Source organism: Aedes aegypti, chromosome 1, assembly GCF_002204515.2.
Source record: "Aedes aegypti strain LVP_AGWG chromosome 1, AaegL5.0 Primary Assembly, whole genome shotgun sequence".
Taxonomy (NCBI): domain Eukaryota; kingdom Metazoa; phylum Arthropoda; class Insecta; order Diptera; family Culicidae; genus Aedes; species Aedes aegypti.
Genome location: NC_035107.1, coordinates 141215700 through 141359878, shown reverse-complemented (window position 1 = coordinate 141359878; position 144179 = coordinate 141215700). Strand labels below are relative to the sequence as shown.

Sequence of the window (144179 nt, the reverse complement as noted above, 5' to 3'; positions counted from 1 at the left end):
AAGGGCGAATTTCCGAACAGCTGGAAACAAGGACTGGTTATACCAATCCCAAAATCCAATACACAGGCTCAGCATGCGGAAGGGTACCGGCCAATAACGCTTCTGAGTTGTATCGGTAAAATATACGAGCGTATGGTTAATCGTCGTCTAATGACCTTCCTCGAAGAAAACAACTTACTCAATGAACATCAACATGCATTTCGAGCCGGACGTGGCACATCATCCTACTTCGCTGATTTGGCCGAAATTCTAGCAGAAATCGAACAATCCAACGCGCACGCAGAGTTTGCATTGCTCGATATCAATAAGGCCTATGATCAAGTTTGGCGAACTCATATAATGAGACAAATCGATAGTTTGAACACTGGAAAACGCATTCGGAGCTGCATCAGCAACTTTCTCTTGGATCGACGTTTCAGGGTTTCCTACGGTGGCTCTTTGTCGAAAGATCGGATCCAAGAAAATGGCGTCCCCCAAGGATCTGTGTTAGCTGTCACCTTGTTTCTGATAGCTATCAACCCAGTATTTGACGTCATTCCGAAAAATATACGAGTGCTAGTATATGCGGACGATATAGTCCTTGTCGCTATTTCTAAGCACCTTCCAAAAGTGAGAAACAGACTAATTGAAGCAGTGGATGCTGTCAATACGTGGGCAAAAAGCGTCAAATTCCGCCTGTCTGCCCCAAAATCCTGTATCCTTCATATGTGTCAAAGATCAAGGCACAGGTGGCGCTGTGCTCGAAATGTTGTGAAGATCGATAACGAAATCGTTCCTGAAGTCAAAGCTGCACGATTTCTCGGGATATGGATCAACAGGAAAGGCAGTTTTCTTGTGCACGGGGCAAAAATTAAAGAAGCTCTCTTCAGCCGAATCAACTGTCTGAAAGCTTTGGCTTTTAAAGCGGATCGAAACATTCTATGGAATCAATCAACCTACAATGAAATTCTTCGAATTACATCGGGAGCACTAAGATCGTCGCCCACGCTTAGTTTAGCTGTCGAAGCCGGCCAGCTACCATTGCATCTCAGGCTAGTGGATACTCTCGCCAGAAGATATATTCGACTAGCAGAAAAACCATTTTTCAATCATCAGCATCTTCGTAAATGTGCAATTGAAGCATTCGCCGATGAGACAGGACACGACATTCCAGAGATCGCAAAGCTCCTGTGGATAGGGAAAATCCCCTGGGACATGCATCAAGTCAAAATTGACTGGTCCGTGAGATCAGTTTTCAAGAAAGGGAATAACAAGAATATTGCCAGGGCCTGTGTTAAAGAACTTCAGAACAAAAAATATGAGGAATATTGTCAAATGTTCACTGATGGATCGAAGTCGGGAACTGAAGTAGGGCTAGGCGTTGTTTGTCAAGAACTCCAAATAGAAGCGGGCCTTCTTGCTCAAAGCAGTGTTTATTCTGCTGAAGCTGCTGCACTCGCTGTGGCTGTCCAAACTGCGGATAACAGGGCCACTGTGATCTTCAGTGATTCAGCGAGCTGTATGGATGCAATAAAGAAAGGAGATTCGAAACACCCGTTCATCCAATCAATCTTAAAAGAAGCGAGCCTTAAGGATATCACCCTCTGCTGGATTCCAGGTCACTCGGACATACCTGGAAACGAAGCAGCTGACCAAGCAGCTGAAAGGGGCAGAACCGCCCCTCCACTACATAATGTTGTACCTGCTAGTGATGTTATCAAATGGATCAACAAACGATTACACGATAAATTTCAACGCATGTGGAACGATCATCGAGCAACTTTTCTTCAAAATATCAAACCAACTGTTGGAAAGTGGATAGATCATCAAGACCGCCAAGAGCAAAGAGCTCTAACTCGATGCAGAATTGGGCACACCAGGCTCACTAAAAAGCATTTATTCGACCGAAATCAATCAGCAACATGTGAGGTTTGCCAAATGGAGCTGACCGTTGAACACATAATCGTTACCTGCATAAAATACGATGACATTCGCAACAAAACTGGCATTAATAGTAATATTCAAATAGCTTTAGGTAACAACAAAACGGAAGAAGCTAAATTATTGAAATTTCTGAAGAAATGTAATTTATTTGAAATGCTGTAAACTCTGTAGAGAATTGTAGTATTGATTTTTTTTTTCTAAGAGGCGAATGAACCCTTCTGGTTTAAAACCTCTCTAATAAACGCAAAAAAAAAAAAAAAAATATTACATTTCATTTGCCGTAGCAGTTCAGATTTTTAAAAGGTGAGTTGACTTCACCTGCTTATAAGTGAAAAAAACACGTTTCCAATTTGCGGTTAAGTAACTTATCCTAAATATATAACGCATTGATTGTGGCAATAGAGATTGTAACGATTTTTGCCTGAAATTATCACTAATTTTATTTGAAACTAGTGGTCCCGGCAAACTTCGTCTTGCCATCAAGTAGGCTGTTGAAAACCACTACGAATCGTCCCATACAAAATGCCAGTTTCGTTCACTCTCGTTTTTCCGACTTTCCCGGTGAATATCCTGGAACTTTTATACACACAAACACGTCGGAACCCTTGACGAACAAAATGGAGTATGAATCATCTAAATCCGCTGACCCGATCGTAAACCATTTCGTGACATACAAACACCATTGCATTTTTATTTATATAGATAGAAGATAGATTTGCTCCAATGTTTCAACATTGGATATTCTATGTGACTCATTGGTACTACACCAGAATCATTTTCAAAATTTGATTTTGAATTCTCTGCAGAGCTTTCTTCCTGGTATTACAACAGCTAGACTATTTTGGTACAGCATACAGCATGGCTGGCCTGAAAATTTGTTTGAATATCAAAAGCTTGTTCTTAAGACAAAGTTTTGATTTTCTATTAAAAAGGGGATAGAGACATTTTACATATTTGTTACATTTGGCTTGAATGTCCTCAATGTGATTTTTGAAAGTTAAATTCTTATCTAGCATGAGCCCTAGTTACTTAACTTCTTCTGACCAATTTATTGAAAACCCTCTCATCGTGACAACATGTCTACTTGAGGGTTTCAAATAAAGAGCTTTTGGCTTATGCGGGAATATTATTACAGTTAACTCTCCCTTACTCGATATTTCGTATCTCGATATCAAGTTAGAGAACCATAGTAAAATTTGCTTTTCATGGCTACCTCGATGGTCCCTTGGATCGCAGTTGCACTGGTTTTGTTTTCTGTAACACGATGCCTCCCTAACTCGATGGTCCCTTCAATATCGAGTTAGGGAGAGTTGATTGTAGTTGAGTTTTGGAAGTATTAAGTGAAATCTGCCATTTTTGCAAGTATGAAGAAAACATATCCAAACTTTTTTGCAGTCCACTACAGATGACACGCAGGCTTCGTCCTTTGACGGAGAGGCCTGTGTTATCCGCAAACAAAGATTTTTGACATCCCTGAGGTAACTCAGGTAAGTCAGATGTGAAAATATTGTATAATATTGGTCTCAAAATGCTGTCTTGAGGAACACCAGCACTTACAGGAAGTCTTTCAGATCGGTAGTTCTGATAATTAACCTGAAGTGTACGATTTGACAGATAACTTTGAATTATTCTAACAATGTATGTTGGAAAATTAAAGTTTTTTTAATTTTACGATCAAACCTTCATGCCAAACACTGTCGAATGCTTTTTCTATGTCTAGAAGAGCAAGACCAGTAGAATAGCCTTCAGATTTGTTGAAAAGAATCAAATTTTTTACACGTAAAAGTTGATGAGGGGTCCAATGTCCATGGCGGAATCCGAACCATTCATTGGCAAAAATTGAATTTTCGTTGATGTGGGCCATCATTCTGTTCAAAATAACCTTTTCAAAAAGTTTACTGATGGAGGAAAGCAAACTGATTGGACGATAGCTAGAAGCTTCTGCAGGATTTTTATCTGGTTTTAAAATTGGAACAACCTTAGCATTTTTCAATTTGTCAGGAAAATATGCTAATGGATCATTAAAATAACCAAAACGGCCGCTATGGAAAGCATATATAGCGCCACCATAGCCTTGTGTGTTTGACAGAACAGCAATGCTGTCACAATGTTAAATCCCATATACAGTGGCGCCTTTGTTTTGATGCAGTGAGCACTTGCAAAAACTACCTTCTAAGTTTCTTGATGAGAATGTAGAAAATTCCATCATCGCCAGGAGCTTTCATATTTTTGATTTTTTTAATAATAGTTCTCACTTCTTTCAAATCAGTCTCACAGGCATTTTCGAAAACGTTCTCTTGATTGAGAATATTTTCGAAGTCCTGAGTAACTTGATTTTCAATTGGACTAGTAAGTCCTAAATTAAAATTGTGCGCGCTTTCAAACTGCAAAGCAAATTTTTGAGCTTTTTTGCAATTAGTTAGTAATAATTTGTTTTCCTCTTTCAATGCCGGTATTGGCTTCTGAGGTTTTTACAAGATTTAAGATAATTTCCGTGTTGCTAGATTTACCCTTCCTTTTGTTTGTAGTTGCAATAAACATGGTTGAATAAACGGAAGAAGACGTGACCTTCTAAAAGGTTTTTTTTTCCCAAGACGGTGTCCACGAAGGATTACCACCGCTAGCTTTCACTAACGGGTCCAACGAAAAATCGAAGGCACGGGTCCAAACAAGGATCGTAAAGGTATCAATAGTAGAAAAAAATGACACTGAAAAGTACTGTTTTAGTAGCATTAAATTTATTTGAAGTATTTTACCTCTTTATACCATTTTATTTTATTTAGATAGCAATCTTTGGAAATTGTCTGGTATTTAACACCTTAATTTGGTATTCCGCAGCAATTTTCTCCTGCTCGGGAAGTGGCCTCAAGTATGGGCCTTCGGTTGCCATACTCTCGGTTTCCATATTTTTTTCGCGTGAAGGGCTTGTAAGGGGAGCTGATTCCAAAACAAGTGAGAAAATATGGATTACGAAACCAAAAACTCCGCATGGCAGTTTTTTATTTCGCGCTATTTCTGGATTGTTCGCATAGCGGAAGGGGAAAAGTGAAGGAAAAAATCATCGAGCACAAAATTCACATAGGAACGAGATCGAAAAAAAACGCAATTCCTCGAACTGTTTTCCGTGCGTGAAATGGTTGATTGTTTTCAAATTTGGAGCATAATATTTGCATTTGAAATATTGCTGTACAGCCACGTTTACTGTGCACAATAAATAGTGGCTATGCGCGGTATTGTCTTTTGAACGGGGATTACATTTGATTTATGTGGCTGACGACATTTTATGGTAGGTTATTTAGAATTGAAACATCGGGTTTCATTCGAATTGCTTTCGGGATTAATTATTGAGCTTTGAGCCGATTTTTGTTAAAAAAAAAGCTTCGTGAGATAAAATGTTTATAACTTCGGTACAATTGTACTGTAAAAAGCTTTAAAATGGTTTTATATAGTTTCTTTCTACACATCATATTAACATTTATTAGAACTGAGCTTTTTTTGAAATGTGAGCTTTCTTCCAAGGAAGAAATGGATAATGCTAAAAATTACATCTAAATGAGCAAGCAAACCACTTATCTTTTTCTTTTTCTCTTTTCTTCGTCTTCTTGGCATCACGTCCTCACTGGGACAGAGCCTGCTTCTCAGCTTAGTGAGCACTTCCACAGTTATTAACTTTGAGCTTCCATTGCCAAAGCTGCCATTTTCGCATTCGTATATCGTGTGGCAGGTACGATGATACTCTATGCCCAGGGAAGTCAAGGAAATTTTCAGTATGAAAATATCCTGGGCCGACCGGGCTTTGCTTTGTAGCTGCGGACTCTAACCACTAAGGAAGGCCTGTTTGGTGAATAAGATAACTGGAAAGTTTGATAAATCATATTTTATTTTTTTTTTAATTTTAATTTTTTTTTTCGGGGCCTTCTTTAGCCAAGTCCGAGGCTACAAAGAAAAGCCATGCAGAAGGTGTCTGGGTTCGAATCCCGGTCGGTCCAGGATCTATTTGTAATGGAAATTTCCTTGATTTCCCTGGGCATAGATTATCATCGTACCTGCCACACGATATACGAATGCAAAAATGGCAACTTTGGCAAAGAAAGTTCTCAGTTAATAACTGAGGAAGTGCTTATATGGTAATGGCAATTTCGACTGGAACTAGAATACTACTTTCGGATGGGTTTCTACTTCCAGACTGAGAAAGCCATCCGAAAGTAGAAGTGCTTATAATAACACAAAGCTGAGTAGCAAGCTCTGTCCCAGTGAGGACGTAATGTCAATAAGAAGAAGAAATTTTATGTAAATATCGATGATATCAGTGTTTTATACACCTTTGGCGACCTGTTACTAAAATTTGTTACGTGCTGAAACATTTCTGAGAACGGCATCAGATTCAGCAACCCCAAATCTACTAAAGACACATAATTTAATTCTCAAGACACAATTTAATTTAAGATTACAACATTTAGTTTTTATGGCCATTGTTTATGGCAGTATGGCAAAAATTTAGATTATATTTCACAGCCGAAGCATACCTACAGAATGAATTTCTGCCCATATCTCTGATCTATGATACCACTGATTTCAATTTCCATTTAGACATTTCCTGTAAAGAGGTTTCCTGTGTGCACGATATATGGGTTCACAATTTTAGTTCATTCTATACATTAGTTCAGTTCATTAAATGTGCAGTAGGTAACTTTTGACATTGAATAAATCGCTGTACTTATATTCATTCCGACGCACAGCCTATCAGTCCCATGCAGCACGTTGCTTTAAAAATGTAAATACCTTCCGGTACACAATATTTATGCCTTTGCCAATTTGCATTTCCCTTTCTGCCTTTCGCGTTGCAAGGTAAACGAGAGAACATTGCATCACAGACAATCAGTCGTAACACTCACAACATTTTTTTTTTAAACCCATCGCCAGCTATGCGCGCGCTTCTGGTAGTGAGTTATGAAATTTGAAATGATGATCATTTCAGGGGGTCGATGAAAATTTCTTCAGTGAAACATCCGTTTATCTATGAATGCATGGAAGGACCTGCCGCAGGCAATTCCACCGCTGAAAAACACATTTTTCATCTCACTATGCATCGTTTCTGTCTCGGTAGGTGTGTTATTTTTTTCACTTCCATCCTGGAATTTTCCCAACCATGCTCTCTATAAAGTGGTGCTTGATCATACTTCTTGGCTTGCACATTTTTCTTTTCCGAAGCGTTTTTTTTTCTTGCTATATAACGTGAATCCTTGCCCTCCCACTCTCTAAAATGTCGCAGCACAATAGAATGGCATGGAATGCGTAAGTTGCTAAGGCGCTAACAAGAGTCCATTTCCCTACGTGTCTTCTGCAGAAGAGCATGTTTGTATGTTTCAGGCAAATTTCCCGTAAATTTATTCCGATAAATTCCGTTCTCCTAAATCATGCATTCCATTAACCATAGAACACTTACTTCCTCTGCAGCGCAGTCAGTCAGTGGTGGTATTCGGATGAACACATGGGTATGTGCTATGCTGGTAAACGATGCTTCATGACAGTCAGTCTTGTAGCATTTAATGCTGTATTATGGTATGGAAATTATGCGTGGCATGTTTCAGAACTACGTAATACCGTAATACCGTATGACCGACACTCTCTTGATCTACGCTATTAGAGTTGATTTCGGGGAAGTCTTCGTTTTTTTCTAGTATTACGTTCCAACTGAGACAGAATCTGCTTCTCAGCTTACTACGAGAACTTCTACATGTATTATCAGGTATCAGAAGGCCGGCTCCAGAGGCACGTTCCCTGCCATTTGGGAGATTTGTGCCGTCACCATAATTGAGCCTATTTCATCATCTACCCGATGGGAGAGGAAAGGAAAGGGAAAATTGGAGGAAATAGGAATGGGTCCCTTGAAGAGGGAAGATCGCATGAGCGAAATGAGTGCATGTTGCTCCATACCACAATGGGTTCGAACAGCGCCCTAAAAAGGGCACTGCAAAACGCATGAGCGTAAAGAGAGCCTATAGCTCATTACCACAGCGGATTAAGAATAACAGAATGTCCTGAAGATTCAGGCTTCTGAATTCAGTTTCACTTAATAAGTGTTTATTAAGTAATTGGAATCGCATTTGCGCAAAAACTGGACAGTTACATATCAGGTGATACGAAGTTCCATAATCGGAGTCACAACTATCACACACACAAATGAGTCAGCACGCTGAATATTTGCCATGTAATAGTTGAGTCGGCAGTGGCCTGTCAACGCTCTGACCAAGAGACTACAATTCTGCTTTGACAGATTTGTTAAATACTTCGCCACCCTTGGAGATGGCTCAGTAATGTACAATTTTGTTTGACGACATGACTCCAAACTATTCCAATATTGCTTGTGCTGAGTTGCCGCCCAAGATTTTATCTGAAGCTTCACTCAGCACTTCGAAATTGGAATAGCCGGCTCAGGGCCAAAGGTTTACAGAGCTGACTGAATACAGTTCCTCAATTTGAGTTCGACACATCTCAGAATCCAAAGATGGCCGGCACAACGGCCGACTTGTGCCCCTACTCACGATTTCAAAGGCACAAAACTGGAGAAATAGTTGGCAAACGTTTCTGATCTTCTTATTTTAAGCTTTCTGCTAGTGCACAAAGCCAAAATAAAAAGTGCACGGTTGTGGGATGCTTTCTTTGCGAGATTTGTGCCTTTGAAGTTTTAGTGCAATCTTAGAAGTTGATTCTAAACTGTTTCACCTTAAAAGCAGCCTGACTATCTGACATATTCCTTTACAAATAACCAGACATCCACTTGTCCCGCGAAGGGAGTTGTGAGGAACATTTCCTATAAGCAAAGTGACAAGCAATTGTGAGATCACTCAAGGACAATTGTGTCCCAATTCACCGGAAGTGGAAACATCCAAATCACTAGGATTTTCAATGGACGGAGAAAATCCATGGAATTTGGTCAATACCTATTCCCAGTTTGTGGGGTATAACAAATGCAAAGTCTGCGAATTTACATTTATATGATTTGAACTACTTAAGCATTCCATCAGACTGGAGCTTCTCAAATTGATATCTGAGCTGCTCCAGATGATGTGATGAGTATCAGCATCACTGCCTACAATCAGCAGAACACCTTTTCATAGGCAGTGAACGACAACTCGTTTGAATTCATCCATTGGGGATGGTTCATCATGTGGTAAATACACCACAAAACGAAAGACGTATTTCCTATTCAGGTCACCAACAGAAATATCAATTATGACAGCACATACAGTATGCAAAAAACGTTTATCCCCCCCACTCTACCAATTTAGAATTCATTTGTTTTTCTGGTGTAAATCATGTCAAATTAATGAGTGTTTCTCCATGGTTTATCAATATATGTTTATTTATCACATTGCCATTAAAAAAATGACTTATATATTTTTTTTTGAGATTTTATGTGATGAATTATGAAAAAGGGTAAAAAATAACGCAAAAAAAAATTATCCACCCCCAATCGGATACTAAGATTTAAGTGTGTATTACAGAGTTTTAGTGTGTATTCTGCAACTTTCTCGAATGTAAACATTGTGTCTAGCATCCATTTTGTGCTATTCAAGGTTTCGTGCTTAAAATTTCAGTTTCGTGTTAAAATTGGAGGTTTTTTGTTGCAAAATGCCCAAAAAAGCACAAATTACGATCAGCATCCGAAATTTGATTATTGAACATCACAAAACTGGCAAAAGCTACCGTGATATTGCCGGAATTGTGCAGCTACACAAAGATACGGTCGCTAGGATTGTGCAGATGTACAAAAAGCGTGGTTCTATCTTACCAGCTAAGCGATCGGGACGTCCTTCAAATACAACTGGCCGAATTGACAGAGCTATCGTGAAGAAGGCGGAGCTGGATCGGGGACTATCAGCTCCGAAAATTGCGAAACAAATTGAAAGCGAGTTTTCCATTCAGCTGACATCACAATCCGTACGAAATCGTCTTGATAAGAAAGGTCTTAAGGGCAGAGTAGCACTTAAGAAGCCATGGTTGTCCGCAAAATATATAAAAATAAATTGAATTGGGCCAAGGACCACATTTCATGGACCAGTGATGACTGGAATAAGGTGATTTGGTCAGATGAGACGAAAGTAATGCTATTTGGTTCTGATGGTATCGCAAGAAAATGGCGGCGAACCGGTGAATGTTCGAAAAAGGAGTGTTTGCGGCCTACAGTCAAGCATGGCGGTGGTGAGTTACTTTACCATCATTGATTTTTCAACCAACTGAGCATGACTTTGATTTTTTTCTACAGGTAGAGTCATGGTGTGGGGATTTATGGCTACATCTGGCGTGGGAGATCTTGAGTTTATCGATGGAATTATGACCAAGGAGGTTTACTTGTACATTTTGAAGCGAAAACTACCAGCGTCTGCTCAAAAGCTTAAATTAAGGCACAGATATACGTTCCAACAAGACAGAGATCCGAAACATACCTCAAAGCTGTTTTTGCAGTGGTTTAAGGAAAAGCGTTTTAAGGTTATGGAGTGGCCAGCACAGTCTCCTGACCTTAATCCGATAGAACATCTCTGGTCAATCTTGAAAATTAAGGTCCAGGAGCAAAAACTAACAAGCATCCAGCAATTGCGGCAGGTAATCTCAAGTGAATGGGACAAAATCACCCCGGAAACAACTGCTAAGCTTGTTGAGTCAATGCCCCAGCGATGCCGAGCAGTTATTGAAGCCAAAGGTGGTCACACAAAGTACTAATACTATGTGTGTCAGAGGGGTGGATAAACTTTTTTTGCGTCATTTTTAACTTATTTTTAACATCAGCTTTCAAATGCAAGAAAATTTGTTTTTTTTTACATCGAACTCGCACGAATTGAACTTGTTTTTACCTAAATAATAAGAAACTGAACAACTAATAGCCGTTTTCTAATTTTTTAGTGGGATTTTTGGAAGAAATCTAATTTTCCACTGGGGGTGGATAAACTTTTTTTGCATACTGTACATCTCTGGTTGTTAACTCAGAAATTAGTGTAGCAACATTAGCGCTATTAACGAGCACGCATGCACGAGGCATGGCACACGAGTTTGCCATTTCATGTTTCTGAAACACAAAAGTAAGGTTTTTGAACTAGTGCCATTTGAGCTGTACCATTTGCATGAGTCTACAAGACTGATCGATACTGATATTTCATGCTGAAGATTGGTCTAACTAAGCTATCCTAACCGTAGCCACTACCCAAACTAGGAAGGATTAAGCTTTTCGCAATCTCAGCACGAAAAAGACCAGCAGCGAAAAAACACGATCGGTATCTCTTAAAAGTCGCCAAAGGCGAGAAGCACAAAATATACTGTGTAAAACGCAAAATGCGGAAACATAAAGGTATAAATTTAAACTAAAGTACAACGTATTAATAATCCCACCCTTATTTTGCCTCAGGCTTGAGACTGAAGAAGGGCAGCCGATTATCTCGGAGAAACACAAGGTCACCTGCACCATTGCTCCGGGTAGCACAGGAAGGGCATAATACTGTAGAAGGCGCCCTGGTACTCCACAGGCTCCGTTTGCGGTTAGGTTTTGTTTAGACCCCCCTAACCATTCATTCTTAGGCACGGTAAGCTTAAAGCCACATGAATTAGAGGTCACATGTGAGGTGGACTTTTACCACCGGAACAGGCAGTCCGTAGTGTTAATTCTTAGCCAATTGAAACAACCGCTACCGACACTACGCGGCTATCTAGGTTGATCGGGAAGAGGAAGTTAACATTGATGATTAACTCCTGATGTGCCCAAACAGCCCCAGCGGGGAAGTCTTCGTTTTTTTTTTCTAGTATTACGTTCCAACTGAGACAGAACCTGCTTCTCAGCTTACTACGAGAACTTATACAAGTATTAACTGAAAGAGTTATTTGTTTTGAATTTACCACTTTTACTTATATTGCTCTCTACTTTAGGGCGTAATCGAGAAAATTTTCAATCTGAAAAGATCCTCCGCCAGTCCGGAAATCAAACACACCATCCTCAGCTTAGTCTTGCTGCTGTCTGCGTTCTTTTCACAATGGTTCTATAAGAGAGCTTTAAACAATCAAAACTCAGATTAGTGAACGTTTTAATAATAACCAATATCTTTGCAATGGATGACCATGATGCTCCAGGGAAACCTGAAAACCTTCTTAAGCGGCCATAAAGAATTTATATTTCTGCCGTTAGATGACATCTTTGTTTCTATTCAAATAAATCTTAATAATTTGAAACCAAAGCCAGAAAACAAGCATCGGTTGTCAAAGAATTTCAAAATTTTAGTCTGATGAAACCTCGTTAAGGATGCTAAGCCAATTTACTCGGTCAATGGCTGTGTCCCTCCAACTTCGATTTTGGCCCACGCTCTCCAGATCTTGTCTCACCTCGCTTGCTGTGATCCCCGCCTTCTTGTGCCAACCGGATTCGACGCGAACACCATTTTTGCAGGATTGTTGTCCGGTAGTCTTGAAACATGCCCTGCCCAGTGCACCCTTCTGGCTTTCGGTACCTTCTGGCTACTGGGTTCGCCGTAGAGCCTAACGAGCTCGTGGTTCATTCTTTGCCGCCACACACCGTTTTCCTGCACTCCGCCAAAGATGGTCCTAAACACTCTTCGTTCGAACACTCCAGTCTTGCAGGTCCTCTTCCAGCATGTTTCATTCTTCATGTCACATAGAGGACCACCGATCTAATTAGCGTTTTGTACATGGTACATATGATGCGGGGTGAATCTTTCTCGACCGCAGCTTCTTCTGGAGCCTATAGTAGGCGCGACTACCACTGATGATGCGTCTCCGTATGTCACGACTAACGTTGTTATCAGCCATTAACAAGGATCCGAGGTAGACGAACTCATCAACCACCTCAAAAGTCTCCCCGTCTATCGTAACACTGCTTCCCAGGCGGGCTCTGTCGCGCTCGATTCCTATCAGCATGTACTTTATTCTTGACGCATTCACCACCAAGCCAACTTTTGTCGTTTAAGGCGGGTGTACAGGTCTACCACCGTGTTCCAAATGTTCTGCCAACAGTGTCCATTTCATTCGCAAAGCAAACAAATTGGCTGGATCTTATAAAAATCGTACCTTCATTGAACCCGGCTCTCCACAAGACACCTTCTAGCGCGATGTTGAACAGCAGGCACGAAAGCCCATTACCCTGTCGAAGTTCCCGGCGGGATTCGAACGAACTGGAATGTTCGCCCGAAATCTTCACACTATTCTGCACACCGTCCACCGTTGCTCTTATTATTTTTGTGACTTCCCGGGAAAGCCATACTTATCCATGATTTCCCATAGCTTTTCGCGGTCGATGCTATCATAAGCTGCTTTAAAATCGATAAACAGGAATTGCGTTGGGATTTGGTATTCACGGCATTTCTGAAGGATTTGCCGTACAGTGAAGATTTGGTCGGTCGTCGAATGGCCGTTGATGAAACCAGCTTGAACACTTCCCACAAACTCATTTGCTATTGGTGATAGAGAACGTAAGATAATCTGGGATAGCACTTTGTAGGCGGCATTCAGGATAGTGATCGCACGATAGTTTTCACATTCCTGTTTGTCGCCCTACAGTACATCGGAGAGTATGCGTGTGCTTCCGATGAAGTTGAGATATTTGCAGTTCCACGTACCGAGCTTCCAATCGCTAGTCCATTTCCGTCGCTATGGTCTTTGCTGATTTTTCTGGTTCATATTCTCTCGTTGACGTTCTTGTGCTGGTGTATTTTTACGGTTGGCTTGCAGGGCCTGACACCAACCCCCTAGATTTTCGGAGGACCATTCCCCTAAATGTTCGGAGGGCCATAGTGCGCAGTTTAGCTAGAGTCTTTTTCTGGCACTCGGACGATGGATGTCAGAAGGAAAGGATCACACAAAGGGGTGTATTTAATTCCTGCAGCTACGCATGGTACCAATGGTACGCCATGTCCAGCCATTGAACGTGCAAGATTTTTAATGATACTTACAATTCTCCTGGGTTGAAGCATCGCTAGATTTGAACCTTGTGGAAATGACAGTTAATGTAAAAATTCACAGGAGAGTGAAAGAAAAGCGGAAAGAAAATAGTCATTATTGCGTATAGTTTATTAATTCGGTGACTATTTTTAATTCTAGAAAATTACAAAAAGCCTGTTTGATAGCTGGCATTACTATTTGTACAGTAGTATATGTATCATTAAATCGCAATATGATCCAAAACCTTTGCTAGACGTCAGATTCGAATGTTTAATTAAACAAGACATTATGTGGATTTATTCCCATACAGGGTAAATGATGAAAAATAATATCAGTGCGCGTACGGCAACATTTAAAAAATTACATGTTGCCAAAATTGAACGGTCTGTTCAAGATGCATTTTTCTATCAAATTATATTGTAAATTGATTTATAGTTCAATTTCCAGTCATCCAACAACCTAAGTTTTGATTAAATTGTAGATATTGATTAATAAATTACAGTTTGGAATCGGTATTCAGTAAAGTTGTTCTGGAGATGGTACTTCATTTAATTTGGAATTCGACCGCTAGGTGGCACAGGTAGGCATGGAAGTGTTACTTTTGTTTTGCAGATATATCAGGATCTTGACCATTTAGAAAGATGGTGTCTTCGGCAAAGTTCTTCAGTAAGTTAAGGACAACCATTATTCGAGCAAGCTGATTCAAAATATTGCCACTACGCGGCGCTAGTGAGCATGACTCTTTTATTTTGCAGATATCTCAGGAGCTTGACAACTTAGAAAGATAGCGTCTTCGGCAAAGTAGTTCAGTAGCTCAAGAGCTATCATTATTTGAGCAAAGAAATTTGATATTTTGCCACCAGGTGGCGCTAGTGAGCATAAAATTTTTGTTTTGCGGATACTGCAGGTTCTTGACTTTTTAGGCAGGCATCTTCGGCAAAGTTGTTAAGAAGCTCAGGGACGATCATTATTTCACCAAATCTCGAACTTCAAGGATTAAACAAAGAACGCTTTTTGGCTACTGATCAAATCTGCCGAAGACGCCATCTTTCTAAGTGATCAGGTTCCTGAGATATTTGCAAAATAATTGTTTGATGCTCACTAGCGCCGCCTAGTGGCAAAATTTTTAATCAACTAGCTCAAATAATGATAGTTTTTATGTTACCGAACAATTTTGTCGGAGGCGTCATCTTTCTAAGTAGCCAGATTCATGAGACATTCGCAAAACCAAGGGTGTTGTACAAAGTACAACGCGCGACTACTCGCGTTACAAAAATTCGCGCGACAACCGAAAGGTTAATATCTAATTGAAGCATCACTAGATAATCGTTTGTTCCTTGACTTTTTCGAAAATCAAATTGCGTATTGAAAAGCATTTTGTTTATTCCAGTTTTACCATTATTTTTAGCAGTAAAGGTATGAAACCAGAAAAAAAAATTACTCATTGGGTGGTATAAATAAAAATCGTTGAACTTTACCACATGTAGCATCTACTCAAAAACAAAATCCACAAAGTTGACTACACTTTTCGTATGAAAAAAAAAACCTTTCGAACACGTAGTACTTACTACTTTCGAACATGAGCAGTGACTAATGCTGCACGTTAAGAAAATTCCATTCAGAGTGCAGCGTAAAATAAAAAAAAACATGCTTATAAGGGGATGCCAAATTTGTCGCCTATTCACACGACAAGTCATGTAAAAATATGAATATTACTACGTTCCCGCTATACATCGCGCAATCGATCATGAACACACATTCATGTAGGTTATGCAATTCTACACAATTTGAAATTTAAATTTGCGATGACTCTGGCATTCCCTTTAGGGGCTGTCCATTAATTATGTAAGGGTTCATGGGGGGAGGGGGGGTTTGAGATTTCTTACGCGCCATACAATTTATTTTTAATTTTCATACAAAAAATCTTACCATGGGGGGAGGGGGGTTGAAAAACCCCGAAAATTGTCTTACGTAATTAATGGATCGCCCCTTATGTGCATGTGAATTTTATAATGATTTGACAAGGGACCATCCATAAATGACGTAGCATTTTATGGGGGAGGGGGGGTCTATGACTTTGATACGAACCCTGTATTAGGTATGGGAAAATAGGCTACGATGGGGAAGGGGGGTGTCAAAAATTGGCCAAAAAATGCTACGTCATTTATGGACGGTCCACAACGAAGATTTTTCTGAAAATTTTGAAATTTTAGCTACAAATCTGTATCTTATGAAGGGATCTTGAGATTACAGAAATTATAAAATTATAAAGTTCCTTAAATTTTTAAAATTCCAGTACCGTTTTGACTCATATTCCGAACGCTTAAGGCCAACAGGGACTTCAAATGCACCTGGTGGGCATAAATTAGTTGATACATATGAAAATTTAGTTTCTTTGCAATATCTTACTGTTAGCTGTTGGCTGTTTTTTATCAGTACATTATTTAAACTTGTTTTGTATTGTTTTTACGTAAAAGTATGGAACCACATTTTGACTCAAATGCCGAACACGGTGTTCATTCTGTCTCATATTCCGAACACTTTGATTCAAATTCCGAACATCACGAATAAATCGTATACAAATTAATAATTTCGCAAATAAATTTATCTGACCTAGTATAACTAGTCTCGAACTTGAGAATTATCACTACCCTCGAGATAACGAATAGATTGGAAGATAATTAAATTGAATGGCAATTGACTGCCATTTCCTGGTTATTTGATGATATATTTCAGCGAAACATTTCAAGCTCATCGCCACACAAAAACCGAGTGTTCGGAATATGAGTCTGTTCGGAATTTGAGACAAAACGGTACTGAGAATTTGATGAAATAGCGGTAGAATTTTGAGTTTCTTCTGTGAATTTTTAACAGCATGTTTAACTTCGATGATGAATATGGTATTCTTAGTGTTTCTGTGGTATTCTCGTTATTTCAGTAGGTTTCTCTGGAATTCCTTGAAATAAAAATAAATTCTCACAATATTGGGTTGATTTAAGGATTTTTTCTACATTTTTATATTCAGACATTATACTATAATTGAAGATTTCCTTTGAAATGGGAATCAAAGGGATATAAAAATTACAAGAATTCCAAAGATTCGGACAAGACTATGCAAGAATCTCACCGAAATCTCAGAGATTCTTACAGATTTTCAAATTTTTATTTCAAAAGATTAATAGCCAGATAAAACACCGGATTTACAATATTCCCAAAAGAATCCCACCCAAGTAACAGTTTTAGTTTTACGAATTACTTCCAGGGTGCTATAAATAAACGCTCATAAAACCACGATCAAGGCACTGTTACCTTCATCGCATCCCCCAAAACCTCTTGTAGATTAGAACGTGACTAGTTGGCCCATTCTGAAAGAGGGTATGAAGAGTATAATTATGTCACACGAATAAAGCAAAATAGCATTTATGGTAGCTTTTTTGAGGCCATCTTTTCTCGATGAATGTGGTTGAAAATGGTTTTATCATAACGTCGATCTTGCCGAATTTCTTCCAACTAAACAAAACAAAATAAGATTGAAAATACGTCTGCAATAATTTATTTCTCAGTGCTTTTTATTTGAAGTGATTTTGATTGGATATAGTGCTCGAATCTTTAGTGCCGAGTGAGATGTATTGTAAAATGTGATGGGAAAAAAGTGAATTTGCCTGTGCCCCCTCTAAAAGTGGCATATTTCTATTTATTTAGCATTTGCTAAAATAAACCGCCAGGTGAAAATTCAACAATTCTTGGTTTGATTGGGCAGTGAATGTGCTCTAAATTATATTCAATCAGTTAAATCATCACACCATAGCGTCTTATGAGCGAATTCATGGAGATAGTATGATTTAAAAAAGTGAAATTGTCGCAACCGGATTGAAATTAATATGGCGGAACCATGATTGATGGATTGCCATTGACAAATGCTGTTTTGTTATCATAAATACATAAATAAGGGCACACTGTTATGATTCGGCATTTGTGGATGTAAAATTGCCTTAATAAATGCTGATTGAAGATGATTCAGCTTTTTTCGCTTTTTATGGTAACTAAGCAGCATTTATCATAGTTTGACAGTTCGGGCGTGCTATTTTGAAGAAAATACGCAAACAAAATGAAAACGCATATCAGTTTTGCATTTTACCACTAGGAATAAGTGTTCCATGGTAATAACGCAATGTTAGTGACTTTCTATTGGTGTGGTAAGTATTAAAATTGCAATGTGAATACATTTTTCGCATCTTATGAGTCCCAATACTTATTTGGGAGGTATAAATAAGGTAAGTCATCAGAAACCAAGTTGAAGTCATGCAGCTTAAAAGCAGCTTTTATGACAACAAGCTGTATTATATGAGTCTTTTATCATAGCCGTAACAAATAAGAGTCGTTCAGCCACGGCAAGCAGTTGAAATAAGGTTTTGTATGCTGCAATAAATCAGGTTTTGTAGCCACAAAATTTCGACTTTATGTTTTGGCTCTAAAAGGTTTTGAAAACAGCCAAGAGCCGAATTACAAAATATCATCTTTTGGCAACTTTAAATGTCGCCTCTAAGTATTATAGCAATCACTTAACTGTCATAAAATGTTAATAAATCCTCACGAAAGCCAAGTTGCTGTGGAATTGTTACTTGGGCAGGTATGCTCCGTTTTGTCATGTTCCAATTTTGTCACGCTCCGATTTTGTCACATTCCGATATCTTCAACATATTATTTCGTTTTTATCCACAAACAAAAATCGAAAACTTTTATTATTCTAAATGCTTAAAATATTAACTTAAGACAAATTCTAAAGCAAATCAAATGTTCAACCCTGAGAATGGTTGAATTTTAGTTAGACATTATTTAAGTGTTTAGCACCTACGATACAAGTCCTGTATCATTCAATGAGGATTAACTCCTTTCTCTCCTCTAATTCATTAGACTTTTCAAACTTAGCATGGGTTGTCGGACACTACTGACTCATCCTTCAACAGTCGAGAGCTGCTCTGGCCACGTTCTAGCAACAAGTAGAAATTGTGGTTGGTTAAATACGTACTTAAGGGAGTTGCAGATACCTCAGCTTTTCTGGCATCATAGAATGTTCGATGTGAATGTTAAAGACATCTACGTTCAGACTATCTTCAGTTCTTTGTTATAGGAAATGGACCTAGGAATGCAATCAAGATCATCTGTCACGTAAGTAGAGGCTGTGACCTATAGACCAAAGATGAAATAGAGACGATGTACTGATTGGAACTCAAACTGGATATCTGTTCTACTACTAAATTCGTTACCCAAGTTTGACAGATTACACTTTTATCAGCATACTAGCTTTAGCTCAAGTACCTCACGTGTCAAGATTTTTTTTTTCAATTTCACATCGTAATAGGCTGTTTTTCATCACGTCAATCTGTCATGAAATGGCCTACTTTCCTGCAATGAAGTATGCAGCGCGGGAATAGTCATTACCTAACTGAAACCAGTGCTGTAATGATTCATTACGCAACGCTTTCTCATTACGCAACTGTTTTGAGTTGCGTAATGAATCATAACACAACTGTTTTTCAGAAATCGTAAAATAATGGTGAATGCATTCAAATATAATTTGTGATACCCCCAAGTGGTCTTCTACGAAATTGAAAAAAATGTTGTACGAAACTCGTTGCAGAGCTCGATTTTTACAGCACTCGTCGCAATTATCCTATTTACGACTAGTGCTGTAAAAATCATCATTCTGCAACTTGTTCCGTTAACTACTATTTAGCAACAGCACGGAACATGATCGATTTTGTTTAAACTTTAATAAGACTATCAAGCCCACCATATTTTCTAGCATCCTTAAATTCGATAGCATTTCACAGATTATAGCAAACAACCAGTTCATCCTGCTTCGAAGGGTAGGGGAAGAGGTCCATCAAACTTAGTAATCTATTGATTACTTCGGAATTCGCAAACAATAAGATAATATGGAGTCCCTCTTCCTCCAGAGGATTAAAATGGTTGTCAATATGAGAAAATGTTAATTCTGGACGCTCCCAGGGAACGCCCGTTTCCATCTCAATTTGGCTATGATCCTGTTTATTGAACAGATACGCACCCATTCTACACATGAAGACCAAAAGGTTAATGAAGATCCTCATACGAACTGTCATACAAAATCATCAAAGGAGTTTACAATACTAACAAAAGAGTTTTTAACCGAAAAGCTCTTATTTGGGGATGAAAGTGAACTTATTCAATGTATTTTTTTCTGAACAAAATAAATTAGAACTTTAGTTTAGTTTAGTTCTAGTTTATTTGTGATTTAACGTAACAAAACTGTGATTGGTACATCCCAGTTGAGGTTGTTAGCATTAACTTTAGACGAAAAATCATCACAATCATTTTACTGATAGCATTTTGACAATTCAAAGCACAGATTTTATTCACCGAACTCTCACACTCTGTTTGAGTGGGTAGAGTATGTTTGGGCCCTAGTATGTTTCCTTAGAATTAATGACGTGGATGATTCTATTTTCAACTTTTTGTAACACCAAACAGTTCATGAAGCCCTACTTGATATTTTTGCTCAATCCTTGATGAGTGGATGTTTTTCATTGTTAATTAAAAGGCTGATCACTTAGTGCGCACAAAAAAAATGTAAGCTGACTGGCAAAATAATTCTAACGAAACAGCTGACCCTTATGAATTGATGACTTTCCAATAATCCTCCAAACTTATCGACGATACCACCGTCCGGAGCTTGTGCTAAAGTTCTGCACGTGCCGAAAATCTCCGTCCCAAAGTTGGTCTAATTGGCTTCCCGCCCTGGTAGACACGCAGCATCCCGGTCCCGGGATTGCTCGCATCGTCATGGTCTCAAGGTACGCAGACATCTTACAGCATTGCCGCCCACACACCGACCACCAATCGATTGAGGAAAAATTTCAATAAGCTCCGGATTGAGTGGCATAATGCCGTTATTATTTGAAACACAATGGTGGACGGAAAGGTTCTGTGCCGCAATCGAAATCCGCAATACCGGTTGGCAAGCTGGCAAGGGAAAAGTCGATGGGAATCCTCAAAGGAAAAAAGGACGAACGTGGGTTTTGCTTCTATTGCTTCTTAGTGCAGGGTCAAGTTCAGGAATATATTAAATTTGCTCACAAAAAAATCCAAAAATGGCAATCAGAAGTAGGTTGACAGAATTTACTAGGTGTCCCCGGAAATATTGTCAAAGATTCGAGTTCAGAATATTTATACAGTAGAATATGCATATAATTCATATGCTCTTTAAAACGATTTTTGTTTGGGGATTCAAAGTACTTGCGGTTAATACGAGGTTGGAGACTACCATTAACAACTGTGGAAACTATGCGGCTGGAGAAACATCTGTACCAATGTTTCCAAATTGAGTGAAGTCTGCCGGTCCAAGGAGAAAAATGGAGGAGATCAGCTAGATGATAGATCAGTTAACCGACAAGATAACTCTAGCAAATTTAGATTTATGATAGTGCAATGAAGGATCCGTCTGTACAATTATCAGATGCAGGAGAGAGTCTATCATCGTCATCAGGTTCTATTATTTGGCTTGGACTACAAGTCCGATGTCCTCCCGGAACTACCTCATGGTATTACTTAAGGGGGCTTAGGGCTTATTGATGCCTCTACGCCATTTCGTTACCTCTGACTCTATTCGTTCTAACTGCGATTCGTCTTTGCTCTGTCACTTACATTTTGGGGCCAGCCACACGCCTGGGCCATGTGAATCATTGTATGATACATGCTCCTGTGCTGTTTTGTTCTCTGGACTTTACTGAGCTGCTCGTCATGGTTTTCGGACGGACCGGTTGGATGCCGAGGTCGGTCTTGAGACTCCGGTTGAAGGGTGACTTCACGACCACCATTCTAAATGCAACTTACAAAGTATTATCCCAGATCATCTTCCGTCGTCTGTCGCCTGTAGTAAACGAGTTCAGTTCGTGGGAAGTTATCAGGCCGGCTTTGTTGACGGCCGATCGACAACGGACCAGATCTTCACTGTAAGGCAAATCATCCACAAATGTCGTGAATACCAGGTCCCAACGTATCACCTTTTCATCGATTTCAAGGCAGTTTTACTGGTGGTGAATGCGTCCAAAATAAAGTACATACTAGCTGGTGGGGCCGAGCGCGACAGGGCTCGCCTAGGTAGCAGTGTTACGATAGACGGGGATACGTTCGAGGTGGTCGATGAGTTCGTCTACCTTGGATCCTTGCTGACGGCTGACAATAACGTTAGCTGTAAAATACGGAGGCGCATCATCAGTAGAAGTCGGGCCTCTACAAGAAACTGCGGCAAAAAAGATTCACACTTGCTCCAAAAGTACCATGTACAAACCGCTCACACCCTTTACGAGCATGAAACGTGGACGATGCTCGAGGAGGACTTGCAAGCACTTGGAGTCTTCGAACGTCGGATGTTTAGGACGATGTGCAGGAAAACGGTGTGTAGCGGTGAAGGATGAACCACGAGCTCGCCCAACTCTTCGGCGAACCCAATATCCAGAAGGCGGCCAAAGCTGGAAGGATACGATAGGCAGGGCATGTTGTAAGAATGCCCGACAGCAACCCTGCAAAGATGGTGTTCGCTTAGGATCCGGTCGGTACAAGAAAGCGTGGAGGGCAGCGAGCTAGGTGGGCGGATCAAGTGCGTATCGATTTAGCGAGCGTGGGGCAGAACCGAGGAGGGAGAGATGCGGCCACCAACCAAGTAATGTGCCGTTAAATTGTTGATTCAGTGTTATCTTTTTAGATGTTAGCTAAATAAATGAATTAATGAATGGGTGACTTCCGGTATGCAAGCGCCCGACGACCCAAAGCCGATAATTTGTCGTGATCGATACTACTCGGCTTAGTTTCTGACGATGAAGCTAGTCTTCTCCGATGGAGAGTTCCCCGACATTCCTCCGTCCGTGTGGCATCTCCCAAAATCGGTAACGTTTCGCGTTGTTCTAATTCTGTTGTTTCCGCCCAGTGATTTAGGCTGGAGGATGGCTTTCGGTTCACTGGCGCTCTGACGACTCAAGCCGATGACTCACTACGGACTACTCAGAATAGTCCCTAATGGTGGATCTATCCTACTCCAACGAAGATTTTCCTGACGATGGAAGATCTCCCGAACCGTGCTATCCGGGCAGACGTCGAGATCGGTTCTGCGATTCCGGCAGAGGGAAACTTTCGGTTCATAGACGCCCCGACGAAAATTTGACGGTGCTGTTTTGTAATCTACTCAGCTAGTCCCCGCCAGAGGATCTAGCCTACTCCGACTCGATGGTGGTCCGTATGATGGAAGGAAGGCTTCCGGATCACAGGTGCATCGACTAACCATCACCATTATTAAGTGACGCTCGAACTACTCGGCCTAGTCCCCAACGAAGGATCTAGCCTACTCCAATCGCGGCCCGATGCCCTCTGGTCTTCACGTCATTTCTGTTGTAGCGACGACATGATATGCGTTATCGCTCTGTTCACCGTGTGCCACGTACTTACGTGTTGACACATTTTCTGCACGACGCTGTCGGGGTTTAAATCTCCGTCTGGACAGTGTGATGACTCTGCGTGCCCGAATCTATGGAGATACTGAAGAACATCCATGACCTGATAGGAACTGTGTCAGGAAAAAGTTCACCTTTCCATGCTTCCTATTCATCCACGTCGACAAGTTTGGGATGAGCCGGTTGTTCCATCTTCCTTTCCCCGCGCAGTCCCATTCGTGGTGCCACTCAAGGCGAGTTCAATTCTCTAAGGTGTCCTATTATGCTCACTTTGTGGAGAAAACCAGACAGGGTAGGTGAGGAAGGGCTGGCCGTTTTGTTTACAAACATCTGAGCCAGGTAGTCGAGAGATTGACTCCTGATCGGTTGGAGAAACAGTGTTGTCAAGAATTGTTCTAATCTGGTCGGCACTGTTCCTTGTGTGCTCTACTCCTTTCTTTTTTTGACAATTTCGTCCGCACTGATGGCAGCACAGTTAGTTTCAGCTTCAGCATCATCCAGGCAAGGCAGTAATGTTTGTAAACAAAACGGTCAGCAAGTTAAAGATGGCCTCCTAGCCGCTTTTGCCAAGTGATTACACCTTACTCTGGCTACAGAGTAAAATGCACACACCTTGGTGCCACTTAGGCATAGACCCGATTCTGGCTATCTTCCGTACGTTTCTTTACTTTCCTGAGTAGCCGCAGTGTCAAGACTCCATCATACATCCCGTTCCAAAGAGTTGTACCGGGAATGGAACCTTGAGGGACGCCCGCTGTCACTTGCATTGACTTTTTCCCTTCATTTGATTCGTACACCAGGATTCTGCTCTGGAAGTAGCTCTTCAGGATCTTGCACAGATAGAACCAGCATTCTGTGCAGTGCTGCGGCGATCGCCTCCCAGCTGCCGCTGTTGAATGCGTATTTCAATCTATCGTGACCACGGCGCAGTATCGATCTCTTCTTCGTTTCTACTTCGACGCCTTTTCGGCACACTCGAGTACTGCTCGAATTGCGTCTACGTTGCCTTTGCCTTTTCGGAATCCAAACTGCATTTGCGACAAAGCGTGCTCACTCTCCTTAGGCTTCGTCAGCCTATTCGGGATGATTATTTACAGAGGCTTTCCAAGCGTATCCAGCGTATCCTGGCTTTGGCAGCAGTACCAGTTCCTGGAAAGTTACCTTCAGCTTTCAGTTCCACGTTCGGTATTCCATCTGGACCAGGGGCTTTCTTCAATTTAAGTCCATTTGCCGCTTCTACAAGCTCGTTGTTAGACACTTGCCGTTCGTCAGCGATTGCTACTGCGTCTCCACCTACGGCGTTGGTGGTCAAGACGTTGGATCGTGCTTCGGAAAGAGACCCCCCACGATCAGCTTCAGCTTGTCTGGGCAGATCGCAGCTGGTGTCGAATGGTCCTTGAACTTTTCCATAACGACTCGATACGCATTTCTTCACGGATTGGTTTCTGCATCTTGGCACAGTTTCTTGTAGCAATTAGATTTACTAAGCTTGATTTCCCGTTTGAGTGCAGCCCTAGCTTCTCGAAAAGCCGTCCTTCGCTCCCTTCTCTCCACCTCCGTCCCTGCTCTCCGAGCCTGTCTTCTAGCTCTTCGACAAGTAGTCCGAAGCGTGTTGAGCGTGTCATTCCGACAGTAAGCTGGTCGCCGTTTATCCCTTGGCTCCAGTTTTCGCGGCATAGTTGCATCGCAAGCCGTTACCATCCTTAATGTTAGCTCGGTGGCGTTGATATCCTCGTTAACAACGTCTTGACGAAGTGCCTCAACGAAAAGTTCCTTGTTAAAGGCTTTCGTCTTCCACTTCTGCTCGCTAGTTATTCTTCTTATTGTTGACGCAGGGTTCGTACATCTAGCTTCGCTAAGGCTTTTTGCAGGATATTTCCTCTTGCGAAGGTTACTCTGCTGTCCCACACCACAGCCCAGGATTTGAAGTCTCCTGTAATTAGTATCGGCTTCCTACCGATCAACTTGTCAGTTGGCTGATCCACCATATATATCGCAGCAGTTCCCGTTCTATCCACCACCAAGTTGCCTTGGTTGGTGGAACTTGATACGGCTCTGCAATAATCGCCACGTCACAAATATTTTCTGTCGTTGACTGCCACAACAGCTGCTGTGCGGTGTCGCAGTGGTTCAAATTGATCTGGGCTTTTTATCGCCCTCTTGTAGGCAGGGCATTGGAAGCAACCCGTTTGATGGTCGTTTCAGACTTCTGGAGTACAAAGAAACACATTGGACTCTGTGTGCAGCCTTTCACTAGATGTCCCGTCCCCCCTCAATTCCAGCACATTTTGGATCTATCCATCCCGTTCCAAGCGCCCGCCCGGTATCCAAAGCTAGGAGCGACGAAAAAGCGTAGACACTTACAGATCCCCGAAGTAATACCATGAGGGGTGGTCCAAGTGGTCATTAAGCTTATGGACCAAACTAAAAAAGAACTTAAGCCTCATCAACTTTCATATAGCCGTGGTGAGTGGAAGTTTCCAACTCAGAGCAAACATCTAGTCGTTATCTTTCATTTTTTCTCTGTATATTAGAGCCGGGCCTGGTTTCTCCTTCAACTTTCTCTAAGGTGAGATGAATTTATTCCATTTCATGGATTGCCAAGCGTTCGTTGATCGCTATTGGTTGATCGGTGTGTCACCTCTTTCATTCTGCTGCACCGACCGCGAAGAGTGTATACCAGCAATGGCATGACGAATACGACTACTACAAGGCAGCACCGAGAAGCCATATCCTTTCGCTAATGTAATAAACGTCTATTAGGGATTACAAATAATGCGTGGAAATTTCTCAAGGGACCCAGGATTCTATCGGATTTATGGGGTCTTGTAGGCAAAGTCCCTTTTGTCGAAGCTTTTTTTTCTGACGCGGGCTTCACTTCTTCTCCTTCTGGATTCGGTCTTCCATAAATATTTCAACGTCGTTGATGTCGGTAGGTAAATAGCGACGCATTGGCGCAATGGCCATAGAGCATTAGGTTTTTTTCCCTCCCATTTATTATGGCCCATTTATTGTAATAATTTCTCAGCAGCTTCACTTCAGTGGCGATTTATGAGTGCGTGGGTGAGGGACGCGCCAAAAGTAAGTGATATGGGAAAGAAGAAATATATTCTCACATTAGCATAGGGTGGAGGTAAACAGAGAGTGTGGTAAAACCCACTTCATAGTTCTGCCCATATCATGTATCCCTTTTTTCCCACACATAGCTGAAAGATATAAAGCACAGAAATGAACGCAAATGGAAGGGAGATGAGGAGGGACACGCTGCTCTAAAATACGTCTTTCAGTTTTTGCTTACGATGACGATAACTTATACGATCAGGCTTCCGTTCTTTGCCGGACGATTTTCTTCTGTTTTAAACTGTCTCGTGCTGTAAGCTCACTAGACTCCATAATTCATCGAAATGTGCTTTAGTATAAAGCGTTAGGAAGCGTTTTTAGACTTTTCTCCATGTGAAAAGAGGTATCGTATAAATTAGATAAATTTATACCATGCGTTTCCCGATAGCATAGTAATTTGCAATAAATATCGGATTTTTTCCCCAACAACATCAATCATCGATCGCAGACCTATCAAATACGTCCAATCAAATTCAAATGAAATATACGTGTAAAACTAAGTATTGGCGTAGATATGGAGACGCCAAAATTAACTGTTTTTCAAATTCTTTTCTTAAAATCTTATTTAACTTTACATTTATTTCTTATATCTAGGGGTTATGTGTAAGACAACACTATCATCCTAAATTAGTATAACAAAATTAAGCTTTTAATAACATTTGGTTAACAACCTATTACATTTCATTTGCGATAGCAGTTACGAATTTTTACAGGTGAGTTGATTTCACCTACTCATAAAAGAAAAAAAACGCTATCAATTTACTTAACCTAAATATATAACGCATTCATCGTGGCAATAGGAGATTGTAACGATTTTTGTCTAGTTGAAATTTGTTCCAATGTTTCAACATTGGAAATTTTATGTAACTCATTAGTACTATACCAGGGAGGAGGCCTCAGAATCATTTTCAAAATTTTATTGTAAATTCTTTGCAGAGCTTTCTTCCTGGTATTACAACAGCTAGTCTATTTTGGTACAGCATACAACATGGATGGCCTGAAAATTTGTTTGAATATCAAAAGCATGTTCTTAAGACAAAGTTTTGATTTTCTATTAATAACGGGATAGAGACTTTAAACACATTTGTTACATTTGGTTTGAATGCCCTCAATGTGATTTTTGAAAGTTTAATTCTTATCTAGCTTGAGCCCTAGAAACTTAACTTCATCTAACCAATTTATTGGAACCCCTCTCATCGTGACAACATGTCTACTTGAAGGTTTCAAATTAAAAACTTTTAGTTAATGTGGGAAAATTATTAGTTGAGTTTTGGAAGCATTAGGAGAAATCCTTCATGTTTGCAAGTATGAAGCAAAAATATCCAAAGTTTTTTGCAATCGACTACAGATGACACGCAGGCTTCGTACTTTGTCGGAGAGGCATGTGTCATCCGCAAACAAGGATTTTTTTTACATTCCTGAGGTAACTCAGGTAAGCCAGATGTGAAAATATTGTATAATATTGGTCCCAAAATGCTGCTTTGAGGAACACCAGCTTTCACAGGAAGTCTTTCAGATCTGGAGTTCTGATAATTAACCTGAAGTGTAGGATTTGACAAATAACTTTGAGTTATTCTAACAATGTATGTCTGAAAATTAAAGTTTTTTTAATTTTACGATCAAACCTTCATGCCAAACACTGTCGAATGCTTTTTCTATGTCTAGAAGAGCAAGATCAGTAGAATAGCCTTCAGATTTCAGGATCAAATTTATTACACGTAAAAGTTGATGAGTGGTCGAATGTCCATGGCGGAATCCGAACTATTCATTGACACAAATTGAATTTTCGTTGATGCGAGCCATCATTTTTTTTCAAATTGACCTTTTCAAAAAGTTTACTGATGGAGGAAAGCAAACTGATTGGACGATAGCTAGAAGCTTCTGCAGGATTTTTATCTGGTTTGAAAATTGGAACAACCTTAGAATTTTTCCATTTGTCAGGAAAATATGCTAACTGAAAACATTTGTTGAATATATCAACTAAAAAGATAAGCTACTTTCTGGATGTTTCTTGATGAGGCTGTAGAAAACTCCATCATCGCCAGGAGCTTTCATATTTTTGAATTTTTTAATAATAGTTCTCACTTCTTCCAAAACCGTTATTCTAAGGGTTTTTCTTTCTAAAATGGTGTCCAAGAAGGATTTCCACCGCTAGTTTTCACTAACGTGTCCAACGAAAAATCGAGGGCACGGGTCCTAACAAGTATCGTAAAGGGAACAATAGGTAGATCTGAAAAGTACTGCTTTATTGCTTTTGGTAGTTTTAAAAACTTCAGAGAGCAGAAAGAATGCGCACACCAACGGAAATGAAATTTAAGTCAAGGATCAATCAATCAAAATGCTGCACGAATGATTTGTTAATTTTCGAACTGCATCAAAAGATCCAAAATGGCGCCGTAATTCAATCTCCCCTCTTCGACCTAAAATGTTTTGTAGGGCAGCTCAACCATTCAATCGATTCAACCTTGTCACAAATTACCCATCTGTGAAGGGAGGAAGTGAAAAGCAGCTCTGCCCGATGGTTGCGTGTTGCTCAAATGTCAGTCATTCTCTCCTGTTCGGGCTGCAAGTGGCGCAATTTACGATTATGTCATGGAATCCGTTTCCGCAGCAGCGACATCTACTCGGCGGATGCTTTTACCCTTCTCTCACTACGGTCCAGTGCTACAGCAGCAGTCAGTCAGCACAGCGTCATCAGTTGCTGGTGCAGTTGCCATGAAAGTCATCTGGTGCTGCCGCGGTACGCATCCGTTGTGATTTAATTATAACACATCGTTAGCCACTTTATTACAGTTCGATGCACAGCCACTTGTTCTGCCTGCTTTCATTCCCACTTCAATCGAGCGGCTTTTCGTCCCAATTGCTGTCCCCCAACTAAAATGCCTCCATCGCACAGTGACGCAAAGCTGGTCAAATGTTGTTAACATTTCTTTGCAAACAAAATTTGATATTGACAATGCTTTTGAGACTCTATCAAATTCAATTTTTGAAACAAAGGCATTGCGATATCAAAACATGAAGTGAATAAGAATCCGTGAAACTTATTTACTTCCTTAGCCGCGTGGCTAAAAAACAAAGCCATGCTGAAGGTGTCTGGGTTCGATTCGGTCCAGGATCTTTTTGTAAAGGAAATTTCCTTGACTTCCCTGGACATAGAGTATCACCGTACCTGCCGCACGATATACGATTGCGAAAATGGGAACTTTGGCAAAGAAAGCTAACTGAGAGTTTGCAGGATCTACAAAAATAAAATGTTTTTCTCAATTATGACACAAACAAAAATTAAAATAGATTTTCTAAACTGGGCCATAGCTCTATTTTGGAAAAAAAAAACAATTCATGCATTGAAAGAGGAAAAAAATAATAAACTTAAAACAACTAATTGCAAAAGAGAGGGGGACAGGGTTCAAGCGTTACGGTTCTTGCAAAAATTGAAACTTTTCATACAAAAAGCGTTACAGAGGAGGGAGCAAAATTTTCTAATGTTGTGCCAAATGTTATCTAGTACAATATTTGTTTCAGCAATAATGTGGATCAAATAACAAAACACGTTTTGTAGATGATCTAGGGTTTTTAAAAGATTTGGGCAAAATTTGTACTTTTGGCCCTTTTTTGTAGAGAGAGCGGCTACTGTGCATCGCAGAGAATGAAGAGGACGATGAGTACCTATAAAGACCGTAATGGGGACACCGTTTTTGGAAATCGCGGTCAAGGATTCTGGTCTTCTTGAGCAGAAGCTTTGGCAATTAATTTCGTTAATTTTTCCTTCATGATTTTCTTTTCCCATCGATACTCCAGTTTTTCGATATAGTGAAAACCTAGTCAAAAACTAATTGAATCTCACAAAGATTTTCAATGGATTGTTTTTTGTTTATCAAGATTCAATGGTAGGTTACGCAACACACTGCAAAATGGTGATTTTTACAGCACAAGTCGTACATTTATGAAATGAGGCTTGCCGAGTTGGAATGTTTCCTGGAATTCATTCAAGGATTCTTCCAGCAGTAATTCAATCAGAGGATCGAAGCGCGATTCCTTCAAAAATTCCAAAAAATCCACAAGGAATTTTACCAGAGATTCCCCTATGAAATCCGTTAGGGATTCCTTCAGGAATGCTCCAGGAATTTCGTAACGGATAAAATCAGGAATTTCACCACGAATTCCACAAGGAATTCCACCAGGAATTTTACAAGAGGTTTCTCTAGTAATTTCACAAGAGGTTAAGTGAGGAATTTTACCGAAGATTCGTCCAGGATCACCAAGAGGGGTTTGTCCTGGAATTCCATAAAAGATTCCTGCAAGAGCTCAACTTGGGATTTCTCTTCGAGGTCTTCTAGGGATACACCTTGGGTTTTGCAAGGTTCCCCCTGAAATTCCTACTAGGATTCCTCCTAGAGTTCGTTCATTTTTTTATTTTTTCTTCTTGTAATCCATCAGGATTTCCTTCAGAGATGTCTCAAACTGAGATTCCGTAAGAAAATCCACCAATGATTTCTCCAGACATTTATCAAGGATTTCTTCCAGATATTCCAGCAAGTGTTCATCGAGGAATTCTTATAGGGGTTCCTCAAATCATCCAGGAATTTTTTGTAGAATTTATCCAATCCAAACATGCAGCTATTCAGCAAGACCAAGCTGAGTATCGTGGGTTCGAAGCCCGCCGATCGTGGATCTTTTCGAAAAAGAAATACACTCGACTTCCTAGAGCATAGAGTATCCTCGTATGTGCCTCACGATATACACATGCAAAATTGGTCAATTATCAAAAAAAGCTCTCAGTTAAAAACTGTGGAAGTGCTTATAAGAACACTGAGCTGAGAAGCAGTCCCTGTCCCAGTTGGAACGTGAAGTCAGAAAGAAGAAGAAGATGGGAATTCTGCAAGGGATTCCTTCAAAAAATCTGCACATCATTCTTTCAAGAGTTCTTCCGTTGATTCTTGAAGGAATTCCTCTATGGATTCTAACGGGAATTAGTCCAAGAATTGCTCAAAAGACTCCTGTTGAAGCCAAAATCAATCAGCCACTACAGCCCGACCGAAGGGAATAGTGAATAATCAAATGCGATCCACAACTACCCTACCTACGGTGATCTTTTTCTGCTACAAGCATTTGGTCAGTCCGTCCCACATGTTCATGTTCGTTTTTGTGATACCGTAATTTCTGGTGAAATTGATCATTTTTCACGGTTTTTCTAGTCTGTTTTCTATAATGTTAACAATGCCAAACAACTAAATGCAGGAAAACAAGTACGAAGGTGAGCCTCATCGACTCATGTACCGACATTTTCTAACAAATGTCATTTTAGTGAAAACAAATATTTTTAAAATAAAAAATCAGGGAATCTCATTTCGGGGTGAAATTGATCACTTGTCAATGTAATTATTGTTAGTTTTCAAAACAACTCTACATGATAAATTTGAGCTCCCTGAATTCGAATATGCTTGTAAAATTCTTTGCAATGCAATATTTATATAAATAACGAATAGTTATATTTCATGAATTACGCTGAAAACGCCTAAATGTATGCAATTTCCTAAGGAATTCAATGATATCTAACAGAAATTCAATTATTTCAACCATTTTCTAATTGGAACGAGTTTTGATGATGAAATCTGGTTTGGGGATATATCTCAAGCATCCTTACAAACTTTCAGGTTTATACTATGTTTAAATCCTTGCATAGAAATAAAAGTTTATAGGTGTTTGTCAATACTGCACCGTGCATGATTTTGAAATTTTTCATTATTTTCATAATAATTAACATTCTTCAACGCATAAAACTTCACAACACACAATTCGACAATAGTTACGACAAACAACGTTCATTTACTGCAGCTTACATTGATATTTGTGCTTCATTACGAATAAATAAAATCGTGTGATACGATGATCAATTTCACCCGTCTGATCAATTACACCCGATTTTACGGTACCTAGGTATATGTATGTAAATTCCCTTGCGATCGCTTCTCGAATAACCGTCGCGATATACACATCGCCGTGCGGCCGTAATAAACGGCAATAAATTACAGTTTTGTGTTCGCGTTGCAATAAAGTGCTGTGTAGTTTTTCCGTCTAAATAAACTGTTTGTGTTTAACTAAAAAACGAATACTTTAGTGCAGTGTCCGAAAGACCGTGTAGTGCGCGCGAACAACTCCTTTAGTTATCCTTTCAGGGTTTTCTTTTCAGGAAGTTTTCTGAAAAAAAATTTTTCTAAGCTTTATCCAATTATTTACTCTGGAATTTCTTCAGCAATATCTCTTGAGATTGCTCCAAGAACTACTCAGAGATTTTTGTAGAAATTCCTCCACAGATTCTCCAGGAGACCCTTCTTAATTTCCTCACGATCCTCGTGAATCCTTCCGAAACGAATCTTCAAAGAAAGGATTTCCTGTAGGAATTCGTGTGAGAATTCTGAGGGTTTTGAAGAAGTAAATTTTGAAGAGATGTGTGAAGGGGTCTGAGATGAAACAATTGGTGGCCTTTGTGGAAAATATTGAAATAAAAAATCCACAAGGAAAACATAAACGAATTTCCAGAAAATTCTCCGGATGAATTCCCAGAGCAATAAACATGTGGAGGGTTCCTTGGAGGAATCCATTATCGGTATCGGTAATCGAAGAGAAACCGAAGAGAAATCTCTCGAACAAAAAAACTAATACAATCGTAGGAAGAGGCTTTGAAGGACTTCTTCTAGACCTATCGAAATCGGTTCTGAATATTCGGATGTAACCTTTTTTATGGTTGATCTGATCAATGGCATGACGTCTATCTGAATCAGAGAGGAAAATCATAAATGTTGAGTAAGATTGTAGAAACTAGAGTACCTATAAACAAGAGTGACTGATCGGTATCCACCGACCATGAATATGAATTTTGATTAAACCATGATATGAATATTGTACATAAGACAAGCCATAATTTTGAGTAAATTGATTTCGATTTTAACTAGCTTACAGATAATGAACCAGCCTAATTGATTTTTTACGCTCACGAGAGCAAAGAAATAATCAGCACTGGACAAACTGCTGCTCAGCACGTCCGAATGTTAAAATCCGTTACCATCGATCTGCAACAACGTTCCCAACCGACTAGCAACAAGATGGCCGGCCAGTTTATGAAGAAGCCTTCCGATAAGTCCGTAGCGAACACGGCCACAAAAAAATCACCAGTAAGTCCAGCGTCATACTTTCACCAAGCTGTCCATACCCCAACGACGAGAGTTGGTAGTCCAGCGAAGCTTGTGTTGGAACTGCTTCCGCCCTGGCTACCAAGCACGAGTTTGCAAATCGAAGTTCAGTTGTCGAATTTGTTGAGCCAGACACCACACTATGCTGCACGATCAAACAGCACCTACAAAAAGCCCAGCACCCCTGCCAACGTTGAATCCGTCTACACATCAACCGAATCCATCCACAACAGCGAATGCGGGGACCTGCGGATGAGCGAATCCACCGGAAATAAGCATGGCTGTCCATTCGCAATACAGCACGGTCCTACTGGAAACGTGTTCGCTTCACATCGTCGACCAACACGGAAGGGAAGTACCTGTTAGAGCCCTCCTAGACGAAGAAGTTAGCAAACGATCTTGACATCCATAGATCTACCGTAGATGTCACCGTCTGCGGTCTAGGAGAATCAGTTAAGAAGGTAAAGCGACAGATCACCGCTACAATCAAGTCGAAAACGAACCCATTTTCCACCATACTCGAATTTCTGGCAATGAAAAAGCCCACACAACATCTTCCAACCATTACCATCGACACTTCGGCATGGAACATGCCAAACGTTCCATTGCAGGTCGGCCCGCACTTCCCCATTCCGGGCATGATCGACATTTTCATCGGTGGAGAATGTTATCATGAACTCCACACAGGCAATCGCCTATCACGGTCTTCCCCTACTTGTTGACACGCACTTCAGGTAGACCGTTTCTGGGAAAACATCCACCATTCAGGCAGTAGCACCGCCAGTGTGTTACCTTTCGACTGTCGGCCAAACTCCTAAATCAGTACTTTAACAGTTCTGGGAACTAGAAACAGTCGATCATGGCCCTACGCATTCCGCAGAAGAGAAAAAGTGCGAGGAAATCTACGCCAACATCACCACCCGAACTTACGATGGAAGGTACGTCGTACGCCTTTCCCGATCCGATGATCCGCAGGTCACCCTAGGTGAATCACAAATTGTCACCCATCGATTCTACAGTCTTGAGAGACGCCTTGAGAGACGCCTTGAAAGAGATGCCACCTTGAAGAGCTCATACCACGAATTCATCGAAGAGTACCTCCGCCTTGGACACATGCGAAAGCCACAGTCGACGATAATTCTCCACACTATTATCTGCCTCACCATCCAGTGTTCAAGGAGAGTAGCACCACCACAAAGGTGCACGGGGTTTTCAATGCCTCCTGTAAGATCTCCTCCGGCATGTCGCTCAACTGCTTGGCGGTTCCGCTGTACAACAGACTCTCGACTTCATCATCATCCACTTTCGTATTCACGCTGTTGCCATCGTCGCTGACGTGGAGAACATGTACCAGCTAATCCCGCATTCTCCTGATGATCAGCAATTTTTCTGACTGCTGTTTCGCCAACGACCGTCGAATCCTCTCGATACCTACGAACTACTCGCAGTTACGTTTGGGACAGCCTCAGCCCCTTTCCTGGCAACACGCACGCTACAACAACTAGCGAAGGACGAAGGACAGCCCGAAGCCGAGGAAGTTGTCGTCGAAGATTTCTACCTGGATGACGTCTTAACAGGAGCGAACAGTCTGGAGTCTGCTTTGGAAAAACGTCGTCAACTATCCGCAATGCTGGCATCGGCCGGTTTCCCGTTGAAGAAGTGGGCTTCCAATGTTCCAGAAGCGTTAGCCGATATTCCACCAGCAGACTTGGCGATCAAACCCTTGCATGATCTGCAAGATGATCAGTCGGTATCAACCCTTGGACTAGTGTGGGATACAAGGACCAATATGTTACGGTTCAACGTCGACCTTCCACTACCGGCAGCCGTTCTAACGAAGATGAAGGTTATCTCCTACATCGCCAAGATCTTTTATCCTCTCGGCCTTGTTGGCTCCGCAATAGCTGCGGCAAATATATTTATGCAACGCTTATGAAAGCTCAAGAACGAAGATAAGTCGCCGTACGAATGAGACCGTCCACTACCGGATAAGCTGCAAGATTAATGGAAGCAGTTTAATGCAAAACTCCCGATGCTAGCTTAAACCAAAATTCCCCGCTTCGTATCTCTGCCTGATGTTTCCAAAACCAAGCTACATTTCTTCTCCGATGCCTCTGAAGTAACATATGGAGCTTGCTGCTACGTCCATACGTTGAATGCAGAAGAGGTGAAGGTTCAACTGCTGATATCGAAGTCAAAGTTGGTTCCACTCGCAACGAAGCACACCATAGCGCGCCTCGAACTCTGAACCGCTGTTTCATATACGAAGTTGCATCACAAGGTGCAGCAGTCGATCAAAACCCCAGCACGTACCAGGAATAGAAAACCTAGCTGACGAGCTGTCCCGTGGTCTGCTACCCACGGATCTCATCAACAAAACCAGATGGTGGAAGGGCCCGCAGTGGCTATCGGAATCCTCAAACCATTGGCCGATTTCGAATGATCCTGTAGGAGAATCCGCCACAGCCATCGACGAAGCTCGGAAAGTAACACTCACCACGATTATCGCCCAGAAGATCAACCAGATCAGTTGTTCACACGTTACTCGACCTACTCCAAACTTCGCCGTGTTGTAGCGTACTGTCTGAAGTACATCAACGCCCTACGAGCAGCAGAACGAACAACATTCAAGCGACCTTGAAGCCGCCGATCGTGCACTAGTTCACGATGACGGAATCCTCCGTTTAGGAGGACGCCTTTCGAATGCCGAAATTCCGGATAGCGTCAAGCATCCAATGGTTCTCTCCGCAAAACATCCCTTGGCACAACTGCTCGCCGAACACTACCACAAGGTTCTGCTCCACGCTGGACCGCAACAAATGCTGGCAACAATGCGCCAGAAATGTTGGGTCATCGGAGGAAGGAATCTTGTTCGTCGTACGTATTACCGTTGTGTCAAGTGCTTCCGGAGCAAACCTATCCTCATTCAGCAGAGTACAGCAGATCTTACCAAATCCCGTGTCACTCCGGCACGTCCTTTCGCCATCTCCGGCGTCGATTATTGCGGGCCTGTGTTTATCAAGTCATCCATCCACCGTCGAGCACCAACCAAAGCATACATCGGCATCTTCGTTTGTTTCGCTACCTACAAAAGCTGTTCACATTGAGTTGATAACGGATCTCTCCACACCAGCCTTCTTATCGGCTTTCCACCGATTCGTCGACCGTCGCGGTCTTGTTGGAGAAAGTCACTCGGACAACGGGACCGCCTTCAAGGGAGCAGCTAATGCTCTCCATCGATCCAGTGGAAGTTCATCCCACCCCGCGCACCACACTTTGATGGATTGTGGGAAGCCGTGGTGATGTCAGCAAAGCACCATCTCCTGCGTGAAATCGATAACATTAGTCTGACGTCTGCCGTTGCTGGCAAAAATGTGTCTAAACTCGAGGCTGTTGACTCCAATCCCGTCCGATTCCGTTGTTTTAGAAGTGCTGACACCCGGGCACTTCCTGGTGGGATCAAACCTGCAAGACGTTTCGGAACCAAGAACTCCAGACAACCAGTTGAATCACTAGCAGTTCACCCAGAAGCTGTTACACCTTATTTGGGCTTGTTGGTATCCCGAATACCTCGCACAACTCTAATCACGTGCCACGAGAGGTTGTAAACCACCAATCCCGGTCCGGGTGGGCCAAATTGTCATCATCAAAGACGAAAATCTGGCCCCTGTGCAGTGGCCGCTTGGAAGAATCACCCAGTTGCATCCAGGAAAGTACGGAGTTGTTCGCGTCGTTACTATGAATACGGCGTAGTAAGGCCAGTTGCGAAGGTCGCCATTCTGCCTATTCCAACGGATGTTGAACAGGAACAACCAACTAGCAACAGTTCCTGATTCTTCAAAGACCGGTAGAGCTGTCTGGAACATGCACAATGTGCTTTTGAAGCGCTATCAGGTGATTAGCGTTTCAATAATTTATCATGTATCCGTTCCATCTACCGGTCATTGTTCTAGTTCGTCTATGCTCATAATTCATCAGCCAATCGTCGATCGCCGTTGCAGTTCATCGTGCCAGCCTGATCAATCACTAACCCAAGGCCGCACTTTCGCCGAAGAATACCGTGCCGCCAGGTGGTGTCGTAAGCCTTTGACAGATCCAGAGACCCTGTCAAACAGTGCTCATCGACATTTGGTATCGATTTCTCCAGCTCGGCGAAGTAAGTATCGGTACTGCGTCCCACACGGAAAGCATGCTGACGCTTGTCAAGTCGTTCATTCGACTCCAGCTCTGTGCTTAGACGACGGTTGACAATCCGTTCGAGTGGCTTTGGCATGCAGCTGTTCAGCGAAATAGGTCGGAAGGCTGCATGACCGGACCATACCCAATCCCATCGGTACCTGCCGAGGCACCTTGCCCTTTGTCGAGAGCCCACAGAAGTTCGGCTAGGGTAGTATCAACGTTGTATAATAATAAGGTTATACAACGTTTGGTTTGTTAATTGGAAATAATGCAATGAAATTATTACTTGCCGTTGTCTATATCCGTCGCATCCATTTTCATTCCGGTTGCAATCAATTTTCAGATTCGTCTAACAACTAACGGCTCACTGTGATATAATAAGTAGTCAAAATACTTCAACGTCATAACAAAATGTTTCACTAGAGTATCTATATCAACAGGCATCTCCCTCTAGTCCTTCATCTTGCTGAAATTTTTGGATTTCCTTTAAAATTCATTGGCGACATCAAAATACAATCCAATCATATAAGCACAATTCATTTTTACCGAACAATCATGATAAAATAATCACATTCAACAGAATCGTTTTCTACGCCGAACATCACGCACATATTAATGCGTACAAGTTTTTTTTTATCGGTCCGGATGGATGAAAAACTGTGTTAACGTTTTCAATAATATACGGTCGTTGAGGGAATTTCTTAAAATTTTCGTAAATTGTAGAAAATGACGTGTGGTTGGAATGATATCGTTTAGTGAAGATGTACGAAAGTTTTCCATAGTGTAAATAAGCGCCAGGTGAAGTAAGCCACATAATGAGGTGGGAAGAAATTTGAATCGTAATGTGGTGTGGCTCAGTCGATCGTTAACCAGATTTCGCTCAGTACGTTTACGTTCCGACTGGAAGGATGTGTAATTCTTTCTAACAGCCAAGTTGAGTTTTACAACTCTGATTGCATAGCGAGCGGGAATATGGCATCCGTCATTAGATGGCATAGGACTTGATTCCTACGATAAATGTGCTGAACACTAACTTACTGTCAAAAATTCAACGCTTAGGAATTTGAAAAAGTATTGACTTGCTTGAAGTAAGTCTCTTGTTTATATCATAAGCATTAAAAAAAATGAAAACTAAATCGATTTATGTGTGTGTTATTAATAACGTTTTTTTTAACAAATCGGAACGTAACAAAAACCAAACATAACTGTACTTTCTTTCCAACAGCAAACCAGCCGTCAATGCTCAGTTTGTAACATTTTTTGGACCGCCGATCATAGAGGTGGCTGAACTTTTATAATACCATAAGAACGTTAATTTTCAAAAGTTAGGAAACGTCAGGAAGTTTCAAATCTCTAGAAAGTTGTTGCACAGATAACAGATATACATGCTAGAACAAAAATCTTCTGTAAACTTGAGTACAGATTCCAATCTGATATACGTTGAAATCACTAGCGCCACCATGCAATGTGTTGCGTTCAGTGATGAATATGAATATCCTACCTGTGTTGACATTCGACTCGATTTGAATGGTCTTACATAGTTTAGTAATGAGCTTGAACGTCTGTTATCTGTGGTTATAGCTTCATTAATGTGTAGATTTTCGTTCCATGACCCAAATGGACAAGGATGGTTAAAATACACAAAAAAGACTATGATAGATGCAGGACCATACAAAAACACCGCTTATGGTGACAATTATTCAAATCCACTGAAATGTATTGTGCTCCAGTCAAAATCATCAAATGAACTGAAAATCCTTTTTTTTGCCGTACGTAGTCAATGAGGATCTTCCGTTTAGAGCTGTGCAAGTGTTGTTTTTTTATTTGCTTCAGGTATAACAATATCGCAGTAAACTCAGTCCCACCTTCCATTATCTTCGAAGGAACGTCGTTTGCCACCAAGTAATTTGTTTCGTTTCCCCACTTTTTCCCTTTTAATTGATTCCAGACCTTTGTGTTTTTCTCGTCAAATTTTCCACCCCCATCTGGAGTTGAACACTGTTCAATGTACAGGTATACCGCAAGAATAACGCAGCGGTTATTTATAGAACCAGTAAGTCGATTGCTTTGAAGTCCCTTTGTATACGCTGCCTTCGAGATTTCCTCAGAAGCACCAAATAATGCAAGCTCGCCCCAGGCTCCTTCAAAGGACGCATTCATTCTGGCAGTCCGGATCAGAAAGGGTCCTCTGCGGGGATTGGACCGTAATGAAGCCATTTTTCTGGCGAAAATACCTTCACTTCTTTTGTGACTACTGACTGTGCTATGAGAGTGCTAACGTGGCTGGACCAGATTGTGGGATTTCTGAAAATTAAATGTAATAAGAAGTGAAAAAGCCGATTAATAGGTTGCCCCTTTTCGGGAAAGGGACTGGCGAATTTTTTGGGAAAGAAGTTGAATAATGAGCATTGAAACGTTCTGGCTCAAGTGAAACAATTAACTGTTATTTTCTCGGTTTTTTTCATAGCATATATTTTACCTTTTACGTAGAACTGTTTCTTGTGTACCTAAACTTTTATGGAGTAAGAGAAAAATATAAGTATAAGTCAAAAGTGGTGTCAGGTGAACGCTTTGCTTCATACAGGGTTGATGTCTTGTTTTCCTTTTGGGTGATGTCATTTAGCTAAAATTAACATTCACCACCAACAAAACTAAAGCCGACTCCAAAAAATGTACATTTTAACGAAAATGAAAACGCTCAAAAAGCAGACTTCTTGTGGTTTGCCATAATGTACAGTCACCCCACAATTATGGATCAACTAAGGGTCATTTTTCAGAACAAAATATGATTAAAAAACATGGTGACGCTGTACAAAACAAAATTACCTCCCTGGCACTGCAGAATATAGTTGTTTTTGAGAATACACCTCAAAATTCCTAGTCATTTACGAAAAAGTGTTGATTTCGATATAAATTCAGAACGATGTCCACCCCACATATGTGGATCAGTGGGAGAGGAGGATCTCTATATGCATCAAATCGACTCATATTATGGATCAAAGCACTATAACAGCAAATTACCTGCGGGGTAAACGAATGGTGTGCTAGTAAAAGCATACGTTTTGGCGTTTGTTTCGGAATCGTCTTATCGTTGATTCATAACTGTGGTATGGTTTTCAATGCCCACAGTTATGAATCAACGCTTCTGGAAATACGGTTGACATTTTATTTCCTACGGACGGAAAAAATATACCAGAGCATGTTATAATTGTTTGCGATGCTGTACAGATTTATGGTTCACGTAGGTAAAATGTGTTCTGCGTAATTGCAGCTCTATTTGATGCGATACCCGAGTTTTAATCCAACTCTGATCCATATCTGTGTGCTATCCATAACTGTGGGGTGACTGTATCAGTAATGAGGTTACATAAATTGCGTAAGGAATTTCATAGTAAAACTTTAAAATATTTCATAGTAAAACTTTAAAAAATTGGATAAACAAATATTTCATAAGCTTCATGATTGAACCACTTCCGCGGAGAACCTGGTTCCCTACTGAATATAATTTTTGCAATTTCTCATCGTAATTGGCTGTTTTTTATCACGCCAATCTGTCATGAAACAGCCTACTTTCCTGCACTGAAGTATACAGTGCGGGAATAGTCATTACGCAACTGAAACCAGTGCTGTAATGATTCATTACGCAACGCTTTCTCATCACGCATTGTTGTGTAACGATTCATTACGCAACTGTTTGGAGTTGCGTAATGAATCGTTACACAACAATTTTTCAGAAATTGTAAAATAATGGTATATCTCTTTCGGGACGAACCAGCACAATTGTGCTGTTCGGCACCCATGACATTGAATGATTGAATTTAGCCAATAAATCATTGTTTTACTAAACTTTTTTTGATTTCGATCATTGAATTATCATTGATACTTGTAATTAAGCACAAAAGCTTTTGTTTACATCGTGTTTAGAAAACACCAGCTCAGGGTAAACAAAATGTAAACAAACACCGTAAGAATTGAAAATGTTTTATCTGTCGCAACTTTTGAACTATTCGTTTTTTCTCGGTATGCACGAAAACGAATCGAGAGTGAAAGAGTCATTCTTTGAAATGGTGAAGACCAAATGTGAATTGATTCACACAGCAAAGGTTTCTGGAGGGACAAAGTGGGACCAGCACAATTGTGCTGGTGCCGGCACTTACCCGGTCGATGTTCGTTGTGGACTACCAATTTTCATTTTCAGTATTTTGATCATGGCTGAATCTGGTTCTAATGTCCACAATAGTGCATAATATTACATTAAAACATGAATGAATGATTACATACGAATCATAAAAATTATGTACCGCACAAAAACTATGTAACAGAAACTTATTGCTTTGGTTTAAAACCTTTTTTTATAAGTCCATATATGAAATAGAATGGGAATCACATTTAATTCACATTTAAATCTCCAATAGCAAAGTTCGAGAAACAGTAAAATTTTTGGGGAACGTTCAAAAATTACGTCAATTATTTAGGGGAGCGGGGATGTACGAAAATGTGCCAGTGCATGTACCTACTAGAAAAAAGCGTGAACATGGGAAGGATTTAGATAGACTTAAAAACAATGGACGTAATATTTGAATGCCCCCTTGCTTTGATAATTTGTAAACTCTATGTTGAATCGATAATCCATTCTGATGCTCTACGATGCATGGTGGTTCAATATCTGCATTAATATTTATGAAGTTGGACAACTGGAGCTGAAAACCTTTACTTACTATTTGTTTCTAAACTGCAGAGTCTTTTAAATGGCATACTATTGATGTGTGCAGCCCATGCTGGTATTACTTGCCAAAATGTTGTTTATTATGTTGAAGATGCGTTTTAAACTGGGAAACTTTATTTTTTTTGCAGTACTATGAAATACTCAACTAAACTACTAAGCAATGTATGAAGTTCTTAAGTCTATATTATCCGCTCGTATAAAAAACAAAATATCGTTTCGTTTCTTTTACCTTAAAAAATATACTTCCAAATCTTAAATTTTGAGACTAATATATTAAAAATTAAAATGTGGACTTCATTGCCGTGCGTATAGTGTTGCAAAGGAACTAGCTGTATCGATCAAAGAAGTGTAGGTTCAATTCCCGCTGCAGTTTTTTTTTCGTCATGAACATATTACGACTGTGCCATTTGGTGTAGCATGCTAGTCCGTTGATTAGTGTGATGCTCCCTTTAACCCGTATAGGCCTGAGTGAAAGAAAAATTACTAAAACTCTCACCGCTCAGCGAGTACTTAACGGATTTAAATTATTTTTATTTTAATCTAACCATTCCCGAAATCCTTTGGCCACTTTTAGGAACTAGATATGTGGGCCAGTATACTGACAAAAAATTATTTGAATCCGTTAAGTATTCGCTGAGCGGTGAGGGTTTTAGTATTTTTGTTTTCACTCAGGCATATACGGGTTAAAGGTCATAATCGTACATAATGCTTTTCAGGAAACTTTCCACGGTGACAGCCAAAAGTGCCCATTCAATCAAAACGAAAAGGAAAACAAAACTAACGAGTATGATCAGGGGTCATTCAAAAATAACGTTCATCATTTAGGGGAGAGGGGGGGGTCAATTAAAGTGTGGCAGTGCATGAATTAGGTATTGGAAAAAGCGTGACAGAGGGAGGGAGGCGGGGTCTAGAAATCCCGAAAAACAATGGACGTCATATTTAAATCGTCCCTCAAAGCTTTACATTTTCCTTTGTAATCTAACGGTCACACCGATTACCAAACTTTAAAAACTCATGGCAAACCAAAAAGCCTGCTGATTGCAGCTGTCTTATGGATTGTCTAATTAGAAGCATTGTCAGTGTCTTAATTTTTAAATATGATAATTTCCAAAAATTTGAACACATTCGAAAAAAAAATGATTGTTTTATGTAATTTGTTAAATAGCTGGAATATATGTAATAATTTCAAAAAGCAAATTCATGCTTTAATATGGTTAATTTTATGACTTGATTTTGACAATTCGTTTTTAAAAGGGTTTCCAAATTCCTTGTAATGTGTAAGCTATCCGACTCAGTTCTTTCTGTGTTTATTAACTGTGGAAGTGCTCATGAGACGTTGAAAAGCAGGCTTCTGTAAGGTCAGAAAGAAGACGAAGGAATTTGATGGTAATTTTTTGCATTTGCATGCATCATTCTTGTTTATTAACGTCCAAGCTGTCGTGCACATATTACGTAAATTTACATGAATTTTTAAGGAAGCTGCTTACGCAGACTGAATGTTTTGACGTTTCCATTTAAATTCTAGGAATAAAATAAATGATTCCAGTTATTGAAAATATATTAGTTCCATGTTATCAACCTTTACAAAAACATCGTTTAAGTAACATTTAAAGGAAAGCTAAAGTGATAGTGTATATGTATATAGTGTAAAGTGAGTGAAAGAGGTTGGAGGGGGTTTCTTAAAAAATAATTTAATTTTCGAGTCTAGTACATGACTTTGATAACGGCCTTATAATGGAGGTCAAATTACGCGTATCTGTCAAAGGATGCAAACTCTAGTGGAATTAAATGGTAAAGTACTAAATTCGGTTTTCATTTATGTATAGATATACCACTAAACAATTAGAAGCTTTATTATTATTTTTTTCAATTTTAATGTTTATTCCGTAAATTATTTTTGAGAAAAAATCCCACATAATTTTTGAGGATATAAACAGACATAGCAAAACCAAGATGGTTTGGTTGAGACAATTAGTTTTCAAGTTATTCAAACATGTATGTTTACCCATTTTAATATGACGTAGACTAGTTCTTGAATTATAGCGATAAACGTCATCATCACGTAATGCTTTGAATCTTAGACAGAATAGTAAGTATTTTCATCTCTCGTACATTGTTTTCGATCCATTTGTAAAAAATCTTATAAATTAGAGTACATTATTTTTTAATGTACATTAAAAAATATTTCTGAATTTTTGGGTCACCCTATTCCCCGAATGAGCACCCTAATGACGAAATAAAAAAAAGGGCCCAAAATTTTTAAAAAAGGCAAGACTGGAACAATTTTCCAAAAACAATTAGAAAAATATTTTTTTTTTTTTTTCGAACATCGACCGCCTTGGGGACGGACCAGCACAATTGTACTGGTCTGCATTTGACCCTAAAAATTCATGGGTCGATAGAATAGCCAAAATAAAGAAAGTTTTGTTCTACGAGTTGATGAGCTTATAAGGTAAATTTTGAAATAATCACTCAAATATGGTCCGTCCCGAAAGGGATATGCATTCCGATATAATTTCTGATAACCTTAAGTGGTCTTCTACGAAATTGCAAAAAATGTTGTACGTAACTCGTAGCAGAACTCGATTTTTACAGCACTCGTCGCAATTACCCTACTCGGTAAAAAACAGCCTATGACGATGAGAAATTGCAAAAACTACTATTACGTAATTCTGTTTTTCCTATATCCGCACTTAGTCATCAGCCCACCAAAGTTTATCGTTTTTCACACGCGAAATATTTTTCGCATCTTCATTCTTCATCGCATTTGATATAATCCGAGATTCAATAGGCTTTGATATCCTTATTCCAATCGTTAAGATTTATTTTTTCGATTCAGGATTCCATAAAGGCTTTCAGTATGTGATGATTGACATGTCACTCGCATTATATTACTTCCGAGCCATTTACGAGTTACAACCCACAGTTTATTACAGCCGATGATAAGCTACAGTTTATGTCATCTACCTACCACAATGTAATGTTAATTTTCATTTCCTCTGTCATTCCAGGAACCGCAGCTAAATATCTTCGTGTGTCATATCCACCGAGCATCATTTCCCATGTGGTCAAATACAATATCGAAGCAATTTTATCATCCCATCCGGTTGGCAGTGGACAACTTTAGTGCCATATGGAGAGCTGAGCCAAAAGCTGCCAAGAGACGGTCTCTCAGTCTGTGTGTGATAAGCTTGGTAGTGAAACAATAGTTATAACCATAGTAATTATAATCGCCGTTTTGTGGAAATAATGAACATGTTCAAAATGTCCAGGGTGGCATCATTCCAAAGCCGGTCGATAATGAGACATGTAATCATAAATGCGTCATGTTTGCTAATTATATTCACGGCTGCCAGTGTCGGAGAGGACAGCCCAAGTGGCAAATTTCAATCGATTCCTGACACCGTTGGCACCGGAAGTGCACCAGACAATAAGCAGACTTCCATGGCTGTGCAGCAGAGAGAAGTTTATGTGAATAGCCACGATAAAAGTTTATCTCTCGTTAAGTCTGATTACGATGTCAAGCATTTCCAGAGCAAACGTGACTCTCGGTTCAGTGCAAATGTGAGGTGGAAGCGAAGTCCCAGGAACACTAGTACAAACAGCCACTTCAATATTCTAAACTTATCCAACAAAAGTCTCAACGATGGCCAACGTTTATCCGAAGAGCTATCAAAGTACAGCCACAGGCAGACCAAATTCGAAATTAGTCACTACTACAACCTCAGTGATATTAGTGCGTTAGACCTATCGAGAAATAATCTATCGGAGGAACTTCCGGAACCAGTGCAAGGAAACTTTTCCAGTTTATCATGGCTAGACTTGTCAGAAAATAACCTCACCGCAACCGTCGCTCTGAAAATTCCCACACTCAAATATTTGAATCTGTCGAGCAATCATCTAAAGTCATTATCAACCACCCACCTGCAAGGACTGACTCGGTTGGATATTTCCTGCAATGCCATCACCAGCAATTCCACCCGTTTCCCTCTGATGTTGCGAAATTTGACCGATCTGGATCTCAGCTGCAACAAACTGGAAACCATAGACAAAAGTTTTTTCTTCCACACTCGTTCACTGCACCGGTTAGATATCTCCGAAAACGCAATCAACCGACTGAATCGCTCCATTTTCTACAATCTTATCAACCTGGAGCATCTGAACCTCGCCGGAAATGGAATCGATGTTATTGAAAATGACACGTTCTCCTATCTGCCGAATCTGCAATTTCTGGACCTGTCGCGCAATGACATCGGACCGGGTTCCATCCGGGCACTGCAAGGCATTCCGGCACTGATTGGCCTCTCGTTAGCGCAGAACCTACGACTCGGACCAGTCATGCACGAGTTTGTGGCATCGTGGAGTCTGAAAGAGCTGGACGCTAGCGGAACTGGATTGTGCCACATCCCAACGGCACTGGCGCAGTCGGTCAAATCGCTGAAACTGACCAATAATTTGCTGAGCGTGAGTATTTTTGGCACTTGTTTCGTGTGTATATGTTATCAGATGAATCTGGTTTATGGCGATTTATAGAAACGGGAAGTACGCTCCGTTGCATTATTGTTTCGGAATAGGATCGAATCATTTAACAGTCAAACAGACGTAAATTTCAAATTATTTTCATCGAAGAGCAAAGAAGCGTTCAGTTCTAATATTTGGTAGTAAGCCAACTGCTCACTCTTGATGCTCGTATCGCTTTTGTACGAGTTTAACGTTTGAGCCATTGGCGTAGTAACAAAGGGGCAAAGGGTCAGTCCTCTCTGCAAAATCTTGCAGACAACCCCCCCACAGATATTTTTCAAGAAACTGTTGATATTAGCTCGTTGGGGCTCCTCTACATGGGATGACTCCACACGCAAACAAATTTTGTTGTATAATCTACCGAATCCATAGTAGAATTAAGAACAGCACCAACGATTTTCAACCGACTATAAAATTCTGTTAAGTTTACTATAATCTGGTAAAAATCACTGAGCTGTGTAGTAAATGTGACTATGTGCATAGTAGCCTCGACTACAAAGCATTGTATTTCAATCCGTGAAACCCACCGTACAACGCAGTATGGTGAAAAGTACAATGCCAAACTTGTCAAATCTAGAATATTTCTAGTCATAAATACTACAAATCTGGTTAAATAAACAGAATATATTTTCTTGTTGACTAAGTTATGGTAGAGTTAACAGATTAATGTAGTCGGTTGAAAATCGTTGGTACAGTTCTTAATTTTACCATGGATTCAGTAGTTTCTACAATAAAATTCATTTGAGTGTATGCTTGGGTGATCACTGGTTTCGATAATTCCCAACTAGAAAGCACTCGAATGTCAAAAGTAAACGTCAAAATGACTTTGACATCTGACAATCGACGCATTGAGGTCTCCATATATTTTTTTTTTATTATAGAGACTTTAAGGCCCAGATCTAAGCGACTTTTAACGGCGACAGCGACAAAAACTCGTCGCGATTTCGTTGTTTTGTCGCTGCAAGCACTCTTCTATGGAACCATCTTGACTGACACGACGCGAATCGCTGCGAAATCACTTCGCTGTGACTTATACGCACTCATCAAACAGTGCATGCAGCGAAATTACCGCTTAATGTTATTTAAAGTATTGATTTTAATTGATCTGCTTCAATGAAACATTTAATCAAGCCTCAACGGTCTTGCGATTTTAACCAAGGAGTTCCATATATTATCGTTGATATATATGTGCGTGGCTTTCAATCGTTCCCTGTCTGCCTGCTTTGTGTCATTATTTGAACCACACGGAGAAATATTTTTACCTAATTTTTGAGTTTACTTTACCCAAAATTAAGTATATCGATAATAGTTTCAACCCAAAATCTCTCGGTTTTCTCTTTCTCCCACACGAATGTTGCCAAAAATAGAGAGAGCTGCATCTACCCAATGGGGGTACTTTGGCCCAATAAGCCAAATTTGGGTAAATGCAACTTTTCTAATGTTTGGGTCGAAAGAACTCAATATTGCGTTAAATCAACCCAAAATTGAGTATATTTTTCTAATGACATTAAAGCCAAACTACCTAGTGGGAACCTTGGAAATTTAGCCAAAATTGAGTTATTGGGCTCAACTACGGAATTGCGTTAAAACAACCCAAAATTGAGTTGTATTCCGTTTCCGTGCAAGTTTGAACCGAAGTACACATGTACCGGGTTCGGTTTGATACACTGGTACAGAGACGAAGCGCGCTTGCGGTTCAACACAAGTTGCAAGGTTCAAACCGAAGCTGTACATCGGTTCGGTTCATGGGAAGACTGTCATGGAGCTATCGGTGATCAGATACTGATTTTTCTTCTATTCGGCAATATCTTTTCGGAGTTTCGAACGATTTTGCAAACATACAGGATGCACGCTTTAAAGCCAGACAAAGAAATTTTTACGCGTTTCGTGCGTTGATGGCTTCAATAGCTTTATTCAGGGCACAGCGGACTCTACACAAAAAAATCCGTTCTCGTATTCGTGAACAGCAGACGTGAACTCGTCAACAAGCAAAAATACACCGTGAACTAGATCATGTCTATGCGTAAACATAATAGTAGTTCATGGTGTATTTTTGACAGTTCACGTTTTACAGAGCTCTTTTTTTAGCGTGAGGTGGTTGTTTCGAAGTACACCCGATTTTGTTTTTGCACGGGGGATGCGTACCGTGCAAAAAAAGTTTTCAGTTCAAAATTTCAAAAACCGTGCAAAAAAAATAGCATCATTTCTCGACGTTTCGTGCAAAAAGAAGGCTTTGGCGAAAAAAAATGTATGTAACTTTTTTTTGCACGGCCGTGTAAAAAAAATCCGGACAAAAACAGAATCTGGTGTATAATGTCGTCGGCATATACCAGTAGGTGAACATTACTTGGTACTTCATCGAAGACTGGATTTATTGCCAGTAAAATAGCGTCGGTGCCAAAACAACGCCCTTAGGTAGCCAACTTTCTTAAGTACGGTCAACTGATTTTGCTCAGCCGTAACTCACACGGAAACGTCGATCCTTCAGAAAGCTGGTTATGCAGTTCCGTATACGGTGTCTAACGTTAAGGTTTTCAATCTGTGTCACGATGAATATTGCCATCGCTTTGAATACCCCTCGATCCAACATAAACGCGGCGCGCTAGATTCGTCAGCTGCGAATGACACTTGAAAGCGTGTGATCAAAATTTCTAATTGTTTAGATCTGGTATAGGTTGACACCTCAGACAAAGCAGCAGAGTGACAACAGATTAATTTGGAATTTATATTGATCGAGGAAGCGTTTAATTTTGTATTGAACCTATTGTAAGTAGCATACATACTAAACTCCGAATTTGATACAGATTTAACCTAAGTCGTCGCGCGGTTGGCCACCGTCAGAACCACGGCGCTGCTGTTCTGAACGAAAAGCGAGGGTTTTTAAGCAGTGTTGTACAAAATATAACAGCGCGACGACTGAAGTGTTAATGAACCCTTGTGCAGGGTTGTATGATTCAGCAAATATGAGAACCTGGTGATAACCTATAATATTATGTAATTGCACTTCTGTAAAATTTTGCTACGTTCAAATTTTCAGAGCAAAACCAAATTTTTGATTACAAATTAGATCCCGAATACCTTAAACCAACAAAATCTAAAAGATATTTTCACTATGCCAAGGAGTAGTCGCTGTGCACCAGGAGGTATATCGCACTGCATGGCATGCACCGGCCGGATACGACGACGATGGTGTCTTGCTGTCAATGCAAAACATGGTGGCATTATGAGAGCTTGAACGTGGACGAAAGCATCGTTGTACTTGACTGTCCGTCCATTTGTCCTAATTGCCAGAAGCCTTCGCCAACAATTCCGTCTCAGAAACCGACATCTGAGGTAAGCGGCAGGAAAGCTATCAGTTTATCTGGAGTTTCGTCTACCTCTAGCGTAAGAGCTAAGAGTGCGCACCTACAGCTGGAAAAACTCGAGGCACAAAAAGCTCTGATGGAAAAAAAAACGTTTGGGTCATGCACGTCGAGAACAGTTGATTAGGCATAAGCAGAACAGATGCAGGAAGCTGAGATCAAGCAGGCACGCTTGCGGATGGAGCAAACCATCATTGAAGAAACCTTTCGAGTCAGGTAGGAGGAACTCTTGAATGAGGAAAGTGATGGGCAAAGCGTTTCATCTGAGCCAATTAGTATTAGTAAGGTGAAACAAGAAGGCAGAAGGAGCAACCCTATTCTGCTCGGACTTCAACGATGATGGAAACCGCGCCGGACGACAACGGAATGGTCCATACACAAGTGGCTCTAAGCATTGGTGAAGAAGGTAACATTGTAGAAGGCGAGGTAGAAGGTAGGTTACAGTCTGTAAAACAGACCTACATTCAGTCAGTATTGTAGGCTTCATTGATAGGACAGCTTCATTGATAGGATATAATAGCGTTGCTTGCCTTAATATTCCGAGTACATGTCAGCATATTGCCAGAAGCATGCAAATTCTCTGATAAGCAATCTCAAATCGCGGCACGCAATACCATTCAAATCCCAAGTAGTGTGTATTTTGAACCATAAGATCTCGCATCGCAGACAGAGCCGAAATTGCCCGCGAATCCATCAATTCTCGGTCGAAGTGAACCGGGCATGTCAAGTAGTAACGTGAATTTAAGTTATCAAGTGAACCGAGTACTGGTGAATAACGATCAGTGCAGCGTTCTACTGTTGCGAACTCACCAGCACCTAGTGACAGAGCGTCCGCGGAGAACGGAATAGGAGACTACGTGCCCACGCCATAGAACGAGTTTTGATGATCCGTTGCGGTCTGAGCCACCACATACAGTACAAGAAGTGCCTCCAGAACGTGCGCTTCCAGATGTGCATCGTAGGTTGTCCTACTCGTTCCCCGACGAAAATCAACAGAATCAGGCTTGGAGATCGACGCCACAGCAGCTAGCAGCGAGACATGTGATGTCTAAAGAACTGCCCTTTTTTTCAGGCAAACCGAAGGACTGACCACTCTTAGCTCATACAACAACACGACTCAAGCGTGTGGATATTCGGAGGCGGAGAATCTTACCAGGTTACAGCGGTATCTAAATGGGGCATGCGCTGGAGTCTGTACAAAGCCGCCTATTACTTCCGCAAGCATTGCCACAAGTGATCGAAACACTGAAAATTGTGTATGGTAGACAGGATCTGTTGATCCATTCCCTACTGCAAAAGGTGCGAGCAGTTCCGGCGCCAAAGCACGATAGATTGGATACGTTGATGAGATTGGGAATGTCAGTGAGGAACCTTTATGACCATTTAGAAGCCGGAGGTCAAGAAGCTCATTTGATTAATCCAATGCTTCTCTTCGAGATGGTGGAGAAACTGCCAGTAAACATGGTTGCTATGCAAACAGCGATGCGGACAGGTGAATCTTTGTGAGTTTGTTGAATATATGCAGCCCTGGTACGTGCACCTACGGACGTGACTTTATATAACGGTTCTCGACCGACACCGCAACCACAAGACTCAAAACAAGAGAAAGGTAGCAAGTATAAAAATTTCTGTGGAGCTCATTCGGTGGAAGATTCGAAAATGTCAAAAAAGGCGGACGAGACCATGAATACATATACCCCATCGTGCCTTATCTGCAAAGATCCAAAGCATCGTGTGAAAGAGTGTAATGGGTTCACCAGAAAGACTGTAGATGAACACTGGATGGTTATCCAAAATTTGGGATTGTGCCGAAACTGTATAGGCACGCATGGATGACGACCCAGCATAGGTCAACAAGCGGTGCGAAGTAGAGGGGTGCCAGTTAAAACATCATCTGCATGCCAAGCGGGATAAACAGGAAGTTGAGAAAAAGAATATGGAACAGCTACAAGGGTCCAATGCTGTCATCAACCATCACTACGCAGGGAAATCATTTTTTCCGCATCATTCCAGTGACGCTGTTTGGGAAAAACCTTGGAGGGAGAAACCGAAACAAAATTTATGTACGTCATGGTGAGCCGAGATTCTGCTGTCACGAACTGTCACTGTGAGCCCAGATCTTAAAGAATGGAAAACATGAAAAAAGCGCATAATTGATCAAAACATATTTTTGCATTTCAACAAAGTTGACAACAATCGGTTGAAAATGAATTCCTGCACACCCAAAAGCAATGTCACAATAGCACCTTTTAATTTGATCGAATATAAAGTACTGAAACTCGCATCTTTTTACTTTTTTCCAATCAAAATTAAAATTAAATGCACATGATGAAATTAAAATTAAATTAAATTAAAATTAAATTAAAATTAAATGCACATCATGATATGACCCTTTTTCCAAGTTAGTCTAGGAAGATCGCAGGTACACATCAAAAGAAAACTAGCGATTTTTCCAAGCCTGCCTTGATTGTCGTTTGTGAGCGGAAATTATATTGCAATTTGGAAAAGTGTTGTTCAATATTTCGTGTGTAGTATCTGGGCTGCAAAATGGTGAGTCGACGGAGTCCTCACAAGTTCCTACCTCATGCTTCCACGGGTCGACGGATGACAAATGACCGCCAGCAAAGAGTTGCGTGCTTAGCTGGTAGTGCAGCCTGGGTCCTGTAGTCCTTCTGACTTCAGCTAGATTGAAGAGGTACGTTCACCGAGCGTCTGTTCACCAAGGAGGTGCGGCTCAAACAGCGTCTGTCTGGCATCCAGCGGCTGAATAAGAAATGCTCTTCCCCGGAAGCTACACCTAAGATGGCAGCCCCATCACGGTGGATTCCCTTTAGGCTAACAACCTACTGTCCCCGAAACATCAGAAAATGTTCAAGAAACCGATAGAGAAAGATTACGAACTGATTTAACGGCAACGACTTTTAGCGCGAAACAACGGACACGAATTGGAACATGGAACGTACTAACCCTAGCCCAGCAGGGTAAACTGGCACAACTCGCCAACGAGGCGTGTCGCATGAAGCTGGAGATCCTAGGACTGAGCAAAGTCCGTTGGCCAAACTTTGTAGAACACAGAATACCATCGGGACAGATTCTGCTATATTCTGGCCTGCGAGGTGAACACGCTCCTCGGCACCGTGGGGTTGGCTTTTTGCTCAGCGCCCAAGCTTACGCCGCGCTTATGAATTGGGAGCCTATAAATGAGAGAATAATCGGCGCCAGATTTAGAACACGGTTCCGAAACCTTACCATAGTCCAATGTTATGCGCCAACCGATGCTGCCGAATTGCAGGACAAAGAGAACTTTTACAGTCAACTCAATGCTGTCGTGGATAAGATTCCAAAGGGTGATATCAAGATCTACATGGACGACTTCAATGCGAAGATCGAATCCGACAACTCGAGCTATGAGCCTGTCATGGGACGCCATGGTCTCGGAGAAATGAGCGAAAACGGAGAACTGTTGGCAGAGTTTTGTGGCAATAACGACATGGTGATCGGGGGATCGCTCTTCCCCCATCGTCCGGTTCACAAAATCACGTGGGTCTCCCGTGACGGCTTTACCGAAAATCAAATTGACCACATCTGTATCAGCCGAAAGTGGAAACGGAGCCCTCTTGATGTGCTGAATAAACGTAGCGCTGACATCGCATCCGACCATCACCTCCTCATCGGCGAGGTGCGTCTGCGCATTGCGCGGATTCGTCGACAGGAGGAAAGAGTCGGACGTCGATTTAACACACGCCGACTGGAAGATGCCACAGTGGAAAGGTCCTTCGTCAAAGAACTGGAGACTCGTGCTGCTAATATTTCGGAAGGTGGCAGCGTAGAAGAGCAATGGACCGCCATCAAGAATGCCTTCATCACTACCAGCGAAAATAATTTGGGTGAGCTACGCACTCGGAGAAAACAGTGGATTGCCGATGAAACCTGGAGGAAGATAGAGGAGCGGAGAGAAGCCAAAGCCGCGATAGAGCGGGCGAAAACCAGAGGAGCCAAGGCTCTTTCCCCGATACTCGGCTTTAGAAAGGGAAGTTAAGCGCTCATGTAGGCGGGACAAACGAGCGTGGGCGGACTCCCTTGCTGACGAAGGTGAGAAAGCCGCAGTAACCGGCGACATTCGTCTTCTCTACGATATCTCACGACGCCTTAGCGGGGCAAAGATGAATACGACGATGCCCGTGAAAGACACGACTGGACAACTGTTAACCGACCCCACTGACCAGCTAAAACGCTGGTTTGAGCACTTTTCGAACAACTTTTCCAAGTGTCAACCCGGCCACCAACACCTCAGCATGACCCGCCTAGGGTTCGGCGTATTAGTCGCGTTAACACCGAAGCTCCATCACTGCATGAGATAGAAACAGCCATCCAAAGTATGAAATCCAACAAAGCCCCTGAGGTCGATCGCATATCACCCGAGATGCTCAAAGCAGACCCCGCAATATCCGCTCAACTGTTGCATCAACTATTCCGCAATATCTGGGACACCGCGATTTTTCCGGCCGACTGGATGCAAGGCGTGTTAGTGAAGGTACCCAAAAAGGGTGACCTCAATGTATGCGATAATTGGCGGGGCATCATGTTGCTATGTATTGTTCTTAAAGTTCTATGCAAAGTGATCCTAAACCGGATGCAGGAGAAGATCGATGCGACTCTCCGTCGACAGCAAGCGGGATTCCGTGCCGGACGATCCTGTGTGGACCATATTGTCACGCTCCGTATCATCTTGGAGCAAGTCAATGAATTCCAAGAGTCCCTGTATACGGTATTCATTGACTACAAAAAAGCTTTCGACCGACTCAATCACGAAAATATGTGGGGTGCCCTGAGACGCAAGGGTGTTCCTGAGAAAATCATCGGCCTCATCCAAGCGCAGTACGAGGCCTTTACGTACAGAGTATTGCACAACGGGGTCTTGTCTGAACCCATCCGAGTTGTAGCTGGAGTGAGGCAAGGATATATACTATCACCACTACTGTTCCTCATCGTAATTGACGAGATCCTGATAGGCGCCATTGACCGTGAACAAAACCGTGGGCTGCTGTGGCAGCCTATTACTATGGAGCACTTAAATGATCTCGATTCGGCTGATGATATTGCTATACTAGCTCAACGGCGCTCTGATATGCAGAGTAAGCTAGACGATCTTGCCGAACGCTCCTCAGCGGCAGGTCTCAACATCAATGTCAACAAGACCAAATCGTTGGATGTAAACACGGCCGGCTCTTCCAGCTTCACAGTAGCCGGGCAAACAGTGGAGAACGTCGAAAACTTCCAATATCTTGGTAGCCAACTGGCGTCTGACGGCGGTACCAAGATCGACATAGGTGCACGGATCAAGAAGGCGAGGGCTGCTTTTGCGAGCTTAAGAAATATTTGGAAGAACAGTCAGATTAGTCAACGCACCAAAATTCGAATATTTAATCCCAATGTCAAATCTGTACTGTTATACGCCAGTGAAACGTGGTGTGTATCAGCGGAGAACACTCAACGGCTGCAGGTGTTCATCAACAGATGCCTGCGGTGTATAATTCGGGCATGGTGGCCACACAACTGGATTTCTAATGCTGACCTCCATCGTCGGTGCCACCAGCAACCGATACAAAACAAAATTTGACAACGAAAGTGGGGGTGGGTCGGCCACACTCTACGTCGGGGCGGAAATGAAATCTGCAAACGAGCGCTGGAATGGAATCCAGCAGGACATCGCAGCAGAGGCAGACCCAGAGGATCATGGCGGCGCAGCCTCAACAAAGAAATAAAAGAAGTCGACGGCAATTTGACCTGGCCGCAGGTCAAGGCGATAGCTGGTAATCGCCCAGGATGGAAATCTTTCACGTCGGCCCTATGCACCAGAATGGGTGCCCAGGACCCACAAGTAAGTAAGTAAGTATCTGTGCCTCCCTTCCAGGGAAAAAAAACATGCAGTTTTTGTGTATGCGTTTTTAGACGATGGATCGGAGCGAACTCTGATCGAGGGATGGATTGCCGACGAGCTGGGAATTCAAGGTGAACATCTTCCTTTGTGTTTGCAAAGGACGAAGGAGGAAGGAAAACAACTCGCAACGAATCGCTTTGCAAATCTCCGTTGCTAACGGATCTTAGCATACGCTGTCGGATGTCCGGACAGTTAGTAGATTGGACCTACCACGGCAATCTATGCCCTACTCAAAGCTGGTGAAGCTATATCCGCACCAGCAGGAACTACTAGTTCATGATTACGATCTAGCAATGCCTTGCATCTTGATTGGAAACTATAATGCTCACATCACAGCAACTCTAAAGCTACGGGAAGGGCCACCTAGTAATCTCAAAGCAGCGAAGATCCGGTTAGGGTGGACCATCTATGGAGAGAATTCGGACAACCTGGAAAATCTAGCGCACACCTTTCACATCTGTGAGTTAGTAGCACAGTTATTTTAGCATATCTACTACGATGATTCATGAACCAGAAGAAGTGCAGCGTGCGAACAGAATCCTTCGGGAGACTGGTGATGTTGAGTTGAAACGCGATTCGAAACCGGGCTTCTTTGGAAGTTTGATCTTAAGGAGTTTTCGAACGTTTACCCGATGTCTGTTAAGCGATTGTAGGGCTTGGAGTGTCGAATCCAGAGCGATCCTGTGATAGGTGAAAGCATCAAAAGGCAGATAGCGGAGTACATAGAGAAGGGATATATCTATAAAGCGTCGGAACAGGAGATCAGCAAGGCAGATCCACGATGCGTTTGGTATTTACGTACCTTAGGGCGTCGCACTGAATCCAAAAAAGCCTTCAAAGGTACGCATATTTTGCGATGCAGCAGCCGAGGTAGATGCAATTCCGTTGAACGGTTTGCTTCTGATAGGGACGGACCTACTCAACAATCTGTTTGAAGTTCTCTTCAGTTTCCGCGAAAAACTGATTGCAGTTTGTGCCGACCTGAACTCCTATATTAGATCCAGATACGAAAGGTGGACCAACATGCTTAACGACTACTCTGGCGCGATGATCCAACGAAATGGACGTTGCCACGTTCGGGGTCACTCGTTCACCGTGCTCATCACAATACATCAAAAAGCTAAATTCCACCGAGCATGCGAAAGAGTATCCAGTTGCTGCTGTCGCCATTCAATGGAACCACTAGGTAAATGATTATCTGAATAGCGTGGATAGTGTCGAAGAAGCGAAAAAGATTGGAGAGGAAGTGTGCACGTGCATTCACGATTCCATTTACGTAACTTGTTGTCCAATTTCAAAGAAGCTCTATTACGGATCGGGGAGAACGATGCCGCCTCCGAGAAAAACATCCAATTGATCAATGGGAATTCAACGGAACGTGTTCCTGGACTGTTTTGAAGACTTGATATAGATGATTTCACGTTTTCCACAAATTCGGCCAGACACGGGGAGCAACCGACCAAGCGTCAGGCCTTGAGCGTGGTAAAGAGCACTTTTGACCCATTTCCTGGCATGTATTCTGATCCATGGCAAATTCCTTATTCAAGAGCTCTGGTGAGCGAAGATCCAGTGGGACCAGTTGACAGAAAGAGTAATCCTGTCATGATGGCGGTGCAGGCTCTCCCACGCTTTTCTTTAGAAGTAGTGCGCCGGATCAATACGTGATGCTTCAGTTCAACTAGCAATCCGATGGTCGCTCTCGCTCTTTGGTCCAGCTTTCACTACAGCAACATTCCCGGCATTCTCTTCCATTGCAGCAGTTCCATTCCAGTTTTATGAGGTCCACGAAACGCCACAGGTCCTCCCTCACCAGAAGCAACGATGAAATTTTGGTTGTTGAGCTTCTCCACTCCCAGTCGATCCATCTTCAATTCTGCTGGGCCAATAGCCTCTTGAACTAATAACGTCTGTTCTTGGTAAGCTTGGTGTGGAAAACTAATCAAAAATTTATTTATTCTTAACAACTTAGGTAACTACGATATTGCTAGATCGCATGTTGTTACGATCCGCAGCACTAACAACTGATTTCTGTAGAAAATGAAGAAATCTTCCAATAAATAACACTGCGGAACACGTTTTTGTCTCCAGCATCAAAATACCGCTATTCATTCAATTAAGGATTGCTGAATCCATTGTCGTTTTCAGAAATATCATAGCACGTCTAGTTTTTGAGATATTGGCGGTTGAAAATGCAAAAAATGAATATTTCAACCAACTTGCATGCAAGTTTACCAGTTTGTAAGGCAATTTATTTGCTTAATTTGCTACAGAATTCAAACTTTATGTGTCTAACAATACTTATCATCAAAGTTTATAATAGTTTTGACGAGGAAAAATTATTTTCTGATGGTTTAGAGAATTGTTGTATTTTGCCATATAGAAGAAACGAAGAATTTTGTATGGAGACTGCAAGCATGTTGAAAAAATCAGTTTAATCGAAATTTATTCGTGCAATTTCAATCAAATTATATCTGAAATGAAAGTTCAAGTTCTATTTTGCATGCTTGGTGGATTAGATTACAAAAAAATATGATAAATTGTTCTTTATATTTCATGTACACATCAATAAAACCAATGTTTTACACAACTTTGGCGACCTGTACCTTAAAATTGTGACGTGCTGGAACATTTCTGAGAATAGCATCAGATTCAGCAACCCCAAAACTACTAGAGACACATAATTTGATCCTTGAGACACGCAAAAATGTCATTTTTGTTACGCTGTGTAATGCATTTTTGACTATCAACATCTAAAAAACAAGACCTTACTAAACTTTGAATTAAGTAAATTGTAAATAGTTGTGTTTTACAGCTTGAGTGGAGAATTGTTCAGTTGTGTAATAATTCATGTTTTGGCATCATTTAGAACCAAACGATTGTGGATGGTTGATTTGTTAGCTAGGTATCTTCAGGATATGGGACTTCCTTAGCCGAGTGGTTAGAGTGCGCAGCTATAAAGCAAAACCATGCTGAAGGTATCTGGATTCGAATCCCGGTCAGTCCAGGATCTTTTCATAATGGAAATTTCCTTGACTTCCCTGAGCATAGAGTATAATCGTACCTGCCACCATACGAATGCGAAAATGGCAGCTTTGGCAAAGAAAGTTCTCAGTTAATAACTGAGGAAGTGCTCATAAGAACACTACGCTGAGAAGCAAGCTCTGTCCCCGTGAGGATGTTAATGCCAAGAAGAAAAAGAAGATTACGATTCTAATGATATTGTCTGTTTCATGGACAACAAAACAAGCCTCCAACTTTCAAACAGACCAACCAAATCGTCGCCAGCAAACAAATCAAAGCAGGTGATGTGCCGTTATGTTGGTAAGACTGGTAAACGTCAAATTCGCAGCGGCTGGTTGGCTGGCGACGATTTTGGCGACGGTTTCATCGGCGACGATTACAAATCGTCGCGTTCGATAAGGTGTAAAATTTACAATATTGCTGTTTGCATTTGAGATGCAAACCATGACTAAACGTCCTCCAAATGCGGTAACACAAAACAATTAAAGGACACCTAGCAACGTTTATATAAATCACCGCCGCCCTAGCAAGAAAAATCTATCGTTGACATCGCATTTCTTGTTTAAAATCTTACCGCATTTGGTGTTCCCGCATTTGATATTTGCATTTCAAACGCACACAGCAATACATGGATTTATTCAGATCGATCTGAGGAAATAAACCATGTTTTTTCAGTGTGTTTTTTTTGAAAAATGGCACAATTTAAAGTAAAAAAATAGTATACAAAATTGAAAAAAAGGTTTTTGGAATACTTCGTACAAAGAAAGAATAGCTCTTTGCCTTTCGAATGTGCCATAGAGAGTTTCAATTGGACGTGTAATCACAGAAATGTGAACAAAACACTTTTGTATGTTTTTAAGGGAGTGTACCCAAATTTTTGCACCGGAGTGTACCTGAATTAAATAAGATTGAAATCTCATTTCCATTCAAAGTATTTGATGATATATAGAACTCGTAGCTTATGATGCACATCCACATTTATGACTACTATCCAAAGCATAGAACACATAACCAACTTATATGAATACAACTTTCCATCCTCAATAATTATAAAGTTTCGCACCGGCAATCAATTTGCAGCCTGTACACAATTTAATGCAATCAGAAAACAAAGTTGCGGCCGTCCGCAAATCAGAGGCGAAACTTTAAAGCCACAGAAATGATTCAAAGTATTTTTCCGTCTTCATTAATATTCTTGCTCATGGTCCATGCCTCCCAATTACGAGTTTTGTACTGCTGGTTCCGTTGGCCGAGTCCAGCTGGCTTCGTCCGTTGCCGCTCGCTACTTTTTGCGGATGTTACCCGGAACCGGAGTTGTGTTCCGTTCGGACAAAGTTTTCCCTTCCGTTGTTGCTCTCGTCTCGACCTCGTCATCGTCCATACTGCCTATAAGAGCATTACTGTCCCATATGAACTTTTGGATCTAAACCTTTTCGATAGCCTCCAAATGAACATCAAACACAAATTGCAACTGCAAAACGTGAATAGTGTTTAGATTATATGCCTACTTTTTCCATAAGAGACAGTTATGCTTTTATGGACAGCACTGCTGCTGATGAAGATGAAAAAGTTTGCCTCTCGGTCAATTGTGTCTTACAAAGCAATGTTGGACTGTGTATGTAATTGGACGTGTTTGATTGTGTAGACCCAGATCTGTCTGGCATTCTTGCTGGAAACTTTTCCGTTGGATAGTTCTTGGGAACACGTATCTTTAACATGCATTACAACTTATTGGGTCAATTACAGGAATTGATGCGTACGTGAGGGAACGTTTTCTGAAAACGAGGACAACGGCGAAGACCTATGGAGAGCTGTGAATCTGTGAATCTGTTACGATCGATTGAGCAATAATTTTTACCGAAATACTTAACGAATAAATTATCTTGTTAATATTTGACTCTATTTCAACATTTATTGTAACGAAAATATTTGTAAGTTAAGTTGGGAAAACCTAATACACTTATATCTTTGCCTCACACTAGCTATGACCGGGACAGATTCAGGTAGGGTGCTCTTTTTTTTGCGTCAGGATATTTCATATATTTTCGAAGTTAATTAACTATATGTATAAAGATTCTTCGAAAAATTGACTTCTTATCATTACGTTTACTGAATCATTACTGACATTATATTACAGTGGTTACACTATCATGGGTGACCCACTATTATGGGTCATTTGCATTTGAATTACATGAAATAAATAGAGTGACTAATAATCATGACTAGGTGACCCATAATAGTGTGAGCACTGTAAATAAATTAAGGAGAAATCTTCCATTTTTGCAAGTATGAAAAAAATACATCCAAACTTTTTTGCAATCGACTACAGATGACACGCAGACTCCGTCCTTTGGCGGAGAGGCCTGTCCGCAGACAAGGATTTTTGACATCCCTGAGGTAACTCAGGTAAGTCAGATGTGAAAAAATTGTATAATATTGGTCCCAAAATGTTGCCTTGGGGAACACCAGCTCTTACAGGAATTCTTTTAGATCTGGAGTACTGATAATTAACCTGAAGTGTACGATTTGACAGCTAACTTTGAATTGTTCTAACAATGTATGTTGGAAAATTAAAGTTTTTTAATTTTACAATCAAGTCTTCATGCTCCCGATTTGTTGGAAAGAATGAAATTTGTTACACGTAAATAATAAGTCGTCGAATGTACATGTCGGAAACCAAACTGTTTATTTGCAAAAATTGAATTTTAGTTGATGTGGATTATCGTTCTGTTCAAAATGATTTTTTTTTTTCAAAAAGTTTACTGAAAGCAAACTGATTGGACGATAGCTAGAAGTTTCTGCTGTCTGGTTTTAAAAATGGTACAACCTTGGGATTTTTCCATTTATCAGGAAAACATGCCTACTGCAAACATTTGTTAAATATATTAACTTGATAAGAATGTAGAAAATTCCATCCGGGGACTTTCATATTTTTGATTTTTTTTTCAACAATGATTCTCACTTTTTCCAAATCAGTCTCCCAGGAATTTTCGAAAACATTCTCATGATTGAGAATGCTTTCGAAGTCCTGAAAAACTTGATTTTCAATTGGACTAGTGAGTTCTAAATTGAAATTATGCGCGCTTCCAAACTGCATAGCATGAGCTTTTTAGTTATTAGTTAGTAATAATATGTTTTTCTCTTTCAAGGCAAGAATTGGCTTCTGAGGTTTGTTGAAAGTTTTTGATAATTTTCAAAAGGGTTTAGAGAAGGGTCCAATGGGTTACATGCATGGCCTGATTCGCTACTCACCGCACATTTGCTAGTGTTATTATTACAATAAACAAAAAAGTTTGGATCTCTTTTGAGTTTGGATCCTGGTTTCAATTAAGTTTCAGTAATAACTGCTATATGTATGTTGTTAGCTGTTAGAAAATTAAACAGCTAGTCCTCTTCAGAAGATTTCGGATCAGCGCATTCAGAAGATTTCGGATGAATTGGAGCGTTCTGAACACCGATGAACTGAGGCTGACTGAATACTGCCAGAGGTAGATGCAACATAATTTGTAGGAATCGTTGCAGAAGGCACCATGAACGCTACAACTTTTTCTTCGCAAACTGGTCAAGAATGTTCAAACGGTAGACGCGGTGATGGATTGTCTGCAAATTTGCGCCAGGTAAATAACGTTCACAATCGTCAAGCGGTCAGTAATTGCGTTTGTCAAGAACAGAGGAATCGTCTGGGTCCTGAATTTGTGGTCCCAAATAAAATTTTCGTCTTGAAGAAGTGACTGCTGTTCTGCCGTTTTTTGCGGGACGTAACGATGAAGACATCAACCATTTTATTGCTTTAGTGGAAAACACGAAGCGCGCTATTGGAATAAACTGTTAAATTATGAAGCTTGTAGTAATCAAACAGTTGAAAGGTAACGCAAGAGAGCTGATTTTATTCTGAAAACATCTACGATTTACGTCAAATGTATGGATCAGCTGTCAACGGATTTGAGCTGCGAAAACGTTTTGAACGAATCAGATGGTTTGGACGAGAGCCGTTCGCAGATTACTGCCGGTTGAAGAAGTTGATTACCTAGAAGCTTAACCTAGGAGAAAAAGAATTAGTGGAGTATGTTGTGTAGTATGCAGAGTTATCGTCGAATTTAATAGTGTTGAACATTAATCACGTCTATATGTATTAGATAAAATCAATTTAGATTATGTGCATGGATAAGATAAACCTCGATATGAATATATCCGAATCATCGTGTATTAGTCTGCACGAAAATCCGAATGATTATCTGAATCGGATGAAGATATTTGAAGTTGTGAGAGAGTATAGGGAACCAAGAGCAACCGAAAGGATCTTATATGTATGCGTACCGTTTTGCATCGAATTGTCGGACGCTTCGAAAGCCGGACACCTTGAACATTTTCTTATTTTTTGCCATGTTTAAGAAAGTGTAACTGTAATGTTAACACTCAGTTCGATTCTTTGATTTTAAATGTTTATTGTGAATGTCAACGTATCGCAGTAGGCTTTAAAATCATAAAAACAAAAATAAAAATAAACTGCGCGTGAAATCGTCAGTTGATTTTCCGCCTGATAAACAATTCCTTAATGTTGGTACTCGGATATGTGCTCGAAGTTTTCATAGAGCTTAGTGACATTTGAACACACGTAGACTAGCATACGCTCGTCATACACAGTTTGTTTTTGTTTTCCTCAAAGAAACTTGCACACGCTTTCCAGACTCATCAAAATGCATATGGAAATATTACCCAATTTGCAAAAAATATACCCGGGTTCTGGGTGTTTTTCGAGACAGAGTGAATATTGTTTTCCTCTAAGGTTCACAAATACATTTACACTAGGGCACCCATACCATTGAGGGTGAAAACCACTATAGTCAACATTCGTTTCTGTGTTGTCAAACGTGACTAAAAGGAGGAAAAAAGTGTATTTTTGTTGCCAGCTAGTGAAATTTTCTTTATCAATGGTTAAATTCAAGTGTCCGGATTACGAAGCATGATTTCCAGCTGCTTCAAAAGCCGGACATCCGAGAATGTGAATTGAAATGTGCCTCTATTTTAATCATAATGATCAAAATGTACAATTGATGATTGTAAAATTGATTAAGAGAACCTTCGGTAAAAAACTAAATTGTTACCTTCCGTTTCGGAAAAATAATTTGAAAAGAATGTGTCTCGTTAAGTTCCAGATGGCGCACGTCACTGAATCTCATGCGGCGATAGAAGAGAGTTGTGTGATTTGTCTTTGTTTTTCACATCAGTTTTGATTATTTGATAGTCAATGAAACTGGAACTTATACTGAAAGCTGGTGATATAACCTTAAATAAAGTGCTAAAAATTCAATTCGAATGAAATACTTACAAAATCTTTGAGTTTTTAATTAAATAAGAGTGTCCAGGATTCGAAGCAATTGTGTCCAGAATTTGAATCAGCTCGATAGCGACGTTGGACGTTGGGAATCATTTGAAGAATATTGTATATAAAAATGACAGGTCCAGTGACTTAGTCGTGAATAAGATTTTTTACAAAATGGAAAAAAAAACAAGCTTAGCTATTTCTAAATGGTCAATATCCTTAAAATGATCTTATTCGAGCAGGTCTAAGCTGCTATTTCAAAATGTTAATGTTTAACACCCAAATTGACCAGTTTAGAAGAAAAATAAAATTGGTCTGTTTGGGACCGATTTCAGCGAGGTCCCATTTATAATCGAAAAAATACCCAAGTCACAGGTCATATTGTCTGATTTTGTTATCACATGACGTCCGCAGTTGAGCCAGTTCGCGAGAACCGCAACCCCCTTTCCAAGGGAAGTTGTATTGATGTTCTCCGATCAGGCTGAAATTTTCAGGAATTGTTCTTCTATATAAAAGAAGATGTTTTGCAAAATTTCAGATTTTTATATTAGGGGGAAGTGGGACAAAATGACCCCCAATGATTTCATGTCACTAAACATGCAAAATCACAAAAACTGATATAACTATAGTTAAAGTGCACGGATTGTGTTGAAATTTGGCATGATTACTCTACGTTATAGAAACTTTTAGATTGGCATGGTATTTGAATTTTAAAAGTACTTCAAATCGAAAAAAAAGAGTTTTTCGTAAAAAATTTTATGATTTTCAAATCGATTTTTTTCTTACCAACCGAACTAGGTCAAAAATCTAAATATGACGTTTTGTAAGGCAACTTATGGGCTTCCATTTGAGGTGTAATCCAGATATGCCGTTCCAAAAATTTTCGAAAAAAAATTTTTTTTTCGGAGTAGTGTTTGAACTTGAGCTATTTTGCGAGTACCGCAACCCCCTTGCATAGAAAGGTTGTAGTGATGTTCTTCGATTGAGCTGAAATTTACAGGAGTTGTTTTTCCTATATGAAACAAGTTATTTCACAAAAAATCAGATTTTTATATTAGGGGGAAGTGGTACAAAATAAACACTAATGATTTAATATGAAAACAAATATACAAAATGAATTAAACTGCTATAGCTATAGTAAAAATGCACGAATTTGTATAAAATTTGGCATGTTTACTTTACGTTACATGAACTTCAAAATAAACATGAAATTTGGATTGAAAAAATGTTTCAAATCGAAAAAAAAACTGTTTTGACGGTATGAGCAGCGTGTGAAGGCCTCCGATTATATCATACCGTGTTGCCGTTTCTATATCTGAAAGAAATGTAATTTCCTTGCAAAAGTGTTTATGTGGATAACAATAAGGCATTGCACCAATGTTTTCAGTCAGCAGTAAGCGTTGTTTCTTCTCACGTTGTTTGGTTGGGAATCAACTACCACATTTTATCAATTTGGGTAATGTTTTGATGGGTTCGATTGGGAGGGCCACATATGTGTGTACCTTAGTTTAGACTGACTGCACATATGGCTGTTATGAGACATTGTACAGTTTATATCTTGAATATAATTTTGACTTTTACTGGCCTTGATGTTTACAAATTTCACGAAAGAGTGAAATTGCATTTTCTCACGAAAATTAGGTATTTCTACAAAAAAAAACCTTAAAAGTTACAGTAATTCTTATGATTTTGTGTATTTTCCGACACTAATATATACAGGCTAATTGAGTCATTTTGATTCAATTTTAACTTATGAAAAGTGTAGTTCTGCCAAATGTGTTTCATTTTGAATAGTAATGAAAACATATTGAAAAACTATAGATTATTATGAGATAGTTGACAAGCTTTAAATTGTGCTTATTGTAACTTGGTTACCTGTTTAAGTTCAAACACTACAACGAAAAATGCAGCAAATCATAGCTATAAATCCGAACACTTTTAAATAAAAAATCTGATCAACTTTGTTTCAACATAAAATTGTAAAATTGAACCATGCAAAGCTTTTCAAAATCAACTAAATAACACGCCTTTAATAACTTGTAGAATGCATGTGTTCTGTATTCGTTTAAAAATACAAAAGTAAGCAATGTTTGTGATTTAGTTGTTTGGACACACATGTTTGTGGTTTAAACTGCAATCATCACTGATTGGTTCAATGAATCTGCATTGAACGACGCACAGTATTGTTCTTATTACATATTACTCATGTGTTGATAATGATCAAAGTATTATTTCAGTTTTATTTGAAAATTGTGTACTTACGGCATCTAAACATACGATTCCAATACAATGTCCGGATTTAAAAAATATTTGACTCCATTCCGGACAGCCTCTTTTTACTAATTTTAACTGTATTAACATAATATTTTTGCAAAGTGGTGTCACTAAACTTTTAAACTATAACTTTGTATATTATTATGTTACAATCACTATATAGAAAGCATATTTTTCATTCAATATAGTTGTATGAACGTTGTGGGTGTATTCGTTGGCATAATCACTAATACAAGTTCATCACGGAAAATACACCACGTCTGGAGTAACTTTTTCATTTTTATTAATTGTTTATCAATGTTTACTGAATTATAAATAGGCGTAAAATAAGTAATCATGTTTATAACAAGTAAAGAATTAAAATAAACATATTAACCTTCAATTTAGCATTTTTTTTGGTAAATATTATCAGAATGTCCGGATATTGGTACCGTCCGGATTTAGATTCACCACGGTACACCGCCAATGAGCCCTTGAGTTACCCTACAAAACTTTACCTATTTAGTTTTTTCACCTAGTTCGGTTGACAAAATATAAGTGGATTTAATCAAAAAATGATTAAAAAAACAGGTTTTTTTCGATGTGAAACCTTTTTGTTTAATCCAAAGATTATGTTCATTTTGAAGTTCATGTAACGTAAAGTAAACATGCCAGATTTCATACAAATTCGTGCATTTTTACTATAGCTATAGCAGTTTAATTCATTTTGTATATTTGCTTTCATATTAAATCATTAGTGATTATTTTGTACCACTTCCCCCTAAAATAAAAATCTGAAATTTTGCGAAATAACTTCATTTATGTAGGAAAACAACTCCTGTAAATTTCAGCTCGATTGAAGAACATCAATACAACCTTTCTAGGCAAGGGGTTTGCGGTACTCGCAAAATGACTCAAGTTCAAACACTACCCCGAAAAAAAAAAAATTTCGAAAATTTTTGGAACGGCATATCTGGATTACACCTCAAATGAAAGCCCATGAGTTGCCCTATAAAACGTCATATTTAGATTTTTGACCTAGTTCGGTTGGTAAGAAAAAAATCGATTTGAAAATCACTAAAATTTTTATGAATAACTCATTTTTTTCGATTTGAAGTATTTTTAAAATCCAAATACCATGCCAATCTAAAAGTTTCTATAACGTAGAGTAATCATGTCAAATTTCAACACAATCCGTGCACTTTTACTATAGTTATATCAGTTTTTTGTGATTTTGCATGTTTAGTGACATGAAATCATTGGGGGTCATTTTGTCCCACTTCCCCCTAATATAAAAAACTAAAATTTTGCAAAACATCTTTTTTTATATAGAAGAACAATCCCTGAAAATTTCAGCCTGATCGGAGAACATCGATACAAGAAGGGGTTGCGGCTCTCGCGAACTGGCTCTTAAAGCTATAAAGCCAAATTGAAATAGATTCAGATTCAACTAGTTGGGTAAAACTTGATTGAAAAGGAAGTTCGGATCATTTTAACTCGACTTGACCCAAAGACGTAATGACTATTCCCGCACTTCATACTTCAGTGCATGAATGTAGGCCGTTTCATGACAGATCGGCGTGAGGAAAAACAGCCTATTACGATAAGAAATTGCAATAAAATGTTTACTCCGCTTGAGCAGTCTTCAAAAAATCCCACTCCAAGAGCTGCTGAGATCAAAAGCCATCAGACCAAGATTTTCTCCGCGCGCATCATTTGCTCAAATCTAGGCATGCAATGAATCATGCCACGTGTACGAGAGGATTGAATCCCAGGATTCAATCCTTGATCGATTATTAGCCGGGTGAATAAATCGAGTAAGCATTGAAATTTTATTCCATATCGATTGAAAACTTTTGTCTGACAGGAATGTATAATGCACAGCTGTTTCCAGTGAATGGCTTCAGGAAACTAGCGACAACTTCTAGTAACATTCTGACCTGACGTAATGAATTCACATGCAGACGGGATTCCAAGCTCCTTAACAGAAAATATGAATCAGGACAATTTAGATTGAGTTTCCATTGAAACATGTCAGGATTCAACGAAACTCTGTCTTTTAAATCTTTGTCTTGATTAATATCTCCCTGAGTGGAAATGATCAAAAGTATCTAGTGGAATTTTGCTGTGGTATGATACCATTTCTCCTCTATCCTCATTGCTGAACTTCATTGCCTTCCATCTCACTTCATCTCATGTTCGGTAGGCAGGTTCTATTTGTCCCAATTCCCAATGAAACGTCAAAAATTCCAGACGAAGAGCATTACGATTGCTATGAGCACGCTCATAGGCAATCGAGTCAAGCTAAACTCGACTGCCTATGAGCGTAATGACGAGATTCAATCATGAGATTGAATCCTTGTATGAATCACGCACGCTAAGATTGAAAAAATCGGGATTCAAAACGATCCCACGCTTTAAGATTATTTCAAAGCATGCTTGTTTAAATCTGGGAGTAGAAGGATGCTCTTAGAAGACTGCGCTTGAGCTCTCGTCAAAATTTCTATTAAATTTTGGGTTTTAAGGAATGCAAAACTTTCAAAAACGTATGTTGCGGTTATTGAAGAATAATAGAGAGCAGGACGACATGATATGGAGGCTATTTAATTTTTGAGCAATTCTGTCGTTTTCCCTGGACATACTGAGGATTTTCATTTGACCATGGTGAGTTCATTCCAATTGTATGCAGCACTAAACCCATAAAATTACCCCGGCTGTACAATGTATGGCTGTAATGTATTGTATAGTATACAATTTTGATTACGCCGGTCAATCATGGAGTAACAACTACGAATTGTATGGTCATCAATACTTATGCTTATGCTTATTTGCTAGGCGGATACGGGTTAAGAACAAACTTTCAATCTTCAAACAAATTATCAGGCCAGCCATGTTGAATGCTGTACCAATATGAACTAGCTGTTTTGATACCAAGAAGCTCTGCAGATGATTTGAAATAAAATTTGGAAAATGTTTCTGAAGCTCCCTCCCTGGTATAGTACTAATGAATTCCATAGAATATTCAATGTTGAATCATTAGAACAAATTTCGAATAAAGTTATATATATAATTTTAGACAAAAATCATTGCAATCTTCTATTGTAACGATAAATGCGGTGTGTTGTGTAGGTTATGTTAGGTTAAGTAAATTGAAAGCGTTTTTTTTCTCTTAGAAGTTGGTGAACTCAACTCACCTGTAAAAATCTTAACTGCTACGGCAAATCAAATATGATATGTTGTTAAAAAAGTGTTAATCAAACACCTAGATATAAGAAATGAATGTTGTGTTTAAAATGATACTAATGAATTAAGGTGAATATAAATCGAAGCCACACCTCAAATTTTCAAGAGCACAAATCTGGAGAACCAAACATCCGTTCGAGCTGAAAACTTAATCGATTGGTCACTAGCTGGTGGTGACCAATCGATTAAGTTTTCAGCCCTAACGGATGTTCGGTGCTCCAGATTAGTGCTCTTGAAAATTTGAGGTTTGGCTTCGATTCATCTTCACCTTAATTAAAAACCAAAAATAACGTCGCAAACATCCAGCAGGTCAATTTAGGAATGGGAGGGGAACGTTGACGTGTTACTTGCTTTATGGAAGCTGAGGAATCCTCTACACTTCCATTTAAAAACACTGTTAGTTTGGATATGGACACAGGTTCTTTAAGGGATTCGTGTTGGTAAATGATAAAGATATAATATGAAATAAATATGTGAGCAGATGCAAATGCAAATCAGACACGATTGATTCGGATTTCGTCACTCACCCCACAGAAGCATGTGAATCAACGGATCAAACTAAGGATGGAAAAGGGGTTGTCTATTAACCACGTGGTCATTTTTTCGGATTAACAGACCCCCTACCTCCCCCTCGCGGTCCTTTGTCCATACAAAAAAAAATGAATAAATTTGTATGAACTGTGCTTATTGGCCAGACCCCCCTCCTCCCATAAATATCCACGTGGTTTATGGATGGCCCCAAAGAGGTTAACAGGCATAAGAGTAGCACCAAAGACAAATTAAAGACCTCCATGTCCCTTGTAGTTGCCCAAAATTTTATGGCTCATAAGGTAATCTAGAATGCCGTGAAAAGTGTACTGCGATCTGTCAAACTTGGGTACCTTTTGTACTACCGAGGGACCAAATGCAGTACTAGAAGTGGTACCCAATCTGAGCCCGTATTTCGTGTGTCATCCCAAAACCTCACACGAAAAAAAGATTGGAACAATATTTAACCAAAAATATGTTTCCATTTTATTTATTAACATTAATGCCAGTGCCAGATGGACTTACGTGTTTTCTCAAGCAAATGATCCATATGGAAGGCATCCATTTTCCACACCATCAGGCATCTTATTTTATGTAGGCAGTTGATGCAGATGCTAAAATTTGCTTTTCATTGAAATCCCCCGAGGGCTGACCAAATAAATCCTCGCTAATGGAAAATGATTGCAGCGATCCGAGAAAGCAGAGCTTGGGTTCCTTATAGTAGCTATTGGATCAAAGTGCGAGGGTGCTAAAACACGACCAGACAATGCAACGCGGTTTTTTAAATACGGAGCGATGGATAAATTAATGGTATACCAATTTTGTGTTCATAAATATGTATATACACAATCGGGGACAAAGAAAATAACATAATTTAGCAACAGGTCCATTGAATCAAACGAACGGTATTCAACATGTTGAAATGAAATACATCTACGTACGACATTGTGGCAAAAAGTTGCCCCAGCGGCAAATCTTTCTCCGAATGAATGGCAATTAGTGGCTTCTGTTTTGCACCCCCCAGAGCATCTAGGCGAGAAAAGCAACACTCGATCTCAACAGCCTCTTTATGGAGCCTGTTAAATCTCCTCCGACACGATGTTTCCCAGCCGCATTCATTAAATTATCCGCACCGCGATTTCGCTCTCAATACCTGGCGTGATGGTTCTCCTTACAATTTGTCCCCACGTGAAGTCCAACCGTGGCACAGAGGTGCAGTTTTCTAAGAAGCTGGCAATAATTCTATGTTCAAACATGTTATTAGATAAAAAAAAACGAAGCCAAATATGCTTTTGCAATATCAGTTAGTTAGGAATACAACCGGCAATTAAAAAAATAGTAGTTTTTGCAATTTCTCATCGTAATAGGCTGTTTTCCATCACTTCAATCTGTCATGAAACGGCCTACTTTCCTGCACTGAAGTATGCAGTGCGGGAATAGTCATTACCTAACTGAAACCAGTGCTGTAATGATTCATTACGAAACGCTTTCTCATTACGCAACTGTTTTGAGTTGCGTAATGAATCATAATACAGAAATTGTAAAATAATGGTGAATGCATTCCGATATGATTGCTGATACCCTCAAGTGGTCTTCTACGAAATTGCAAAAAAAGTTGTACGTAACTCGTTGCAGAACTCGATTTTTACAGCACTCGTCGTAATTATCCTACTCGGCAAGCCTCGTAGGATAAATTTACGACTCGTGCTGTAAAAATCATCTTTCTGCAACTTGTTCCGTAAACTACTATTACGGAACAAGTTGCAGAATGATGATTTTTACAGCACTAGTTGCAAATTTATTATGCAAATAATTACGAAGAGTGCTGTTTGCAATTTCATAGAATCCCATTTGAGGGTATCAGAAATTATATCGGAATGCATTCACCATCATTTTACAATGTCTGAAAAATTGTTGTGTAAACTCAAAACAGTTGCGTAATGAGTAAGCGTTGCGTAATGAATCATCACAACATTGGTTTCAGTTGTGTAATGACTATTCCCGCAGTGCAGGAAAGTAGGCTTTTTCATGACAAATTGGCGTGATGAAAAACAGCCTATTACGATGAGAAATTACAAAAACATGTTTTTCGTATTGTTTGAACCCTAACTAGGTGCATTTGTCCAAAAACCCTAATTAAGTGGTTTAAGATTCCACTATTTCATCTACACTCAAACCGTGCAAATTAGTTTTCAGCACAAGTTCATCTGGTCGATACCTCATGTTTAATCTTGATTCATCATTCCCGGATGCGAATATATTTCCATCTGTCGTTAATTCAATTAAGTTCACAACTATTGTTGTGGATATGTAATGTAATAGAAAGTCAGCTTTTTCTTAACTATTTTACAAATCGCACTCTGCAGTGATATCCTGCTCAAATGCTCTTTCAAGTCTAAAAAATAAATTAGAGTAGAATTCTCTTATATAAGTTTTCATTAACTCTTGGTTTTTTTTTTTCAATTGGGAGCCTAAATATGAGAAACACCTATATTGTTGAAAAAAAAGTTACTAAGTTACTGCAAGCTTATAACATGTTCCACAACACAAGTGCCCAACATTTTATAAATTTTAAGAATATGTAATTTTTGCCATGATTTCCAAAATCTGGACCACTGTGGCGTGGAACCGCCTCGAAGCACCATCTGCGACCTACACAATCGGCAGCGAACCCCAAAATGGCAGATGGGTGGATCATGTGGTGCGACGCAGCGTGCTTTTCCGCCGTTTAATAATGTCGTAAAACGCTTGAATACGTAATAGACTACATTTGCTGGACTGTGACTAAGCAACGGAGAAACGGCGGGCGGCTGAGCAGCGGATCAGAAACGGCAAAACGATGCAGGAAGGAAGCTACAGCGCGTGGAAATTGCCATTGACGTCTGTGAATATCGCCTTTTGCTTTGCGTTGGAGTGTGCCGAGTAAGGACGTGTTACAGGTGAACAATTTACGATTGTACGATGTGTCGCATTATTTCAATGCAGACGAAATAATTCAGGTCTTGGAGGACAATTATTTTGATACCTTCGTTAAGGAATACTCCTATGAGAAAACATGTAGAATAATAATTAAACTGTTGATTTGAGAGCGCAAAGTAAGAGCCACCACATGTTGCAGCTTTAGTCAAAGCCTATTGATGAACATATTTCAGAATTTTTGGACATTATGAATATGAAGTTATTTACATCAAATTTCCACCTATATGGTTGCGTGTTATGCATTTTACACAGTGTATTCTGTGTTTTTTCGTCATTGGCAACTTCCAATTGACACTACTTTTTTTTCTACTTATATTGTAAAAGTTTGGTCCACGCAATAATATCAGTGAAAATTGCACTACCGCAACTATAGAAACACCCACAACTAAGGGATCACTTACCCCATATGCATTGGCGCTAGAAAGGAGGGAATGGTAAAAAAGAGAGGTAGAGTCTCAATATAGGAGCACCCCTTAAAATGAAAATACAGTTTACTATTGTAATGATCATTCATTTCGGTATCGGGCATACATACTTTGTTGTTCTCAGTCTTAGATTGTTTCATATTTTGTGTAAAACTAGATCTGCCTTTCAATGACTCGGTGGTTGCAAAAACCATGAATATTCAGTTTTTCGAGGGGTTGTTGAAGAAATTTCTAAGTTAGCAATAGCAATTTGAGTGGGCCAAGAATTGTCAAAAATCGAAGGGCCCTCGAAAACTGTTTTAATCATAACTACCAAGGGGTCCATCAATTTAACCAACCGATTGCAGTTTCTATACTTATTCAACAAGAAGTTCCTCTACTGAACCGACATTTAAAACGTTGACATGTATATTTTAGTAATAAATTTAAGATGGCAATTTTTGGCAAAGCTGTTCAATATATAATTGCAAGGTTTAAATAAAGATAGGGGGAAGGGTCCCGTAGCCTCGAGGTTACGCTTTCGCTTCGTAAGCGGAAGGTCATGGGTTCGATTCTCAATCCCCCCCACACAAAAACTCCGTCCAGCCACCAGAAGATGCCGCACGAAGGACCGTGTATTGGGGAACACATCCATCCTTCGTCAGTATCGGATGATGACTGAAACACACCGACCCTCTTTGTAGGCTGTTGCCTCACACGACACATAAACATAGCAAAATGAACCACCGTACACCAATGGACTTCGATATGGATATGAATTGGTTCAACGGCAGTACTCTCCTCTACCTGCTCGGTATAAGAGAAATAGTAATAAGAACTAGGATATAAATAGATTCTGTATATGATACTCGGCATAGTAGGGTAACCAACATATTTTGGACCCCCTGGTCCATTTTCCTGCAAATTTCCCAGTTTAAATCAAAAGATCAACTCAATTCGCATTCCATTTTGAAAGATAAGACTATTCCGCACTTGCATCAACCGTTTTTACATAGAAAATGTGTTTATTTCATCTGAATTTAATTTAATTTAATCGCTTCATTCATGCAACCGTTACAACACGTTACACACAGAAATTAAAACCATCAGAAATTTTTCAAATGTAAACAAAAACATTTTTCAAATTTCTGGACTAAAAGCGTATAATTTCTTCGGTTATCCATTGTCAATCGATTGATTAGACTACAGGCAATCATATTATACAACCAGTGTTATGGACTTTATCGCCAAACGATAAAAAAACACCGGGGGTCCAAAATATATACTTTGAGGGTCCAAAATGTATTGGTGTGTCCAAAACAAGGAAAAGCAGTACATCACAATTCAATTATTTTCGACGTTTTCTGGATCCTACTTGACCGTTTGGGCATTTTATCTCGTAAAAGAAGTTTTTCTCTACATTTTGGCATGTTCTTTGACTTGCCTACGGTGTGCATTTATTTTATTGGGACAAAAAACTAAAATCACTTCCTTAGGGGGTCCAAAATACGACGTTTAACGAAATCACCTGGAGGCTTTGCACGTGCAACATTTCTCTTATAAGATGTTGTGAAAAGGCCTTCTACGTAAAAAGTGGAGGCGATATACGTGCATATACTATGTGATGAATAATAGCATACAATGCGAGTGTATAAATTTTCTACCGAACTAACCTGTGATCTTATGCGACTTAACTTATGATAATATACGTTGATTTGACAGCTGATGCGGATTGATTCGACTTACTTTGTACGAGTGTACGGGACGAAACAAAATGTACAAATGAACTCAGAAAATAAGCGTTTTATGCGAGGAAACTCATCAATCTGACGATTGTATCCACCGTTTTTTGCGGATTTGATGTTATTTGTATGAATGAACGAGTTATTCCGTGAACTTTGATGCGACTTCTGGTTGTCTGGAAAGTGCACGGAGTGCCTAACAAATAAAAGTAAGAAAAAAAAATAAAGATAGCCTTTGAGCTACTGAACAACTGCAGAACAAATGTTTTATGCTAATTAGCGTCACCTTTAGAAACAACTAGCTCGATAAATCATTACACTTGGCTTAATGGATACTTTGCCGAAGACGCCATCTCTCTAAGTGGTCAGGCTCCTGAAATGTTTGCTAAACAAAACTGTCATGCACACCAGGCAGCGCTATAGGTGGCGGAATTCGGGTACTGAATGTTCACCGCTTGTCAGCCCTTGTTTCCTCAACAACTCTGTCAAAGATGGTTTTTCTTTATTTCATCTCGATCGCGAGGTATTTCATGTTTTCACATGAAAAACCAAGAGTGTTGTAGAAAGTACAACGCGCGACTACTCGTGTTACAAAAAATCGCGCGACAATCGAAAGGTTAAGAAAATACAAATTTTGGGAACCAAATCTTCAGGATGGTGACGTTTTTTTAAGTTACGGTATCCAATCGAGCAACAGCCGTTTAGGGGGACTGGGGGTAGTTTGCCCATGTTAAGGAAAATAGCGATTTTAGATGTGAAAACCATTATTTTATGATCTTTTTGAATTATGGTCGGTGTTGGCGTACCTACGCCAGCGCGCCTCTATGATTTCATTGGCTCTACACGACCGCCGGTTGTACCCCCCGAATCGGCTTCGATGGATCAGATGACAGCTTCCCACACAATCATAGCGGTGAGTCTGTATCGTTCAACATCTTAGAGAAAAACAAGTTGAACAGTAAACATCGTGCGAAAAAGTTGAATTGAAAAGTTTGCTAATAAGTGCAGTAATATTATAGTATTAAGCCTAACAAGTGATTATTTTGCTTATATATGTAAGGTAGTATCTCGTTGAATTATGTTATTCATTTCGTTAATCTTTAATGACCAATTAGGAACCTATTGGCCAAATTCGTCACATACCTAACCTAAAGTGGTGAATTTAATCTACGAATTAGTGTGGTAAAATAACATATAATCATAAAATCATGCAAATGCTTAAAAACTACCTTAAAATTATAGTACGGATTAAAAGTACGGCTGGAAAATAGAAATATAAGTAGTAGAACGCTAGTCAGTAGCGTAGCTAGGGGAGTGCGGTCCGCATTGGGCCCTGGGTTCTTAGGGGCCCCGAAATCAAAGTGAAAATTTCTCATACCGTTAGAAATTGAGTTTTTTACACATTGAAATGTATCGAGGAAAGGCAAATTAGGTTTGGAGAGGTCCTTAATTGGTAATGATTAGAGGCCCTTATATCATCTAGTATATTGATAAAGATAGCGTTTATTTCAACACTATAGAACAGTACTTTTGAAAAGACATTGTGGTTTTGGGTTCCAACAACACATTGTTCTGTTAATCATCGAATATCAGGGGCCCTCTATAACCTGAGCCTGAGGAAGCCAGGAACGGGTTTGGAAACATTTAATCATGAGTCAAATCAAAAGCCGAGTCAAACCGAAATAAATATTTTAACACAATATATATTTTATACGTTCTTGAAAAGTATCAAAGCATATTTCGATAACGCAAACAAAGGTGAACAGAGGTCTCTAAAGGCTCTTTTTACGCAAAACAATTAATCTATCTGTAGTCTCTTTTTCCCTTTTTCACATTGCAATGAATCTTGATGTAAATGCTTGAGGCTCCACTGATTACTACGCGACTACTTTATTGGTTCATAGATTTTCATCTTCAGGTATTCTTCTAGAGTTTCATTTAGAGCTTCCTTCAGGAATACATAAAAAGACTTCTGCAGGAATCTCTCTAAGTATTCTCATTTTTCTCCTTAAATTCTTCTAGCACTTCGCCAAGGAATTTGTCTTGAAATTTTCTTAATGATTTTAATGGGAATTCCTTCAAAATGTGCTCTAGCAACAACGGAATAACAACGAAAATACTTTCAAAAAATCTTGTGATGATTTCTCCAGGTATTACACTGAGCTATCTTTAAATCTTTAAATCTTTAAATCTTCTTGCGGCAGCGAAACATCATTTCTCTAGACCGTCAACAAATTATCGACCAACCATGCAGTTTAAAAGAGGAGAAATTTTAAACCCATATCCGGCGAGGGAGGTGCCCCGGCAGTCCGTTGCAGTACCACCCCCGAACTGGACGACGGAAGGATCTTCAACTGGTGGATCTTGTGAAGCATGCGGTGCATGCCGGCATTCGTGTTTTCTACGGAATTGACGGACCCCTCAGAGGCAGAAAATAATTCAATTCAACCCGGTGAAGCTAATCAGCACTTGGTAACAAATAATAATGACAATTCACCATATGGTTTAACAGACTTAAATAACGAACTACCAATAATTTCTTCTGAAACACAGCCAACTGAAATTTTAATCTATTGTCAGAACTTTAATCGCATGAAAAGTGCTTTTAAAATTAATGAAATTCATAAAAATATATTAAGTTCATCGTACTCAATCATATTGGCTACAGAAACAAGTTGGAATGATGATGTGAAAAGTGAAGAAATTTTTGGTAGCAATTACAACGTATTTCGCAATGATCGTGACTTACTTTTGACACAAAGAAGATCGGGCGGAGGAGTCGTCGTTGCAATATCATCAAATTTCAGTTCTGAAATCATTGATTCACCTAAATTTAAAGAATTTGAGCATGTGTGGGTTAAATCAAGTATTGGTAATGAAACTCATATTTTTGTATCAGTTTACTTTCCCCCAGATCAGGCTTGTAAGTCAACATACGAGAGTTTTTTCCTGATAGCAGAAGAAATCATAACTCAACTTCCTCCCGAAAACAAGGTGCATATTTATGGCGATTTCAATCAACGTAATGCAGATTTCATCCCTGATTTTGAAAACGAGAGTATTCTACTCCCTGTTGTTGGCGATAATGAAACTTTGCAATTTATTTTTGACAAAACTGCATCCTTAGGCCTTAATCAAATAAATCACGTAAAAAATAAACAAAACTGTTACCTAGATTTTTTATTGACAAATATGCATGAAGATTTCTGTGTAAGTGAGTCAATTTCACCATTATGGAAAAACGAAGCGTTTCACACGGCAATAGAATATTCTATGTTTATGCATATTTATCATACTCCTCACGAATATGTGTATGAGAATATTTTCGATTATAGTAGAGCCAATTATACTAATATTAGATTAAAATTAGATAACGCAAATTGGCAATCTGTTTTGAGAAATCAAAATAATATTGAATGTGCAATAGAAATCTTTTACAATTCATTGTGGGAAACTATTAGGGAGGAAGTACCTGTTAAGAAGAGACGAAGGAATCACAACTCAAAAAATCCAATTTGGTTCAACAAGCAAATCATAAATTTGAAAAATCGAAAACAAAAAGCTCACAAAGTTTACAGAAGATATAAAAAACCAGACGATTTAGAAAAATATTTGGTTATTTGCAACCAACTCAATTTAGCCATTTCTACAGCACTTACCGAGTACAACATAAAAACTGAAAATGAAATAAAGTCATGTCCAAAGAATTTTTTCAATTACGTTAAAACTAAACTCAAATCGTGCAACTTTCCATCAACAATGACTTTGGATGAAAAAGTAGGAAATAATTCTGAAGATATTTGCAATCTTTTCGCAAAATTTTTTCAAGAAAATTATTCAACATTTTCGGAAAACGATCGAGATTATTCTTACTTTTCACATTTTGCTGACTTTCCGAGTGATGTTGGCGTTAATTCTATAAATGTTCAAGACATTTTGTTTGGTCTTAAAAATTTGGACGCCACTAAAGGATCAGGGCCAGATGAAATTCCACCCGGATTCATTAAAAACTTAGCAACTGAACTCACAACTCCATTATTTTGGTTATTCAATATGTCTCTTCACGCTGGTCAATTCCCAAAGGTATGGAAAAAATCATTCCTTATACCTATATATAAATCAGGTAAGAAATCGGACATTCGAAATTATCGCGGTATTGCTATTATGTCATGTATTCCAAAACTTTTCGAGTCAATTGTAAACAAAAATATGTTTGCCCAAATAAAAAATCGTATAACAAACGCTCAACACGGCTTTTTCAAAGGTCGTTCGACCACTACGAACCTTCTGGAATTTGTAAGTTACTCACTGAGTGCAATGGATAAAGGTTACTTCGTAGAAGCTCTTTACACTGACTTTAGTAAAGCATTTGATAAACTTGACATTCCAATGTTGACTTTCAAGCTTGAAAAAATGGGAATCGAAATGAGTCTCCTAAAGTGGATCAAGTCCTATTTAAACGACCGTCAGCAAATAGTAAAATTCAATGGGAAAAGATCAAATCCAATACATGTTACATCTGGAGTACCTCAAGGCTCACACTTAGGCCCTCTTCTTTTTATTTTATATGTTAATGACGTTTCTTATATTCTAAACAAACTGAGGGTCCTTATATATGCTGACGACATGAAGCTATTTTTTGAAATAAAGAATGATGACGATCATAATGTTTTTAAGAATGAGATACAGATTTTCTACACGTGGTGCTGCAAAAGTTTATTGAAATTGAATGTAAAAAAATGTAACCTCATAAGTTATAGCAGAAAACGAACCACACCAAATATGTCTATTGTTTTAGGAAACGAACTTGTAAAAAAATGTGATAAAATAAGAGACTTAGGAGTTATCTTAGACTCAAAACTATCATTTGTAGATCACTATAATGCAATAATTCATAGAGCAGGAAATATGCTCAATTTCATAAAACGATTTGGCCAACACTTCCGTGATCCTTACACATTAAAAATACTTTATGTTGCATATGTAAGATCAATATTAGAATATTGTAGTATTGTTTGGTCACCTTACACAAAAAAACATGAAGAACGTATAGAATCGATACAAAAGCAGTTTTTATTATTCGCACTACGTAATTTAGGCTGGTCAGTACTTCCTCTACCATCATATGAATCACGATGCATGCTTATCAATATGAAATCACTGAAAGTGCGTCGTGATTATGCTATGGTTTCTTTTGTTAACGATATTGTTTCACAGCGCATTGATTCTGCTGATATACTTTCAAAACTGAATTTTTATACTCCAACTCGTCACTTGCGCAATCGTTACTTGTTCACAGTAGGTCATCATCGCACGAACTACGCTAAATTTAGTCCGTTGAATCAGATGATGACTACCGTCGTTGGGGGTGACAATGGGTCAAAAAGGGATATGTGCGATTTATTTTTTGAATAACTATCGCAATTTAACTCCAATAAACTTCAAATTTGGTGTGTATGTACTTTGATGGTACATAAACAACTGTTCAAAAAATTAAAGACAAATATTTATTCACAGCGGCACCACAAGTGAATGAAAAATGACCCAATCTCACCCCATAGAGGGGGTGACATTGGGTCACTGTAATTGAAATAACTTGTTTTTAAGAATATGATTTCAAAACCATTCACAACTGAAAAATATTGACAAAAAACGATGCAAACAAGACAAAAAGATATCTAAGATGTTTCACAAGTATGATAAACCCACTTAAAGGAAAGATTATACTGAAAATTGAAGAGCTATGAGAAAAAATATGTAAACCCAACATTTATCGTCAAGTTTACATAAATTTTCTTGGTTTTTCCCTCAAATTGTCTTCAAAGTCTCATCCCCATTGCTATAAAGCCCATTTAGTTTCCCCAAAGGTGTACTGAAACAGTGATTATTTTAAACCTTCGCAAATAGTTAAATTTCGGTGCGACATTCCACGATCAATAAATTTCAGGCAGAAGTTGACGTCATAATCCCAGTATTTCAGCGATCCAACTCATTTGTACTTCCGTGAGATGTTTCTTTAATATGAAAACACTAAAAAATAATCAAATTTAGAAAAAAACACCCTTTTGATAAAAATTTACGATGTTGCTGCGCACGAAACACAGTTGCTGGTTTGAGAAGTTGTCAAAATGCGTTGTATTGTTATTTAATGAACGGAATACTTAAGTAGACTTGTTTGATGTTTCAGAGATGCTGTATTTAGAAAAAAAACACATATCTTAATGAAAAAAGAGAACACCCGGCACCGTAAAATGTCAAAAAAGTGGACTTGGAATTTCATTTACTATCGCTCTTACTTGACCCAATCTCACCCCCATTTTCAATGTTTTAGACATCGTACCGAAAAAAATGATTTTTTTGTGGGAAAATCGAACAGATTCCGGAAAATACCTGTGATGTGTAATGAAAAGACTTTCAACATTCTACTAATATAACGATAGAGGCTAAAGTACATGCGTGATACTTTGTACAGGAGAAATTTAATGTTGTAAATTTTATCTAGTTTCAACATGCAAGTTTATTGATGTAGTAAACAAAAACTACTATTTCTAAAAATGCATATTGTTATGAATTATGTGTAATAATATGTTCCCTAACATATGAATTATTAATTTTGGTAATATCAGCGTTATTAGCTGAAATATTTCACAAAACATATTTTTCCGTTTTGACCCAATCTCACCCCCTAGACCCATTGTCACCCCCATCGACGGTATATATAATCAGCATTGTGAAATGATTGATGTTAACATGTCTCGAACAAAACTGAAAAAATACTTTTTTGATATACAAAACAATAGTAACTGAGGAATGTATTATGAATCGAGTATACTCAACAAATTTATAGTATATAATCAAATAGATATTAAGAACACAATGTAATTTAGAATGGTCTACAAAATGCTTGACGTCAAATAAATAAATAAATAAAATATTACTACAGACGAAAATACTTTCAAAAAATTTTGTGACGATTTCTCCAGGTATTACACTGAGATATCATTAAAATATTCCTACAGTATTTTTTCCAGGAAACTAACGAAGGTTTATTCTAGGATTCATGTAATTCGGGCAAAACTTATTTCGAGAAATCATACAAAAATGTTATGAAAATCTCTCATGTCATTTTTCAAAAATGCTTCTAGTCGTTTTCAGAACCAATCTTTTAGTAATTACCTTACTGATTACACTGCGGAACATGTTTTTGTCTCAAGCATCAAAATACCGCTATTTACTAGTTTAAGGGTTGCTAAATCCATTGCCATTTTCAAAAATATCATAGCACGTCTAGTTTTTCAGATATTGTATGTTGAAAATGCAAAATTTGACTATTTCAGCCAACTTGCATGCAAGTTTGTCAGCTTGTATGGTAATTTATTCGCTTAATTTGCCACAGAATTCGAACTTAATGTGTTTAACAATTATTATCAACAAAATTCGTAATGCTTTCAACGCTCTAAGGCTATTTTTTGATCGAAAAGCTAAACATTACATATAATTTGCAATTGGATTAGATGGACAAATTGATGTGAAGATTTGCGAAAAAGTTACACGTCTTCTCAGTGAGAATAGAACTCACGACTCTCCGATCTCTAGTTGGGGCGCGTTACCACTACGCCATGAGAGGACTCATGAACGCAGAAGTTAACCTGAATTCGATTTCAGCTCAATCATCACGTGGCATCTAATTCTTCCGAAAGAGGTGCACTTTGCGAAAAAGGACCACGTGATTATTGAGCTGAAATCGAATTCAGGTTAACTTCTGCGTTCATAAGTCCTCTCATGGCGTAGTGGTAACGCGCCCCAACTAGAGATCGGGGAGTCGTGAGTTCGATTCTCACTGAGAAGACGTGTAACTTTTTCGCAAATCTTCACATCAATTTGTCCATCTAATCCAATTGCAAATTATATGTAATGTTTAGCTTTTCGGTAGTTGTTAAACTTCCACTCGGCTGGTTGGCCGTAAACCACGATTCATAATTAAAAACAAGTATTTTGTGATGTTTTCGAAAAGTATTGTATTTTGTCATATAAGACAAACAAAGAATTCGGTATGGAAATTGAAAGCATGTTGGAAAAATCGATTTTATCTAAATTTAATCCAGCGATTCTATCCAAATTATAACTGAAATGAAAGTTGAAGTCTTGTTTTGCATTGTTAGTGGACAATATCACAAAAAATATTGATAAATCATACTTTAAACTTCATGTAAACATCAATAAAAACAGATTTTTATACAACTTTGACGACCTGTGGCTAAAAATTGTGACGTGCTGGAACATTTCTAAGAACGGCAACGGATACAGCAACCCCAAATCTACAAGAGACACATAATTTAATCCTTAAGACTCGCAAAAGTGTCATTTTTGTTACGCTGTGTTATCCCAGGAAATGCTCCATAAATTCTTCCTAAGATTATTCCATAAAATCTTGAAGATTTTTGTTTTCATTTCATTATAAATTCTACTTAGGATTCCTTATATATTTCTCCAAGAAGAAAGATTTTTGGAATTTTTTATTTGATTTGTTTTTGAAGTAAATTCTACTTGGTTTCTTCAATTTAAAAAAATATTTAGTAATCAAAACCACAAAAACCTAAAGCAATTATTCCTGTACATCTTCAAAGTGTTACAATCAAGATTTTCCAGGGTTTCCACTAGCAAATTTTGGTTGGGGAATTTTCCAATTATTTCATTATTAGTTTCTCTGAAGGCTCATCAAAGACATTCTCAAGAGTCCAGAAGAGATCTGGAATTTTTTGAAATACTTCTCTCTCATAGGATTATCACATATATTTCATCAGTGATATCTTTACAATTTCGTTTGGAAATATGCATAGTTTTTAAGGAATACCCTCCCATAATATCTGAATCCTTTGCATATTTTTGAACAAATTACTTGAGAAATCTTGTAACAATTCTCTGAGGATTCTTTTGGATAATTTTCTGAGGAAAGCATTGGAAAATAAATTCTGTGGTTATCATTGGGAAAAGTTCTGATTGAGCTTTTCAAGGTAACAAGAATGGTAAATTTGGAGGAAATTCTTAAAAAGTCTATGAAGGAATCGTTCAATGTACTGCTGAAGAAATCTTCGAATAAATAGTTGACGCAAACTTGTAGCAAATACCTAAATTACATTCTGATGAAATTTCTGAAGAAAATCATTGAAACCCACAGAAACTTTGAGAGCTGCCTGGTTGGATTACTTGGAGAACCCTAATTGAAATGTGGTTCCTGTTCAGTTTTATTTTGGTTTCATGTTTCAGGCACGATTTAAGTTCATTTTTTTAGATACTTAGCCACTATCAGCCCTGAAGTGATTGCATTAGTATATTACACTTCATTAATTGACATTTTGATTACTTAAACGATTATGTTTATGAATTATGAAAACGACTCCAACATTAGATGAACACAAGGTCCATTAATTTCAATCCCACATATTGATGTTGAAAGAAGGTATATCTTTGTTTCGATTAATTTACTAGTCAATTGGCACATACCCCTATTCGGAAGGGCCCCCGAATTAGACTCCGCACCAGGCCCCGAAAACCCTAGCTACGCAGCGTCAGTGGCCGTTACCACAAAATAAAATCATTTTATTAATACTTACTATTGAAGTTTTTTATTATTTGTTTAGTGCCATGTTGTTGATAATGTTTTATTATGGTTGAAAAATTTGATTTGACACTTATAGACCCGGTCTCAGACTGTCAGAGCGTGGTAAACTAGATGTTGGTCACACGAACAGTCGCGACATTGGCCTTCTACGGCTAATGCTTCTACTGGCTGGAACAACAATTCCCGAGTCATTCGGTGTTTCGAGGACAGACAGGTAAACATTGACTTAACATTAGACTGGTTCATGACCAAGACATAGGCTGGACAAGACACAGGAATAAGACTAAACGTAAGTTGAACACCTATGATTGTATGATTACTCATAAATTTACAAGATTTATTCAGTTTAACTATGAAATTATAATATTACCTTGCAGGAAAATAATAATCCCCCTATCAGTAAATCCTAGAAACGGTCGTTTAATTTTGGGGTTATTATTTCGGAAGTATCTTCTTCTGTTGGCGATTTCCAACAGTCGGATAAACAAACATGTTTTATTTCAAATAGTAGAAACAGCTATCCATTTTAGCCTTTCTGGGGTTTATAAAGTAATTTTTAAAAAATGCTTGCTTAACTGCATATGTATTGTTATGCGGGGTAAAACGCCCCGCTTCAGCCATGCTGTAAACGTACGCACACAATCATGCTTGTTTATAGGTTGCATACATCCGGGCGTTTGTTCAGATGTTATTGGTCAATAATAGTATACATGCTGGTGCGAAAAATGTACATTTGTAAGGTTTTGAATTGCGCGTAACTTCAATATGGCATTAGGGGAACTGGGGGTAATATGCCCATAGGGGGCAAAACGCGCAACCATCGATTTGGACGAACGATGTATTTTAGAATCCTTTTTTTCACTCTAGATCATAGAAAATGGATAAAAATCCTTTTTCTAGTATGTTTTTATGTGTTTTTCGTAACCAAATCGATAAAATCGTATAAAAACGTTTTTCGCTGTTTTCGTTGCAATTTTGTGCGATTTTCAATGTCATATTTTAGGTCGATAAATACCCAAATTTCTGAAATTATTGCTGAGAGCCAACTTGTGCACTGTCGTAGTTTGTATTACGCCCAAAACATATGTTAAATTTGCCCTCAAAAAGCTTATTGAAGGACCTAAACTTTAATCAACTCTGGGGGCAAAACGCCCACCCCTATTTCATAACACCAAAACAGCCGTTTGAATTCAAATTCTACCAAACGTAATGCCACGTTGCAGTTATGCCAAAATTGGAGCCTTACAAATGTACATTTTTCGCATCAGCATGTATACTATTATTGAACAATAACATCTGAACAAACGCCCGGATGTATGCAGCACATATACAAGCATGATTGTGTGCGTTCGTTTACAGCATGGCTAACGCCGAACTCAAGCGGGGCGTTTTACCCCGCAAAACAATACATATGCAGTTAAGCAAGCATTTTTTTTTAAATTAATTTATAAACCCCAGAGAAGTTAAAATGGATAGCTGTTTCTACTATTTGGTAGAAAACATGTTTATTTATCCGACCATAGTTAAAATAGTGCATAAAATAATGTTCTTCACATCTAAAATCGCTGTTCTCCTTAACGTGGGCAAACTACCCCCGGTCCCCCTACATTTGGTAGAATTTGAATACAAACGGCTGTTTTGGTGTTATGAAATAGGGGTGGGCGTTTTGCCCCACGAGTTGATTAAAATTTAGGTCCTTCAATAAGCTTTTTAAGGACAAATTCAACATTTTTTTTTGCATGTTGGACAAACTATGACAGTGCACAAGTTGGCTCTTGGCGATAGTTTCAGAAATTTGGTTATTTATCGAACTTAAATTTGACCTTGAAGGTCGCAGAAAATTGCAACGAAAATTGCAAAAAACGTTTTTATACGTTTTTTACGGTTTTCTCGAGAAAAACACATAAAAATATATTAAGAGAAATATTTTTATCCATTTGCTATAACCTAGGGTGAAAAAAAGTATTGTAAACCACACCGTTCGTCCAAATCGAGGGTGGCGCGTTTTGCCCCCTATGGGCATATTACCCCCAGTTCCCCTACTACTAGAACCAACCGGTTGTCGCGCGATTCACGAAATAAGAACTGCCACGCTGATGCTGGGTACGACAAGCGAGGTTTTCCCACTATTGTTGTTCAAAATAAAAGAACGTAACTACTAAAGAGCTTTTAAAAAAACGTGTCAGAATATTAGAATCTTGTATTTTGTTAAATTTTATATTTATTATCATCCAAAATTCTGGAGTGGTGGTCTGGCCCCCCGTTCCAACGTCAATGCAGACACAGTCAGTTTTTCGATTATTGGCCACCTGATCTGATCACCCATAGTGCACCGACCATACAAAAAAATTAAATTGAATTTTATGTATATGTAACGATATTATACAATATTTGTAAGTTTTATTTAGATTACTATAAATAGATATAGATATAATAGATATAGATTCTGCTTGAGTTGTTTGACTATCCTTAAGATCAAAAAAAATGTTATTTTTAACAAAAAAGAAAAAAAAATTGTGCTTTATTAAACAAATGTTTCACATGAATAACCATCGTACGTGCCCCACTTTAACTCGCATTATTAGGTCTCCGTGGATTAACATTCTTCCGGTTATTTGGGGCGAAAATCAAATAATCCCTCAACTCGTTCCAAAGAACGACCGTTTGAAAATTCCACATTGCTTTATTAGAACACCCACTTGTCGTGTCTATCAACCGGAAAAATAACTGACGTTTTTGCTAAATCCCATCTTTCTCGCTTTTTCCGGTTTCTTTTGCAGGTGATACGGAGCGGTGATTTGGACAGCTACCCCCTTCTACAGCAGTTGATTCTTTCCGACAATCTTATTGCCGATATCGAAGAGGATGCTCTCGGGCGACTGGAGCTATTATCGACACTGTTCCTGGACCGCAATCGATTGGTTCGAATTCCGATTAGCCTCCCATCCAATTTAATACACCTCCATCTACAGAACAATGAAATTTACGAGCTCCAGCCGAATGTGTTCCGGAATTTGAAAAATCTCAAAACTCTCAACCTCGCTGGCAACAAGATTGCTTATTTGCCAGAGCTGCCCCTACCGGGATTGCTAATCTTGAACGTAAGGCGTAACGATCTGAAAGGGTTGAGTCAATCAGTGGTGAAAACGTCCCCTCACCTTAGGGATTTCCTGCTGGAGAACAATCCGGTCAAATGTGCCGACCTACTTGGAATCGCCGAGTGGGTCAAACCATGCCGTGATGAGATGCTTTTCGATGATAGGGACTACCCTGACAACAGCCCCGATGACAGTGGAAATGAGTTTGAAATTTTCGGAAGATTTACGACCGGACAAAGGCGTCCGAGCTGTTGTCGAGGGGACGGTCCAAGAAGGACGGCTGAGAAAATGGCGATGAAAATCGCTTCATTCAAATCGCAGTGCCAAAGCGAAAATTTAATTAACCTGAACGCACCAAATCGCCTTAAAGACGATCAAACAACCGTGAAGCATCCATTAGGGGATGGTAAAATGATTTCAGCGATAACGAGTCCGAGCACCCCTCCAACCACCACTGCTACAACTGCTGACATTGGCATGATGAATGATAAGCTCAGCTCCATCACCAGCGAGGAGAGTTTATTAAAGAATTTAACGACCTCAACCCCGCTGTCTGCACAGCAGCCAACAATAGCACCAAAAGTTCATTATAACGGAACTGGTGAACAAAATGCCAAGGAGAAGACAAGTTTAAATGTAAATTTCGGTGCAGAAAGTTTACGAAATCTTACAACTGTGGCGCCACCAGTGCCATCGGAATTGCGTCCAACAATTTCGGCACAACTGCAGCTTAATTTTCATAATGAGACGATTAAAGATACGAAACAAGACAAAGTGGGAGCATTGAAGAAAGGCAAAATCAGTTCGCAGACAAAGAAAGCGGTGGCTAAAAAGACCCAGTCGACCAAATCCACCTTGAGCCCTAATCTAGAGATCCGTGATAAATTAGAGAATAGTTCAAGTGTAAACAAAGTCGTCAATTTAACGGCAATAACACCAATTGTTAACGTTACTGGAAAGGAACGTGACGAAGCGAGTGATAAGAGCTATTCCGGTGCAAAAGACCGTCGACAGCCTGAAGCAATGGAGAAAAAACTCAACAGAAATAGCTTAATTCAACCTGATTCGATGGCAGAAACGAGTCCCAGCCCGAAACGAGCCACAAGTACGAGTGACAAATTGATAGAAATAACAACGACGGTGATGACGACAACAGAATCCTCGTTGTCCGGATTGTCGTCATCGTCCCTTCTGATCCCTTCGTTGACCCCAATGATGCCAGCAAAATATGAACGTACAGTAGAACAAAAATGGACCACTTCAACGGCGACAGAGCCAACTGCGATGACGACGCCTTCCGTTGCAACGACAACGACAAACGTGGTCTCCATCAACAATCAAAACAACCCTCGCCAGGAAAGCACCAAACAAACGAACATCAGTGCTGCTGAACAAAACGTTTCGTCGCCTACTACTCCTCTTCCAGTGAACAGGGAAAGAAAACCCAACAGCCCGGGGAAACCAACCGCGAAAGCTAAAGCTAACTCAACCAAAACACGCAAGAATGTAAATCATATGAAGATGAAATTAAAATTTAACCACGATCAACTGCACGATGATGAATTTCGCGACAATTTTGACACTGACAGCGTAGGTCTGCTGATGGGTAACAACTTTGGTTACGGCCATCCTGGTCACGGCCCTGGCAGAAAAAGCAAATTTTCCATCTACGACAGCATCTACATGACTTCGCTGAAAAATGCCAACTTCAAACCGTTCCATCATTCTATGCACGTACCAAATGCGAGCCACTCGGTGCTACCGGGAGCGACTTCCTCCACCAACAAGACAAGCACCAGTAACGCAGACATTCCTGCCACGTCCGTGGAAACGTCGTCAAAAATTTTACCACAAGAATGGAATGATGTACGACCAATGTCAAGTGGTGGCTCTCATTACGGTCTATTCATTGTAGTCGGGGCAACATTCGGTATGCTAATTTCATTCGGGTTGTTCCATCTCTATTATTGTCGTATCCGGCGGGGTCAACATCTGCACAGACATCACCATCATTACCAGGAGTATCCGCCCCAGCATAGTGGCAGTGCCGATGATAGCGGCATTGGTAGTCATAATTCTGCTCATCATCGCTATTCATACGCATTCGAACAGGACGACAGTGACGAGCGTCTAACGTACACTATTTCAACCTCGGTACTAGACGGACCCGGGGAGGACGGAAGTTCACCGATTCATCATCAACAGCATCCCCAGCAACAGGATCGGCGAAGGGATGTCCTCCATATGGACATACTAAATCCACTCAAATCAAAACCTTTGTCACGGAACTCCAGTACCAGCAGTAGTAGTGGCAGTAGTTGTTTCGACATCGACAGCGGTGCATCGAACTGTAGTGAGCTGGGTGTGCTCAGGGCGTCGGCAACCGATGATTATTGTGCCGATAATCGCAACCACAATCGAAACGCTCGCAATAATCATAATAATTCTGAGCGGAATCGGTCCACTTGTCGGGACACTGCCATCGATAGGTGGTGACGACGATGACAAAGACGACAACTCCATTATTACACGTTTAACGATGCTTACAGTGTGTTTGAGTGAGAGGGTGATTTTCATTAAAAGTACTCCTGAACTCATTCTTTCTCTCTCCTACTACCGTGTGTTTTTTATCGTGTCACAGTGGTGCAAAAGACAGGTTAAATTATATTCCCAGTTGAGAACGCAGTATCAGGTTTTACACCAATAATCTTGAAAAAAAAACCTCGCCAACAACATTCCGCCAAAGTACTCGGTTTATGGCCGCCTCTTTCCATACTCGTTACGCTGCTGCATCTGGTCAATACACCTTACTTTTTGTGCCAAACGCCTTCTAGTTCCAAACGAATCGGTTTTAAAAAGGATTGTAGTCAAGCAATCTTACAACACATTTTGGCAAGCTTTAACCACCTTCTGTACGTTGAGTTAACCGTAGAATTGCACAACCTTGAGATTGTTTCTTCGCTGCTATACGTCGTTCTTCTGCAGATCACTAAAGAACACTATGCACTCGTCGAAAACTCCTAGTGCTTGCAAGTCCTGCTCCAGCATGGCACATTTGGTGCGGAGATGAATCTTTCAAGACCGTAGTTTCTTTTGGAGCTCATAGTAGGCGCGACTTCCACAGATGATACGCCTTAGTATATCTCGACTAACGTTATTGTCAGTAGTCATCAGATTTCCGAAGTAGATGAACTCATCCACCATCTGTAAAATGCCCTTGTCTATTGTGGAGTTTTCATGTCTTTTCAGCTTGACAGTTTTGTGATAACTATCCTCCAGATTAGCATGGCCTACTCAACAGTATGCCAAATCACCACATCTCCTTTTCTCTTGAAGAACACGGGGCCACGTGACGATTCAGCTGATTCCGTGTCCGTCCATGTGTACCAATGCGTTGGGTATTCTGTCCAACCTCAATCCGTATTTGTTCGACGCTTTGCCTTCGATGGCCGACTTTCCCACCATAACCAACATCCTGATCGCATCCATTCCATTGCTGACGGCTTATTCAGATGCCGTCAAACACTCGATTGTCAGTGCCAACATAGTCTACGCGGAATTCTTGAAGAAAGGAACTGGCTTCAATGGACAAGTTGCACTGGTCGGAGATTCCATGGGTCGCGTTCTAGCTTACGACTGTGTAGAGTTAATGTCCGACATGGAAGCGAAGCTTCCGGGCTAGATCACATCGTTGACTTCATGGAAGTTGATGACCTGAACGTGAACAAGTTATTGACAGCACCGTCCCCGCGAAGAAGATCTTCCTCTACCAGCGGTTCAAGACATCCCAGATTCGACTTCGAAGTCGGATACTTCTTCATGTTTGGAAGCCCGTTGGCCGTTATCTTGGCAGCTCGACGCCTGAGCGAATCTCGTAGCGGAATCAACAAACCTTCCTGTTCACAGATCTAAAACCTGTTCCACCCGAATATTCCAAATCCACTTCTGCTGAGTGCTCGCTTCTCAATGCATGCACCCTTGAACGTCCCTCGGTACGCCAAGTGTCCGCTCGTTAACGGTCAACCCTACCATCTTTTGGAACTTATCCAGTGTAGTCCGCAAATTTTTAGTGATGGTCCAATCAACCAATTCCACCAGTGCTGGTGGGGTTCGATACCAGATTTTTCTGGAATATTATTTTCAAAAATACTGAAACTTCTTGTGTGGCGTTTTCTGCGGCATATGGTTACAATTTCGTTTGAATGTGCTTCTCCAACCAGATTCCATACAGATTGGGTCACAATGGTCGTGGTCTGAACTCCATTGCATCGAGGACCTATTTTCCTATTTCAATCTGAAAAAAATGGTTCAACACTCGTTATTTACGCGTTTTTTATACTTTGCCAACAGTAAATTGAGTTTTGGTTGAGTCCACCTCTAGGTCACCTAGCTCCTATAACGAGCAATATCTTTATCCGCCGGACGCAACGGATAGAATTCGTTGCTACGGCAGCTCCCTCATAAGGCGAGCTTTTCCGCCGTATCCAATAGGTCTAAATCTGTTGCTACGGCAGCTCCCTATTACGGCGAGCTTTTTCGTTTTTATTTCGCCGGACCCAACGGATAGAATCCGTCGCTGCGGCAGCCCCCTTCTAAGGCGAGCTTGGTTCTTTTTATCGCCGGACCCAACAGACCAAATCTGTCGCTTCGGCAGCTCCCTTCCAAGGTGAGCTTGATTTTTTTTCTGCCGGACCCAACAGATCAAATCTGTCGCTACGGCAGCCCCCTTCTAAGGTAAGCTTTTCTTTCCGCCGGACCCGACGGATAGAATCCGTCGCTACGGTAGCCCACCTCTGGGGTGAGCTTGAACATTTCCGCCGTCGTTACGGCAACCCGTTTTTCAACGAGTTTTCATTTTAGTTTCAACTGACACTATTTTCGATTGTTTAATGTTTGCTGCTTCTTCCTGTTCTTCAAAAGATATGCTTGCAATCCAATTATTTCCATCTTAATTTTCAATTCATTACTGCAACACGCAGGAACGCTCGTTGCCAATATGCAGTTTTCATGTCTTTTCAGCTTGACAGTTTTGTGATAACTATCCTCCAGATTAGCATGGCCTACTCGACAGTATGCCAAATCACCACATCTATCATAACACAGCTTCCAGACGGGGCCTGTCGTGCTCTGTTCCACCTACCAATACGTTCACCAGCCTGAATTGTGTTACTTCACGTTTCAACCTGCACAGAACAAACCTGCCACCGTTTCGAATACTCTCCCAATGGACCAATGCACGAGTTCACTATTCATTTATTTAGTTAACATCTAGACTGATAACACTGAACCAACAATTTCACGCCACAATATTCGGTTCGTGGCCGCATCTCTCCATCCTCGGTTCTGTCCCACGCTCGCCAAATCGATACGCACTTGATCCGCCCACCTAGCTGGCTGCGCTCCACGCCTTCTTGTACCAACCGGATCCGAAGCGAACACAATCTTTGCAAGGTTGCTGTCCGGCATTCTTGCAACATGCCCTGCCCATCGTATCCTTCCAGCTTTGGCCACCTCCTGGATACTGGGTTCGCCGTAGAGTTGGGCGAGCTCGTGGTTCATCCTTCGCCGCCACACACCGTTTTCCTGCACACCGCCAAAGATCATCCTAAGCACCCGACGTTTCAAGATTCCAAGTGCCGGCATGTCCTCCTCGAGCATCGTCCACGTTATGCCCGTAGAGGACTACCGGCTTTCTGAGCGTTTTGTACATGGTACATTTGGCGCGGGCGTGAATCTTTTTTGATCGCAGCTTTTTCTGGAAGCCATAGTAGGCCCGATTTCCACTGATGAAGCGCCTCCGTATTTCACGACTAACTTAATTGTCAGCCGTCAGCAAGGATCCAAGGTAGACGAACTCGTCGACCACCTCGAGCGTATCACCGTCTATCGTAAAACTACTACCTAGGCGAGCCCTGTCACGCTCAGCCCCACCAGCTAGCATGTACTTTATCTTGGTCGCATTCACCAGCAGTCCAACTTTTACTGCCTCGCGTTTTAGGTGAGTGTACAGATCTGCCACCGTTTCAAATGTACGGCCGACAATGTCCATAACATGCTCTCGTTGATTATTCGTTGCTTGATTTTTTTTACGGCTGGCTTGCAGGGCCTGACACTAACACCCAAGATTTCCGGAGGACCATTCACCCTGAATGCTCAGAGGACCATAGTACGCAGTTTAGCTTAGAGTCCTTCTCTGGCACTAAGACGATGATCAGCCGTCCCTGACATGGGGAACAGACGCTGTTGTGAGCTGCTCCTAACATGGAGTACAGACGTTCCAGGCTAGGAGATGCAAATGCAAATGTAAACTCCCCTTCCCTGCCAGCATACGACCAGAGTTCCCACTGGGGTTGGTTACCCGATCTTCCCTAAGGTTACTAGTAGCCTGGCCAGTAACGCGAGGAGGTAGGGATAGGAGTACTGGGCAAGAGGCTAGGGACCGCACAAAGAAGTCTATTTTATTCCTGCAGGTACGCGAGATACCAATGGTACGCCATGCCCAGCCATTTACCAACCGCGCAGTAACGGATGCCGATCCTTTTATGCTCGATTGCCACCTCAGCTGTCTGAACGACCGACTGGATAGCGTCCATAGTGGATTTCTTCTTCTTCATGGCATTAACGTCCTCACTAGGACAGAGCCTGCTTCTCAGCTCAGTGTTCTTATGAGCACTTCCACAGTTATTAACTGAGGGCTTTCTTTGCCAATGTGCCATTTTCGCATTCGAATATCGTGTGGCACGTACGATTATACTCTATGCCCAGGGAAGTCAAGGAAATTTCCATTATGAATATCCATTATGGGAATCAAACCCAGATACCTTCAGCATGGCCTGCTTTGTAGCCGCGGACTCTAACCACTCGACTAAGGAAGGCCCATAGTAGATTTACCTTTCTGAATCCATACTGGTTGTTGGACAGGCCATCTGCACCTTCTGCATATTCCTTGATCTATGCAACGTTGCATCGTGGTTCTGAACATGTCCGGATCCGCATTCACAGTCGCTTTTAAGGCAACATTCGGAATGCCATCGGGTCCCGGTGTCTTGCGCCTTGACGCGAATGATTTCACGACTTTTGCCAGCTCTTGTGAGATTATGCAGGAAGAGTACATCGATTTTTGAGCGACTTCGCTTGGGGCGCAATGGCACCTTTGGCCTTGGCCATTACCACTCTGTAGGTGTCACCCCACGGACTCAAATTGGCACTCTAGCATAGATTATTAACCTTCCAGTCGTCGCGCGGTTTGCCACCGTCAGAACCACCGCGCTGCTGTTGTGAACAAAAAGCGAGGTTTTTTCAGCGGTGTTGTACAAAATACAACAGCGCTACGACTAAAGTGTTAAAGCATGCCCGTTTTCTACTCTTGATTTCATTTTTGAGAGCTAACTTTTTCTCTCTTTTGTTTGTGCTTCAGTGCACGTTGCATTCTTCGTCTGGCCCGAATGCAGATTGCTCGAAGATTTAAAATTGATTCGCACCACCAGCACACCGGTGGCCTGTTCTCTCTAGGTGTGGATTTTCTCGGCAAGGCAGCATCGCACGCTCGGAATATCACAGCAACTAGCTCTTCACCGTTTAAGTCCAGAGTGTTCCCTTAGCCCCTCAGGGCTTTGGTGAATACTTCGCCGTCGAAACGCGCTATTTTCCAACCTCAGGCTTGGGTCAAGTTACATCGCACTGCCCTCCGCCCGCCTGGTATTGTACTATAGCGAATCGATTAATGATCGCTATGAGTATAACCCTCATCAACGTGTCAGATCATGGTACCTAAAATATTAGGACTACAAAACGTTACTTGGATAATCGATTCTGTAACATTGGTGCATCAGTCTGTTGTTCACCATTCGCTCTACTTCCTTCGAAAGGCAGTAAATGAAGAATGACATCAACCCAACATTTCGTCAGCATGGCGTATGTTACATCAAGCCCAAGGAAATACCCATTTGTAGCATCATGTACCCTCATTATCCTAATGCATAGTCAATATAGAAGATTAGTCCTTTTTCCGACATTTGTTTTTACGCATTCGTTGTTTTATCGATTTAAATATCCTATTTTATATTTGCACCACTGTGTTTTCATGTTGAGAATCATCCTCTATTCATCAGCACCCATCAACGCACGGTAGCTAAACGCAAAGGCACGGAGGGAGAGAGAAAGAGGTGGCCAGGAATACAGCAATCCATTGCGGCATTTGCCCTCTTCGACGTTATCCTAACCTGCTCTAACCCTACAAAAAGCATCTAATTGTTCTAACTGGTATCGAAGGACAGGTGGTGGACAATCCTGGACAGCTTCTGCTGCAAGTACGTTATGGCCACTGTCAAAGTATATAGGTAGCGTCTGATTCTCGATGTAGATTAAAGTAGTTTGGGCGTCGGTTTGCGCCAGGAAGAGAAAGAGAGGGGGTCGAGCAGAATAGAAACATTTATAATTGCGGCTTGAGGTGAGTGTGAGAGGGATGCATTAAATGCATTCGAGATATTGCTGCTGCGGTACGTACAGTCGCCCCACAGTTATATATAGCACACCGATTGCTGATCCATATCTGTGGGGTGGATAGTGTTTCAAATTTCTATAGAAATCGACTCTTTTACGTATTCTGAATTACCAAGGAGGTATTTTTATGTTGTACAGCATCACCATTATTGTTATCATATTATCATACACTGGAAAATGATCCTCAGTTGATCCATAACTGTGGGGTAACTGTACCTAATACGGAACAATTGGTCGATTGCTCTTCGGCAGCAGGTGTGGCGCACTAAGAGCACGAACGTGCAAATGATTCTAAATAATTCAATATGTGATCTGATCTGGTAAATGGTGACACACTCTGGACCCACTCCCGTTCGACGTGCCAACGTGAATGGAAGATAATAGGGACGACAAATGGTTAAAGCCACATTAGTAATTCCAACTTGAGAGTATGAGTAGAGATTGCAATTATGTGGGAAAATCGATTCCGATGCCGGATGAGTCAAGATACACACCGAAAACTATGGCTGGAAGCACATTCATTTGCTAATTAATTGATTTTGTCGCGGCTTCACCCACTAGTCAGTTGAACCGATTTTGAGCTATATTATAATCAGTTTTTGTATAATTCAGAATCTTGAAATCATTGCTAGAATATTTTAATCCAATAACTCTAGGGAACTAGTTATTTTTATTGAAAAAGTCAATTTATTTGTTCAAAAAAGATTGCTTGTATCTGCTTATCAAAATCAATACTCTAGAAATTCACGAAACTAAGTTTTTTCATGGCAATTTAACTTTTAGTAACATTTTCTAGATAACCATCGATATTTTAAATCAAAATAATGTTTCTGTTATATGAACATTGCTAAGTTCCGTCTTCAAAATTCTGATTATCTCAGAGCTGGTTGATACGCTGTGACGACGTAGCTATAACCTTCATTGCCCTGAGCTTCTGTGGCTGTATTCTCTGCGTCATTCAGGTGTTCATCGTAGTGCTGGTTCCACCTTTCGATCACCTCACGTCGGTCTGCCAAGATGTTCCCATTCTTATCCCTGCACATTTCAGCTCACGGCACGAAGCCTTTGCGGGATGAGTTAAGCTTCTGAGAGCACTTCCGCGTGTCTCGAGAACGGTACAGCAACTCCATATCTTGGTATTCGGCGGCGCTTCTTGTCCCGGAATAGGCGGGTTTGCTGTGTCCGCTCCAGTCGTTTTGTTTCGTATCATGCTGCAGCATTGTAGCCCGCGCTTCATTCTTATCCTCCAAAACCTCCTGGCACTCCTCGTTGAACCAAACGTTTCTTGAACTTCGTTCCACGAGGCCGACCTTGCTTTCGACAGTGTCGTTAATGGCTGCTTCGACTCTCTTTCAGCAGCCCTCAAGAATTGCCCTATCAAGCTCACCTTCATCTGGCAACACTGCGCGTAGGTATTAGCGATATCTGGTTGTTCCAGACGTGCCAGATTATACCAAAGCGGGCGTCGGACCGTACAACGTTGATGACAGATAGTTTTGGGCGCAGTTTCATCATCATCAAGATGAGGTTGGAGTCAACATAGGTTTTGACGTCGGAGAAGTGCCCTCCATCGATCAAAACGTGGTCGAATTTCGATTCTGCCTGCTGTGGTAATCTGGAAATAAGTGATACAAATGGCCATATTCTTGGAGATGGCGAAATCTATCAGTCGTAGGTCGTTCTCGTCCGTCAGCCGGTGGGCGCTGAAGTTTTCATTCGTCGGTCTAAACTATTCCTCCTGGCCAACCTGAGCGTTCAAATCTCCTATGATTATTTTGACGTCGAGGCTTTGGCAGCTGTCATCTGAATTCATTGCAAACAGTTAAATTGTTAGAATCATTTTTAATACCTTCTTAAATCGACTTAGCATTGAATCCTATCAGTGTACTTAAACCACAGCAGCTAGATTAATACCACCGCAAATAAAATATCTGTGACGAACCACGACGACTTATATTTGCTAATGACGGTCAGAAATATTTTCAACGTTCACTAAATGCCTTACAACAAACCATCGCCAACACTTTGCCACATAAAATGCACATCCGATTCAAATTGAAATAAAACTTTTCCACAGAAAAGATAGAATTGTTATAACAATTACGTCTTAACCATACCTATCACGTTTGCAGAACCAGTGTTAAAGTGGTCGTTGAAGCGACTCATTGTTGAATATAGTTATTGCACAGTTGACGTATGCGCCAATATAACAAAAAAGTTTGTTGAGCTTCATGCATTTTATTTTCACACTTACACTCAACATGACATTCAATATTGATAACTGTAATCTAATTTCACCGGTAATTTCAACTAAAGCAGCATTTTGATCACATGAACTGGCGTAAAATCTAATTAAAGTCATCTGTTTCCTTCCGTTTCATAATGTGATCGGTTTGCATTGCTATCAAAGGCCTGAGTCAGTGAGCATCAAAATTAAGACATCGACAACTATGTTAGAAAACCACAAAAACGCGTTTTCTCATTGGGGTGATATTGGCGATTACGTCGACATTGCCATCAGCCGGTTTATTCGACGACCATGTACACGCGAGCGGAAAATCCTCGAATGCTTAGCAAAACTTTTCTCGTTCATCGCATTCTACCGTGCCTACATGTCTCATTCATGGTGCCTGGGCGCGGAGGAGGGCAACTCTGCATGCCTTTTCCTGACGACACTTGAGGAGACTTGAATTTTTTAAACATTTGCACACACAGGATGCGACGATAAAATATTTATGTTTTTAACCTAACTCAACCTAAATATATAACTCATTTATCGTTGCAATATATGATTGCAATGATTTTTGTCTATAATTAATAATTATTTTGTTTGACATTTGATCCAATATTTCAACATTGGATATTTTTGTATCTCATTTGTGCTATAGCAGGGAGGAAGCCCCAGAATCATTTTCAAAATTCTATTTTGAATTCTCTGCAGAGCTTTCTTTCTTTACAACAGCTAGTCCATATTGGTACAGCATACAACATGGCTGGCCGGAAAATTTGTTTAAATATCAAAAGATTCTTCTTAAGACAAAGTTTGGATATCCTTATTAACAGTTGATACAGACATTTTATATATTTGTTAAATTTGGCTTGAAAGTTAAATTCACGTTGGTCAGGCGATCAGCTTCATCATTGCCGGTAATGCCGGCATGTCCCGGGATCCAACAGAATCTTACATTTTTATCGGCTTACCTTGTGGCAGTTTAGCTCCAATCATCTTCAGTATTCTTAGACGCGACTTTCATGCTGTTTTCACCATCTTACAATGGAGCTTGAACCTCGATTCCTAGAGCCCTCAACCGGTTGGTTTTCGTATTGGAAACTTGACAACGCATTCGGGCTGCTGCAGAAAATATGCTTCTTTGCCCCAGACATTGAGAAGCCGATGCTTTTCGCCCATTTACAAACAGCCTTCACGGCAGTCTACAATTTTTGATGCACTCCTTCCTTCGCTTAGCCCTTTTAACGACGAGGAGGATGCCGTCGGCGTACAGGAGCATGTCAACTCCATCTGGCAGTACCCGGAAGATGGGCTGAACACTGATCCCTGCGGCACACCATTTTCCAGCTTGTGTTTACTGGATGTGTAACCACGCAACGACATGTGAAACGCTCGCTCCGAGAGCAAGCTTTGCAGAAGGTTCATCATCCGACCACGTATCCGCCATGATTTCAGTGTGCGAAGTGTACCGTATCGCCAGGTGGTGTCGTCAGAGACGCTATCAAACAGTGCTCGTTGGCGTTCGGTATTGACCTCTCCAGCTCGGCGAAGTACGTGTCGCTACCGCGTCCCACACGAAAAGCATGCTGACGCTTGTCAAGTCGTCCGTTCGACTCCAGCTCCGTGATTTAACGACGGTTGACAATTCGTTCGAGTGTCTTTGCCATGCAGCTGGTCAGCGAAATAGGTAGGGAGGCAGCAGGACCGGAATCTTGACAGTTCGGTTTCGGAATCGGAACGACGAGAGCATTCCGCCAGCTAGGAGGAAACTCACCGTTGCGCCAAATAATGTTCAGCAGCTCCAGCAGTACAATTTCAGCGGGCACGGGAAGACGTTGACGAAGCGGGTACCCTATCCCATCGGTACCTGGCGAGGGCGACATTTGTCGAGAGCCCACAGAAGTTCGGTTACGGTGATGTCAACATTGAACGCGTCGCCGGTATTTGACGAAACATCTATGGGCTCTCTCTCAGCTGCCATTTGAAATGATGGAGGGTAGCGTGACGTCGTGGATCTTTCACCTTAATACGTCGCTAGTTCTTCCGCTACTTCCTCGGCGTTCTCCGTAAAACCATTAGGCCGTTTGAGAACAACTGAGCGTCTCTTCCAATTTCCACGAAGTGTGTTAACCGTGCGCCACAGTTCGGTCGTCGTACTGTGCGGGGAGATCTTCCCTACGAAGCTTTCCTACGATTTCTTCTTCGCTTCTGTAATCGCCTTTCGCGCCTCGGTACTTGGAATTTCGCCAACGCTTCAGGTTGTTCCGGGTTAATCTGTCGTAGACGTCCGAGAGACCGAAGAAATTCTCTTCGCCGACGAATTGTCGATTTTACCTCGGGGGACAAACATAGTACCGCTTTTGGTCCGATTCGGCCACTATTCCGCTGGATGGACTTAGTTGCTGCTGCAATTATTTTAATTTCCTCTAGGTTTCTGGAAATGTTCCCATGTCTCACGGACATCGAACAAAAGTTCATATTTGTCTAAAGCTATAATATTATTTAGATCAATTTTGTTAGTGAACTAAGTAATATTCTTTAGAAAGCCCTTCCCGAAGAAAGACAGATTGGGTTGTCTTTCCATAATGATTACATGAACTGGAGAAAGTCCAAGTAAATCATTCATTCCATTTTGTTTTCTCTTCAGGTGACTTATAGTCACTTGAAAGACCTTTTAAGACGACTTTGGACAAACGTTTAGTTCTGTCATCATAAGTAAAAACAATGTGCTTCTTCTCTTTAAGATGTTTGAGAGGAATCTCGCAGTCTCCTTTTTTAAATTTGGAAAGAAATCTTCATTTCCATAATGGAGTTCAGGATCTCCTGCCTAAATCCCCCAAATTTGAAACTACTGACTAGAGACCACTCCGATTATCAAGTTTAACAAAATTTACCATTCCACCCTTGGAAGAAAGCATGCGTTCCGGAGAAACATGCTTTCTTTCATTTTCAAAAGGTTTAGTGACAGTTTTAACCCCCACTTTTTTGGAAGAAAGTTTTGAATTCAGAGATGCACCCTTTCTTTTGTTTGTGGTTGCAACCATATTCAAAACCATGGGTAGGACAAATGTTGGCATTTTTTTTGTTCACAGTGAAGCTAAGAAACATTTTACCTCGGACTGGAAATGGAAATCTACTGTATTTAGGGGGCTCAAATGCATGGCGGTGTAAGTGACATTTTTATCGGATTTGAGTTGATTTAAGGAAATTTTACTGTTTTCAAGCGTTGTGACGATATTTTAATAATTTAAATGGAGCCAAAAACAGGCTGAAAAGAAACCAAACAGAAACCAAGAATGAATATGAAATCTAATAGGAGTCAGAAGATAAGGGTTTGGCTCTTCATAGCATCTAAAATCTAAGTTTTTTTTTTTTGAGAATTGCTTGTTACATTACGACGAGTATTACTGTATGTGTTTTTTCATGATTTTCCCTAAGAATTTCATCAGAAACTTATTCAGGTATTTGCCCAAATGTTCAGATACACTCTACTCTGTAACTCTGGAAACTACAAAAGCAGTTCATTCAGTGATTTTTTCCAAGGAATTTCTCCACGAGTTTTCTTCCGGAATTTCTCCTAGCATTTTGTTAAGGATACCTCTAAAATTGAACCTGGATATTGGAGCAGAAATGGAATTTCTCTAAAGATTACTTAAAAAATCATCTGAATTCCTCCAAAAATTCTTCGAGAAAATCATAACTTCTCCAAAATTTTACCCAGTGATCCATCGATTCTCTTTAAAGAATGCCGGTCGAAACGTCGTCTAAAATTCAACCAATATTTTCTCCAGAAATTTCTAGGGTTTTTTTTAACTGTAATCAAGGATTTATTTGAAATTTCAACTAGGGATGTCTCTGAGGATATCTTAAGCAATTGTTCCAGAGATAGCTTCTAAGATTTCTACAGAAAATCCTACAGTAGTACTTTGAGATTCTCTCAAGTAAGTCTTGATTTTTTTTCAGGAATTCTTTCAGGAATGTCTCCGGGGAAATACATAGGATTTTTTTCTGAAAAATAAATCCGTGAAGTTTCAAAAAAAAATCAGAGAGTAACCTCCGATAAAACATGGGTAAGTTTTAAAGTCACCCTTACGGAACAAGGATCTCTTAAATAACTTCTATAGTCTTGAGGAAGTTCAAAATATTTCCTAAAGAGAATCGAAAAATAAAATCAATCGAATCTCGGGAAAGTATTCCGCAGGGTTTATTGAAGAAGCTCTACAGAAATTTTTCGAATTATCGGAGGAATTGCATTTTCGCAAATTCGAATTATCGGAGGAATATTCAGGTATCTTCGTGTGTAGTATATGCCCTACCCTCTTCCCGCGCTACTGCAGCGAATAAACGAAAGTAGAACTGACCTTGAAAGAGGTTTTTTTCTAAGACGGTGCGATGGATTACCACCGCTAGCTTTCACTAACGGGTTAAACGAAGAATTGAAGGCACGGATTCAAGCAAGGTTCGAAAAAAAGATCAATAGTAGGAAAAATGTACTGTTATTGTAGCACTGAGTACTGTTTTATTGCTTTAGACAGTTTTAAAAATTTCCGAGAGCACAAAGAATTTTTGTTCTCACAGCACGAGGGTACAATGCGCGTTCTTGTGCGTTCTCAGCACCGTTCAAGTGTTCATCGAACTGCTGCTTCCACCTTTCCATCTCTTCACTTGAAAACGATGTACGACTTCGTTCTATTCTACGTTGACTAACCTTAAATAAATTTCCCATTTTACGTTGCCGCAAACTGTGCTCTCAAGCTTTTGGGGGATGCTGCGGCAAGTGATATAAATCGCCTCGAAAACCCCACAGCAGGAACACAATTGCGGAGACAAGCCGGGCGCGAGCGCTTTGAATGTGACCAAAATCTGTCGGAACTCGGAAAAGAGTTTTGACCTCTGTTTCTGGTTCGCCTAGAAGAGCATTCTACACGTCTCGCGATATGGCACATGCCGGACTGTGGAATGCTTTGGAGACGGGAAGGGGTATGTGGGGCGGTCACTAACTATGTGGCTAGGAAATAAAATGGATGTACAAGCAACGGCCAAAAGTACATGTCGGGCCAAGGAAAGCAAACATAAGCGGAAATGCTAACAATGTAACAAACATTTTATTGCCTGTTTCCCTGCTTAGTCAACGTACGAACCGACCGACAACTGACTGGTCGGCTATTTGAACTCGTACCTACATGTGAGAACGACAGCCTCACAGAGGTTGGTCATTTGCCAGGCAAAAATAGCGAATGGGTGCCCCTCTCCCTCCATATGGTCGGACGTAATAATAAAATGGAAATATTCGGAATGTTTTTTTTTTCTCGTGTGCTGACGGAGAAGAATTTTGATGAAAATATCAACCCTTTTGATGGATTCTTGTTGAATTCCAAGCGACGATGTGTGTGAGTATATATTCACTTGGATACGAGCCGAGCGGTTTTTTACGGTTATTTTCATCAGGCACATACATCGCATTTCCGAAATGACTGATGAAATTGCGGACTGTGCCCTTTGCGATTTACAAATTTACAAAATGACTCAATGAACGTAATAAGTGATTACGGTGGTCATATACTTTGCCTTAACAAATTTGTAGACTTCCATTTTGATGACAAATTTTGGTAAAAGATCGCGAAATTGATGATGCAGTCAGTCGTGATATAATTCCACCTCTCTTTTTTTGTTGGCAATTTGACCCAACTTGGATAGAGGCTCGTACTTAGCTTAGTGCTTAGCTATTCAATGTCCTGGGGAATCGAGAATAACTCCTGAACCGGTAGGATTTGAACTATGGTCTGAAGCAGACATTAATCGCTACTTCTGTTTGGGTCCTTGAAATCTATTGCATGGTGAGTCTGCATTCTCGGAACTTATCAAGAATTTGTCGCAAACTAAAACATTCAATCAGTTACTGATTGGCCCTCACGAAAACTAGATGTATTTGTTGAAGGATTACAGTATCCGGTATCTGTCATCAAAGCCAAAAAAGCACAGAATACACTGTGTTTAACTCATAATGCGAAGCATATAGTATGAGCATGGATGACTGTACAATTCGTAGTTGTACAATCCATGATCGACCAGAGTAATCCAAGCTTTCTCAATGTACACAATTTTATAGTCAATAAAGGCGCCAACAACGTCCTTAAAGTCAACGGGGAAGGGGAGAAATGTTAGTTGAACAACCATGGTTACTAAAGACCGAGATAATAATCTGCATCTCCACAGTTCTCAAGGAAATTATATTGTTTATTGGGATAAGGTAAGGGTCAATGTGTTACCTTTGGATGGTTATGTGATTTATGATATATATATATACGCTTAAGGTAAAGATGAATCGAATCCAAAGCTCAAATATTCATGAGCACGGATCTGGATAACCTAACATCCGTTTGAGTTGCCGAGTGCTGGAATGCAGTAACTACGGCTGTCACTCACATTATGTTAGAATTGCAGCGTCTATGGCGCGCCGACCAAGAGTTGGCTGCAGAGGATTAGCCCTGCCGAGGCTGGTCCCTTGTAACATTGTTTAAGTCGGCTAGGAGAAGCAGTTTGCCTAGGCTACTTCTGCTACACGTGTTGTGCTATATGCACTGGTCCCTTCCCGAAGAAATACCGTAAGGTGGTTCCGGGGAGATGAGGGTCTGAGTCCAAGGGTCATGTCGATGCACTGTTCACCACTTGAGCAATTCTAAATGAATTGCTCATGCACAGTGCATAGGCTGGTTTTAGCGGGTCGTCGTTGGTGCGTCATCCCCGCATTCCCTGAGTTATCTTCTCAGGGGATCTGTTTGCAGATTTCCCCCTTGTAAAAAACAAAAAAACAAAAAAAAAAAGCTAGTGATCAATCGAATAAGTTTTCAGCTTAAACGGATGTTCTCCAGATCCGTGCTCTTGTAAATTTGAAGATTGGCTTCGATTCATCTTCACCTTAACCGGAGGCACGCTGAACTAGTTTGATCCTGATTTTAAAACTCTTCCTCGCTGAAGCAAGCATCCCAATCTACACGTGAATCCTAGATCAAATCCCAGATTTTTGATATTCTACTTCTAAAGAGTTTTCAAAAACAAATCTGGAGGGGTCCTTGTAACATCCCCTAGAATAATCTCAGGCGTAATACCTAGAGAAAATTCCTGTTTGATGACAAGATTAGAAATCTTGACTTACTAATGGATGCTGTGTTGGTGAGGCAAAAACAAAACATTCTATGATAATTCTATAATGATTTTCACATCTCTGATGTGTGGAGTCAATTTAGTTTATATCAGAAAAAAAAAACAAATATGAATTTGAGTCGAAATGTGGAAGAACCAACCCCTTCCTTCTGCAGCCCATAGAAGATATGACTTGAACTGATCGTTCTCTTATGCTATAACTTCTACTTCTTCATCATGTTCTTAGCATTACGTCCTCACTGGGACAGAGCCTGCTTCTCAGCTTAGTGTTCTTGTAAGCACTTCCACAGCTTTAACTGCACTCTTAAAAATAATGAAAATCTTTCCAGACGTAATTCACATTATGACTGAATGACACATGATGTAAGTGATGAAATGACGTAAAAATGAATTCTGAAAAATGTATTGGAAGAAAAATGTAATTTTACATGATGAAGGACATGAAAACGATGCCGCTGTGATTGACATTTCCCGAATCAGACACCATCGCATTTAAAATGGCATTTGGCTCGTTTCTTTTATGTGCATCCAAAGGAGTAAAATCGCATGATTTTTTCAGAGTGTGTGAGAGCTTTCTTTGCATTCGTATATCGTGTGGCAGGTACGATTATACTCTATGCCCAGGGAAGTCCAGGAAATTTCCATTACAGAAAGATCCTGGACCGACCAGAATTCGGATTTTCGAGTTGTCTAGTTGAATTTTTAAGGAGACGAGATGAAGTGTCCCATTATTTCTCGACTAACGTTATTATCAGCTGTTCAACCGCAGGCAAGGATCCAAGTTAGACGAGCTCATTGACCACCACTTAGATTCCCTCGTCTATCGTCACACTGCTTTCTAAACGAACCCTACCACCCTCCGACTACAACTTTGTTTTGGCGCACTTTCGTTGCCTCTTATCACAATTCTGGCCGTCAGTGTTCATATAATCCGAGAAACAAACTGGAGGCCGGTTGATTTCCCTCGTCCGCAATACTGACGTAGACATTTGCCTGCTCTCTTAGAGCCATTCAAATTTTCATCAAAGTGCTGCTTCCACTTTTCGATCATCTTACGTTCGTCTATCTAGATGCTTCCATTTTTATGTTTGCACATCTCGACTCGCGGTACAGAGCCATAGCGGGGTGCGTTGAGCTTTTGGTAGAATTATCGAGTTTTTTAGGACTGGCACAGCTTCTCCGCCTTTTCGTTTATTCAGGGCGTTTGCTGCAGCATAACTACCTGTGCATCATTCTTCTTCTTCAAAATCTGCCTTCACTCCTCGTCGAATCTATCGTAACTTCTACTCTGCTCCGCTTACCCGACGTTATTCTCAGCTGCATTATTGATGGCTGCTTTCACTATTCTCTAGGAGCCCTCGAGAGGGGCTCCATGAAGCTGACGCTCTCCCGATAATGCAGCCTCGGGGCTTAGCTTTGACCATCTCTAGGTCATACCATTTCCGAGAAGTACCGTCCATCAATCACAACGTTGCCGATTTGTTAATCTATTCACTGTGGTGATCTATAGGTTTTTTTTTATTTATAGTAGGGTACAAAAAAGCTTCAAAAGCCTGGCCTGTTGTGTGTTGGCACGGTGTGGGACTCACGTTAGGCGTGCTTAACGACTAAAAAACTTTCCCTACTGCTCTTGTGCCTCGATCCCCCATGGAACTACATCAGGCAACTTCATCGGGGGAGGGCTGTGCTCATGCACTTCGTCAATCTCAGCCTCTAGCTGTTCTACTAGTTCGCTGTTGGAGCTTAATGTCGGCAAAAACACTGATCAATACGACATTTCTACGATGTCTCTGCGACTACTCGTTTTGCCCAATTAGCGGTTGAAGATGTCGCCGGGGCTTTGGACAGCTTTCTGTGCGACGACGCATACTTCCCTTGGGCTGGCCTCGCGTCAGAGCCCTGTTGAACTTCTTCTGGACGCTCATGTGCACTTCGATGCTCTACGACGACTCGTTCTCCGCTGCTGCTGTTCGAGCTCTCCTGGTTGACCAGTTGGATGCCGAGGTCGGTCCAGCGATTCCGGTTGGAGGATGACTTCCGGTTCAGTGCTGTTTCGCGAATTACTCAGCTAGACCCCGGCGGTGGACTCCTCGATATTTCGACAGGCCGGACAATGTGGAGACTCTGCGTGTCCGAATCTGTGCAGATATTTCCGGAAGCATCCAGGGCCTGACAGAAATTGGGTCAGGAAAAAGTTAACTTCTCCATATTTTCTGGTCATCCACACCGATATGTTAGGAATGAGCCTGTGGGTCCATCTTCTTTTCTCAGAATTTTTCCACTCCTGCTGCCACTTGTCGATTATAACCAATCCGATGGTATTCCTCACACTCCTGGTATCCCTTTGCTGGTAGCATGCAATGTCTTCAGCCAGAGTGATGCAAATGGATAATGCACACTGCGGATATAATGCACACTGCGATATATTGCGGTATGCACTCGCCACCCGTTTAGCCATGAGCCGGATCGTACCTGTCAGCTTCTTTCGATTGCGTTTGGTTGTCAACGCTGCAGCCTAAGTCGAGACTCCATATCTCAGTATGGACGATGATACGGTCGCCAGGAGACGCCTCGTGCTGCTTCTTGGTCCTCCAATGTTGGGTATGATCCCAGCTACAGTGTTAGTTGGTTTCGCTGCCTTTTCGCAGACATAGTCTATGTGGCTGTTTAACTTTAGCCTGTCGTCGACCATTACTCCAAGGTGCTTGAGAGAGCGCTTCGATGAGATTGTATGTCCTCCGACGATGATCTTGAACTTCAGAACCTCGCGCGAAAGGGACGGACCTGGTGTAGTGGTTAGAACTCATGCTTCGCACGCAAAAGACCTGGGATCAAATCACATTGCCGAGATAAGAAACTTATGACGAAAATGTTACAATGATGGCTTCCTGTGGAAGGAAAATAAAACCGTTGGTCCCAAGATGAACTAGCACAGGGCTAAAAATCTCGTTAATAAAAACTTAAAAAATGCTAAACCGCCTTGTAGTTGCTGACCAGCACCACCTCCGTATTGTGATGAACCTACTGCAGCTTGACTTGCACCTTTGGGTGCGTAACAGCTACAGTTGAACACGCGGTTAATTTCAGGTAAAAACTACTTCTTGGATTTGGTCCTGGAGCTAGCTGTTTAGACCTATCCGCCACCTAGTTCTCGTTGTTGGCTGGTATGCGGTATGGGTCCGATAGTAACGCCACGTCGATCTTCGTTTCCGATACTGACTGCCAAAGCAGCTGATGGGCTGCATCCAGTGCTGTAAACTTTCGACACTTTGCGCGACGTTCGTTTCGTTGCCATGGTCAGCAGTCACAGAAAGAAAGAAAGTTTAAGGGAAGCGCTGCCGAATATCAGCGAAAACGTGTCGACTACCGTGATTGCTTACAACACTGGCTGCATCACAGTGTTTTACAAGTGTTACTTCCTGCTTTGATACTCTGATCCAGATTGTTTTCAAGAACAAGGCTTGGGAGTTAACCTTTATCCAATCTTAAACAAGAGTACCAAAACCATGAATACTGCCATTCTCGGCCACGCCTATCTTTACCGTAACTTGGAGTAGCTTGTGGCCAGCCATTTGAGTCCGCCCATTAAGTGTCCGTTGTCTGCTCTGTCGACACATAATAGGCACTTAGCGCCCTATGGCCTTCGGTGTCGCATTTTCTGCACAACTTACTTCTCTCGGTACCATGGAATTTCCACGATTTATGGCCCTTCCTAAAACACTTGAAGCAAACTTCAGGAGGCTGTTGTATGCTCAACCGACAGTTAAACCAGCTAACCTTGAGTATGCCCAAGTTTTTCGCTTTGTTGGCTTCTGAACTTTCAACTTGACCGCCACCACTTGAATGGCATTTCTAAGGTAAGTTCGATGTCACACTGCTTTTTTGGGGGAAACCGAGATCTAGTGCTTCTTGTGCTGGTTGCTTATAAGCTGCAACCTTTTGCTTGGCATCTTTCTTTAAGACTAGGTTCATTTCATCAATCCTAGACCGCATATCTACGCGCAATAGCGATAAATTCTCCGTACTTCACCGCGCCTTATTTTGTCTCCTCCGTTTTGATAACGAGGGCTTTTAATACGTTTCTCTATCTTCGGTTTACAATTCTCCTTGGTCGCCATTTTCGGTTTTCTAGTTATTTTTTTCTTTCCAACTCGTATCCTCCGGTTGCTATTGCTTTGCGCTCGTGGTTCCTGTGGAAGCACTACCTGTTTCAGGCTATCCCGAGGCTTTATTTGCCCTAGACGTGGTGTTGGCCTCTCCACTGTTGCTATGTACTCGCGAAGCAAGGCTTGTACCAGCTTTTCCGCTCTGTAGGTTGGCCGCATAAGTCACTTTTCCCTTTGAAACCATGTCTTTCCATTCATTCCCGGAAGGTCAAAGAGGTGACCAGCGCGTATTGAATAATATCATATGATATATTCACGTTACCTGTGATGGAAAACACTTCAGTCTGGCACGACGCTTAATACTACAGCTGTCGTGCCGCAATCGAGCCAGATCAATACCAATCGAAAAAGCGATATTCCCCGTAAAAACCGTGAGCTCTAGTTACATTGCTAGAAGGTCTTTAATGATGCGTTATGAAACACTCTTCCTTATGAAGGAAAATCCATCCAATCATCGCAAGTACCGCAGAGGCCTTCCACTACCTTCGTTCCTCAGCTTTCCATGTATCGGATGTTTGCTGCTTGAGTCGAACATATTCATTTTCAGAAATGCGTTTCCCAGAAATATGAACGTCACTTCACCGTTCAAAGCATTCGAGGCAATCACTCTTCGCAAATTTGAAAAATCACGCAACGCTGAAATGTCACTGTCCCGCCATTCGCGCTTGGGCAATGGAGAATTTGTAATTGGATCGTAAAGCAATGGGATTTTTCGTATACTTTTACGAGTGCGATTCTAACGAATTTGTCGAAAAAAAAACACTTCGCCGCTGGGTATTTTCAACGGGTCATGATAGCGGTAGACGAAGCGCAAAACCCAACAGCAACAAACGCACCCTACCGAAACGTTTAATGCCAACCAATGGCTTTTCATTTATTTTAAGAGGGCACTCTTTTTTCGATTCGCATGGTGAAGAACTTTCCCTGAGGCCAGTTGGCGAGTTATTTTTTGCTTTACTCACAGTTAGTGCTTCGTCCGGAACGCTTTCGGTTGTGAAATTCCAGAGTGACACTCATCCTGACATTGTAGAACTCGATTCATTTGAATGCGACACAGTAAAACATAGAAGGTTAATCCACATCGAGAGCCTTTCCACTTTGGCAAATACCCGTCACACTCAAATGAAATTGCAATTTCTTCAAGCAGGCAGATTCGGAAAAAAAGAACGCAAAACATTTAGAACCAATTTGGACAAAAATAGTTTTCACTGTGTAACTCTTGTAACTAAAAAACTTACATCGTTGAGATCAGAACTGAAGAGTAAAATGTAAAAAAATAAAACTGTATCATACAATTTATAGCGTAGGTCGAAAGGAAACAATGAAACAATGATTGAAGGCAAGTAACAAACATAACTACCGATATCTGTGTTAAACATTAAAAAACTGTACTAAACATTAGTTCTCTTTTAGGAAGTATTTACATGTTTTATATATTCATCAAAACAAAAATCAGTAGCAACTAGAGCAGAAATGAGTTGTAGTTGGAAATATGCGGCCAAATGCTAGACAAAGACTTTAAAAACTTTTCCATCTTCTACCTTAAACATAGAAATTCTGCGCTAGGAGGAAATTTGACTATTTAAAACATAATATTCTGAGCTACCCAAGAAGTGGCAACAAATACAGATAAACTTAGTGATGATAACAACAAATTTAACCAACACTAGGCTCTGACTAATACATAGAGGTGTAAATAGATATTTATGAAAAGTACTTTCAAATGACACGTGTGATGAAATTTACCTTTATTTGTGATTTTTTTTTTGAACATGCTCAATTTTATAACAAAAAAAGTCATACATTGTTGCTAAATATAATTTCTTATGCTTAGAATTTAACTTTAAAATAAACTACGTTGTATCGTGCTGTAAGTAAAAAGTTACGTTGGAGGTATGCAAAATCGTGCTTAATTTATGTTCAACATCACATCATTGAAATAAATGAATCATCTTTCGAGTAAAATTTATCATCTTTAATGCTTTTGATGACATCCCTGTAATTGACATATTTACCGCCTAATCGTTGTGCACTTGACTCGCTCACTTAGCTCGCTGCGCTCCATAGGTACTTTCTTGTACCAAACGGATCCGAAGCAAGCAGCATCTTCGCCGGATTGCTGTCCGGCATTCTTGCCCTTCCCATCGTATTCTTCCAATTTTTCCAGCTTTCACCACCTTCTGAATACTAGGTTTGTATGTGTTGTTTATTTTATATCGTAAGAGTCATCGGTAATTTCGTAATTAGTGCTTTGTAGACTGTAAATTGTTAAATATTAGGAAAACTTGTACATTGCTAGGTTTCCACAGCATCATTCTCCCGAGAAGCTAGGCTTAACGACATAGTTGATTAAGTACCGAAATGGCCTCCAATATGACACCTTACTTCCCCCTTCACTTTCTGCTCCTTCCTCCCACACTTCTCACGGTGTTTTCGAGAGCGATTACAAAAAATGATTATTTGGAGTTACTATGTTACTAACCTTATCGCAGAGGGTTGATTGCTTAACTGAAGGCATTCCATAATATGTTTGTCACAGTTTACCAGTTTTTGAAAGCAAACACGTAGTAATTGCTTTGATTTGTGTTGTAAAATATCACTCACTACCGAATCACTTCTTCTTCACACACCGTTTTGTTGTTTCCTGGCTTTTTTGTGCCCGTTCTAAAACACACTTTTAATGGTATTTCTATTCACCGTAGCAACTCAAAAATCTGATGCGACGCTTGAAACACTATAATTCTTCTCGCGCCGTGCTACTGGGAGCAAAATATTACTTAAATTCATCGATTTGTGCTCAAAAAACAATACCGGAACGCGAATTCACAGAGCCAACATTATTTATGAATGGGATGCGCAGTAGAGTGATGCGAATTTCGAAATTTTTGCTCCCCTATGCTTAAACGATTTAAATTATGGTAAAAAGCGTCCTCCCCAAAATTGAAATGAATTGGAAGAAATTTGACTGTACCCACGCCATTTGAAGTTTATATGGAGATTACTATGGGAAACGACAACCTTTTGTGTTCAGCCCTCTATCTCTTCGTCATAATATATTATAGAAAAGTGAACACACTCTTAGGGGAAGTGGTGGAAAAATGAACAGGGGTGGTAAAATGAACACCGTGCCTTTTACCGAGAAAAAAAAACAAATTTGATTGAATTTTTATCACGCACGGACGATTTAGAGCATCAATCTGAGTGTTCGAGCTAAGACGGAGGTCAATTGAAGTGAAAATATCCACGAAAACTAAGATTTTAGAAAATCACGTTTGAAAATTAGAACTTGAAAATTTAGCTATTTCAGTTTGAATTCGTGTCGCTTCTATAGATAACATCCCTATTTTCGATGTTGTGCGATATAACTACACAAATTCCTCGTTTTTCTATCAAAAACAAGGTGATATCCTTAAGGTGTTCATTTTACCACTCCTTCCCCTATCATGTGAAACTCTTCCAGCTACAACTTTGCCGAAGACCACATTTTGATTGGTCGTCAGGAAAAATTGTTATTCATCATCATAAAGTGGGTTTGCCTTCAGTAAGCTTCTCAAACTGTTCGGCAGGCAACAGTGGTGCTCCTGGCGGGAAGAACGGACCAATACACGAGTTCACTAATTTGACGTTTGAGCGGTGCCGAATTCACTTAGCAACTAGGTCACGTAAATAACACGGCACCGCTCAAAAGTCAGATAGTGAACTCGTGCATAGGTCCATAGATCAAAGTAATCCAGGCTACTATGTTCTACAGCAAAAAAGCAGTGTTGCTCTGAAAGTAATTGAATGATCATCTCAGTATGGTTTAGACTTTGAAATCAAGAATAACAAATTATCCTTACGTCCCAACAAAATGTGGTCTTCGGCAAAGTTAGGAAGATTTTACATGGGAAGAATGTGTTTGCTTTTACATATATTATTATGACGAGCAGATAGAGGACTGAACACAAAAGGTTTGGCTTTATCATAGTAATTTCCATATAAACTTCAAATGGCGTGTGCACAACCAAATTTCTTCCAAATCACTTCAAATTTTGGGAGAATGATTTCCATCATAATTGACACATAATAAACATAGGGGAGCAAAAACTTCAAAATTTGCATCAGTCTAATGCGCAGCTCTCGTTGATTGGAAGTGATGTCAGTATTTATGTTTGGATATTCATACGCTTGCTTCAACCCCGTATTCTACAATTTAAAAACACTCAAAAGGTATACACAATGTCACAAGTATTGCGAAACATTTTTATGCCCGAGAAGAACTATAAGGGACGCAATTTGACAGCAAGAATGAATATAAGATTATCATACACTACAATTGGCCTTTCAATTCAAATGCACACTGATGGCAACAAAGCACGCATGGTGTGAAAAATGCTTATAATTTCGACCGAAGAATAAGTTTCCACTACAAAATAAAATAAATCGCGAAATTCCTCAGTTAAATAACGTTTGAAATTGAAAATTATATATTGAACACTTCAAGGCAGATTCAAAATAATGTCAACTCATTTTGAATCGAAACAAAAATTCGAACGAATAAAATCGATTCACTCGATTTTTAATCGGAACAAAAAAATCGATTTTTGGAACATCGATTCAAAATCGCCCATCGCTAATTACGGTACCATCATCATCATTATCAATCACTCCGGAATTAAGGTTCAAGAGAAAATTGCACAAAAATCAGAACTGAAAAAGCCCTTTTAAAACAGCAAATTGATTAAAATAAAAACACACTGCCTTTTTATTTGGAAAATAAAAGAGCTGTGTGTTTTTATTTTCTTCGATTTGTCTATTTAAAAAGAGAAAACTGCTTTTTCAGTTTTGACTTTTGCACCATTTTTACTTGGGCTTTAAAATCCTCTTATGCAGTTGTCACAAATGGAATTCCCTGCTAGGGTAAAAGCACCGGTTTTGGCCAGCCTAAGAGAAAATGTCAATAAAAAATAAATGGAAAGCCGTATTTATACTACAAATATGTCAAATGCTAGCTTTCAATCCATATTATGTGTGTAAAATATCAAAACTGAGCTACGACAATTTTTTCGCTTTGAAAATCCCGTTGGTCAATATAGGCCAACGAAACCAGTTTCGGCCAGAGATTTATCTTCGGTTCCTGAATTGGCCAATCGCATTGATTTCTCATGAGAGTGGCCAAATTAGGAGTGTCCTGGCCAAATTAGGAGTGTCCTGGCCAAATTAGGTGTATGGGAGTTAAAATTATAAGGAAAATGAGTTGTTTTTCTTATGTTTTGAGTCAATTTGGACGAGTAAATGAATGTAGCTCTATCATTTGAATGTGATCTACTGAACACAAAAGGTTTCATGCTGATTGGCTATGTAAAACGGTGTATAATCTCCTATGGCTACAACTGGCGTATGGCCAAAACCGGAGCTTCTACCCTATCTCTTTAAAACAAATGTCCAACTGAGCTCATCGAACCACTAGCAAAAATTGTCAAATCTTCTTTCCAACAAGGTGTGTTTCCTAAGCGATGGAAAGCATCCTACGTGTTTCCAATTCACAACAAAAAAGTGACAACTATCGAGGGATAACGTCTCCGAGTGTCTGCTCGAAACAAATCGAACTTATTTTTAACATTGCCTTATTTTCTGCTTGCAATGATGGGGGAACTGGATATAAAATGCGCCGTTGGGGTAAAACGCGCCACCCTCAATTTGAACGAACGACGAGCTTTGGGACGCTATTTTTACCCGAGATAATAGAAAACGTATTAAAATGCTTCTCTAATTATATTTTCAAGTGTTTTCCTGGCAAAAATCGTGAAAAACTCGAAAAAACGTTTTTTGTTATTTTGGTTGCAATTTTGTGTTAGTTTTTAGATCATTTTTAACGTCGATAAATAAACAAACTTTTGAAACTATCGCCGAGAATCGCCTTTTGCAAAAGTTAATTTAAATGAACTCGATTTTCTAAATTTTGTTTTTAAAATAAATTCGCTTTTTGGGTACAGGCTGGAGTTTCATCGAGTGTCGACAGAAGTCAAAAACGGTCCCGTGGCACTTTGGGCCACCATTTCCGTATGAGGACATTTTGTTCCGAGTCCGTGCAACCGCCAAGGCCCGCCCTTCGGGGTAGTCAAACGGAGCTTAGTGTTTCGCCTTTTAAAAGGAGCAAAAATTCCCCAACGATTGCCAATTAACCGTCGTAGACGGTCCACCAATGCTACAACCCTGGACCAAGGAAAGCAAGAGCTTGGATCGTGAACTGCGTCGCCAATAGTGAATCACGTTCCGGATCAGAACCAAAGGGAAAGAGTTCATTTCATCACGTGCGGTCAGAGCGCCATACGCGAGGCCGTACGGAGGTACGTTGGCTCTTGTCCGGAGGAAGAAGATCAACCCCGGGTTGCACGACACTCCGTCGTGGCAAAAGCTCTCTAGAGAAAATCGGAAGCCGCCACCCGCTTCGCATCTCTAGTTCGGCCATATTTGCACGGGCTCATCGCGCCATTCCTGCAGCGACGGCGAAACGGTCCCCATCGCCGCTATTGCTACGAAGGTTCTCGCCGCCATCGCCGAGGTTCCTGGCAGTTCCGAGTCGTCGCGTCGCCAAGGTTCAACAAGTCGACGAAGAAAACCCCTGCGCAGGTATGTGGTAGTTGTAGACATGGCCATGCTCTAGAGTGTTTCCCCAATCCAAACCGTCCAACCCGAAAATGAATGAATTGTTGAATTTTAATTATTAAAAAATCAAGTAGTTTTTGGTTTAAGTTGCGTTCCGTTTAGTGCAATTGTAGGGAAGATCATTTCAATTGCGATTTTTTTTTCAGGTCCAATTTTCCTTAAAAGTTTTAAGTACTCCAGTTTAGTTGTTTGAACGAGTCTAAGGCGGGATTGAGCGTGTTGTGGGAGACATTGTACCCTTCAGAGATTGCGTTAATTTGGTTAAATTTGAGCCGGTCACCGTTCACGTACCCCTGAGGTAAAAGTGAAAATAGTAGGGCAAATCAAATGTTCTCTCCAATTGCGAGAGTGGCGCTTAAATCGCCGGTTAACTAACCTCGAATTTGTCGAACGATTACAATGTGAACTTCATTTATGCGAAGTAAACATACAGTCATACAATATAATAATTTGAGTCTGTTATCATGTAAAAATGTGATATATGTCACGATATCTAACAGGATGCTGCTAGATTACATGAGATATAATTGCGGTTTACACGATACACATGTAAATATCCGCGTTCTGATTGATGAACGGCACTTCGTGGCGCTAACATTGACTCTGACCACTATCTGGCGCTTAGCTTAGCTTAGCTTAGACTGACTACACATATCAATGGTTGCTATTCCGTGATTGACCGAAGTCAGTGAAAATGCACAAAGAATCAACTAGAAGTTCGGCTGGGATTGGCCATAATCTTCTTCAGTGTGCATAATTCAGTGCCTCTATTTATACATGGTCAATAACGGCGCCGGCCACGTCCTTGCAGTCAGGTGGGATTGAGGGAAGGAATGTTAGTGTGTAATCTTTGCTATTTGGAGACCGTGTTTGCCTCTGCATCTCCACAAAGGTTACTGGGAGGGATGTTTGTTAATGGGAAGGATCGTTGGGTCACAGGATTCACTTTGATAAGCGATTAGACCATGATAAATAATTATTTGTGAGATATAAACATGCTTATATGTAAATATAATATTTTCATTTGATATGAACAACATCTATGTAGAGAAAAAATTTGCCGACACTTGATGTGACGAACGTTTCAAAGTTTGTTGAATAAATTGAACCTTTTGGAAGTCTACACTTGAAGTGTCGAACCATTCAAAGTTTTTTTTTAATTTCAAAAATAAAGGTAAAAGGAAGAAAGTGTTTTGAATAAAAAAAAAAATTAGACATAAATAATTTATGAACCATTCATATTTTTTTGAAAAATCATATTTACGTCTCACCGTTGTAACGATTAAGGGTGCAATCATACATATTTTATAGATTAGAAACAGTAGCATAAAACGAGCTCACCAATTGATCCGTCATCCTTGAGCAGCAACAATCCTCTTTGAACTTCACTTGTTTAATAGGCTATATAAAAGCACTCAGAGAAAATAGGCGTGCAACCCGTGAGGGAAAACAACTGACGACTGCTCGGGCTTTCTTGACGCACTGCCCAGGAGCAAGCGTCAACGTCGGAAGATCAAAAAGAACTAATCGAAAGCGGCACTTTTTCACTTTACTCGATCGACGCGCGACATGTTTGATCCTGCCCTCATCGCCGGCCCCCGCAAGAGCAAGCGTCAAGGTCGGAAGATCAAACACAACTCCATGCCATGGAATCGGAAGACCACACACTACAAACGCGAATCTCTTTTCGCACTCGCGCCACGCGGACCGAAAACAATTGGTCTTGATTCCATCGCTCGCCCTGCAAGAGCATGCTATGGAATCGAAAGACCACACACTACTCATTGACTCTGACCACTATCTGGCGATGGTTAAACTGCGCCCAAAACTCTCCGTCGTTAACAACGTACGGTACCGACGGCCGCCCCGGTATGACCTAGAGCGGCTCAAGCAACCGGATGTCACAGCGGCATACGCGCACCTGACTGCATTACCGGAAGAGGGTGAGCTGGATGAAGCCCCTCTTGAAGACTGCTGGAGAACAGTGAAGGCAGCCTTCAACAATGAAGCTGAGAGCAACATCGGGTACGTAGGACGGAATCGACGGAATGATTGGTTCGACGAGGAATGTAGGCAGATTCTGGAGAAGAAGACGCAGCGCGGCCGGTCATGCACGTTGAGCGTTATAGACGGAAACGGCAACAGCAGACCGCCTCTTTCGGAAAAAAAACGCCGTATGGAGGAGACGGAATGTGAGGAGATGGAACAGCTGTGCTGGTCTCAAGAAACACGCAAGTTCTATCAGCTCAATGCATCCCACAACGGCTTCGTGCTGCGAGCCGAGGTGTGTAGGGATAAGGATGGGAGCATTTTGACGAACGAGCGCGAGGTCACATAACATAACTGGAACTCGAGCTCAAAAAGTGGAACCCACTTTAATATTTGCATACTGGTATAAGGACATTGAAATGTCAAAAGAGTTATACCAACAATACATCAATCGAAGTTGTATTGAAATGAGCCAATGATAACATATATCCAGAGTAGCAATGAAGAGAATGGAAATAACTATTTATGGTGCAACTTTAGAATTAGATTTACACCACTCGTATCCAAGATTATTGAGTAAATTTATAAGGTATCTATGTTGTTTCTAGCATATTGTATTTTTTAGGTGAACGAATGGAAGCATTTTGTAAAGCTTTTTCACGTTATGAAACAGAAAGTTTTTTGATAGGGAATAATATTTTCGAAACGATCACATTCTGTGGTTATGAAACATGAATATTGCTTAGTATGAAAGAAAACATTTACATTTTATGAAAAAATAATTTTGTTTTATCTTCAGACATTGCTTCCCAACGTTGACGACCGTCCCACGATCCTAATGTATGTAATCATAGCAGCAACTGGTCTACAGCTCGAAGCATACGGTTTTTGTTTACCATTCGCAATGACAGTTCGATGTCTTCTATACTAGATATACCACTTGCCAGGAGCTTGAAGTGGGTACAACTTTTCAACTCGCTTTCACTTCTAAGTTCCACATATGTTATGTGGCGAGGTGATCGAAAGGTGGAAGCAGCACTTCGAAGAACATCTGAATGGTGCTGAGAGCACAGGCAATGAAGGTCGGGACAACGGAGGAAATGCCTTCGTCGGTACTGCGAAGGATCGAAACCATCCAGCCCCCACTTTGAGGGAGGATAAGGATGCCATTCACCAGCTCAAGAACAATGAAGCTGCTGGTAAGGATGGTTCGGAGCTGAACTCATAAAGATGGGCCCGGAGAGACTGGCCATTTGTTTGCACCAGCTGATAGGCACAATGTGGCAATCAGAACAGCTACCGGAAGAGTGGAAGGAAGGGGTGATATGCCTCATCTACAAGAAAGGCGACAAGTTAGATTGTGAGAACTTTCGAGCGATTCACCTTGCGGTTTACAACATATTACCCCAGATCATCTTCCGTCGTCTGTCACCTATAGTAAGCAAGTTCGTGGGAAGTTATCAAGCCGACTTCGTTGACGGCCGATCGAAAACGGACCAGATCTTTACTGTACAGCAAGTCCTCCAAAAATGTCGTGAATACCAGGTCCCAACGCATCACCTTTTCATCGATTCCAAGACGGCATACGATAGTATCGACCGCGTAGAGCTAAGGAAAATCATGGACGAGAACAGCTTTCCCGGGAAGCTCACGAGACTGATAAGAGCGACGATTGAAGGTGTGCAAAATTGTGTGAAGGTTTCAGGCGAACATTCCAGTTCGTTTGGATCCCGCCGGGGACTACGACTAGGTGATGGATTTTCGTGCCTGTTGTTCAATATTGCGCTAGAATGTGTTATGCGGAGAGCCGGGCTCAACAGCTGGGGTACGATTTTGTCAATTGGGTCAATTTGTTTGCTTTGCGGATGATATGGACATTGTCGGCCGAACAATTGAAAAGGTGGCAGACCTGTACACCAGCAAAGGTTGGACTGGTCGTGAATGCGGCCAGGACAAAGTACATGTTAGCTGGTGAGGCCGAGCGCGACAGGGCTCGCCTAGGTAGCAGTGTTACGATAGACGGGGATACGTTCGAGGTGGTCGACGAGTTCGTCTACCTTGGAGCTCTTGCTGACGGCTGACAATAACGTTAGCCGTGAAATACGGAGACGCATCATCAGTGGAAGTCGGGCCTACTATGGCCTCCAGAAGAAGCTGCGGTCAAAAAAAATTCACGCCTGCACCAAATGTATCATGTACAAAACGCTCATAAGGTCGGTAGTCCTCTACGGGCATGAAACGTGGACGATGCTCGAGGAGGACTTGTAGGCACTTGGAGTCTTTGAACGTCGGGTGCTTAGGACGATCTTTGGCGGTTTGCAGGAAAACGGTGTGTGGCGGCGAAGGATGAACCACGAGCTCGCTCAATTCTACGGTGAACCCAGTATTCAGAAGATGACCAAAGCTGGAATGAAACGATGGGCAGGGCATGTTGCAAGAATGCCGGACAGCAACCCTGCAAAGATGGTGTTCGCTTCGGATCCCGTTGGTACAAGAAGGCGTGGAGTGCAGCGAGCAAGGTGAGCGGATCAAGTGCGTATCGGTTTGGCGAGCGTGGGGTAGAACCGAGGATGGAGAGATGCGGCCACGAACCGAGTATTGTGGCGTGAAATTGTTGATTCAGTGTTATCTGTTTAGATGTTAACTAAATAAATGAAAATGATCCATGATATGTTATGCTTCAATGATGTGCATTATATATCACAGAACTTTAAACGTTTCGTTCGAACCGTGTACATATTTAAGAAGTTTTGAAATGCAACTTTAAGGCGAAGTAGGCCGTCATTGAAATTGGTACGCGTTGTTGATGATTGTTGCTAATTCATCTCACGATTTCGAATCAAAGAAAATCAGTTGATTTTGCACTGACACAGCTGAAAAAGTATCAGCATACTTTATGCATGTTTAGCGCGAACAGTAATACTTTTTTAAGTCAATATAAACTATCAAGACTGAGTTTTATCACTTTGAAATGCAAGCTGAAAAGTCATCATTGTTGTCAAAACGAATGACGGGCTACTTAGCCTTAATATTAAAAAAAATCAATCAAAATGATCTTTTTATTTTCGGAAAAGATTGTCTCTGCTATCAGCTCATTATCGAAAGAATCTTCCAGTAAAGGCAACGTTGCAAATGAACAACAAATGAATTGAGAAGACATGAAATTACCAATTCAAACATTCTCTAATATTTGCCCTGAGAGCATCGATGTACAAAAGTATTTCATTTATTTTTGCTCAGCAACGTCATGAATTCATGAATGTTTTCTCCTGGTTTGAAAACACAATCTCAATCAATATTCAAAATGTCTCAAAAGTCTCGAGTAAAATGGAATTATTGAGCTGGAAAAATAAACTAATAATTCGACTGGTGGACTTTGTCGACATCCTCTAATAGAAATGCGGCGTCCCGATGGACACTTTATTTGATGTGGGTAACGAAAAGAAAAGAAAGGAAATATTTCCTTTCATAAAATTTTCATCCGCTCTCATTCTCGCTAAAATGTTAAGGGGATGCTCCCAACAGTTATGATATAACGTAAATCGTTGGATAGTACGTTATGCACCATTATTTATCGAGCTTCAACTTAATGACAAAAATAAACTTTGATTTCCAAGTTTGTATTGATATTCCGTTTGAAATATTCAATGTAATAAAACTAGAACAATCTGATCAGTAAATCTTTCGCCTTCCTGCGCGACTGTCCCCTAGTTCGGCACATCGAAGGGGCAGATTTTCCAATAAAGGTCACGTATCGCAGGCTGGAAGGTGGAAAAGCTGCGCGTGGGAACCGAGGTGGACTTGAAAGATGAAGAGCAAACAATCTTAGATATCACGGGAGCAAGCAACTGGATAAACGAAAACTTTCTTGTTCCTTCAAAAAGCTCCGAATTCAATCATTTCCCCAAACAGACAAGCCAAGTCAGATGGAAGCAGAAGATTGGAACAAAAGATTCTCGTCGTCGATTCTCTCTCTCCAGTCTCTACATCATGTTTGATTGGCTTTCATCCGTTGTATGCTTATTGGCTTGGACTGGACGGCAAATCAAGCTTATTAAACCAGAGCACTTCGATAACTTTATATGGTTCAGTGATTCGGATTACTGTTAAAATAATGAATTATAATAATATCCTACAACATTGGGTAAAACATCCTTATTTCAGTGATTCGTAAATTTTATTCGAAAAAGTCGAATCTATACATAACACAATGCTACATAATGATATGTACATTACAAAAAGCTTTACATGATTGTAGCTAAAATTACAAAAAACCTTCCACCAAACAAGTTATCTAGAGAAGCTTACACAATTGCACCGGTATTTTGAGGCAGTGAAGTTCTTGGGCTATCGCCTCCCATCTTTCGCTGTTGAAAGAATTTTCACATGCAGAGTGATAATCGCGGATGCTGCTCCTTTTACGCTCGATTGCCACCTCAACTGTCTGAACGACCGACTAGATAGCGTTCAGAATAGATTTGTCTTTCCTGAATGTTAACTGATTGTTAGGCAGGCCGTTCACACCCTCCGTATACGGTACTAGCCTGTTTAGAATCAACCTCACCTGCCACCTACCCGTCGTAAATATCTAGTAGACAAATACACGAGTCACGCAAACGCATTCCCAAAAAAAAAACACATAAACTACATACGCCTTAAAGCTACTGATGCAATCCATCCTATTTTTCTAAGAATTTGGGTTACAGTTTGCAACTCGTACAAATATTGCAACTCTTGTTTAAAAACATGTTACATTTCACGTTTCGGCGATCCTTCCTCGAAGTGGAACTGGTTTGACTTGATTTCAGTCGATTGTTCGTTACGTCGAAATTTACGATTATTACTCTCCATTCGAAAGTGATAGCTGGAAACTTCAAAACAAAACATCTGGCCCATCGAGAATCACCCAAAATGGAAAGAGCATGTTATTTATGGGAAGGGTTGACCTAACGGATTTCCCTCCGAACCATTCCGACGAAGACAGAAAAAAGAATCGAAAAAAAAACAAATGAACTTCGCCCACACCCATCTGATCAGGCGAATGGAGGTTTTCCCTGAAGGCCAGTTTCCGACTGAGACGAGAGCTGATTTGCTCGTTAGGTGTTATGGTTTTCGTTATACTTTCATTTAAATTATTTGTGACTCACGGGAAATGCTTTGGAGGATGCGCCTGAGTGGCAATGGGTACAGAACTGCTGTCGAACAAACGAGACGATTTGCAAGCCAAGGATAAGCTCCCACCAAAAGGGAAACAACGGATATATCGAGCCCATCAATCCAGGGTGGGCTTGATCAAATCGTTACAGATAATTTATTTTCATGCTTTGGCAATTTTCCCTCTCCTTGGCTCAGGCTGAGCCAGGAAAACGCCATCACCTATTTGCTAGCATAACTGGGGGTATCTGATGTTAAGAAACGTAAATTGTCTTCGCAGCTCGCTTGATCTTATGAGCCGTGGCATTTTATCGACGAACGCGCTGAGGCCAGTAACGAAGCTAGGGGGATGCGAATTTCTAGGGGCCCCAAAACAGGGGTAATAATAACACAGCGTAACAAAAATGACATTTTTGTGTTTCTCAAGGATCAAATTTTGTGTCTCTAGTAAATTTTGGGTCGCTGAATCTAATGTCGTTCTCAGAAATATTCCAGCACGTCATAATTGTTAGCTACAGGTCGTCAAAGTTGTATAAAACACTTGTAAAGGGCGCAACGTCTACCAGCAATCCTACTACGCCTATGACTGGCTCGGCCGTAGACATCGACCACACCCATAGCACATAGAAAGGATTGGCCGTCAAATGTCATATACGCGGAACAATAGATGAACTAGGGAATAGAAGAAAGCATTAGTTATCTGGATCGCTGCAAAATTTGTTATTCCTACAGAAAGTTAAATTAATTACCCTATACTTATTATTCTAAAATTTCACTTATTCCTAATTGAACAGGAATTTGAACGTTGAGAAAATAGAGAAATCGTCGTATCAATCAAAACTTTTTAGAGCTGCGAGGTTTCTACATCTCAATATTGGAAGACCACTATTGGAAATCATATTGTTGTGCGATAGTGCAAAGCCACTATTGAATTTTGTAATCCATTGAATAAAGTCTTCACAAAATCGAGATCTTGTCATCTATCGCCAACAACTTTACAAAATTCAATATCGACTAAGAATGACAAGTCAAAGGTTTAAAGGAAGCTCCCAAGATCAACACTCCGCCGGCGCGAGAGGACTTCTAGCCGATGTCGGTGATGCGGGTAGAAACGGTAACAGCCATCCGGAATCTGTAAATTCGGAGAAGACGAGGAGACAGTTGGAGCACGCTGCTCAATCCAAGCTATCAGTTCAGCGAGGGCAAGCAGTACCACAGAAGGTAGTCCAACGTGAAGGTGGGTCTCAGTTGGCGTTCACCGTAGAATTCCCTGCTAATCAACATGCAAAAGGAGCCAGAACGGTGAGTACTGAGAAAGGAGCAGTTCAAGGGCCCTCCAAAACTCGAGCGAGTGTTTCGACCCATGATGTTCAAGCCAAGTCAGCTCTTCCTATGCTTGCGGATGGTGTCCAGCCACGACGGAATCCCCCGCGCCACGCTCGCCAAAAGACTGCCAATAGATGTGCATTATGTGAGATGCCCGATAACGACAGAATGGTACAATGCGACGAATGTGAGTTATGGTGCCATTTCAATTGCGTTCAAGTGGGTGAATCGATAGCTGAGGTGAGTTGGTTTTGCCCTGGTTGTGCTAATGTGACAATAATGAAGACCCCAAGCGAGTTGAATCCGCCCCCCAATGACGGAGCTTCGAACAAGTCAGTTGGTAGATCGAGCAGGAGAAGCGAGGCAGCGCGAAAAATCGAGCTGCAGCTTCAAAAGCTGGAGGAGGAAAGGAAACTACAGCTCAAGTATCTGGAGCAGAAGTACAGTTTGTTGGAAGAACTGGAGAGCGAACGTTCGTCGGTAGTAAGCGATCTGGAATCTCTAGCAGAAAATGCGTCTAAAATACAGCGGTGGATGGAAGATACGGAAAATTGCGGCGATGATTCCGGCCTTGTAGATGTGGTTCCTGAAGGTGATCCTGGAGCGAACGGTGTTTTATATGGAGAATTAATGCCAAACAACCCGAGATATAGCGTGTCGGTACGGACCAACCCAGGAGAGCATGCACAGTCAACTGGAAGACCAACCGAAGTAGTGTGTAATAGGCAACAAAATCCGACCTCGAGCTTTCAGCGTTCACAGCGTCTACCAAATCTTCGCCCGGAAGTACGATTCCAGCCCACAACCCGCAGGGAAACAGGAACCTTCGTGGATGGTTTAAACTTCATTCCCAGACAAGGATCCACTCCAGTTCATCCGTCAAGAATCATGGAGCCGCCGGTTATGGAAGATGGTGAAGGTATTGTCTATTCTCTCAACCGAAGCCAGTTAGCTGCTAGACAAGCCGGAGTTTAGCGGAAACCCGGAAGATTGGCCACTGTTCTTTTCAATTTTCAACTCGTCCACTTAGCTTTGTGGATTTTCAAATGAGGAGAACATGCTCAGGCTCTGTAAGTGCCTCAGGGGAAAAGCCTTGGAAGCAGTTAAATGCCGCTTACTCCATCCTTCAAGTGTTCAAGGAGTAATGTCCACCTTGAAAATGCTATACGGACGGCCAGAAACGATCATACAGGCGATCGTTCGGAAAATTCGCGCACTTCAGCCCCCCAGTATCGAAAAACTAGATACCGTTATCCAATTCGCGTTAAATTTGGAGAATCTAGTCGCCACCGTTGAGGCTTGCGAGATAGGAGACTTTATGTACAACGCATCGCTAAGATATGAGTTGGTTGAAAGGCTTCCACCAACGTTACGTCTGGACTGGGCAAAAACCTCTAGAGACAATCCTTCTCCTAACCTCTCGGACTTCAGTTTATGGTTACGATCTATTGCGGAAGACGCCAGTGCAGTTTCAATTTCCGCAGGGATCGACAATCGTACCAGAACGGGAAAAAGAGATGGCTACATCAATCTTCATGCTGAAGTGGACCAGCCCACAAATAAGCTAACAACCAACCAGGTACCAATTAAATCTTTTCTCCAAAAGGAGTCCGCCAGAGAATGTGTCAGCTGCAAAGGAAGCTGTACAACGCTTGCTCAGTGCAAACGGTTCAAGGAACTTAGTTGCGAATCTAGATGGGCGGTAGTGCGTGAATTTAAAGTATGTCGGAAGTGCCTAAGGAAGCATAACGGACCCTGCAAGTGGAAGAAGGAGTGTGGCACCGACGGCTGCTCGTATTTGCACCATCCACTTCTACACAATGTGAAAAAGGATTCGAATGCCTCCACTCCCGGTCCAGTCCCCTCATCAGTTCAAAATAATGTTACTACGAATTCAAGCTGCAATGTTCATCAAGGTCAGTCCGAGATTCTGTTCAGAATCATCCCGGTGCTTTTTCATGGTCCAACAAAATCCTTGCGTACCTACGCCTTCGTAGATGATGGGTCGGAGCTCACATTGATGGAGCAGAGTTTGGCTGACGAAATAGGGGTTGAAGGCACGAAAAAGTCACTATGTCTGCGATGGACTGGAGGTGCCAATCGAACGGAGAGTCTTTCGCAAATAGTGAATCTACAAATTTCAGGCGTAACGAACCCCTCTAAAAAATTCCCGCTTGCAGTTTCCGAGATGCAACAAAAGTATCGTCATCTGGAAGGTTTGCCCTTGGAATCGTATGAAGATGTCAGCCCACGACTGCTAATTGGTCTGGCTCACGCAAGCCTGGGAAACGTTACAAAGTCTCGTGAAGGAAAACCCAATGAGCCAATAGCGATCAAAACTCGATTGGGCTAGACGATCTATGGGAGTTGTTCCAGAGATACGAACACCTATGGGCAGATCAACCATCACAGGGTCCAGCTCTGTGAATGCGATCATAAAACAGATCAAGATCTACATGAGGCAATGAAACAATATTTTTCATTGGAAAGCATTGGTATCAGTAAGCCGAACCAACTGTTGTTATCTAACGACGATCAAAGAGCAAATGACTTGTTGCAATCGCTTACTAAACACGTTGACGGGCGTTACGAATCCGGCCTCTTATGGCGATATGAAAACGTGAGGCTCCCGGAAAGCAAATATATGGCACTGAAACGATGGGAGTGTCTTGATCGTCGAATGCAGAAAGATAATGGACTTACTCAGGCGCTGAAGGTGAAGATAAATGATTACTTAGTTAAGTGGTACATAAGGAAGCTTACAGATAAAGAATTAGAGACCTGCCATAATAGAGTATGGTACCTACCGATGTTTCCAGTAGTAAATCCCAACAAGCCCGGTAAGACACGACTTGTCTGGGATGCAGCTGCCACCTCGCATGGAGTTTCGCTAAATTCAGTCCTTCTGAAAGGACCAGATCAGTTGACATCTCTCCTATCAGTTTTAATTCAGTTCCGTGAGTACCGTGTGGCAGTCTCCGGTGACATCCGTGAGATGTATCATCAAGTCCTGATGAGGACTGAGGATCAGCACTGCCAACGCTTTTTTTGGAAAGACAACGAGTCGGATGCAACGCCGAGTACATACGTCATGCAAGTGATGTCATTTGGAGCCTGCTGCTCGCCCAGTACAGCACAGTACGTAAAAAACACTCACGCAAGGCAATTTGCACTGGAATCTCCAGAAGCTGTTCATGCTATCGTTCATCAGCACTATGTTGACGACATGCTGGTAAGTGCTGAGACAGAAGATCAAGCGATACAACTAGCTGCCGATGTGAAGAAGATTCATCAATCTGGAGGCTTTGAAATGCGTAATTGGGTGTCCAACTCTCCGAAGGTTGTCGCTGCACTAGATGGTTCGGAAACTAAAGAGAAGAACATGAGCATCGGAGAAGCCAATACCACAGAAAAAGTGCTAGGGATGTGGTGGGATACTAGTCTAGATTGTTTCACGTATAAAATATCCTCTCGTCATGATGCGGATTTGCTGACAGGCAATAAACGGCCAACAAAACGCGAGGTCCTACGAACGTTAATGATGGTATTTGATCCACTTGGTTTAATCAGCCACTTCTTGATGTTTCTCCGAGTGCTTCTTCAAGAAATCTGGAGATCATCTGTCGAGTGGGATGAGCCGATTCACGATATACACTTCGAGAAGTGGTTGACCTGGTTGCGAGTACTCCCGCAAATTTCAAGCATCAGGATACCGCGATGTTATCGAACCGCTACATCTATAGGAAAAAACAACGTAGTTCAAATGCACACCTTCGTAGACGCAAGCGAGAATGGTTTTGCGGCTGTTGTCTACCTACGCTTTCAAGAAGGAACAACAGTAGAGTGTGCTTTAGTAGGAGGAAAAGCCAGGGTTGCCCCGTTAAAATTCCTATCCATACCACGATCCGAACTGCAAGCTGCGGTTATAGGAGTAAGACTGTCGGATACAATTCTCAAGTCCCTTACGACCAACGTTCAGAAGCGCTACTTTTGGACGGATTCTAGAGATGTGATCTGTTGGCTACGCTCGGATCATCGAAGATATAGTCAATATGTGGGAGTACGAATCAGCGAGATCCTGGAAACAACGAATATTAGATATTGGCGCTGGGTCCCGACAAAATTAAACATCGCGGACGAAGGAACGAAATGGAAGCGAACTCCAGATATGAGCAACTCCAGTCGGTGGTTCTGTGGACCAGATTTCCTGCGGAAACCAGAGGAAGAATGGCCCATGGCAACTCAGTCCTTTGCAGCTACTAACACCGAGCTCCGACCGCACCTACTTCTCCACCATAAGGTTCCCGAACCAGTCATCGACATCGATCGCTTCAGCCAATGGAATGCACTTCTAAGGACCACAGCATACGTATTCAGAGCCATCAGCAATATGCAACGGTCTACTCGAACGACTCCAGTAGCGAAAGGACCGCTCACAAAAATCGAACTCTCTAAAGCCGAGAACTACCTGTATCAAATGGCCCAAAAAAGCGCTTATGCTGAAGAGATTTTAATACTGACCTCAAATTCTTCAGAACAGCTGGAAAACAGAATTCCTAAAAAAAGTCCTCTTTTTCGACTGTGTCCATTCGTAGATGAATCGGGAGTCCTGAGGATGCGTGGCCGAACGAACGCTTGCCAATTTATAGACAACCGCATTGCCAATCCTGTTATTCTTCCCCGCAAACACTATGTTACAAAACTACTCGTGCTGAACGTTCATCAGAAATTTCTTCATCAGAACCACGAGACTATCATCAATGAACTGAAGCAGCGCTACTACATCTCTCGCTTGAAAACGGTCTACAAGTCAATGGACCGATGCACGAGTTCACTAATTTGACGTTTGAGCGGTGCCGAATTCACTCGTTGCCATGGTCACATAAATAACACGGCACCGCTCAAACGTCAGATAGTGAACTCGTGCATCGGTCCATACGTAATAGCTGTCAGTTCTGTAAAAACGAATGCGCCCGTCCTCAGCCTCCGCTGATGGGCGACCTACCTCTATCTCGACTTGCTGCCTACAGTCGTCCATTCAGCCATATGGGGGTGGATTACTTCGGCCCAATGCTTGTATCTGTCGGCCGCCGTACGGAAAAACGCTGGGGTGTTTTAGTCACTTGCCTCACTATACGCGCGATTCATTTAGAAGTCGCACACTCACTCACAGCAGATTCGTGTATTATGGCCTTACGCAACGTTATCGCTAGGAGGGGTGTTCCATGTGTCATATATAGCGACCGTGGCACAAACTTTGTCGGGGCAAACAAAGAGCTTAAAATTGCCATCGAAAAATTAAATCAGGAGCGAATTGTGCAAGAATTCACTTCCACGAATACAACATGGAGCTTCATTCCCCCCTTGTCTCCTCATATGGGAGGGGCATGGGAGAGACTAATTCGAACGGTCAAGCAGAACCTTTACAGGTTGCGCCCCAACCGTCTGCCATCAGATGAAACGTTCAGAAATATGTTGATAGAAGTGGAACACATCGTAAACTCACGACCACTAACGGAAATTCCTGTTGAAGATGACCAATCGCCTGTACTGACTCCAAATCACTTCATTTTGGGGTCATCCAACGGGCTTCTGCCGTGGAGCTGTTTTGATGACGGAGCTACCACCCTTAAGGAAAACTGGCGCCTATCCCAAACGATGGCAAACCAATTCTGGAAACAGTGGCTACACGACTACCTTCCCTCTCTAACTCGCAGAGCAAAGTGGTTCGCAAAAGTTCAACCGATTGAGATCAACGATATCGTGGTGATAGTAGACCCAAGGTTCCCTCGTAATTGCTGGCCCAAAGGACGAGTGATTGCCACAAAGGTGGCCCCAGATGGACAAGTCAGGGAAGCTACAGTACAAACCATCGAAGGGATATACGAAAGACCGGCCGTTAAGCTTGCAGTGCTAGACGTCGGCGTAGGAAGAAATGCAACTAAGATAGGTCTTCGGTGCATTGAAGGAGGGAGTGTAAAGGGCGCAACGTCTACCAGCAATCCTACTACGCCTATGACTGGCTCGGCCGTAGACATCGACCACACCCATAGCACATAGAAAGGATTGGCCGTCAAATGTCATATACGCGGAACAATAGATGAACTAGGGAATAGAAGAAAGCATTAGTTATCTAGATCGCTGCAAAAATTGTTATTCCTACAGAAAGTTAAATTAATTACCCTATACTTATTATTCTAAAATTTCACTTATTCCTAATTGAACAGGAATTTGAACGTTGAGAAAATAGAGAAACCGTCGTATCAATTAAAACTTTTTAGAGCTGCGAGGTTTTTACATCTCAATATTGGAAGACCACTATTGGAAATCATATTGTTGTGCGATAGTGCAAAGCTACTATTGAATTTTGTAATCCATTGAATAAAGTCTTCACAAAATCGAGATCTTGTCATCTATCGCCAACAACTTGGTTTGGTTTTATGGATGTTAAGGGGTCATGCACAAATTACGTCACGCTCCAAGGGGGGGTGGAGGGAGTCAAACCAAGCGTGAATAGGACTTCAACTTTCAATTTTGATATAACGTAGTAAAAATTGCACGATAACATTAAGATTGAATCGATTTTTTCAACATGTATGCAGTCTCCATACAAAATTCTTCGTTTCTCTTATATGGTAAAATACAACACATTTCTAAACAACCAAAAATTATTTTTTTACCATCGAAAGTACTATGAACTTTGTTTATAAGTATTATTTCACACTTGGAGTTTGAATTCTGTGACAAATTAAGCAAATTAATTGATATACTAGCTGGAAAACTTGCATACATGTTGGCAGATCTAGTAAAATTATGCAGTTTCAACAGTCAATATCTCAAAACCTAGACGTGCTATGATATTTTTGAAAACGGCAATGGATTCAGCACCACTTAATAGAGTAAATAGCAGTATTTTGGTGCTTGAGACAAAAACGTGTTCCGCAGTATAATTCAATAGAAAAAAAATGGTTTCTCGCAAACAAACACGTGCAGAGCAAATACATTTTTAAAGTAGTCTGGATCGGTAATGTGTGGGAGTCCTACGCTGCCATCTTCGCAAGGTCGACGTAAGCGCCAATGAAATTATCTGCATATTGACGTTATTTAAACACTATAGGGGGAGATCATCCAATACTGGGCAGCAGCCAATAACGGACACCGTCGAAAAAGTGAGAAATTATGGCCCAATGAAGATGGTGTATTACAAGAAATGGAAGCTATTGAGGAGAGTAATGTTTGCGTAGTATAACACATCCTTGAGATACGCACATCTCTTTGGAAAAAAACAGAGGTCTTTGAAAACAGATAAAAAGTTGACGTATTGCCTTAAATTAGAACTTAAGTAAAAATGATTTTGAATATGGAAAAATAGTGTAGACCTTGCAAGCTTAAATTAAATAAAGGAAAAATAATATGTTAATATGCCTTATTTTATGCATCACTTTTACCTTCAACATTTTTTTTTATCATTTTAATGAATTTATATTAAATTAATAAAGTTCGGTGTGATAACGTTGTGATTGGTTTCAATTATTTCAATAGTGTTTCAAACACAATATAGTAATACAAATATTGATGAATATGTTCAAAATGTAATTTTATAAGTGTTGAAATAAACTGTCGGACGAGATAAAATATTCCTGAATTTGGCATATGTGAACGAAAATTTTGGAAGGAACATGAAGAAAAAACTTGAAGCAAATCCAGTAGAAGTTTAAGTGATCACTCACTTCGTTTTTCGCTAAAAAAAAATACTGTGGCATTCATGTATTGCTGCAGTTCTAGATACAAGTATCTAACCGGATATATATGGCTGCAATTGAGGTAAAAAACACCCTTATTTATTTACTTTTCATATTAGCGCAACGTAGTGAAGGCTTTATTATGACACATTATCTAATCAATATTCATCAAAGCCTACTACAGTAGATTTAATGATCAAAAACGAAATAATGTGGAGTTTAATCGGATTAAAATTCGCTTATCACTTATTTTACATAAATAATTCATATTGCAATTCAGCTGTCCTGATTTCAAGACAAGGCTTGTACCAAGTGTCCGGATTTAAGGACAAGATAATTATTGATTCGACAATTTCAAAAATAAAATCTTTATTTTTAATCGAAAATTCATTCTCGGTACTACAATAAGATTTGGATCTATATGTAGCAGCAAAGAACATTATCTAAATCTAAAGATAATCTATTTAAAACAGTATTTAAATATTGGTCCTAGCTTAAGCATCCGGGTATTCATGCAGCATGGTATAACAAATTGTGTTATAATTATGTTTGAAATTGAAACAAATTTTAAAACAACCTTTTTATTATAAAAGATTTTGTTTTATTTGTATTATAATTTCCGCCTTCAAATTGTGTTAAAACTTAGTTATAATCTACTGGTCGGGTTATCAGCCTTATTTTCACTTCATCATAGAAAACTATCATAAACATGTCCAGCGTTGCAAAAATCTCAAATTCTCTTGGGCAGCATCCATTTATTACGTAACGCTAAAATTGGAAATTTTTAACCCCCTCCCCCCGCCTTCGTAACGCATTTTGTATAGAAAATTTCAAATTTTTGTATGAGCCGTAACGCTTGAGCCTACTCCCCCATCCTCCTAGAGCGTAACGTAATTTGTAGATGCGGCCTTGTTGTTTTTGAGCTGTTGAACAGCATCCTTAAGGTGAAGATGAATCGAAACTAAACTTAAAATTCTCAGGAGCACAAATCTGGAGAACCGAACACCCGTTCGAGCTGAAAACTTTATCGATTGGTCACCACCAGCTAGTGACCAATCGATTAAGTTTTCAGCTTAAATGGAAGCTTGGTTCTCAGGATTTGTGCTCTTAAAAATTTTAGGTTTGGCTTCGATTCATCTTCACCTTAACTTCCCCCATCGTGGGAGCTGGTTGGTTTCCACTGTACGCTGTGCTGACGTAGCCATCGCCTGTCCTGACCTTCTGTGCTAGTGCTCTCTGCGCCATTCAGGTGTTCAACACAATAATACTTTCACCTTTCGATAATCTCGCGTCTGTTAATTAAGATGTTCCCATCCTTATCCCGGCACATTTCAGCTCACGGCACGTAGCCTTTGCGGGATGTGTTGAGCTTATGATTGAACTTCCGCGTTTCTTGAGAACGGTACAGCAACTCCATCTCTTGGCATTTCACTTCTTCCAGGCGGCGATTTTTGTCCCGGAATATGCGGGTTTGCTGTTTCCGCTTCAGTCTGTATCGTTCCACGTTTTGCCGCGTGCCATGCTGCAGCAATGCAGTCCGCACTGCATTGTTCTACTTCGAAACCTCCTGGCACTCCCCGTCGAACCAATTGTTACTTGATCTCCGCTCCACATATCCGACAATGCTTTCGGCAGCGTCGTTAATGACTGCTTTAACTTTTCTCCAGCCGTCCTCAAGCCCTATCGGGCTCGCCCTTATACGGAAATGCTGCCTCAAGATGTTGCGCGTACGCATTGGCGCCAACTGGTTGTTTCAGTCGCGAGGCGGGCGTCGGTACCGTAAATCGTTAATGACGGATAATTTTGGGCACAGTTTCACCATTACCAGGTAGTGATCGGAGTCAATGTGAGCGCCACGGTGTTCGGCCATTTGGCCGAACGCCATTTGGCCGAACGGGTCGTTTGGCCGAATTACGAAAAAATCAAATTGCTACAGCGCTGATGTGTAGGATTCATAAATGTGGCCCAATAACTGATTTAATTGTTGGTTTGTATGATGTGGCGGGACGATAATGATAAAATTGAACCGTCTATTCAGGACAAAGTTATGAACTCCACACATCGTGCTAGACTCTAAGCTGATGGTTGACTCGTCTCCGAGTTATCAACGGTGTGCTAAGGTTTCGAGTGTCTTTAATGATTTCATCATAATTTTATCTTTCTTTTAAATATAGGCTTTTCTTTTGAGTTGTACTGATATCATTCGTATCGGCAATAATTCCGCTTATAGTTTCATTGGGAATTTTACCTTCTTAAAAAGGCTATCAGCGAGCTGAAGAACTGTAAGGCTGCTGGGAAAGACGAGATCCCGGTTGAGCTTCTCAAGCACGGAAGCGAGCAGTTTTACCAGTCGATCCACCGAGTACTTCTGAAGGTATGGGAGGACGAAGAATTGCCCACCGGCAGGTTGGATGGCCTCATCCGCCCTATCTACAAGAAAGGGCACAGACTGGAGTGTGCCAATTACAGAGGAATTACTCTGCTGAATTCGGCGTACAAAATTCTGTCGCGCAGCCTGTTTAACAGACTGAGACCGCTCGTGGAGTCCTTCATCGCTGGTTTTGTAAGGGCCGTTTGACTACGGACCAGATGTTTACCTTGCGAATGATCCTAGAGAAATTCCGGGAGTATAGTTTGCAGACTTACCATCTGTTTATTGATTTCAAGGTGGCGTACGACTCAGTGAAAAGAAATGAGCTGTGGCAGATAATGTTTGAACATGGTTTTCCGGCGAAACTAATTAGACTGATACGTGCTACGCTGGATGGTTCAAAATCAAGTGTTCGTATCGCAGACGAGGTGTCAACCTCGTTCGTGACGTTAGACGGGATGAAACAGGGAGACACACTTTCGACTTTACTCTTGAGCATTGCTTTCGAGGGTGCTATAACAAGGTCGCACATGCTCCTTGACTTTGCGGACGATATAGACCTAATTGGAATCGATCACAGGTCAGTGGAAGAGACAGCGAGGATAGGCCTGACCATTAATTCTACCAAAACGAAGTACGTGGTTGCAGGTAGAGATAGAGTCAGGCTTGGTGGTTTAGGTGCTGAGGTAGCGTTTGATGGGGATGTGTTTGAAGTTGTTGAAGAATATGTTTTCCTTGGCACACTTGTGACATGTGACAATGACGTTTCCCGCAAAGTGAAAAGACGTGTTGCGGCTGCGAATAGGGGTTTTTATGGACTACGTAACCAGCTTAGGTCTCGCAGCTTGCAAACGGAAACAAAAATTCGCCCTGTATAAAACATGGATTTTCCCGGTGGCTCCCTACGGGCACGAAGCGTGGACGTTGGTAGAGGCAGACCAGAAAACTTTCGGTGTTTTCGAGCGTAGAGTGCTGCGAACAACACTCGGTGGGAAACTCAAAAATGGTGTGTGGCGCAGACGCATGAATCACGAGTTGTAACAAGTGTACAAAGATGTGAATATTATCAAACGTGTAAAATACGGCAGTGCGAATTTCGGAAGAAAGAATTGCGACAATAATATACAGTAGGGGACCAGGTAGAGGTCGGCGGCTTCGGGGAAGACCACGAATACGCTGGCTGTACGCATTGAAAAAGGACCTGGTGACCCTAAACGTTCGGACAACTGGAGAAGTTTCGCCCAAGTCCAACGAAGATGGAGCTCTACAATACGCCTGGCAATAGCGTGACGCTACGTTGTAGCCATCAAGGTAGGTTATTCTTGGGCTTTCCGATGCGCACTGCCCATCAAAACGTGAAAACCGGAACAAACCATTCCTTCCGGCGGTGAAAAAAACGATATCGCTTGCTTTGGCTTTCCGAAGCGCACTTTGTTTAGAGCTACATTGAAACAAAATACTTTCACGACAATTTCCTGGATTTAATGTTGTTGGGTTTAATGTTGGAATCTTAAACACTTTCATTCTTGAACTGGAACTGGGACAAGATGTCAAATCCTAGTTAATTAATTGACACCGATATGTCTAATAGGGCGGTTCAAAATTTAAAAATGTTTGAGAATCCAATCTCCCATATGCTCCTTACCATCCTTACCATAAAAATAGTGTTCTGTGAAATTTTCAGCGTTCAGAGTGGTGATTTGAAGGTGGCCCAAAGACAATGTAGGTTGATATGGAAATTTCCATGAAGAAAAAATGAGGAATGTTCCAAACACGCTAGTACTGTAATGCAAGTACAAACTTATTATCCCATAGTAAAAACTCATTCTTAAACCTTAAACCTCAATCATAATATCAAACCTTATTGTGCATTTGATATGACAAATATACTTTGGAATATATTACCTAAACATCTGGCGTTTTAATTTCAACTCCACACCGGTCCCCGAGAATCTCAGCTACGCCACTGGTTGAGGCTGATATTCCTTCGTGAAAGAATATTGAACTACCACACTTTATTTTGTTTATGAAACAAAGTGCAACTCTTGAACAAAGTTCATTCAGAAGTTACTTGTTCTCCATGGTCGAAAAGGTCGAAATACAAAACGTCGGTAAGCATAAGGTCAAAAGACAACAGGTCGAAATACAAAAAGTCGAAAATGATTTACTTGGCAGAAACTTTTTGCTTCTCTAATTTTTTTCGACGTTCTGCTCCTTCTCTGCTCTTCTTTTGTATTTTGATCTTCTGTCATCTCGTAATTTCCAATATATTCTATCGAATGTGTAAAAATTACAACCGTCCTTGACGACAAGTCTACAAAGTCTACCAAGAATCACAGGACTTACAGACGATAAAGACTTTCGATGCATTAAATGATGGATGCCACCACAACAGTGATTTTCAATCAATCCCCTCCATTTCCACCCTATCTGCCCACCATTTCCCCCTGCTGTCGTTCAACATTTCCGCATTTGTTCGGACGGGTTCTATCATCGCACACCGGATCCGGTCATTCTGTACGTGACTGTTATTTACGCTATCAATGAAACTTAATTACTGCCAATTAAAGTCTAAGTGGGTAATTCATTATATATCGCTATAAAATTGGATGCCTGAGCTGGGACTGAAAGATTTAGGACGAAACTCGACTCTATTTATTCCGGCTTCGCCTTGTCCTTTCCATCCGTAACTACTGGGCTGACGCATAACGGAAGGATCAGGATTAAATTGGGCCGTTCAGGTGGCTGAGGAAATGCTGCAGCCCTTATTTACTGACACTTGTACTTGTGTATCCTATACAGTATCATGCTGTACTGCACATTACGTGCAACAGATACAATGGGAATGCACTAATATTCGGCCTTCTAGAAATCTGGGATTATTTTCATATTTTCATACAGAGTAGGTTGAATTCATAGGAATGGGACATTTTAAAAAAATTATTTTGAATCCAAGACAACGTTTTGATATTCTATTAAGAAGTGGATACAGACAATGGCAGCTTTGGCAAAAAAAGCTCTCAGTTAATAACTGTGAAAGTGATCATAAGAACACTATGCCAAAAAGCAGGCTTTGTCCCACTAAGGACGTAATGCCAAGAAGAAAAAGAACAGTTCAGATGTAATTGGATTGCATTTCTCAGGGGCAGCCATTATCGCTATCACAAACACACATCTCGAAATTGGAAAAATATGCAGCGCATCGATCAATTGCACCCAAACAATACAAAACATTTTCATCGAACTGTATCCTGCCCGATGGCAAGGCGGGATATTCTTCAGTTGTTTGGCAAGATTGATAAATGCAACGACTTCCTGTCGCTTGCAAGATGGATTCGTTCGCCTTGTGAAGCAGCGATAAGGGGCGAATATTTTTCCCATGTCCTTTCCTGACATCTGTATTTCTGTTCGGACGACCCGGATCCGGATTTTGCCAATTCAATCCAAACGGCAAGGGCTCACCACTAACTGTACTCCACTTCTGACTGACTGTGATTCATTGGGGATGGAAAAATAGAGACAAATAATGGCACATATCGAGAAGATGGATGGCTTCCGATTCGCAATACAATTCGTTCAGCTCGACGCACAGTGGCGGAACGCCGGACAAAACCTCAAACATTGAGATCCAAATTTCTTGTTCAAAATATGTTTCTTGTATTTCAAATGCTTCTACCAAGAAACAGCCAAAATTTCAACTCAATAGGGTCCTAAAGCCCTGTCCCAATTTTAGTGCCAAACGCTTAAGTTTAGGCCAAAAACACATGTTTACTCAATTTTCTAATGTTTTCCGTTGGTTTAAGCCCAAAAAACATTTTTTTAGATTTTGTCATATACTTTGGCTTAAACTCAAATTTTGGGTGTATTTTGTTTTCCGTGTCCCTTACGAAATGTCAGATAGGAACAACCCCAGTGGTCGAACTAAAACCCCTGTGGTGTTTTTGTCGACTAAGCGAACGTCAAACATGATCAAAAGTGTCAAGGTTCATTTATGGACCAAATTTTTAAATTTAAGTTTAAACATGATATAGCCGTTATTTGAGCGGGAAAAATTGCTAAAGTAGTTACATTAACATGCTTTTTCGTGTTATTAAATAAAAACAAGATTTCATTAAAAATTTTAGGACCCAATTGAGCAAAAATCGAATCTGAGAATTTTTCAAAGTTGCGAGATATGGTGTCAGTTCTATATATAGAAAGAAAAGTTGAATTGTAAATTGGAACTTTGCAGTATAGGTAAAATCTATGTTTTTCTATACGTATAGCATTGATATAAGAGAACGTGATCCCTTATTAGAGTATGTGATTACCCTCAATTTTTAAGATAACTATATGTAGTATCAGTTCACAAATGTTTTATAAACCTTGTTTATTAATGATCTTGAAATCAGCACACCTTAATAAATGCAACCTTGTTATATCATACCTGATGTTGTAGAGTACGTTGAGAGAGAACGGAAATAAAGGCTGTTGAATTCTGACTACTGTTGAGAGCACGCGAACGTATTATTTACTGTAGATCCGCGATTGACGCGACTTTACATTGGCTGACGAGGTGGAAACGATATTTTTCTCGTTCAATTTTAGTTAAATACAACGCACGCGAGGTTTTTGTTATCCGATATATTTTTTCGGAGATTTGTAAGTGGATTTGTGGTCGATTGCTGAAGTAAGTGTTGGAAATTAGAAAATCTTCTGAAGTACATTTTTTTGTGGAAAAGGTTTCAAAATGGCGAAAGAGAGGCAATAAGAGTGGTGAGGGCATAGCACCGGCAGCGGTGTCACAATGTTTTTTAGGTTATGTTGTGGATGATTTTGAGTTCAGGTGAACGCAAGTAAAACTTTTTTTTTTTTTTTTTTTTTTTTTTTAATTTCTTTATTAGTATCATTCCAAACATTACATTCATTTCTTATATCTAGGTGTTCTGTGTTATTTGACAACACTATCATCCTAATTTGGTAAAACAAATTTAAGATTTTATTAACATTTTGTTAACAACATATTACATTTCATTTGCCGTAGCAGTTCAGTTTTTTTACAGGTGAGTTGATTTCACCTGCTTATAAGAGAAAAAAACGTTTTTAATATACTTAACCTAACTTAACCTAAACATATAACGCATTAATCGTGGCAATAGAAGATTGTAACGATTTTTGCCTGAAATTATTAATGATTGTATTTGACATTTGTTCCAATGTTTCAACATTGGATCTTCTATGTAACTCATTGGTACTATACCAGGGAGGAAGCTTCAGAATCATTTTCAAAATTTTATTTTGAATTCTCTGCAGAGCTTTCTTCCTGGTATTACAACAGCTAGTCCATATTGGTACAGCATACAACATGGCTGGCCTGAAAATTTGTTTGAATATCAACAGCTTGTTCTTAAGACAAAGTTTTGATTTTCTATTAATAAGGGGATAGAGACATTTTACATATTTATTACATTTGGCTTGAATGCCCTCAATGTGATTTTTGAAAGTTAAATTCTTATCTAGCATGAGCCCTAGATACTTAACTTCATCTGACCAATTTATTGGAACCCCTCTCATCGTGACAACATGTCTACTTGAAGGTTTCAAATAAAGAGCTTTTGGTTTATGTGGGAATATTATTAGTTGAGTTTTGGAAGCATTAGGAGAAATCTTCCATTTTTGCAAGTATGAAGAAAAAATATCCAAACTTTTTTGCAATCGACTACAGATGACACGCAGGCTTCGTCCTTTGGCGGAGAGGCCTGTGTCATCCGCAAACAAAGATTTTTGACATCCCTGAGGTAGCTCAGGTAAGTCAGATGTGAAAATATTGTATAATATTGGTCCCAAAATGCTGCCTTGAGGAACACCAGCTCTTACAGGAAGTCTTTCAGATCTGGAGTTCTGATAATTAACCTGAAGTGTACGATTTGACAGATAACTTTGAATTATTCTAACAATGTATGTTGGAAAATTAAAGTTTTTTAATTTTACAATCAAACCTTCATGCCAAACACTGTCGAATGCTTTTTCTATGTCTAGAAGAGCAAGACCAGCAGAATAGCCTTCAGATTTGTTGGAACGGATCAAATTTGTTACACGTAAAAGTTGATGAGTGGTCGAATGTCCATGGCGGAATCCGAACTGTTCATTGGCAAAAATTGAATTTTCGTTGATGTGGGCCATCATTCTGTGCAAAATAACCTTTTCAAAAAGTTTACTGATGGAGGAAAGCAAACTGATTGGACGATAGCTAGAAGCTTCTGCAGGATTTTTGTCTGGTTTTAAAATTGGAACAACCTTAGCATTTTTCCATTTGTCAGGAAAATATGCTAATTGAAAACATTTGTTATATATATCAACTAAAAATGATAAGCTACTTTCTGGAAGTTTCTTGATGAGGATGTAGAAAATTCCATCATCGCCAGGAGCTTTCATGTTTTTGAATTTTTTAATAATAGTTCTCACTTCTTCCAAATCAGTCTCCCAGGCATTTTCGAAAACGTTCTCTTGATTGAGAATATTTTCGAACTCCTGAGTAACTTCATTTTCAATTGGACTAGTAAGTCCTAAATTAAAATTGTGCGCACTTTCAAACTGCTTAGCAAGTTTTTGAGCTTTTTCGCAATTAGTTAGTAATAATTTGTTTTCCTCTTTCAATGCCGGTATTGGCTTCTGAGGTTTTTTCAAGAACGCAAGTAAAACTGTTGAACAAGAACGGAAGAAATGAAGAGGTGCATTGAATAATTTGTGCGAATGCTGGGGAGTGGTTGTTTTTGATCAATTTTAGTGATGGAAGTATATGGACGATAGAAACAAAAAGTGTAGTTTTTCGTCGATTATTTTAGTTTGCAGATGACAAACAAAATGGCGTTGTTGAGAAGAACTTGGTGTCAATTTGAACGCAGATATTAATTCTATCGGAACATGGTCACAGATAAAAAAAAATGGTGGCGGATAAATGGAACTGTGTTTAAAGAAATTCAATTGGCCCAATGGGAATAATTATTGGATAGATCGTTTTGTGCTGGGTAGTCATTTCGTTTGGTGAATTTTAGTGACGGAGATGAACGAATGAAAAAGAAAAGCATTTATGAAAGAATGAGAAAGGTTAACATCATCGTCAGAAGGGAAATCGCTGATGGTCAGTAAAAGAACGTTCGAGAGGAATTTATTTTATACCGATGAAATTTATCTTATTGAGAACGTGATTAAGGCTAAGTAGCCCGTCATTCGTTTTGGCAACAATGATGATTTTCCAACTTGCATTTCAAAGTGATAATACTCAGCCTTGATAGTTTATATTGGTTTGAAAAAGTACCACTGCACGCACTAGCATGCTTAAAGTATGCTGATACTTATTCAGCTGTGTCAGTGCAAAACCAACTGATTTTCTTTGATTCAAAATTGTGAGATGAATTAGCAACAATCATCGTACAAATTTCAATGACGGCCTACTTCGCCTTAAAGAACGATGACAAGTAAATGAAACTGTGTTTATGTTTTTCCGAGGAGTGTTATAATGGTCATGATACATGATCGGTAGATCTAGGGGCAGATTTCTTGTTGCATTGATGTGATTGCTGGCTGAGAGGAACAACTTTATGAACTGTGGCATAGAGCGTGTTTACGTGTATATTTAAGTGCATACATTGTAATGAAATACAGATTATCGAGTTTCCCTGGTAAGTCTTCTTTTTTTCATATCTAAGGTTGCAGAAGTATTGACTAGCTTGTCTACAACTATTGGCATAAAGTGAGTAAAATAATAAAAAATAAGACGACGGTTACTGCAATTTTAACGTTAACTTCAGCCGGAACAAATCTTTAAATCTTCTTTTGTCACTTTCGATCAAAATGTGTCGAGGGGGAGAACAATAAATAATAAATTATTATATTTTTTCAGCATATACTCACCAATCAAAATGTTTTAGACTATTTGCCTAACTTATTTGGCTTTACATCAATTATCTTGATAAAGCCTCGCCAACAATATTACGCCAATTCACTCGGTTCATGGCCGCTTCTCTCCATCCTCGACTGTGACCCACGCTCTCCAGGTCCTGGTGTACCTGTATGTACCTAGATCAATCCACCTAGCTCGCTGCGCCCCACGCCTTCTTGTTCCGACCGGATTCGTAGCAAACACCATCTTTACAGGGTTGTTGTCCGGCATTCTTGCAACATGCCCTGTCCAGCGTATCCTTCCATCTTTAACTACCTTCACGATACTGGGTTCGCCGTAGAGTTGAGCGAGCTCGTGGTTCATCCTTCGCCGCCACACGCCGTTCTCCTGCACGCCGCCGAA

At 40.5% G+C, this 144179-nt stretch overlaps 1 protein-coding gene across 1 annotated transcript; it reads left to right on the top strand.

Annotated features, from left to right (window-relative positions):
• Positions 1 to 45581: 45581 nt before the first annotated feature.
• On the top strand, positions 45582 to 91360 carry LOC5572104. Its single transcript, XM_001660131.2, has 2 exons — positions 45582 to 47030; positions 88286 to 91360. Exons 1-2 carry the CDS (start codon positions 45816 to 45818, stop codon positions 91097 to 91099), a joined length of 4029 nt encoding a protein of 1342 aa, XP_001660181.2. The 5' UTR covers positions 45582 to 45815; the 3' UTR covers positions 91100 to 91360.
• The last annotated feature ends 52819 nt before the right edge of the window (positions 91361 to 144179 follow it).

What these genes read in the sequence shown, in the direction of transcription:
- LOC5572104 (XM_001660131.2), top strand. Translation starts at nt 45,816, where the DNA reads ATGAACATGTTCAAAATGTCCAGGGTGGCATCATTCCAAAGCCGGTCG. An exon ending in TGACCAATAATTTGCTGAGC is followed by an intron (nt 47,031 to 88,285) that starts GTGAGTATTTTT and finishes TTTCTTTTGCAG; the next exon opens with GTGATACGGAGCGGTGATTT.